At 34.6% G+C, this 144,179-nt stretch overlaps 11 protein-coding genes, 1 long non-coding RNA gene and 3 pseudogenes across 15 annotated transcripts; 9 read left to right on the plus strand and 6 right to left on the minus strand.

Annotated features, from left to right (window-relative positions):
• Positions 1 to 7,837: 7,837 nt before the first annotated feature.
• Positions 7,838 to 9,961, minus strand: LOC145600420 (uncharacterized). The gene is made up of 2 exons (XM_081656319.1): positions 9,581 to 9,961; positions 7,838 to 9,211 (listed from the first exon to the last, which is right to left on the minus strand). Exons 1-2 carry the CDS (start codon positions 9,959 to 9,961, stop codon positions 7,838 to 7,840), a joined length of 1,755 nt encoding a protein of 584 aa, XP_081512445.1.
• A 1,021-nt stretch (positions 9,962 to 10,982) lies between these two features.
• Positions 10,983 to 17,755, plus strand: LOC145601104 (protein decapping 5-like). The gene is made up of 8 exons (XM_081657043.1): positions 10,983 to 11,273; positions 12,595 to 12,695; positions 13,724 to 13,804; positions 13,885 to 14,826; positions 16,133 to 16,210; positions 16,764 to 16,952; positions 17,100 to 17,210; positions 17,291 to 17,755. The coding sequence occupies exons 1-8, from the start codon at positions 11,129 to 11,131 to the stop codon at positions 17,435 to 17,437; spliced, it is 1,794 nt and encodes a 597-aa protein (XP_081513169.1). The 5' UTR covers positions 10,983 to 11,128; the 3' UTR covers positions 17,438 to 17,755.
• Positions 17,756 to 19,624: 1,869 nt separating this feature from the next.
• Positions 19,625 to 21,564, plus strand: LOC145601567 (putative transmembrane ascorbate ferrireductase 4; annotated as a pseudogene). Its single transcript, XR_014104419.1, has 4 exons — positions 19,625 to 19,809; positions 19,885 to 19,936; positions 20,121 to 20,316; positions 21,295 to 21,564. The product of XR_014104419.1 is annotated as a putative transmembrane ascorbate ferrireductase 4 (transcript).
• Positions 21,565 to 22,368: 804 nt separating this feature from the next.
• LOC145601566 (uncharacterized) lies at positions 22,369 to 28,670 on the plus strand. The gene is made up of 11 exons (XM_081657606.1): positions 22,369 to 22,737; positions 22,829 to 22,915; positions 23,272 to 23,457; positions 24,762 to 24,841; positions 26,076 to 26,164; positions 26,313 to 26,416; positions 26,497 to 26,578; positions 26,676 to 26,751; positions 26,849 to 26,963; positions 27,195 to 27,726; positions 28,293 to 28,670. Exons 1-11 carry the CDS (start codon positions 22,467 to 22,469, stop codon positions 28,381 to 28,383), a joined length of 1,713 nt encoding a protein of 570 aa, XP_081513732.1. The 5' UTR covers positions 22,369 to 22,466; the 3' UTR covers positions 28,384 to 28,670.
• A 422-nt stretch (positions 28,671 to 29,092) lies between these two features.
• LOC145601233 (ATPase GET3D, chloroplastic-like) lies at positions 29,093 to 33,097 on the minus strand. Its single transcript, XM_081657204.1, has 7 exons — positions 32,729 to 33,097; positions 31,462 to 31,605; positions 31,291 to 31,365; positions 30,997 to 31,190; positions 30,710 to 30,881; positions 30,215 to 30,634; positions 29,093 to 29,385 (listed from the first exon to the last, which is right to left on the minus strand). Exons 1-7 carry the CDS (start codon positions 32,978 to 32,980, stop codon positions 29,254 to 29,256), a joined length of 1,389 nt encoding a protein of 462 aa, XP_081513330.1. The 5' UTR covers positions 32,981 to 33,097; the 3' UTR covers positions 29,093 to 29,253.
• A 5,907-nt stretch (positions 33,098 to 39,004) lies between these two features.
• LOC145602450 (SKP1-like protein 1A) lies at positions 39,005 to 40,587 on the plus strand. Its single transcript, XM_081658640.1, has 2 exons — positions 39,005 to 39,322; positions 40,048 to 40,587. Exons 1-2 carry the CDS (start codon positions 39,005 to 39,007, stop codon positions 40,219 to 40,221), a joined length of 492 nt encoding a protein of 163 aa, XP_081514766.1. The 3' UTR covers positions 40,222 to 40,587.
• Positions 40,588 to 47,992: 7,405 nt separating this feature from the next.
• LOC145602794 (peroxidase 57-like) lies at positions 47,993 to 50,277 on the minus strand (annotated as a pseudogene). Its single transcript, XR_014104618.1, has 4 exons — positions 49,923 to 50,277; positions 48,963 to 49,142; positions 48,703 to 48,862; positions 47,993 to 48,399 (listed from the first exon to the last, which is right to left on the minus strand). The product of XR_014104618.1 is annotated as a peroxidase 57-like (transcript).
• Positions 50,278 to 57,125: 6,848 nt separating this feature from the next.
• Positions 57,126 to 57,736, minus strand: LOC145603136 (eukaryotic translation initiation factor 2 subunit beta pseudogene; annotated as a pseudogene).
• A 2,557-nt stretch (positions 57,737 to 60,293) lies between these two features.
• On the minus strand, positions 60,294 to 61,305 carry LOC145602289 (uncharacterized). Its single transcript, XM_081658473.1, has one exon. The coding sequence runs from the start codon at positions 61,224 to 61,226 to the stop codon at positions 60,435 to 60,437; it is 792 nt and encodes a 263-aa protein (XP_081514599.1). The 5' UTR covers positions 61,227 to 61,305; the 3' UTR covers positions 60,294 to 60,434.
• A 17,411-nt stretch (positions 61,306 to 78,716) lies between these two features.
• Positions 78,717 to 81,632, plus strand: LOC145601887 (lysine histidine transporter 2-like). Its single transcript, XM_081657970.1, has 7 exons — positions 78,717 to 78,883; positions 79,624 to 80,007; positions 80,474 to 80,867; positions 80,972 to 81,077; positions 81,187 to 81,278; positions 81,373 to 81,441; positions 81,534 to 81,632. Exons 1-7 carry the CDS (start codon positions 78,732 to 78,734, stop codon positions 81,630 to 81,632), a joined length of 1,296 nt encoding a protein of 431 aa, XP_081514096.1. The 5' UTR covers positions 78,717 to 78,731.
• Positions 81,633 to 85,396: 3,764 nt separating this feature from the next.
• Positions 85,397 to 93,224, plus strand: LOC145602016 (uncharacterized). Its single transcript, XM_081658125.1, has 7 exons — positions 85,397 to 85,553; positions 89,031 to 89,093; positions 89,219 to 89,298; positions 90,213 to 90,321; positions 91,210 to 91,369; positions 92,039 to 92,202; positions 92,508 to 93,224. The coding sequence occupies exons 1-7, from the start codon at positions 85,551 to 85,553 to the stop codon at positions 92,844 to 92,846; spliced, it is 918 nt and encodes a 305-aa protein (XP_081514251.1). The 5' UTR covers positions 85,397 to 85,550; the 3' UTR covers positions 92,847 to 93,224.
• A 6,891-nt stretch (positions 93,225 to 100,115) lies between these two features.
• On the minus strand, positions 100,116 to 101,224 carry LOC145600421 (uncharacterized). Its single transcript, XM_081656320.1, has one exon. It carries the CDS (start codon positions 101,184 to 101,186, stop codon positions 100,116 to 100,118), a length of 1,071 nt encoding a protein of 356 aa, XP_081512446.1. The 5' UTR covers positions 101,187 to 101,224.
• A 10,918-nt stretch (positions 101,225 to 112,142) lies between these two features.
• On the plus strand, positions 112,143 to 117,651 carry LOC145601819 (uncharacterized). 2 transcript variants are annotated; one of them, XR_014104443.1, is made up of 6 exons: positions 112,143 to 113,081; positions 114,369 to 114,419; positions 114,554 to 114,655; positions 114,756 to 114,907; positions 116,311 to 116,460; positions 117,273 to 117,651. It is a non-coding gene; the product is annotated as an uncharacterized LOC145601819 (long non-coding RNA). The 2 variants fall into 2 exon arrangements; XR_014104444.1 differs by lacking the exon at positions 114,554 to 114,655.
• Positions 117,652 to 118,475: 824 nt separating this feature from the next.
• Positions 118,476 to 120,750, plus strand: LOC145602459 (aspartyl protease family protein 2-like). The gene has a single exon (XM_081658648.1). The coding sequence runs from the start codon at positions 118,765 to 118,767 to the stop codon at positions 120,166 to 120,168; it is 1,404 nt and encodes a 467-aa protein (XP_081514774.1). The 5' UTR covers positions 118,476 to 118,764; the 3' UTR covers positions 120,169 to 120,750.
• A 5,477-nt stretch (positions 120,751 to 126,227) lies between these two features.
• On the plus strand, positions 126,228 to 127,431 carry LOC145600422 (uncharacterized). The gene is made up of 3 exons (XM_081656322.1): positions 126,228 to 126,400; positions 126,507 to 127,140; positions 127,363 to 127,431. The coding sequence occupies exons 1-3, from the start codon at positions 126,228 to 126,230 to the stop codon at positions 127,429 to 127,431; spliced, it is 876 nt and encodes a 291-aa protein (XP_081512448.1).
• Positions 127,432 to 144,179: the final 16,748 nt, after the last annotated feature.

The raw sequence follows: 144,179 nt of genomic DNA on the forward strand, positions 1-144,179 counted from the left end.
GAAAGCAAAGTTGGCTGAGGTTCAATCTACTCAAGGTATATTCCCTTTTTTGTCTTCACCTTCGTAATTTTGCCATTAATGGTGTTGTATGCTTGTTCTGTTTTTTTTTTGGGCGAATTTTGTTTGAAAGTGATTTTTCTTGTTTCAATTACCATGATCTTGTATTTTATTTGCGTAATTCTGTTGTTGTGGGTGATTATCAAAATTGAATTGTGTTGTTGTTGGGTAGAATTTCTTGAGAATTATTTCTAGGGTTTTGGCTTACTAAAACAAAGTAGGTTTTCCCATGGAAAATACCTTGTCTAACTCCATTACTTTACCTAGGTATGGACGCTCTTTTCGACGCTCACCCAATTTTCAGCAACCCCGATTTGCTTGTGGTCCATGTCTTCTCCAAGCTAGGCTGGGGTAGTCGGGATAATGTGAAGAAGGTTTGCAGGAAATGGCGTCTGTGGTGGAAGACCCGCCACCTTGCCCAACTCCAGCCCTTTTTCGGTCCTAGGGCCTCTGTCAATGAGTGGATCCTCAACGACCTCATCTACAACGATGGCCGTGACTTTCATGCCTGGATCAACAATGACATGACAGTCTATTTTGATGGCTTCCCTCTGCTCTACAAGGAGGATGTGTAGGTTGTTGTTGTTAGGTTGGGTGGGGGGTATGTGCAGCTAGATGGTTTTTGGGGTTAGGAGCTGCTAGATTTAAGCTTATTCTTATTTTTTTTTAAGTTTTAAGATGTGAATTGTAGGAGTGCATTGTCATGGTTAAGTAGGTTTTTGTTGTTAAAGTGACAAATCATTTATAATCTTTTGGGATTTATCACTACCATGACAATGCTTAGGTAGAAATGGATGGCTTGGCTTGTATAGCCATTTTGTAATGGAACAAATGTATATGTATGAATGAAGCCACTTCTTTTAATTTGTTGTGTTGTTATTATTATGCACTTATTTTAGAGTTAATCAAATGCTATGATATGCTTATTAAGAGAGTGCTTATTGTGGCAGAATGGATGAATTAAGCCATGTTTAGTTGTACATTGTTTAGGCAAATCTCAACAAGGACGTATGAGAATCTGCTAGGTTTGAGGGGTAATAACAATCATACTACCAATGGCATATAAAATGACAATAAAGCAGTAATAAAGCAATAGATGAGCAATAGAACAGCAATAAATAGACAGAATGAACTCTATTATGAAAAGAGTAAGTTTAGAGGTACAATACTGAATAAGGACTAGCCTCCTTCTTCAGTAGGGATGAAGCTCCGTAGATAAATGTAGAGTAATTCTATTATTTTTTTAGTATATGTGCGTACATGTGTGCTAAAAATGTCTAATTACACTTATTTATACCTAGGGATCTCTAGGGTTTACAAATATCTTCAGAATATATTCAAAACGAAGAAGATCTTCTTGATTTATCTTCTTCCCTGTTCTGTAGGTGTATTTTTGGCAAGTATCCTCTTGATTGATACGTATGATGGTGCTTTCCTTGTTTACTCCAATCAAGCCGTTTTGCCTATTTTTGCTGAACCATTGATCTTGGACTGATGCCCTAGATGTTATGGGTCGTATTACAATACGGGCCCAACAATTGCCCCTAATTTTTATTTCCAAGTATTTGGAAGTGAAAATTACCTAAAGAAAATTCTAGAAAATATTTTGAAATTCAGAAATTGCTCCAACGGTCAGCAACATAGAAAGTGGTGGCGGTTTTAAAGCAACTTCCTCGATAACTGTGAAGGGCGGTTTTATTTCCATCTTTGGTATTTATTGGGTGTGCAGGCTGTTGTCTAATCACTTCAATTGCTTTGCCCCTAATTTCAATTTCATCAGGTATTTTCTCTCTCCTCTCTTTTTGCTCTGTTTTACTTTGTACTTTTTCTCTTATTTTTGCGATGGATGATCATGTGAGAGTGGTGTTTGCCGGGGTGGATGAGGGTGTGAAAAAGCCAAACTTGGTGGCGCAGAACGTCTTTCCTGTCAAAGATACCTATCCTTCCACTGTTACGAAGGAGGAAGTCCAGAACATTGCTGCACTTGCGCGTTTTCCTGATGGGGTTGTGGTGAAAATTCCATCAACCAGGGAGAGGGCTGACTGGATTGCCCCTGGTTGGGTGTGTTTCTTTGAGTACCCTTTTGTAATTGGGCATACGTTTCCCTTTTCTGCTCTTGTTCGTCAATTTCTTTCTAGAGTTAGGGTTTCACCTTGTCAATTATTGCCCCAAACTTGGAGGGTACTAAGAATTCTGGATTTGCTGAGTGTGAAATTGGGTATAGAACTTGATGTGAGGGATTTGTGTTACCCTTACACTATCCGGACCAGTGGTAAAGGTCGAGTTGGTCTTCGCCTGAAGGATGGTGTTGGTCCTTTGGTGACTGATTTGGAGAAGGCGTTTGACAAGAAGTGGTATCACAAGTTCTTCTTTGTGAGGATTGATTCGTTGGGTGATGATTGTGATTTTTTGATTGACACTGTTGAGGCCGAAGGTATTTTGTTTTCTTATTCTTTTATGTTCTTCTTTCCTTCTTTGTTGATTTGGGCTTATTTGCTTGTTGGTTGCAGTGAGTAAATTGAAGCAACGCTCTCAGTCTCCATCTTTGATAGACAAGTTGTACGAGTTGAGTGCAGACGAGAGGTCTTTCACCAAGTTGACGCAGCCTGAAGCAGTTATTCAAATTAAGTCCTTGGACGAATCTGATTCTGAACAGAAAGTTGCTCCAACCATGTCTCAAGGTTCATTTTCTTTCTCCCTTGTGAGTTTCGATGTTTTGTTGCGCTTATGCTTTTGTGAATGCGTGGTTGGTTTGCTTGTTTAGTCTGTGTGTTTTTATTTTTGAATTGGTTGTTTCCTTGTTGAACATATTTGCGCGTACTTGTTAGTCTTAGTTGTTTGTTATTATCGTCCTTGTTGTATATATTTGATGCGATCCATGTTGTATACATTTGTTGTGTTCCTAGTTGTACAAGTTTTTGAACCAACTGTATTCCTTGTAGATACATCAAGGTCACTAAGGTCTCATGATCTTCTTAGCTCATCCTCCATCTTGGGCCGTCTTAAGTCTCGTTCGTCCCCCCAGACTTCTGAGGCTGTTCCCATCAAGATGGTTGCTCCTAGGGGTGCTGCACCTCCGCCTCCGCCTCGTGCTGGTCTTAAGAGGAAGTTGGAGATGCCCATTGATGTTGACGCTGCTGAGTTTTCCTTTGATTCTCTTGCTCCACATGTGGATACCTTGTTATTTCCTTCCTTCAAGGATCGCCAGTCTTCAATGACTTTTGCTGATCTTTCACAAGAAGCGGCTGTACAGTCCTTCCAGGTATAGTGTACTCCAAAATTTTTTGCATAAAATCGACCTTATTGAAATATGCTTCTTACACTTCATCTTTGCTGTGCAGAGCCTCTAGTCTTGCCTTGGTGTTTTAGGCAAGGTGTCAGAATTTTCTCGGGTGTATGAGGCTATGAAGAAGGAGCGTGATGCTCTGTCTGACAAGTACAAGGCTGCTACTGAGGCTTTGAAGTCTGAACGGGCTAAGCATCGGGACTGCATTTCTGAGCGGGACGGGTTGAAGAGTACCCTGAAGGAAGCTGCTAATGAGGCCATTGATGCTGCTACGTACTATTATGGGAAGGCACGTCTTGAAATGATGGAGGAGTTTCAGCAAGGAAAGCATGAGGCTTGGGATTATGATGGTGACAAGGCTTCTTTTGAGAAGGCGTTTCCTGAAGGGACTGCTGCTCCTGGTTCCCTACTGCTGAGCTTTGCTGATGAGGAAGTGAATTCTCCTCACAATGAAGAAGTGAAGGATGCCCCAGAGGTGATGAAGCCTGTAGCTGAAGAAGTAGTCCCTGCTGACAACACGGGAGAAAATTAGTTTAGCTAGTGCTGTGTCACCTTTCTTTTTAATAAAAAATGTACAACTTTGGATGTTGTTTCTGTTTACTGCCTTAGTGCAGTCTGGATAATTTGTTTTTATTTTGTGCTACGCTTCTGTAGCTGGACGCTTTGTTTAATTTTGTTGCAATGCAACTAAGTATTTCTGTCTTTCTTGCTGTGTGATTGTCGTTTCTGCATAGTGTGGTGTGTTTGCGGTTGTATCACGAATGTATTACAGTTGTATTACAGTTGTATAGTAATGGTGTTACTTACGTGTGTTTGTAAGTTTTGTGAGGGTAGTAGGTCTGTTCTTTTCGGGAATGCCTTGCCTTTGTTCTATAGTGAAGGGACTTGTTGCATCCTTGTTCAGTAATGTCAGTCGTGTTCCTTGCAAAACAGAAGAAGGTGAGGGGTGGCCGTGGGTTTCCCCAACGGCCCTCCGATACCAAAGTCAGTACTCGTAATGATCATAAAGTAAATTGACAAAGGATAGAGATAGATAAGTACCTTTCGTGCTGATTATGGCTGTTGGAGATTTTTGTGTTTTTCTGTTTTCTGATTTTTTTGTATTTTTGCTTGTTTTCCTGTTTTTTTTTTTGTGTTTCTTTTTTGTAACTTGAAAGACAAAGTAGAAATAACAATTGCGTACCTTCTTCAGAAATGATATAATTTTAAATGTGCTGCGTTCCAGCTTCGCTGCACTTCTTTCCCTTCTGCGTTCCTGAGTCTGTATGCTCCATTACTTACTACCTTGGTAATTTCATAGGGTCCTTCCCAATTGGGTGCTAGCTTTCCTGCATTGACTTCCTTGGTGTTTTCGTATACCTTTCTGAGGACCCAGTCTCCTATCTTGAAGGCTTTAACTCTGACGTTCTTGTTGAAGGATCTTGCTACTTCTTGTTGGTATGCTGCCATTCTCATTTGTGCATCCTTCCTTAGTTCCTCCACTGTGTCTAAATTGTGAATTAGTTCTGCTTGATTTCTTTCTTCTGTCATCAACCCGTACCTTGCTGTAGGCACTTCTACCTCTGTTGGAATTACTGCTTCACATCCGTACACCAGTGAGAAAGGGGTGTGACCTGTAGCACCTTTAGGAGTCGTTCTATCTGCCCATAATATGTTGGGTAGTTCGTCTGCCCATTTTCCTTTGGCTCCTTCTAACCTTTTCTTCATGTTGCCTATAAGGACTTTGTTACTTGATTCCGCTTGTCCGTTTGCTTGTGGGTATCTTGGTGTAGATGTGATGAGGGAGATGTTCCATTCCTTACAGAACTTGGTGGTTTTGTTGCTGATGAATTGGGACCCGTTGTCTGTAATGATCTCTGCTGGTACTCCGAATCTGCTTAGAATGTTCCTCTTTATGAATGAAATGACGTGCTTATCCTTGATCTCCTTGTACGCTTCTGCTTCGATCCATTTGGAAAAGTAGTCTGTCATTGCTAAGAAGTACACTCTCTGTCCTGATGATGGTGGTAGTTTTACTATGTCCATTCCCCACTTCATAAATGGCCACGGTGTCAATGTTGGGTGTAACTCCTCAGATGGCTTGTGCGTCAAGGGTGCATGTTTTTGGCATGCTAAGCATTTCTTGGCGAACTCAATTGCATCCTTTCTCATACTGGGCCAGTAGTATCCCATTCTGAGTGCCCTGTTGGCTAAATTTCTTCCTCCGGAGTGATTTTCGCATTCCCCACTGTGTAAAGATTGTAAGACTTGTTGAGCTTCTTTTCTTTCCAGGCATCTTAAGAAAGGTCCTGCTGCAGATTTTTTGAAGAGTACATCGCTGATTAGGCAGTACTTGGAGGCTTTCTGAGCGAATGCTTGAGCTGTTACCTTCCCTGTTGGTTTTGTGTTGCTTAGGAGATATTCTTTCAGGGGTGTTATCCAACTGTTGTCTTCTTCTTCTGTAGGGCCTGTTTGAATTTCGTAGACGCTCATGGTTGATTCCTTCTCTATGGCTGGTGAAAGTACATGTACAAGTGGGATTGCCCCAAATTCTTCTGGATTGATGTTTGACCCCAAGTTTGCCAATGCATCCGCTTCGGTGTTTAGGTTCCGGGGTACTTGTTCTATCTTGAACTCCTTGAATTCCTTGATGATCTTCTTTGTGACTTCTAGGTAAGCAATCATCCTGGTATCTTTTGCTGCATACTGTCCGTTGATTTGGTTTACCATGAGTAGAGAATCAGAAATTACTTCCAGGTGTTGTATCTTCATATCTCTTGCAACGGTTAATCCTGTAATGAGCGCTTCGTATTCGGCTTCATTATTGGTAGCTTTGAAGCTGCACCTTATTGCCTGTGCTATCTTGTCTCCTTGGGGTGATGTCAGTACTACTCCTAAGCCCACTCCTCGTATGTTTGCTGCACCATCTGTATGGAGTGTCCATTTTTGTGCAGCTTTTGGTTCCTGTAAGGCTAGTACTTCCTTTTGTGCTTCTTCTTCAAGTGTAGGGCTGAAGTCTGCCACGAAGTCTGCTAAAGCTTGAGATTTGACTGCCGTCCTGGATTCGTACTGTATGTCGTACCTGCTTAGATGTAGAGCCCATTTCTCCATCCTTCCTGACATTTCCGGTTTTCTCATGATGGCTCTGATGGGGTAGTTGGTCCGTACTCGTATGGGATGACTCTCGAAGTATGGACGTAGCTTTACTGAAGCAGTGAACAAGGCTAAAATGATTTTCTCCAACGAAGTGTATCTTGTTTCCGCACTGAGCAGGGTCTTGCTGACGTAGTATATTGGAAATTGTTCCTTTTCTTCCTCTCTTGTAAGGACTGCGCTGATCGTCCCTTCAGACACTGCAAGGTACAGCTGGAGTGGTTCCCCTTCTTTGGGCTTGGAGAGAATCAAAGGGTTGGCTAGGTATTCTTTCAGTTTCTGGAATGCTTCATCATGTTCTTGTTCCCATTTAAACTCCTTGTTCTTTTTTAGTACCTCGTAGAAGGCTCTGTTCTTTTCTGAAGACTTTGAGATGAACCTGTTTAATGCCGCGATTTTCCCCGTTAAGCTTTGTACATCCTTCTTGGATTTTGGTCGTTCTAGATCTAAGATAGCTTTGACCTGTTCCGGACTGGCTTCTATTCCTCTTTGCGTAACCATGTATCCCAAGAATTTTCCTGACTGTACTCGAAACGTGCACTTTGTAGGGTTCAGCTTCATGCCGTATTGCTTTAGGATGACGAATGCTTCTCTGAGGTCTCTGACGTGATCTTCTGCCTTCTTGGATTTAACTACCATGTCGTCTATGTAGACTTCCATCGTGTTCCCAATTTGTTTTTCAAACATTTTGTTTACCAACCTTTGGTACGTTGCTCCTGCGTTCTTCAATCCGAAAGGCATCACCTTGTAGCAATATATTCCTTGACTGGTAATGAAGGCTGTCTTTTCTTGGTCGTCCTTGTGCATGAGGATCTGGTTGTAACCACTGTAGGCGTCCATAAAGGATAACAATTCGTGTCCTGCTATGGCGTCTACCATGGCATCAATGTGAGGTAAAGGGAATGGGTCTTTCGGGCAAGCCTTGTTGATGTCTGTGAAATCTATGCAGATCCGCCATTTCCCATTCTTCTTTCTTACTACCACCACGTTGGCAAGCCACTCTGGGTACTTTACTTCTCTGATTTTTCCTGTCTTCAGTAGGTTTTGAATTTCTTCGTTGATGATCTTGTTCCTTTCTGGCGCGAATTTTCTTCTTTTTTGCTTTACTGGTGTATGTATTTGGTCTACGTTTAGCTTGTGAGTGATAACCTCTGGGGGAATGCCTTTCATGTCCTCGTGGGTCCAAGCAAACACATCTTTCTCTTCTTCTAGAAAGTCGTAAATTTGTTGTCTGAGTTCCGCTTTAAGCTCTGATCCTATTCTGACTTTCTGATCTGGATGTAAGGGGTTCAGCTGGACTTCAGCAGCTTCTTGCTCTTCTGATATACTCAACTTCTCTTGGCCCAGCTGACCCTCTAATTGCTATGCTGAACTCTTTTCTGCAGATGTTGCTTTCAGTGCTATCTTATAGCATTCTTTGGCTTCCCTAGGATCTCCTCTGATTTCTTGAATTCCCCATTTAGTAGGAAACTTGATGATCTGATGGTACGTAGAAGGGATGGCCTTCATTTCGTGTATCCAAGGTCTTCCCAAAATCATGTTGTATGAGGACAGGGTGTCGATTACTAAGAATTTGACTTGCAGGTTGATCCCTTTTGCATATGTTGCCAATGTAATCTCTCCACTTGTCTTCTTGGTTTCCCCACAGAATCCCACTAGCATTGTTGACTTGTTAACTATATTCTTCTCATCTATGTTCATGTGCTTCAGGGTATCCAACATGATGATGTTTGCAGAACTTCCATTGTCAACTAGGATTCGCTTAATCATGCAATTTCCAACTGGGAGTGAGATTACTAGGCCGTCATGATGACCTTCTACTGCGTCGCTTTCTTCAAACATGATAGGGATGTCTATCTTTGACTTTTCCCTCTTGTCTGATTGCTCTTTGTTACCTTCCTTTGCGTGCCGCTTCGCTGCTGAATATGTTAGGCCGCATACTTCTGACCCTCCTGATATGAAACAGATGGTTTTGACAATTGGAGGTGGGGGTGGAGGACCTCCTTGCTTGGACTCTCTATCCTTCCCTGAAGCTTTAGATCTGTCTGACAAGAGTTCTTTGAGGTAGCCCTTCTTTAATAGGTATGCAACTTCCTTTCTGAGCGCGACACATTCGTCAGTAGTGTGACCAATATCTGAATGGAAATCACACCATCTGGATGGATCCTTCTTCTCCCCAGGCCTATCACTCCTTCTAGGCCACTGAACAGTATCTCCCATCTTGTTCAAGGTCCTTATTACTCCTGCAGGATTGACATTGAAGCAATACTCGTGCAGCTTTGGTAGGAGCTCAGGATCTTCTCTCCAATCAGAAAACTCTCCTTCGACAGCGTTGACTGATCCTTCATCAAAGCGGGAACGCTGATACGGCTTGAATCGATTATCTCTCATGGGGAAGTTGTTGTTCCTTCTTGACGGGCGATCTTCATCCTTTCTGAGCTCTGGAGTCTTTCTTGCATATGCATCTTCTTCGAATCTGACTTGAGCCATTGCCTTAGCTTGTACATCTTCAAAGGTTGTGCATGGATATTTGGTCAATTCCTTGTAGAGCTCACTGTGATCTAGCAATCCTCTTCTGAACGCTTCAATGGTTGTAGGAGCATCACACTTGTGTATTCCAATCTTTTCCCTGTTGAACCTATTAAGGTAATCTCTCAAGGATTCACCGTGTCTTTGCACAATACGGTACAAATCCGATGACTGTTTTTCTATTTTCCTGCTGCTGGCGAACTGGATCTTGAATAGGTTTACCATTCCTACAAAAGATCGAATTGTCCCATTATCTAAATTAATGAACCAAGTTAAGGCTGGACCTGATAATGTGGCTCCAAAGCCTTTGCACATGATGGCCTCCCTGACGTTTCTAGGGATTGAACTGGTCATCATCTTCTGTTTGTAAAGGGATACATGCTCATCAGGGTCTGTTGTTCCATCGTACATGGCCATGCTGGGTGTGCTGAACCTCTTTGGCACTTCTACCATGGCGATCTCTTCTGAGAAAGGAGACTCTATATAGCCATCTGATGCTTCTTCCTCCATGGGCTTTGGCATTCCAGGGATCTTGGCGATCTTGGCTTCGATTGCTTTGAGGTACTCTTTGACTACCTTCTCTATCTTTCCTTCCTCAGACCCTTCTTGACTATTCTGCTTTGGGGTTCCTGCATTCAGACAGTCCAGATCTAGGGCTGTTTCCCTAGACTTAGATCCTTTTTCCCCGTTAGGGGTATGAAAGACACCTGACATGTCAAGCTGCATGGCTATACTTTCAGTGTTTTTCCTGGTATTAATGGTTTTGGAAGCGACTGATTGTATTTGGCTACGGAGGGCTTCATTTTGCTTGGTGAGGCTGGTAAGCTTGGCTTCAATTTGGACTTTTTGGGCCAACAGTGTTTCAATTTGGCTTTTTTGTTGGTCTAAGGTTTGACGGAATGCGTTCATTCCCTCATTGATTTCGGCTATGGTAAAGGGTACTTGGTGCCCAGACATGGTGTCTGTATTGATTCTTTTGGTGAATTGGTAGGTTAATTGATTATCAGCCCCACGGTGGGCGCCAAATTGTTTAGGCAAATCTCAACAAGGACGTATGAGAATCTGCTAGGTTTGAGGGGTAATAACAATCATACTACCAATGGCATATAAAATGACAATAAAGCAGTAATAAAGCAATAGATGAGCAATAGAACAACAATAAATAGACAGAATGAACTCTATTATGAAAAAGAGTAAGTTTAGAGGTACAATACTGAATAAGGACTAGCCTCCTTCTTCAGTAGGAATGAAGCTCCGTAGATAAATGCAGAGTAATTCTATTATTTTTTGAGTATATGTGCGTACATGTGTGCTAAAAATGTCTAATTACACTTATTTATACCTAGGGATCTCTAGGGTTTACAAATATCTTCAGAATATATTCAAAACGAAGAAGATCTTCTTGATTTATCTTCTTCCCTGTTCTGTAGGTGTATTTTTGGCAAGTATCCTCTTGATTGTTACGTATGATGGTGCTTTCCTTGTTTACTCCAATCAAGCCGTTTTGCCTATTTTTGCTGAACCATTGATCTTGGACTGATGCCCTAGATGTTATGGGTCGTATTACAATACGAGCCCAACATACATGAATTAAGGACAAGACATGAATTAATTTCCTGTAATTTTTGTAATTATTTCTTTTGATTTTTTTTTTAATCAATAGATGCAAGGTGGAGAAGATGGCTATGGAGATGAGTATATATGGAAGTTTTTTTGGAGTTGTACCAGCTATAATTTAAATGCTAGATTTCTTGAACAATGGCAAACGTTAGTCCCCTCCTTTATTAATGTCAGAATTTTAATTTCCCTTTTTTTTTGTTTGGTTAATCTGTTGTAGAAGGTTAATTATGTGGTGAGTACTCTATCTGCAACTTCTGAAACGTTAGTCCCTTTTGTGCAACTTTTGGCAAACGTAGTACTTCAATTTGTATTAACTCGTAAAGAAACTAAAGATCAAAAGCGCCAAGGAAAGGCATCCAACGTAATTTTGGTACAAGTATTACCAGAAAGAAAACCCTAATAAACCATTTATCATCAATCTCATCAGTCTAAAAACAGTCAACAATAACTCTCTTCTCTTTCTCTCTCCTATGGTGAGTTCGTAACTGATAAGAACCAGAATCAATGGCGGCCGAAGCTTCGAAGATGACTTCATCGGCCGATTCGTACATCGGAAGTTTGATCAGTTTGACATCAAAGAGTGAGATCAGATATGAAGGCATTCTCTATAGCATCAACACTGAAGAATCCAGTATTGGCCTTCGAAACGGTATTCGATTCTCTAATTTCGCTTTCAATTGTTCAGAAATCTGTTTGATGATCGATTTCGCGCTTCAATTGTATTTCTGTGTTGATTTTGATGGAAGGATGTTATTCTAGTGATGATTTAGGGCATGGATGTGAAAAAATTGATTGAAGGAGGTTGTTGTAGTGGTGATTTAGGGCTTGAATGTGAATAATTTGATTGAAGGAGTTTATTCTAGTAATGATGATTTAGGGCATGAATGTGAATTTGATTGGAGGAGGTTATTCCAGTGATGATTTCAGGCATGAATATGAAAATTTTGATTGAAGGAGAGTGATGATTTTGGGCATGAATGTGAAATAAATTGCTAAATCTTAATGTTTCCGTGGCTCAAATTGTCCGTTTAAGGACTTGTGAATTTATTTTGCTGTTGCTAGAAGTGGATGTCCATACTGATTTCTGCATCCGTATTCAGTTCAGAGGGTAAGATTCACAAGGTGCCGGGGGAGGCAAGAATTGAGGAGAGAGATGAAAGGATTTTTGGGAAGGTGGAGAAAGACGAGAGGAGGGGCAGGGGCTTGCCGGCTAGGGATGAATTGATGATAACTTGAGAGAAAGTGTCAGAGTAGAACTAGTGAGCAAAAATGTCGAAATCTATTTGCATCTATCCGGATTGAGAATTGTAGATTGAGAGCATTTAGATAAAAGGTTTAAGGTCAATGAATGAGAGTAAATTGTTTGTATATATTTGGATGAAGATATGGACCTACAACAGCTGTGAATAATTTAGAAATATGTTTAAGGCCCATGATTTCATCGGGCATTGTGATTTGGCAAGCAGGATTTGTAACCCCTTTCTTGTTGCTTGTGCAGAGAACCTCTTAACTACTTATATCGATTTTAAATTGATCTCACTTGGCATGTCTAATTGATGAGCCATTTATGGTGGAGTCTTTTGCTGTACACACATGACACATGATACCAATCTGATTTTTTGTTTACAATAATATCTTTTGTGTGAACTAAATTTCTGATTTTTTGATGTCTGAGTGGCTTGGTTACTTGTTGGTGGGTGTTGGGGTGTTGTTCATGCATCTGATAAGGATGCCCACAATGGCATAGCTATTTTGATTTCTTAAGTGATATTTAAGTCTTCATTGTCTTGAGTCCTTGGTTGGCCTATGACTTTTAATTCTTTGAAAGAAGTTTGAGTATGTTACCTGTATATGTTTTTGATTTTCCTTGTTAGTTGTTTTGGCATTTGGGCCTATTTGAAACCTGATGAATTGGTAGAGACTGTAACTAATAAAAAAAAATATATATATTTTTTCTTTTCACATTGCAGTTAGATCATTTGGAACTGAAGGAAGAAAGAAAGAAGGCCCACAAGTAGCTCCTAGTGATAAGGTTTATGAGTATATACTCTTCCGTGGCAGTGACATTAAGGTATATGTAGTTATGTACAGCATATTACTGGTTCTGTGTGGTTGCAAATTTAGCATCCTTTAGGAGTTGAAGCTCTTTGATGAAGTATACAAATGATATTAATGCTATAAGGGGTTGATAGTAGTTGTGAGCTTCTTATAGTTACATCTGACTGTTAAGAGTGCCATGCACCCATATTGCCATGACTGGGTTGTGTAAATAACTGATGATAGCTGCTGCTTTTGTTAATTTTTTGTTCGCATTGCTCCGCTAGGTGATGGACATTTAGATGCCTTTTGTCCTTGGGACTGAAGTAATTTCCTCTCTCTAACAATAGAATTGTTTGATTAATGCATACTAATGAGAAGTTCTGCAGAAACTGTTACTGCACTTCTAGCTAGAGACTTTGGGAGTAAGATACAGAGTTGGATTAATTAACAGACCTCTGTGTACAATTTTGACGGCACGATGTTTATTTTCTATATTTAGTTATATATTTATTTTATTGGTTTAGTTGGCATCAGCATTGTAATAAAATTTATCGTCTCTTATTTGCATTTTCTAGCCCTAAAATAGCAAGTTTTCTTCATGCATTTAATACCAGTGGCAAAATACCATAGCTGGTTTTCCTGCTTGCAGAATGATGAGTAAAGCAAGATACCATAGTTGGTTACCCTGCTTGCGGTATGATGAGTAAAGCAAGATACCATAGTTGGTTATCCTGCTTGCAGTATGATGAGTAAAGAACATTGCTTTCTAACACTAAGGGATATTTTTATTTTTTGGTGGAAGAGACTCAAATATTTAATCTTCATGAACTTGACTTGTGGTACATCTTAGGTTAATAACCTAATAAGGATTACCTGTTAGGTCGTTCACTATATTTTGTTGTGTAGAAATGTCTGTAAAGCTATCTGGACAGAGATGTGACTTGTATGAGTTGTATCTGGTTGTACATATTTCTCAAAAATTATTTATTCTTATCATAATTTTCTTAAACCAGGCTTTATAGTGATCGGTTTTCTGTCTCCATCAATCTCTACTTGCAGGATTTGCAGGTGAAATCATCACCTCCTGTTCAGCCAATTGCATCAACATCTTCAGTTGACAATGATCCTGCTATCATTCAGGTAAAGAAATGCACAATTCATTTGCATGATTTTGATTTGTGAAATTAGCTGGGCATCTGAATCCGAGCTCATTTCTGCAGTCTCATTATCCTCACCCGGCTTCAACATCGTCGAATGTGCCACCAGCTGTTAGTGCACCATCAGCTGATGGTAGTTCTCATGGACCCCAGCTTGGACACCCTGGCTCAAGCTTTCCTGGTGCTCTGCCTTTGTACCAGCCAGGTGGAAATTTAGGCTCTTGGGGGCCATCACCTCCTCCAGGTGCAAATGGTACTGGACTTGCTATGCCTATGTACTGGCCTGGTTTTTATGGCCCTCCCAATGGGCTTCCTCATATGCCTCAGCAACCTTTGCTCCGACCACCTCATGGGCTTGCTGTGCCACCTTCCCTGCAACAACCAATGCAATATTCTGGGTTCAATCCAACTTTACCAACGGGAGCTTCAAACATGACTGGCCCAAAATTGCCTGAGATACCCCCTAGTTTGGTTAGCTCAAGCAGCACTTCAACTACTTTAACATCAACATCTTTACCACAATTTAATTTGCCTCCTGTGCCATCCACCACCCTAGCGTCTGAAACATCTTTCAGTTCTGCAGTATCTAAGGCTCCCAACTCTGGACTTCTTTCAACACCTAGCTTCCCGTCAATACCGCCATTGGCAATCACTGCTCCAGATGCTAGTACCATTGCACCTCCTGTCTCTAACAAGGTCAATGCTATGTCTAGTTCAGGCTTGCCAAACATGGGTCTTTCTCAAGCACCATCATCTGTCATCAGTTCTTCCATTTCAAGCCAAGCTGAGACTTCCAAACCATCTCTGGTCACACCTGATCAACTCCTGCAGTCTGGACAACCACCGATTTCATCATCTCCATCTTCACAAGTTGCTCACAAAGATGTGGAAGTTGTTCAAGTCTCATCAGCATCACCAGCACCATCAGATGCAAAAGCAGAAGTAGTGAAGGAGGCACAACCACCAATATTGCCCCTGCCCCCTGCGTCAAGGGCTTTCCCAAAGGTGATTATCTGTATATTGTTTATTTATTTACCTTTTGCGTCTGCTACTTGCAATAATAATCATGATTAAGACTATTATGATTCCTATCACCCATTATTAGATAATCACTTGAGAAATTTCCTGTTTTTGGTGCAAGTGTCATATTTAGCTACTAGAGTGCTTGAATCCACAGGAGCATGTCATAAGATTCCTAAGATATCCAGCAACTATGTTTGAGGTTTAGGACATACATAGTAAGCATACATCAGAAATGTGCCCATAGCCCTACGTGATCAAGTGTCGTTGAAATTGAGACCATGACACATTCTGAAATTGATCTAGAAGGAAGTGTGAGTTCATTTGGAGACCTAAAACAAGGAGAGCAAACATGGTGAACTTTCCTTTCCATGCTAAGATATTTGAAAGAAAGGACTGATGCTCACTGCACATGTCATAGGAGTATGGAACTAATCTTATTGTGTTCTACACACTGAAGAATTGCCTTAAATTATGAATCGCGTATGCATGGATGCTTCTGTAGTGAACTATGCAAAGTTCTGTTAGTCACTACAAAGCCTTCTCTATGGCTACTATTGAAGAGCTCTTAAATGGATGGAAGCTTCTGTAGTGAACTATGGAAAGTTTTGTTAGTCACTGCACAACCTAATTTCTCCCTGGCTACTAATGATGAGTTTTTTTGTGTGTAAGCTTCTGTAGTGAATTTTCATGGTTATATTTTTTGCCTAGTAAATTGACTTAATAAGACATCAATAAATCGTAGTTGGATTAATCTCAATGCATAATAAAATTCCAGCTTTAAATAATATTTGCTAATGGATAATTAAATATATTGATGGTCAAAGCTGTGTGTTGGCAAGCATGTCCAAAAGAATCAGGTAAGCTATTGTGGGACTGGGAGGGAGTATGAACTATGAATATTATGGTTCATTGACAAAAACTTGTTGCATGCAGTGCCAATGTAACATTTGGCAGTTGTTTAGTTCTAGACCTTAGGACTGTGGTAGTTATGATCTTGTTGATGTGATTTTATTAGGGAAAAGGGGGGTTCTTTAACAGTTGAATTTGTACAGTATATTTTGATCTTGTTTTTAACACTCATCAATGTTTGCTATCTATTCTTCCCCCCTTTCTTTAATTGGTCCTACTTTTGTTCACTTTTAGATGTTTAGTGGTCCCTTTTTTTTTATATTTATTTTGTTTTTATTAAGTACAAAGTAACAGACTGTCTATGGTATGTTGATTTGTTAGTACTTTTGTAGCTTGTAATAAGCAACATTCTTAATACGACTAATTTTCTCCTATGCAGCCTAATGGAAACCAGTATCATCCACGTCAAAACTACAACTATCGGGGACATGAAAGAGGAAGAGGAAGAGGAAGTGGGGTAATTGACATCTTTATCTTTTTATGAATTATCTTGAGAAGTCTGCCTTTTCTATTCTATTCTTTGATCAAATTATTCATATTTCTATCTAAGAAGACAGTTGCAAAGAATTGCAACTTACTCTCACTGTCAACTAACAAAGATATTTTAAATGCTTAATGTGATTTAGAGCCTGCCACCTTTTAATTATGAATTTTGAATAGTAGCAGCTCCAAAATCTGTTAAACCCCTTTCATACCAATTGCTGTTGCACCTTTGTGCTTCGTGTGAGGTCTCGGTAAAAAAATGCATTTCTCAGCCAAAAAATTATCATCTCTCAGAATCCTCATACACTCGTATTCACCAAAGTGGCATGATCCTGATTTATTTGTAGTTTCCACATCTTGACTGGAAATTGCATAGAGCACTGTCTTTGCTGTGATAATTTAGGGATTCTTGTTGTGTTTACAATTTGATAAAGTTATTGTTACAATAATTTTCTGGACATGCTTTTGAGATTTGTCTGGCTTTGTCTGTTACCCGAGATGGAACTAAATGCAGATTGTCCTTGCAGAGCTCACGTCCAGTGACACAATTTACGGAGGACTTTGATTTTACAGCTATGAATGAGAAGTTCAAAAAGGATGAAGTATGGGGTCATCTTGGTAAGAGCAACAAGGGTCACACCAAAGACAAAGATGGTAATGGTGGGGATGATTCTGAAGAGGAGGGGGAGGAGAAAGCGCCTCAAAATGATGCAACGGTACATCCAGAAAACTTCTTTGACATGATGGATCTTGAAATAATTCTGTTTTCTGGGACTTTTTCTTCCCTGCATCATAATATTGATTGGAGCTCTGCATTTTCTCAACACTAAGGCTTAATATTCTTTCTAATGTTTGATTGGCAGCCTGTTTATAATAAGGATGACTTCTTCGATACCCTCTCCTGCAACACTCTTGAGCATGACTCCCAAAATGGGAGGACAAGATTCTCTGAGCAATTGAAGATAGATGCTGAGGTATATGTTGTAGAAAAGATAATTGCTTTTGTTCTATTGGATTTGATTGATGTATGAACTTTTATTTACTTTGGCTGCAGACATTTGGTGATTTTGTGAGATACCGAGGTGGGCGTGGTGGTCGGGGACCAAATCGTGGCGGCCGTGGTCGTGGTTCTTATTATGGAAGGGGGTATGGCTACCATGGAAGGGGGCGAGGGCGTGGTATGTCTAGCCGGGGTTCCTGATCTGTATTGCCTGTGATTATGCGTGCATCACTTTGATAGAAAGTGGTAGAAGATAACTGCTCTGGTTAACATTTGTTGATTCAGTTAGTATGGGCAAGGTTTCTATTATGTATCTTTTGTTAGTTTGCGGTTATTTTTACTTTGATTCATATTCACCGGTGATAAGCAAGCAAGTATGCAGTAGAAAGAAAATTTAAGAGCAAATTTGTAGCTTATCATTGGTTGACATAAAACTGTTCAGTGATGTAAATTGGAACTAGTTGATGGTGTGATTATTTGGTTAAGTTATGAGGTTACTAGCTTTCAACTTTCTTTTAATTACCATGCCCTCAAGTTGTGTTAAGAGTGTTGGATTTGTTGATTACTGCATGACTCCCTTATGTGCGCAATAGATGTAACTTGTGTTCGGGTATTTGGGTTTCACACTTGTACCGTGTAAGATTATGGTGTTTGGTTTCACTGTGATGGTTGTTTGATTTGCTGAACTGAATTGGCATTTCCATTAGCTACTTTTGGTGGTGGTTTTGATGACAATGTTGAGGATGGAAATGATAATGTGGACCATATCGAATACATTGATGAAAAAACCAATTGTGGTCCTGAATGGTGCAGCTTCTGGGAGTAGTTAATAAGCTTTACAATTAAGAGGCTAATGGGATATTAATCAATATATATATTAAAACTCAAAGGCAAGCATTGTAATCTCGCCACGTGTTGTCAATCTTGCCACGTGTTGCCATGTCACATACTATTACCAATCATCAATGTTTCCACACAAAAATTAATAATTTGTGAGCAATACTATTTGAACCCATGACCTCATCTTCATTAAAGTTAAACTCTAACCATTACTCCAACAACAAATCTTATGATAATAAAGTTGTATTAAAAAGACTTATTCATGTTCATAAATACAAAAATTTTAATAGCCAACTTATATGTGTATATTTTGACAACAATATAATTATAAAATTAATTTCATTTTTTTCCATTACTCAACCTTTAGTATAAGTTATACACTTATATTTAAGTATTAAAATGTGTAACCCAAATTTAAATAAAGGTTTTTTTTTTAACTAAGAAATTTGTTACTCGAAGAAATTTTAATGATACGATATAATATTTAGTTACTTCATATTAATTAATAATTAACAAATGGTCGATATTGTTTTTATAAAACCACCAATGTATGTAGGTGGCTGGCATGGGCGGTTGCCGGATTGGCTAGGTGGTTGGGCTTTGGCTGGTGGGTTTTGTTCTTAATTTGTTTTTAAATTTTTTTTTAATTTTTTTAGCCAATTGATTCGTGACACGTGTCACTTTAATTAAAAAAATAAATAAATAACCCATTCAACCGGTAACCGGTATTTGGGATTGAAGAAAAAGAAGACCCCCAAAGTTCGGATTATTCCAGAATAAATGAAAGTTGGGATTATTTTTTCTAATTTTTCTTTTTTAATATAGTATTTTTATATGCATACAATGACCCGGGGCAGTGCCCGGGCCAAAAAACTAGTTTCTATATAAAACACTCGAGTTTTTCTTCTTAGGTTGTTTTCCTTTTACTTTGGTTTTTTACTCGCAAAACAGTCTCAAGGAACATTTTTTAAGGAGGTGATTATAAAAGGTAAACAAACGACTTTATATTTCAACACTAAGAGTTGGGTAGGCAGGAAGGGTTCGTTACTATACTAAAATATACGAAATATGAATTATTTTGAATAATTTTGTTGTTTACATCATCTAATCGACCGGAGTACTATAGATACATATGAGGGACCACAATTTTAGTCTCATTAAAACTATTTTAGAACCCACCATTTTTCTCTTCTCATCTTTTCCACTAAATTAAAACATGTTAAGCTAAAATATAGCTTACGAATTTACAAGGCAAATAATTTGGGATGGAGGGTGCATTGTTGAATATCTGATATTCATCGACTGGTTTTGTTGTAATAAGGCTAATAATAACGGCCTAAACCCTAATGAAGGCGTCATTTCCAACATGCTTAAAATAATCACAGAAGACTGTAGTAGGCAGTAGGCTACATGCCTACATTATTAAACAAAGTACACTAGTATAGTAAGACTAGTAATTATACTCACTCCACTTGAGACTGATACCTTCCTTACAACTTTACCAGAAATGCGCCACAGATCTAGTGCTTTGTTCAATCCAAACGTCGGTCCAAAACATTATCATTTTTGAAGCTCTACAAATTTAAACTACAAAAAAAATGTCATCTTCTACATTTTCACTTCTTATATTTGCCAGATTATCAGCTGTTTTAGTTGCAGCACTTGTCTTAATTTGGGCTCTTTTCTTCAAGTCGAGTTTCATTCACAACTCTCCTAACAACTTCATCTATTCTGTAATCTCTCTTTCTCTTTGATGATGAGCTAATCATGTTTATCTTGTGCTAATTATGTTCTTGCTTGACTAATAGGTGCTTCATCCTCTACTAATGGTGATTGGGCTCATAATCGTAAGTGGAGAAGGTAAGTGAAAATCAAATTTATATACACTCCCTTTTGTCTAGATTTAGTTGTTACGACTACATTACTGTGTATTAGTCAAAATTACATTTTCAACGTGACTATTGATTCCGCATTGAATGCATTTTTGGAGGAAAATATTTGATGGGTTTTAATTGTTTTGTGATTTAATTTGGTGGGTTACTAGCCATATTGGTACATAGATGGATGCCAGGGTCAAGGATTATGAAGAAATTAGTGCATTTGGGAATGCAAGGAGTGGCCTTGGCTTCTGGAATATTTGGAATTTGGACTAAATTTCATGGAGAAAATGGAGTTTTTGCTAATTTCTACAGCTTACATTCTTGGATGGGTTTATTTGTGTCTCCCTTTTTGGCATTGAGGTTTGTTTTCTTGTCTCTTTCTCATATATTTACTTGATTTGTGCATTATTAATCTTTAAGTGTACAATAAAATATTAAAGAAAAGGGATTGACATTTAATGATCTCTATTTTAGTATACTAATGCACTTACTTATCTTGGTTATTGAGAGCTTAGGTCTCATCCATGATCCACTTAACACCTATGGAGTATGGACCATCTAGTGTCTAAAATAGTATAACTATATATGTATACTTTGTACCTCGTATATGTTATTTTACTTCATTCTCTACTCTACTACTCATTAGTTTAATTGTTCTTAAGATACTTTTAATTATGAAATAAATGTATGTCCAAATTTATGTGTCATGTTAGTAATTCAATTTACTCTACTAATATGTAACAAGTTAATATGCATAAAAAAAAAATACAAATTTATCTTCTTGATAAACAAAATATGTTTATCAAATGATAAAACTGTAAATAAATCAACAACTTTTTATTAAAAATAGACCCCATAGTAACTAAAGTCATCATTTAATAGCTATTTTGCTTCACTAATGAATTTTTTTCTACATAAATCATACATTACATTGGGATAAAAAAAAAAAAAAAAAAAAAGTCACTTTAGGGGCATGATTGAAGGCATTGGCAATGATCACTTCTGAAATATTAAAATAATCAATGAGAAATGTGGTCCTTTATCCTCTTTTCCCACCCATGCGAAGTTCAAATTGAATAGGGCCCAATAGGCCCAGTGCAAAATGTTAAATGTTGGTTAAGTGAAGGCATATTTTAGAATTTGGTTTGATTGTGCCAATTGATTTTGGCAGACACAAATAAAATTGATTTCTCTATTACCTCTTTTATCCTAAACATAAAAGAGCTTCACATTTGATGATTACAACCGTGATCAAATGAATTAACACCTAAGTTTTTAATCTAACTTGTGTTTTTATCAATTATTTGTTATTAATCTTGGAAGAATGACTGAATGCAGTGGGTGATGGGTTTCCTAAGCTTTTGGCACAGAGGAGAAGTCCGGAGAGTCAGGATGAAAGTGCTGCAGTGGCACGTCTTTCTTGGCCTATACACGTCCGGTATGGCAATTGCAACGGCAGAAACAGGGCTGTTAGAGAAGCTAACATTCATGCAAACAAAGAGAAACCTACCAAAGCGGAGTTCAGAATCCATTGTTGTAAATGGCCTTGGATTAGGACTTGCACTTCTTGGTGGAATTGTCATTTTCGCCGCTGTTTCACCTAAATAAGGCCATCACAAAACTCATCCAACAAAGGCTATCTAGTATCTATTCCAACAATAGATATTAGTCGACAAGGGCGTATCCGCGTATGGAATTAGAATTTCTAACACTAGAGTGTACAAAGAAATAGGTACAATCAAAAGATAGATTAGTGATTTCTCGTGTAACTTTGTGAAGTTTGAATTTTTAGTATATTTGTTCTCATCAAGTCAATAATGTCTTAAATGTATACTTCATATATTTCTGTTTCATTTTGTTTTTCTAGACTTGTTTACTATTCGAGTTTAAAAATTTTGTTCAAGCTCATTTATTTAATGAACAGTGGTGCATGCATGGTATCCAAGTGGGGTTGAACCGGAAAAAAAAATCTTATAAATTTAATACTTTTTTCCAATAAAATTACTTGTATTTGTATCAAATGACTCCATTAAAATTTTCAAATACATTTTGACCCCGCTAAATATTTTCTATATCCGCCACTGGAACGAGCTCTGTCCGAACTTGCTCACGAGCTGTTCACGAGTGTATCGGCTCATTGGCAGTCCTAAAGATAAGTATTACTCTGTATATAAAGTCAAGTTTTCAGTAATTAAGCGAAATTCGAACCGGTTTCTCTAACAATAAATATGTTTTTTTTTAAAAAAAGAAAAAAGATCAATTTGAGTGTGTTTTTGTTAAGCCACAAGTCACAAGTCACAACACTATGTTTGTAGTTTGCCAAGACAAATTTTTTCTCACAAGTTCAAAGTGTACATTTGCATTGACTATTTGAGTACCATCTCTCATAGGAATCAGCCATCAACCAAACAAACTACTCAACCCTAACTCATCATCATTCATCACACATTCACACTACAAACTCTTTGAATCTCTCTCCCTAAACCCTTCCAATTTTCCAACCAAAAAAAATGTGCAGTTCAACTACAACTTCTCCATCTTCATTCTCTCTCCTCCTCACTCATACCCACTCTCTCTCTCCTCGCCGCCATCACCACCTTCCCTTCACTTCTCCGATCACTTTTCTCTCTCATCACAGTCTTGCTAAACCCACCCTCCGCCTTTCTTCTGCCATTGTTGACAAATCCTCCAATCTCTCCTGGGTTCCTCCCGATGATGCTTCAACAGATGATTTTGGTGGTTGGGCTGTTTCTGAACCTCTGATTCCCCACAAAAAGAAAGGTTTTTTAATCTGATTTTGATGATTAATTTTGATTTTGAAATGGGGTTTTTGTTTTTTTAATGATATATTTTGTTGTTGGAATTTGTGTAGGTTTTCCGACGTTTTTGGTTGCTGGTGTTGGGACTTCAATTGCTGTTCTTGTCGCTGCTTTAGCTCATTTCTCGCTGTCAAAAAATGGTTAGCTTTTTCAATTGTATAATTTTCTGTGTTTTGGCATTAATTTTTAAGAAAGGAATTTATTTAACAAAGGAAGCATTAAACATTGATAACTGATAATGTAGTTATAAGGTTAGGAATTTATTTAACAAAGGAAGCATTAAACATTGATAACACTGATCAATGCGTGATTTTGTCACGAATTGTGTACCGAACTTAGGAAATGTATTAATACATAGCCGGTTAGCTTGCATAGCTAGCGTGGTTGATAGGCTTTATGCACCTAAATGAAGTGAATTTTGTTTGATAATTGCTTCCATTGTGGTTGGAAAGATTTTGCGGGTTTAGGCTCTAAGTGTATAGTGTTATATGTCCAGGATTCCGATTGCCGTTTAGAACTTCATCTCCTGGTTCTTTAGTAGAAGTGGATGTTGAAGATGTTGAAACTAAACCTATTGATTTTGATGAATCTGAACCTGAGCCTGAACTTGATGTGGGAATTGAAGTTTCTGAGAGGTCACAGGCTGATTCTTCAGATGTGGTGTCGAAGTCTGTGGAATCAGGTATGTTTCTGATTATAGTTCAAGCTTTGTTTTTATATTTAGCAACTACTCCATCTGTCCCCCGAAGGACGACTCTTTTAGCCTAAATCTAGTCCCAAAATGACCATCGCATTTGCATTAAAATATTCTCCAAATTGCAACAATACTTGTGCAAAGTTAGCTTCCCCATGTAAATTTTGTTTTTCCATATACTTTTATTACTTTCTCTATCGATTTTTTTACAAACCCCATGTGAATTTGACTTTCCAATGTCTTTTAATACTATCTTTTTTATTTTCTTAATACCCTCGAAATCAACCCAAAAGGGTTGTTCTTTCGGGGATGGAGGGAGTAGTATATTTGTGATTTTAGTGAAAAAACAAATTATTCATGTTATGATGGTAAACATCAATGTACCTGACATTTGTTTCTTATTAGACTTTGTTGTTTGTATGAAAACTGGCTACTTGGCTAGTATCATAGTATGTAGCTGCTAGCATCGGACTAAGTTCTTGTTTGAGGCAGTCAATATCTTTGGCAGCTTCCTGAGACAATAACAGTAATATTCCAGGAACGACACGATTGATGACTGTTTCCATAAAATTTATGCAACAAATGATGAATGAAAGATAAAAACAAAGAATGAAAAGTCCAAGTAATGTATAAATTTTGTAGTTGAGGAACTATTATAAGTGATTTGAATGTATAGAGAAACACCCCTGTGTGGCTGTTCCAAAAATTCAAAAGTGACAAACCTTTTGGGGAAGAGGATGTACCTTACTGAGCATCATATAAAGACTATCTGATGCAGAACCAAATGATTTAAGTAATATGATACGATTACGAGATTACTTTGTCATTTATTTATCTTTCTACTACTCCCATTATTTCCTCTTTCCTATGTGTGGTATACTTGTCTATACATTTAAAGTTTTATATGCTACTTTTTTGCTTGGACAGTTTATGTGCTATCTAAGTTTCTTTAATTTGGCTTATTTGTTACTTTAAATTTTAGCTACACCTCTTGCTTTTGTCTTCCCCTATAGGGCCTTTTTTCTCATTTCCTATGTCTGTCTATATTTAGCTTTTCAATGGAGGATTATGCTAGGCTTTAAAATTGATTGTAAACCAAGGTTAGAACGTTCTTATGGGTTGATGCAAATGATAAAACATACTCAAGGGATATAGGGTTTTCATTCGGAATTGATTGTGGCCCCTGCTGATATTTTGTTTTTAAAGTCTTTTAGATTATTTTTTTTCTATTACTCACTGAGATAGATAGATTTATTGCATCCTGCTAACTTTAGCTGGAATTTGATTTGTAGAAAGGAGCCAAACTCGTGTTGTTGATGTTGCTGTGGATTCCAATCAGCAAGAAGCTATACATGCTTTGAAAAAACTGAAGGTTTGTTCCTTGAAATACTGCTAGATGTGCTCATTACTTGTCACTTTTGTTGGAGTAGCTTCTGTAATCTGATAATGTATGATGGTTGCTGCAGTAGTTTCCTTTATAAATGATTTATATTATGCTGTGATATAAAGGGGTTGATAAAGGCTTCTTAATTACCATTGCTGTTATATTTTAGGGTGCGAACATAAACATTATATGGTAACTGTCTGTTTAACATATTGGCCTATTTGACGATTAAAAGAAAAGGCTAATGAGTAGCCATGTCAGCTCAGTCAAGCTTACACTTTTGTCGCCTGACCTATAACCTCTGTTGGGATGATTATAGGAGTATATCATTTTGGGAGTCTGCTCTAAATTATATGGAGTCACAAATGTATAAGGCCATTAGTTAATTTCTTTGAATATGACTCTCAAGTCACAAGACTATTGTATAGTATGTTGCACACTTTTGGCGCATGCTCATCTTTCATGCTAACTGAGATGATTGTGTTCACTCTTTTACTACTTTGATAGATGCAAGGAATCAATATTTGGGGGAAGGGCATGTTAGTCATATTCTATTAGTAGTAACTTGGGGAATAAGCTAGAGGTTTGTTAAGAGGGATTTTCTATAAATAGGCCTTAGGAGGAATAAGGACATGTTGAATATTGAGTGGTTTGTTATTGGGAGTAAGTGAGCCTCGCAAAAGCTCATTATGAGAGAATCCACCTCTCGAAAGTGGAATTATCATTCAATTTATTTAATTCTCATCTTATGAATATAATCATCATTTTTCTTCTTAATTTCTACCATTGTTAGTGTTGTAAACTATGTCAGTTCCTAGCAATAGATACTTACTATTTGATTAATGCTATAAACAATATTGTGCTTGTGTTTGTTTGTATACCCTTATTCTCTTAGGCCCTTTCTCTTCACCTAAAATAAGGTCTTATGATCTAAGTTTTCTAAGGGTTAATACATTTATATATCAGAAAATAGGTATTAAGTGGGATCCTTAAAGATATATAGCAACAAGCAAATGAAAATAAGAAAGTTATGGTATGGTATGGTCTGATCTAACCTTTTTTGGTCTTTGTAAAGAGTTCATGAAAGATAATATGGTTCATATATCCTAAAGTGTTGCAGCCGAATATTGAGTTATCATAAACTAACATATCTTTTATAACAAAAAGTTTAAAACCAGTTGAGTTCTGAGCATGGATTCTGAAATGTGGTTAAGGTACGCAGATTTTAGATGAAGATGTCAAGGCTAATGAACTCTGCACCCGAAGAGAATACGCAAGGTGGTTAGTTCGAGCTAGTTCATTGTTGGAAAGGTACCAAAGTTTAACTATGTTACTTTTAAATGGTCAAGTATCTTTGTCTGGTTGTTGCAATTTTCTGGTCTTCACTTGCCAGAAACTCATAATATAACTTTTTGCATTGCTTTATTGTATGTTTTTGTATGTTATGCTTGCCTTGTAGGAACCCAAAGTACAAGATTATACCAGATGTTGCTCTCTCTGGGTCAGTAATTTTTGCTTATGAGGATGTGACTGATGTAGACCCAGATTTTGACTCCATACAGGGTAATGATCAATAATTCAATCTCTTTCTATGGAAAATTGTGTACGCTAACTAAAAAGTATGAGTTGCCATTGCATTTCAGCCCTAGCAGAAGCTGGTGTTGTGCCAAGTAAACTATCATTGAAGCATAAATTTGATGGAGGTTTGAAATTTTCTCCCGAAAGGTACTCTGTAACAAAGTCCTATTATATGCCTGAATATGTTGGTATGACTGAAACAGAATATTCAAGTGATTTATGACCCTATATCTTAATATTGTAGATTTTTATCTCGACGGGATCTAATAGAATGGAGATCCCAGCTGGAATATGATTTCTCCAACTCACGAAATCCAGAGGTAGACGTTTTTCAGAATATTGTTGTTAATGCTTGGCTATTCTTAGCTGATTAAGATGATTTTTCAACTTATAGAGACTGACTCTTTAACAGTCCAGTTACTGAAAACAAAATTGGACCTAATGGATGCAAGGAGGACAAACTCAGATGAATGGCCAGGACTTTATATGGATATGCTTGCTGGGGACAGAAGCCTACTTAGAAGAGTGTTTGGTAGGTTGCTAGCCTTTTCTTTCTTACAACCTCTTATGTCGTAGTACTACATAGAAAGAATTTTGGGCCTCAATACATGTGTTATCTGGTTATATGCTACAGAAAAGTTGTCAGATAAGACTGGTTGGTTATGTTGATGGCACTCCTCTAAGTCATCTGACTCTCTGAAGCATCCTTGTCCTCTGCTGTTAATGCACAATAAGTTGGTGTCTAATTTCAATCTCATTGCAGGACAAATCAGGCGCCTTCAGCCAGACAAACCTTCAACAATAGCACAAGCAGCTGTTGCACTCACAAGTGGCCGCATGATAGAAGCCATTCAGAGTGAATTGTTAAGATTGAAGGAAGAGGAATCTTCTAGAGTAGCTGCAAAAGAAGCGATCAGACAGGAATTATTAGATCGAGGGGAAATAGAGAGGTGGTGGGCTGAAAAGATCGAAGAGGAGAAGAAACGGGGCCTAAAAGTGCAGCAGTTTTATGTAGATGCTGTCAACCTTTTGGAACAAGAGAAGATTGTGCAAGAGGGAGCTGTAAATGGGTTTTTAAAGGAGAAAGCTGCAATGGACTGTCAGAAGCAACTTTTAGAGGCTCTGAAGGAGGAAATCAATGAAATTTCCGAGAGTCTTGCGTCAGAGAGAACTGAACAGTCTTCCGATGAGGAAATAGTGCAAACTCTTCGTTCTGATTTACAAATAAAGAAGGAAGGAATTCTTGATGCCAAGTCTGTGCTAGAGGCTGAGATTGAAGCTCTTCGAATCTTGAGGTAGAATTTTCTGATTTTGAGTCTGAACATTCCAATTTCTACAATTAATAACTAAATAATGCAAAGCTGCTGGTTTTTGATGACCTTAAAATTTTTTAAAAAATTGATCTCACGAAAATGATTCTGAATAAACTTAGCATCTTCTGTTTCGCATAGTAACAGAATAGTGGTAGTTTAAATAACGAGAGTTAAAGTCTTTAGAATCTAGTTATACATTAGCTTATGCCTTCCCACAGTTCCCAGTATTCATGGTGTTCATAAATAATTACCGAGTGACCGACAATATTATTTTGTTTTATTTTATAGAAAAAATATTATTATTATGAGGGGAGAATGTTAATGTTTCTGCAACCATTTAAATGTTTAGTATAAATGACAGTAGTTTAGTAAAATTCTGTTCAAGTTGGACTGTACTCCTAAATCTTAGTAAAGCTACAAATCTCATTAGATGACAGTTTTTTATCAGCCATCCTCAAATATATCTGACCATTATTTTGAAACTGGGAGAGTAATTGCTACTGGTTAGGATGCCTATTTTTCATTAATCATTCTATCTCTTGATGCAGAACTTGGATAGAAGATGAAGCAAAGAAAAGCAGAGCTCGATCAAAGGTTCTTGAGGAGGTGGGCCGAAGATGGAAATGGGATAGTCAATAATACTTAGTAATAAGATATGCTTCAGGAATAGGAAGATTGATTTATTGCTCGGGGAAAATATAAAGATTTTTTTGGTTGTCTGATCACTCTGTAATAACCTGTCTCAGGGACCTTGTACATTTGTAATTAGATTAGGGCCTGTGTTCATCTGATTTTCACGGCAATCTTCTTCATACCCAATCTACCTGACATGATTTTGGCACTGTAAACTCTGTATATATGTTGATGGCAAAGCTGCCATTGCACATGAGTTCAAGACCAATAAAGTATAAGATATTTGCAGCTAACGGATTTTATACCCAGTTTTGACAAGCCACGAGAAGTCTAGAGAAGAAATTGTAAATTCGGGGATTTTATACCCAGTTTTGACAAGCCACGAGAAGTCTAGAGAAGAAAATTGAAAATTCGGGCTGCAAAAGTGGAACCACAGTTATTATCATCAGCTGTTGTGGATAAGTTAAATCAGGTCAATCTTGTAACCACACGAATAATGCTTATAGAGGAAATGTCTAAAAGACTGCTAACTGATTAGATTTGTGAGAGTTTATTGAGAAAAATGTTGAGAAACTGAATGCATAGGTTCCATATTAGAACCATCCTACACCAGGGATTATTGATGAGGTTAAAGAAGACTAGTGCACTGAATGAATGAACAATAGCTTTGATTCTTCAGGAACTCAAAAGTTGATTGTAATAACTAGATAAGAATACTCAATACTGTATCAAGTTATCCCGGCTTTAAAATGCAGCTCTATAAATGGTTAAATAATTACCAATTTGTTAGCACCTTTGAAGGGCCAAAAGATATGTTACAACCTTATTACTTTGATCTTCAGCCCATGCTTCTAATATATCAATCATTTCAAATCACTATTTCATTGTAATTACAAGACTTCTGTCTGTAAATTTAGCACCTCCTACCTTTCCTTGAATACCACGAGGTAGCATGATGACTCTTCTTTGGTCCCCGGCTTCCACCAGCAACTCTGATCCACCTCGATACTGCATGTTTTTAAAAGCATTATAAGAATCAGTAAAATGGACTAAAACTCATTGAAACATAAAGGGGTAGGGGAGATTGGCGAAATAATTGTAAGCAGATGAAAACAATAGAGAGAGAAATCATAATTGTCTTGTTACAGCTACTTTTCAGCATGTTCTCTTACAATCACCGTAAAACTCAGGATGTGCTTTAACTAAATAACTAGTCTAGTTTCTCTTAAGAAAGGACATGCACATACAACTAAAAGGTTACCATGAAAAAATGAAGCCTGGGACTGGCTCAATGGACACTGGATCAATGACTCTAGGGCAAGTGATGAGGACTAGCGGCGGCACTGGTAATTCCCATTTTACTATTTACTATAATTATGTTTTATTAGAGCTACATTCATAATTTTCTCTTTTTACATCACAGTAACACTCGGGATGTACTTTAACAAGTAGTCTAGGACCCTAGGACATAAACTTCAATGGTTACCAGGAAAGCATGAAGCCAGTGACTGGCTCAGTGGCCATTGTATTAGTGGTGATGGCAAGTGGCAGCACTGGTATTACACAAAACACAATACTATCTTGTCACCCCTCACACCTTACCCCTCACAGCCTCACCCCCCACCCCACCCCACCCCTCCCCCACAAAAAAAGAAAGTCTTGTACTCCTAATTAAATGTTTATAAAACCATAAGTAGTTTTCATTATTTCGCTAGAATAGAATGGACTAGTGAAACAAATATCATGATTTATAGTTGACCTTGGAACAGTCTCAGGAACTGCAACTACAGAACATAGAAGGCCTATGACAGCACCTAGAGGAAGTAGCCAAGGATACCTGATAGAGCTTGATCTCTGACTTGGCAAAACCAGGCATGAAAAGAGTGATACATCGTTTTGATGGATCAAACTTGACTGGGGACATTATATTTTTAGGTTTCTCATTCGGAAGGTGCAGAAGTTCTCTTGCCTTTTTAGTCTCAGCATGCGAAATTATCATATCCCAATCCAAGGAGGAATGTTTCCCAAGATCTGGAATGCAAGCAAATGGCAAAGGCAAGAAAGTATCTTTGACACTTTCCACAGCTTCCACAGAAGACTGTTGAGAAGCTTTGCCTAGTACTCCAGAAACATTTGCACCAGCTTGTATTGTACATCCCCAGTAACGCAATGCAGTATTTACAGATATGGGATTGCACGGATCTGTTACAATGTAGCAGCCAAACTTCTGTGGATCTGCAAAGGTTGAAGCTCCTCTCTGGAGATAGAAAACCAATGCAATCAATTAACATTTTTCACAGAGAACTGTTTTGTGGATAAGAATCTCCAATACCTCAAGAATCCTCTCAAGTGAATCCCATATTTCTGAACTAAATTTCCCATTGAAAGTGGAGCTACTTCCACTTGAATTCATGGCCTCATCTACCAATCTTAGCATTGATGGACTAGCCAATCTTCCAAAATCAGTTTTTTCGGCTAAGCTACGTAGATACTTAACATACAGCCTGCAAAACAGAAGCATAAGTCCATTAAGAAAAACAAAGAAAGAAAAAAACAGACAAACCATCATAATTGTTCAAGAAAAAACCAGAGGGATTGGAGCATAGGAAAATTCATCACCTTGCACTGCTTGCAGCACTTATCAATCGTAAAGTCTCCTCAGTACTTACACCATCATATATGACAACATCAAATTTGTCCTTGATATCAGTTTTCAAAGCTTTGATTCCCAAAGTTCCAACATATTTTTCAAGGGCTAAATTAGAAAATATAGAATCCATTCCAGGAAGCACTCCCAGCTCTTCCCCAACAATCTATATCCACAACATATAGGAACGAGTAGCTTAATATATAAATCTCATCAGAAACTTTCATATTATAATTCAATAACACTAGTAGTTGTTACATACCCACCCCTTCAAGGGCCCCTTGCGTCATGTTAACACTAGCATCCGCTTTCTTTAGCCTCTTAAGAGGTTCAAGGAGCATCTACATGTATCATAAATTTATTAGCTTGACAGCGTTCAAAATTTTCTCCAGTAAGAGCAAAGGCAGAGGCAAGGCAAGAAATACTGAAATACACACTTTAGTTGTTTCCAACCTAACAGCTGAAAGGTTGTCGCTACATATGGCCGGCGTTGTTCCAATACTGCAATTCAGAAGGTGTTCAGCAGTGAGGTTCATTGAATGTGTCACCAAGCATGTGCTAAGTCCTGCTTTTGCATAGTGCTGGTTCAAAAAATGAACTGTTGTAAGAGATAACGACAAAGATTAAGCTCGATTACAACACGCCTCTAATAAATACAGGTTCAAGTGAAGAAAATTCATGGCATAACTGTATAAGAAAAAAATTACTACCAATTTTCAAGAATATTGTGCATCTATCACCCCATATGCGTAACCCTGTAAGGTATGACTATAAATTACCCAAAAAAAAAACCCCTTACAATTGCTAACCGAGTAGTGAGAAGAGGGGATTAAGTTCCCAAGCATAAATTTGGCTAACTCAATTTCAATCCCAATTTTGGTTAAAGATCATTATCAAAAAATGGCTAAGTAAAATTAAATGCGAATTCCTTCTCCAGCCACCAACATCTTCGGAACCAAAGATTGGACTCGTTGAGTCGTTGGACAGCCAATATAGTATTATAAATTGAAATTCACAGTTTCTATTTCTATTATGAAGCACCTAAGAATCATAGCATATCCTAACCAAAGAAAACCAATCATAATCTACAATCTTAATCAATTCATCTACATCTAGTGTCAATCTATATCCATCGTTTATAAGCTAACTATACTCCAATATTCGACACCCGAAACAATCATGATCTACACCCTGAGGATAGCTATTGTTTTGTCTGTCATAGAGCAAGCCAGCAAAGAACATCCAAAGCTTTCCTCTCAGAACAATCACGATGTATCCTACTTGATAGTTGATACAAACAATCATAATTTTCAATCTTACTAAATTTAGCTACTACCGCCGTTTCATATAATTTGCAACGATTACACATTTTTTTTCACTCTACATTATGTCAAATCTGCAAACGGAGGTAGTATATCTATTATTAACCTATAGTCTTCTATTCAAGCAACTTTCCAGAAATCCTCAATAATCTTAATCAAAACTTCATGAACATCAATTTTTTTTTTTTTTTTAAGAAAATCAACCATCAATCTCAATGTAGTTGAATTCATTCAATATTCAATTGTTGTATTTATAATTGACAAAATTTACGGTATAAAATAATTAAAATAGGGAAATCAAACCATAATATCATCAAAATTATAATAAAAATGGGGAGTAATAATTATAATTATAATAAAATTGAAAGAAATGTGTACGAACTTTAGCAGCAAAGACAGCAGCACTGGTCTTTCCAGATCCTCCTTTACCCAGAAAAGTAATCAATTTAGTCGAAGTTTCATCGGAATTTTGGTTGCTGGAATTAGCTTGCATAACAAATTGCAAAGCTTTTCTTCCTCTTCTTCTCATTCCAGTGAATTGTGGACGAGTATAATCGATAAAATTAGGGTTTGAGGAAGTTGAAAATGGAAGAAATGGCAGTGATTGGAGAGAGGAAGAGAGAGAATTAGCCATTTTCTTGGTATGTAGTCCTTTCAGCAGTACAGTTCTTGGTTTCAAAGATAATACGAGTAGTTTCTAATTTTTAAACATGTTGGTGTGGTCATGTACTCGTGTGGAGGGTGTGATGAAAAAAGATGTGTCGACTGCCGAGTGTTGGATTATTCTCCCCAAATCACAATTAAGTACGAGTAGGTAATATTATTACTGTTAGCAATAAAGAAATAGAAAAAAAAAGGTAGAAGTGATGGTTGGGGAGATGTTTGTGGGCTAAAGTCTAAATTGGTTGAGCGGCTTTGAGCCATTAAATGGTGAGGAGGACTTTAGACATAATATGTCTAGTCTGGGGGAAGACTTGAAGGCGTCTTGTCAGCCTATGTCTATGTAGAGTAGGCAATAGGTATTTGCAATTATGGCATGTGGTTGAAAGCTTATGTAAAAAGCTTTGTATATATATTATTGGGATAATATCACATATGTGAAGAGAAATATTGTGGTGTATTTTAGGAAACCTATCTTTAGAGAATACAATTGGTCTTGTATGGACCCGGTCTACAATAAATTATTGTAGACCCAAAATTTGACACTTTTAAATTATTATAATCACATTCTGGATGATATAATCACTTTTTTAGATGATATAATTATCTTTTTGTGAGTCATATTTTGAATTATATAATCTCATATTAAACCATTTAATGAGATTATATAATTATCTTTAGGATGATAAAATCTAAAAATCATCTTTTTTGAATGATGTAACTTACTATTTGATATTTTTTATAATGATAAATTCACTTTTTGAGTGATACATTTACATAACACTTTCAGGTTGATATAATCACTTTTGTAGTAATATAATCACATTTCGTATGATATAATCACATTCGTATGGTATATTAGAAGGTTGGGTCTACAATAAGTTATTGTAGACCGGGTCTATTTAGTCTTTATATAGAGCATATTAGGGTATGCCTCCTAATTATTCTAGGTGTATATATTGTTGTAATGTGGCCGTGATATATGTTTGTGTGTTCAGTGGCGGATCCAGGATTTTTAAGGTAATGGGTCACTGTCACCTATATCGATCATCACTCATCGACCGCATACCGGAGGTGGATGAATTTTGTGATAGACGATGATTTTGTGGAGGAGGAGGATGCTTGGGACTAAAGAAACTTGTTATATCATATGTTTTTTATGAAAATTAAGTCACAATTTCAATTTAATTACAAAATCCAATATTGTCAAAAATAGATTAATTCAATCTTTTTGCAACTTGTTTATTCTATACCCAAGTGGTTTTTAGAATATTATAGGCAATTAAGTCACAATACCCAATTTAATTATACAAACATAATTTATACAACACAAATTAGAAAAACCACTTAATGTAATGTCTTAACAACACAAAACATAACAACATTGAAGGATAATCAAATTAATCACATGATAATCAAATAGTCATAAGTTCATAATCATTTCAAAAGGAAAACCAAAAAAAATATTCTATTTCTAGCTAATGCTACTACAATGAATTAAATGAAAAAAGAAGGAAAAAATTGAAATAATCACATGAAAACCAATAAATCACATAACCATAACATAGGAAGGAAAAAAAAAAACAAAAAGATAAAAGGAATACAAATTTGCAAGTAATAAGGCTCAAACTCAAGACCTGTATGGCTGGGCCCTTGCTAATTGGGCTTTGTCTCAATCCCTCCAACTACTAACTATGCTACAAGATTGTATTGTTAACTTATAACCAAAAATAATGTTTATATCTTATTTTCGAATAAGTGCCATTTAAATAAAAAAAAAAATAATTTTTTTGCTAGGTCACGTGACCCAGCAGGACCAAGGCTGGGTCCGCCACTGTGTGTGTTATGTCGTAAGTGTTGAGGTTTGAGTGTGTAAGTGAGAAGCCACACCTTCGTGAAAGTAAGGTTAGCAAAATGCACTTGTGAGCTAGCAAATGGAAGTGTGTGTGCGCGCGCGAGACGACATTTACCATGAGGGAATGCTAGTATGATGTAATACTAGCTAAGAAGTAGAAGCTTACTAGCAAGTGAGGGTAGAAGTAGTGAGTGCATCTCAATGTGAAGAAGAGTACAATAGCTATAGTAGTAAAGAAGGAACTGATGAGAGACAAACACAATATTAGTGTAAGGAGTATTTTTAGGACTAGTATAAGTACCAATGTTAAGGATGCTTAGTGTAGACTACTGTATGACCCTGTTTGGTGATAGCGATTGAAGTAGCGGGTAGCGTTTTGACCAGTCAAAACAATACTAGAAAAAATTTGAGAGTGTTTGGCAAAGTAGCGATTTTAGTAGTAGTTAGCGATAGAGGTAGCATTTAGGTAGCTTTAAACATAGTAGCGTTTAAAAGTAGCATGTAGCATTTGACAAATTTTTATTACTTTTTAAACAACATATATATGAATTTTTATATAATTATTATTGCAACCGCTACTTTTGCCAAACACTCATACTATCAACCGTTATTTTGACAGCTAACCTCTACCCACTACTAATTGACAGCTAGTCGCTACCTTAACAGCTACCCGCTACTCAACCGCTAAAAGGTACCCGCTACCGCTACTTTTGCCAAACAGGACCTATAAATACATTGTATTTAATATTGTTATTGTAGTGGTGGTCATTGTACTCTTCCTGAATTATTGCTAATAAAGTTATTTTTGTCCTTGGAGATCAAGACTGTGGTTAATTGGTTTTACCCTTTATTGTTGAGGAGAGGTTTTAATTTTAAAGTGAAAATCTTGAGCGTCATAGGCTTCGCCCCAAGGTTCATTTTGCAGGTCCATTCAAGGCCCGAGTTTGAGGTCCACGAGAAATTTAACTTTGGGCGTCAAAACAAACCGCCAGCCATGGCACAATTTGTGTCGCCCAAAGTCGGGGCGATAGAAAAAAAATTCGATGCAAGAAGTGTCGCCTATCACCATCGCCCAAAGTTTGGTCGTCACTTTTACAATTAGCGTCGCACAAAATGGTGACTTTGGGCCTCACTTAACTTTAACGTGGCTCTAATTTGAGTGTCTCTTTTTTTAATTCCATCGCCTATATTATTACATTTGTGCCACATTTCTTTGAAATTTGACGCCAATGTATGTTCATTTGTGCAACACTTTCTATAAATTATCTAGCCCATTAACCCCACCTAGCTTGACATCGAGTTTGGGCAACACTTCTAATTTATTCCCCTTTACCCAAGGGTCGACTACCATAGAATACAAAATCCTCGACCACACCAACCACCAACGCCCACCTGTCGCCACCCTAAACCACCCACCGCCACCTTAAACCCATCAAATTTACTCAAAATAGCACAAAACTTCTAAAAAAAACACTAGATCTTAATTAAATTAAACTCAAAAAACAATAATCAACTTGAAATGAACAAAGTTAACCTCTAAAAACCAAAATGAACTTCAAATAAACAAGAATAATCCCAAAAAACCAAGATAACCAAAAATTAAATGAAATATACTCCCTCCATGTTTTAATAATTGTTACGGTTTGAACGCCACATAGTATTATACAATTTAATTGACTGAAATAAAATAAGAGGTAAGTAGGGTAAATGGAGTATTAAAAGATTGTAAAAGAAAGATAGTGGGGTTAATAGTCAATTAAAAAGTAATGAATGTGAGAGAAAGTATATAATAAAAAAAAGTAATTGTGGGTTTGGGTGGGGACCATGGGATGAGAGAGAGATAATATTTAAACGTAGCTTTTTGCCAAAAATGGAAGTGTACGTAACACTTATTAAAACACGACTGAATTTGGTAAGTGTAACACTTATTAAAATATGGAGGGGGTAACAAAAAAGAGAATTACAACTAAAAATGTATATTACTACTATATTGACATTTGACACAAATCACAACAATATAACAACGGTTACACACTAACACGTATGATAGGACCATTGTAATTGAACCCTTCCCTTCCACTGCCACGAAAGCCACAACCCCTTCCTCTGCCCCTACCCCTGGGAGAATCAGAAGACATAATCCATTACCTGAAATAGATCGTCAATATGTTATTATGTCCCCAAATGTTTATATGTAACAAAATACCTTTTAAAATAGGAAAAATACACTTTAATAATCTCAACTATGGGCGATTTACTTTTAATAATCCAAACTAAGGTTTATTATCTAATAATCCTAACTATGGGGTAGGTTTGCCTCCAATAGTCCCAACCGGTCAATGACCTGTTATAAGAGGTAACCATGACACGTGTCAATACGTGATTGGTCCAAATTTTAAAAAAAAAATATAAAAAAAGAAAAAATAAACCCCAAAAACCTCACAGACACTACTCCCCTCAGAGTACAACCCAAGGCAAAAGCCCCGGCCCACCAGTAACGATGGGCGCCTCCCCTAACCCCCCAAAACGGATGTCCGACCCCTCTCAACCCCAAAACTACCCTAGTCGGCCCATTCTCGCCGCTAAACCAACCTATCGTTCCGACAAATTGTTTGAATCGGTTTGAATTGGTGGTGGAATTGTTGGAGCAGTTGGTGGCTGTGTGGGCGTTGCTAGCGGTGCGGGAGGAGCAATTAGGTGACTTGATTTGTGCGGCTGTGTTGCTACTATTATTGCGGCGTTAGGCGGCGAGTAGGGGTTACGAAATTTGGGTTGTTGGTGGAAGAATCGGAGGCTGTTGCGGTTGGTGGGTCAGTGAAGAGTTGCGTAGGTTGGTGCGTGAGTGAGTGAGGGGCTGCGCCTCGATTGCAGTGGTGGAGATAAGGTTGTTGGGTTGCATGCGTCTGGGTGGATGGGTTGCGGTGGTGGAGGGAAGGGGTTGCTGGGTGAGTGTCTGAGTGAGGGGCTGCGATGGTGGCGAGAAGGTGGCTGGGTAGTAGTTGTGGATAGAAGGGGTTCCGGTGGTTGGGTTTCTGGCTTTATTTTATTTTCATTAACTAGGTTAGTCCCGTGCAATGCACGGTTTTATCAAAATATATAACGATGAATATATAATCTTTAGTTATATTGAGAACAATCAACTTTTTCTGTTTATTTAGGAACCAAAAAAAAAAATTAAAAAAATTAAAAAAAAAATTGGCTGATTTCCCATGATTAGCAAATTTGTACAATTATACAATAGTATGTAGAAGCATCTACTCCGTATTTGGTTTTTTTTTTTTTTTTTTTTTTTTTTTTTTTTTTTTTTTTTTAATAGTTGTAGTCAATATTTATAATCTAATTTTCAAATTTCAAAGCAATTTAAGGAAGTAGCTTAGCTTTAAAATAAAAAATAAAAAAAATAGCGATGATGTCATCAATGCATTTAGGCGGGAAAAAATTTCATAAAAAAGTGACACGTATACAGCTTTGGAGGAAGGATGATGTCAGTGGTTTCTACTTTAGTTATAGTTATAGATTTTAAACTAATTATTTGCTGACACGTGGCTTTCATTTAATTTTTTTTTTACCCCTTTATCAGGTTATCGGTTATTGGGATATTGGAGGCAAACATACCTCATAATTAGGATTATTAGATAATAAACCTTAGTTGGGATTAATAAAAATAAATCGGCCATAATTGAGATTATTAAAGTGTATTTTTCCTAAACCGTTCAAAAAAAAAAGTGTATTTTTCCTAAAAAATAATTATCAGTTTCTTTAACGAATGACAGATTTTTAATTACAATCATATTGGGCCAAGAGTAACTGCTTCATCGATTTCACAAAGTAAGTTACACCAAGAAAACATATGTTCCAAAAATCTAAAAAAAAAAAAAAAAATCTTTTTGCTAAAAAACTTTTAATAAACGATAAAGAGGAAAGAATCCTAGTTCGAATAGATGTAAACTTGTTGGGCAAGGACTTACCCCTTATTAGACTAGAAATAGGATTCGGAAAACCTGATTAATTTTTCCTATAAATATAAACTTTTCTCATCACATTCTCTCATACTTCAAACAATCAACAACTCTTCTCTCTCTAATTTTTTCTCAACTCTTTCTTTCGATCTTTTTCACCTCTTAATAATCTAACTAACTAGCAATGGCAGCATCAACCTCTTCATCATCTTCTTCCAAGAAGATAATCCTTAAGAGTTCCGATAAGGAGACTTTTGACGTTGACGAAAAGGCAGCAATGCTTTCTCAAACCATCAAGAACATGATCGAGGACCTTGGCGATAGCAACGATCCAATTCCGCTGCCTAATGTCACCTCTAAAACTCTCGCTAAGGTTATCGAGTATTGTAACAAACACGCTCTTGCCGTTAACTCCGAATCCGTAACACCTAACGAAGAACTCAAGCAATGGGATAAGGACTTCCTCAATGTTGACCAAAACACCCTATTTGATCTTATTCTTGTAAGTATTATTTTTTTTTCTTTTACTTTGATCTATTTTTCTTTATTTTAGTTGATTTGTGATGGAGTTTAATTTCTTTCTTTCGTTTGTTTTTATTTTTTTGTTGCTTGATTATATGATTAGGGCTAATATATGTTAATACATTATAAGTATTATTATTGAGTCTATTTTATTAGTGTTACGGTTCAGAGGTTTTAGGGTTAATATTAATTATAAAGAATTAATCTTATTGCTTAGGGTTTTAGGTTTTGAAATGCATAATATTCAAGTATATGGTGCGTTAACTACATTAAATTATAGTTTAAGATTAGTTGATTATTTGTAAAAGTTTTTTTATTTTAGGTCACTATATATGTTGGTATTTAAGTCTTATTGTCATACACTCATACTTGTTTATCTGTAATTTAGTGAAACTTGACTTGAATTCCATTAAACCGTGAGCAGCAGAATAAACAATACAAGAAGACTTGTTTCTTAATCCTACTCAAAACCGTGCAAGCTATTTAAGGAAACAAATTAAAAGATAATCTTAGAAAATATATCCTATCCCAGTGAAACTAAATATTCACCAAATAAAATATCTCCTAAATATACTCTAAATATATCTTAATATATATTATCTTTATATATATTTGTGTTTATTTATTTATTTATTTTTTTTTTTATTTGAAAAATTATGTGGTTAATTAACGAAGATTAATTAATTATTTGTTGATGAATTGTAGGCTGCAAACTACATGGATATCAAGGGATTGCTTGATTTAACTTGCCAACGTGTGGCCGATATGATTAAAGGAAAATCGCCGGAAGAGATAAGGAAGCAATTTAATATTGTGAATGATTTTACACCCGAAGAAGAGGAAGAAGTTCGAAGGGAGAATCAATGGGCATTCGAGTGATAGAATCAAAATTACTAAGAATATATAACTCCATCATTATGTTTCGTTCTTTTTAATTACTCCGTAGTTTAATTCTTTGATAATTAAATACAAGTACATTGCATTACTTACTTTTATGGAAACCAAAATTTTATTATTTATTTATTTATTTTAATATGGTTGATCAAGCTTTTTATTTATTTATTTATTTATTTTTTTTTTTGTTGAAAGACGTTTAGTGCCAATTTCTTTAATCAATGGAAAAATTGTCCTAAACTTGTTAGTTAGCAATAATATATAAAAATAAAAAATCATCCATCACCGAATCAAGATATGTGAAATAGGTTGAAGCCTTCAAGCTCTTAATTACTCCCATCATTCAATGAAAATTTTTTCTCACTCTTTAGTGTTGGTCCATGAAAGTTTTGCTAGGAATATAGATTTTAGGTCTCATTGATATCCCAAATTATTACACAGAATGTAACCTTAGGTATCAGAATCGGTACTTGAGAGATTTTGAGAGAGCCAGGAGTTGAAATCTGACAAGTTTGATTGAGGCACTGGGATGTTCAAGTCTCTCTAGAATTCAGAGGCTCTAGGACAAGTGATGCCCCGGTAGGCGAGTAGAAGTTGAATATTGTATTTTCCATTTGTGACACCACAATGTTAAAGCTCACCGTTGTTTGTCAAATCATCATGAAGCAACTTCCATAAAAAAAGCTTCCATTTTGGTTGTATATGAAAAGCGAGCCCAAAGATTCTTCCAGATTTTAGCTACTACAATATATCTGATCTCTCTGCATAACAAAACTTGTTTTAACTACTGTATCATTTCTGGAAGACTTATAAGACCAAATATCAACAGTCTTGAGTCTTCTTTATCTGTTCAAAGGAAGAGCAGTTAAGCATCTCCAGCAGCAACCGGAGCAGGGCCATTGGAACGCCCACCTCAGCCACCCCGACCTAATGCATTAAAAACACAATCATATATCATTAAATTGTATCAGTGTGCCATGGTAGCAATTAATCCAATCTATCCCGTCATGACTATAGACAACGGAAACATAATATAATAACAAAGCCAGGTCTTACCCCCACTAAGTAACAGAAAAGAGAAAATATGCTAGATGAACAACGAATAGTTCTTAATGCTTAAATTGATTGATACAAGATACAATAACATAAATAGTTATGATGATTGCTCATAAAGTGTATCAGGCTGTGCAACTGCACAAGACTCATATGCTGTTGGGCCATTGGGGCCTTAAATCAGTATAAGAATATAATAGAACAGTTGCAACTTATATGTAAATGCTAAGATTGGTTTTTTTTTTTTTTTTTGAAGTATCCACACAACTATTAATGCATTCATTCATCATTCCCTTACTAACTATTTTGTAATATTTTTTTCCATAGTAATGATTGCAACATGAACAATCAAACAAACAAATAATATAAAACAGAGGTATGCTAAGCTTCAATTCATATATTCATCATCCTGCATTTCATACATTGAATCAAATCAGCCAAAACAAAAACAAAAACAAATCAACAAAATGTAAAAGGAAAAATACACTTTAATAATCCCAACTATACGCGATTTACCTACAATAATCCCAACTAACGTTTATATTCTAATAATCCCAACTATGCCCCGAGTTTTCCTCCAGCAGTCCTAACCGGTCAACACAAAGTCAATGACCTGTTATAACAGGTGCCATGACACATGTCAACACGTGATTGGTCAATTTAAAAAAAATAAATAAATAACCCCAAAATCCCAGCCACTCTCTCCCCCACCCCCAAACCTCGCCAGAACCCTAACCACAACCCTCGATATCGCCGGAAATCAGCCGGCCAACCACCGAAAATGGTCGGCCGGCCTCTACCACCCACCCCAAACCCCTCAAACTGCCCAACCAGCCCTCCCCGACCCCCAAAACGAGAGCCCAACCTCAAATTCGACCACCTTAAAGGTCGTTAGCGGTGTGGATTGGGTCTAGAGATTAAAGATGCTCGTGGGTGTTCGTGGATGTTCCCGAGTGTTCGTGGGTGTTCGGTGGGTAGTCGTGGATGTTCGTGCGTGGGTGTTCGCAGCGTGGGTGTTCGCTGCGGAGGAGAGAGAAAGATGCACGAGAAGGGGGTTTCATGGGTGTTCGTCAAGTGGGGCTGCGCTGCTGCGGTTGGTTGGAGGGGGTAGGTGAATGGTCGAGGCGGCGGAGCCGCGGTGTTGGGCGAAGAAAAAGGGTAGAGCCACCATGTCCTAGGGTTTCATGGTGGGCGTAAGGTGGTTGAAGGGAGGAAAAGGGGTGGCTACCTGGGATGACTTTTGATATTTTTTTTTCTTTTTATTTTATTTTTTATATTTAGCCAATCATGTTCTAACATGTGGCGTTTAAAAAAAAAAAAAAAAGAGTTTACCCTTTTAGCATGTAACCGGTTTTTGGGACTGCTGGAGGAAAACTCAGGGCATAGTTAGGATTATTAGAAAATAAACGTTATTTGGGATTATTGTAGGTAAATCGCCCATAGTTGGGATTATTAAAGTGTATTTTTCCAAAGTAAAAACAAGGAAACCTAAAGCAACATGAGCACAAAAATCTTATTTGTTGGATGAATAAGAGCCAAAAAAAAAATAAAAAATGACAAATGATCTAAGAAGGGTTTGATCGATCTTGTGTTTCAAGTATTATCCTTTAAAGACTTTTAACCAATTCGACACATCATTCACAATTTGCTAGCAATGGTGATAGTTGAAAAGTTGCATTTAATTTTTATAAGGTAAAATTGAGCAAGGCCCCAATTTATTCTTAATCACACATTTGCACAGGGTCTCCATAATTATTGGGACGGCCCTACACATACATATATCTATAACCTATATAAAAGCCCCAAGCACCATTCCCAATCTATTGTTCCTTATGAACAGGGAATTGATGTTTCTACCCTCCCCTGCCCTTAGCACCCTTCCTTGATTGACCAGATTGACAGGGGTAGTTCGGTCTTTTTTGCTTTGCCATTTAAGATGTTCTCAGTGGGCTGACGTGTGGCCATTTCCCCATTTTTGTTGGCATTTTTTTACCTCATCCTCTCTCCTTTAACACTACTAGAAATAGGCTAAATTCCGACGGAAAATTTCCGTCGGAAACACCTTGAAATCCGTCGGAAATAGGGTTTCCGACGGAATTCCGTCGGAAGAGGTTGTCGGAAAATATGTTGTAGGAAAAATGAACTTTTCCGACGAAAATTCCGTCGGAAACACTATTCCGACGGAAAAATATTTTCAGGTACCGCAACAATCCGTCGTAAAATTCCGACGGATTCAATTCCGTCGAAAATTTCCGACGGAATTTCCGTCGGAAATTGCTTCTATGAAATTTTTAAAAAATACGCCGCGCCACCACGGGCACGACGTATCACCACCTCCAACCACCAAAGAACCCAACATCAGCAGTCCAGAACCACCCCACCACCCACAACCACCAGATCTACCACCGACAACCACTAGCTACCACCCCCCACCACCAGCCCCTAACCCGATCCACCACTCACACCCACAACCCACCCATAACCCGTTTCACCAGCCCCCCTAACCCGATCCACCACCCACAACCACTAGAACCCTAACCCGATCCACCACCCACAACCACACCCATTAGAACCCTAACCTGATCCACCACCCACCAGAACCCCTACCCACCTAACCGACCCCCTAATCGAACCCACCCAAAACCACCCACCTAAAACCACCACTACCGGCACCGAAACAAGCTAACCACAACCCAAAAATAAATAAAAAAAAAAAGAATCCCGACCCAACCCCAAAAATTCGAACACCAAAATTCAAAAAAACTGATAAAACAATAAAAAAAATCAAAAAAAATTACACATACCTTAATTCGACATAATAAAACCTTGAAATTGGGTTTAGAAGGCCAAATTCGACCACAAAAACTCTAGATGTAGAGTTTTCATGGTCGAATTTGGCCTAAAAACCTTTGTTTTCATCATGAGGAGAGAGAAAGGGCGAAATTGGAGGAATTTGTTGTTGATTTTCGTAGTCGATGTTGGTGTTGGTGTTGTTGTTGTTGATGTCGGTGCTGGTGGGTGGTACTGGTGGTGGGAGATAAAGAGGGGAAAGAAGCTAAGAGGATAAAGAAGGGGGAAGGAGAACGAAGAGGAGAAGGAGAACGGGGATGGAGAACGAAGAGGAAAGAGAAGAAGAAAGAAGAGGAGAGAGCAGAGATTCAGAGAACGAATAGAGAAGGAGAGGGGAGAGGAGAGAGGGGAGAGGAGAGAGAAGGGGAAAGAGGAAGGGAGAAGGTCAGAAGGGGCGGAAGAGAAGATTAGGATTTAGGGTTTTCTTAAGGTTTTTTTTTTAAAAAATATATATATATTATATTCCGTCGCAAAATCCGTCGGAAATTTCCGACGGACTAATTATCCGTCGGAAAATGTAATTTCCAACGGAAAAATCCGTCATAAAAGTGAAAATTTCCGACGGAATTATCGACTTCGTCGGAAATATCCGACGAAATAAAAATCCGTCGGAAATTTTCACTTTTCCGACGGAATAAAGTGTCCGTCGTAACTAGTCCGTCGCTATTTCCCCGTTTTCTTGTAGTGTAATTCACTTTCTTTTCCTCATCATCTATTAACTATTACTAAAACAAAACATTGATGATGTCATCCATTTCTTAAAGTGCTTACGTGTCAAACTCTTATAAAAAATTCTCCCTCCAACTTTTACCTATTATGTCATCTTTTTTTTTTACGCCTTTTCTAGCTAGAAATTAGGACCAGTTACGTGCAAAATTTGAATTTGACATCAATATTGTTGTATATACTCCACACTACTTTTGGATATTTATAATACAACAATATTAAACAGACATAGATATCGGTAGCTAATTATACACATTTTTTTTGGAACAAACTAATACACATTTTTTTTTTAATTTTTTAAAAATAGTTTATACACATTTATTTAGCTTCCACTCTAAATGTATAAGCTTAATGAATTAGACATTTATATAATATTAATATATTTAATCTAACCATCTTTTTGGTATATTTTTAATAACATAGTAATTATTACATTATGATGCAGCATTTTATAACTAATTTTTTTTTTGTAAAGTACATGTTTTGCTTTTATATATTTATATAACAAATTTTTTTTTAAAAAAATAACGAGCCAAATCATATTAGAAACAACAAAAGATAAAAAAAATTATAGAAAAAATTACTAATCAACCACCTTACAACGCACGAGTACTAATCTAGTTAGGGTTTCAATTAAAAGAAGGGAAAATAAAAATAAGAAAGGAAAAAAAAAAGATAAAGGAAAAAAAAAAAGATAAAGGGTAAAAAAGGGTCGGTCCGTCATGGGTTATTAAATTTTAGGAAGTTGTTTTGGTTTAGGAAAGCGGTGTATTGTCTTGCTGGCCAAGGGACTTTGTGATGGTGAATAAAAGGAGGCAGAGCGATTAGTTACGAGAATCCGATAGAAATCCAAATCGTTAGTTGATCGATTTTGTTGGCAAAATCAAATCTGGTGTTGTTGGATATCCAAGGATGGCAATACAAGAATATTATTCAAACAACGGCAGCAATGAAAAAGAAGGATTTTCATGGGATCTATTGATTGCAGAACAACAGGGTAGAGAAGCTACGGCTAGGAGAGACCCCAGGGTTCTTAAATCCCTGCAACAGCAAAAAGAGGCCAAGTTTCAACAGTTGCAAGCTTTAATTGCCTCTATTAAGGAAAATAAAAACAATAGTTCGAATTCGGGTTCGAGTTCGAGTTCGAGTTCGAGATCTGGTAACAACAAGGCCAAAGAATGGAGGCTTGCTTTCATTGCCAAATTCCAGGCTGAAAGGAGGCTTGAGACCATTCAAAACATGGACGATCATGACGGTAAGGAGGAGGCGTTACGCTCTGCTTTGGCTACCGTGTCTGAGGCTAAATCCAGGCTTGAGAGCATCCAATACAAGTAAGCTGTTGCTGTTGCTTCAGAGTGTCCAACATAAAGCGTAAAAGGCTTGATTATTGTTCACTACTAAAAAACAGGGAAATAACGACGGACTACTTCCGACGGACCAATTATTCCGTCGGAAATATCGAATTTTTCGACGGATTTTAATTCCGTCGGATATTTCCGACGAATTCTAAAATTCCGTCGGAAATCCGTCGGAAATTTCCGACGGAATAAAAATCCGTCGTAATATACGGGCTTTCCGACGGATATTTCCGTAGGAAATTACTTTTTTCGACGGATTTTTAGTCCGTCGGAAATTTCCGACGGATTTCCGTCGGAACTTTTTTTTTTTTTTTAAAAAAAAAATCAACCCTAGAAACCCTAACACTCCTCTCTTTTCCGCCTCTTCTCCTCCTTATCTTTCCTCTTCTCTCTCCTCCCCTTCTCTTTCGTTCTCACTCCTCTCTCTAAATCTCACTCCCCTTCTCTTTCAATTTGTTCTCACTCCTCTCTCTGAATCTCACTCGTTCTCCTTCTTTCGATCTCTGAATCTCACTCGTTCTCCTTCTCTATCTCTCCTCTACTCTACTTTCCCCTCAAATCTCCCACCATAGTCGCCAACACTAACCACCGACATCAACAACGAACAACACCAACATCAACAACACCATCGCCGGCATCAACATCAACAATAATATTCATCTTTTTCGCCCTTACTCTCTCTCTTCATGCTTAAAACAAAGGTTTTTGGGTCAAATTCGACCATGAAAACTCTAGATCTAGAGTTTTTATGGCCGAATTTGGCCTCTTAAACCCAATTTCGAGGTTATGTGTGGTCTAATTAAGGTATGTATTTCGTTTTTTTCAATTTTGATTTTATTTTGTTGTTTTATTGGAATTTTTTTTCACAATTTATGGTGGTGGTGGGTGGTGGCTGTTGGATGGAGATCGTGTTTGTGGGTTGCGTTCGGATTTTAATTTTTTTTTAATTTTTTTTGTTAATTTCTGGGTTGTGATGATTTTTGGTGGTGGCGGTGGTGATTTTAGGTGGGTGGTGGGGTGGTAAATATGGTTAGGTGGCGGTGGTGGTTGTAGGTGGGTAGTGAGGTGGTGGATCTGGTGTAGGTGGCTGGTGGGTAGGGTTCTGGTGTGGGTGGTGATACGGTTGGTGGGGTTGGGTGTGGGTTAGGTGACTTGGTGAGTTGCTGGTTGTGTGAGGTTGGGGTAGGTGGTGTGGGCTGACGGCTTGCGGTGGTACAGCGTGGCGGTGGCCTTTTTTTTTTTTTTTTAAAGCATTTTCCGACGGAAATTCCGTCGGGCATTTACGACGGAATTCAATTCCGTCGGAATTTTACGAGGGACTTTGCCATGCTTGAAAATGCTCTCGGCGGACTGAAATCCGTCGGAAATTCTGTCGGAAAACCCATTTACGACGGAAATTCCGTCGGAAAAGGGTGTTTTTCCGACAACTTTTCCGACAACTTGTTACGACGGAATTCCGTCGCAAATGGGTTTTCTGACGGAAAACAAGGTGTTTCCGACGAAAAATTTTCGTCGCAATCAACCTGTTTTCTAGTAGTGTGTTATAAAAATATATGACACTATGGAATGGATCGTTTTTTACTATTTATGTTTGCAAGATTTTTACTTTATATCTCTAGTAGTAACAAATACATGTTAGATATAATAGCCGATGATCAAGTAGTCTTTGACTCTTTGTTATCATTTGGAATGCCTCGTCGAACATTCAAAATCTTGTGCACAAATTTTTTTTGCTCATCCATGAATATAATAAATGAAGTGAAACACCTCTAATTGAACTTACTACAAACTTTTCTAATTTGCCCTTGATTGCCAGTGAGCACATCAAGTGCTTGCAACTTCACCATGGCACTAGCCAATTTAGTAGCGAAAGCGTTAGGATTTTGTGCGAGTTGTTGAACAAAGTCTTTTGTTTGACGATCACGAGCTAGTGCTTGATCAATTGGCAAAATTCCTCTTTGCTTGATAATTTGATCAAAGAAAGAGTTGTCAACTATGTTTGAGCTCGACGAATTTTGATCAAGAAAGGTAACATTGTTTGATCCCATGCCTTGAGGGCATACCGGCTTCAATTGTGTTCAAAGGGTTGAGTCCATATTTGGGTCAAATTGGTTAGTACCTTGGTATAAACGGTCTTCAAAGAAGTCACAATGTGATATTCCTACCGTATGACAACCTGTTCCACGAACATAGATTTAGGTAAGCTTAGCTTGTCAAAAGGTTGATATCATATCAACTAAAATCTTTTGAAAACAAATACGTTTTACATCAGGAAATTCTCCATGTCTCCTAATTCCTATGCTGACACAATAAGATGTTACTACTACAAAATATAGTACTCCCTTTGCCCTTTCATTAGAGTCCCATTTCTCTTTATTATATGAATAATAAATGTTAGAAATGAGACTCTAATAAAAGGACGGAGGGAGTACATAAATAGAGGAATTATAATATTTTCAAACTAAAATTGGAGGAATACCTAAGAGAACAACCATTTCTTCAGGATTGAAGTTTTTGGCACCAAAGGCTGAAATGCTATCGGAAACAGATGCAAAAGGACTTGGAAGATCAACATCATCCGCATTTGATACGAGTCCATCTCTTCGTCCTGTTTCTACAAGATATTCTAGTCCTCCCCCCTGTAAATAATGACCCAAAAATAGTTAGTTAATTGAGTTTCTAGTAATAAAATGAAAATGAAAATGAATTTAAAGTTATTTCATATTTAGTATATATTACCAATTTTAGTACTTCTTTAGTAGCGATAGCAATAATATCTGAACAAGAGACAACATCGGGACATGCGGCTTCTGCAACATCTTTTAAAGTATCTATCAACTCATATCCTCTTACACTAAGATTAGGACCTGCTGTTCTCTCACTTGAAGACCCGGCTATTAAGATTGATGCATCACATCCCTATAAACATTAATAACGTCAATCAAATATGAATTATCAAGATAAGCAAATACAATATGTAAATGAATTTAATTGAATATTTGTTTAGGATATTGACAAAATTAAAAATTGAAATCGTGCGCCCATAATAAGAAGATAGGTGTAGATAGGGTATGTTGTTCTTGTTCTTGTTCTTTACTATATAACGTGTATAAGTATGCAAAAGAACGTATGTCTTCTTGGGTATCCATTTTAGTGTTACGCATTCATTTATAGTTGAGATAATCAAATATTAATTAAATTCTTAAGAACATTGTTACCCATATTATCAATATTGGTATTACTAGAAAAAGCATTATGTTCTTTTAAATACAAAAACCCAAAAAAAAACAAGATTTCAATGTAAAAGGCATGGAATGTATTTATTTAGCTAGTGAAAGTACACTTAAGTTATTTTTTTATTGCCAATGTCTTTTACTTATAAGCAAAAGGACAAAATTCTCTTAATCACAAATTAAAATATGTATAGTTTACTTCTAAAATTATAATTTAAGAGATTGGGTACATAAATAAGCAAGAGAAATAAAATATACATATATGATGATGTTCAGAAAAATAACGACGCCAAAGAGTGAAGAATCGCTCTTAAACAAAATTATGAAATAGCCTTTAGAAATTAAAGTGTGAAAACATTAAAATAGAAGGAGATATTATGTAACAAAAAAAAAAAAAAAAAAAAAAAAAAAAAAAAAAAAAAAAAAAACAACAATTAGTTGAATATAGAAGTTAGTTGGTACTTACATGAACAAAACAATCATGAAATTGCATGCGAAGAAGGGCAGGAAGAATAGTTGGATCCTTGCGAAATTGCACTTGAACTTCGGTTGTAATACTTGCCTCAACATCCACATTATTAGGACATAGCCCTTTGTAAAAACCTACCTTCAACTCAGAAGGTGTACTAAGACTAGGAGGGGCAGAAGGAGGTGAAGGAGGACTACCCTTAGAAGGCTTACCTCGGCCTCGACCTCGACCTCCACCAATCACAATAGGCCCTATTTGCAAATTTAAACGATGAGTAGACTCACACACTTCACTTAGCATTGATATAAGCCCAAAGAATAAGGCCATAGCTACTAAATACCTCATTTTTAGTTTACCCCACTCAACTTAGGTTTACGTGTGTATTTAAATTTTACTCAACAGTATTATAACTTTGACAGATGTTGATATTGTTAATTAATAACGCACACCCTCTTTTCCAAATCTACTGTATGTGAGAGACGTATATGTCTAGCTTTAGGTGGTTTTAGCTTGGCTAGTAGTATTTTGAAGAAAAGTTGGTGATTTGTTTGAACCCTCAATAGTTATCTTTATATATGCATGAGACAAAGAGAGATAAATATAAAAATAACTAGTTGACAATATTCCATTCAGAGCACCACATCTCCTTAACTTAGTTGTTAGAATCAAGCTAACACATGCACGATTTTTCTCAAAATCTGAACTGCAAATTGCCATATATTCCAATTTAGGTGTTCAGCATTTTATAATTTCCAAAATATAATTATACAGACAAAATCGTAACCTAACATAAGAATGTCAAAAAAAAACCAATCAAGGCAATCATACATATGGCCGTAAATAACGCATCGATATTGTTGATTATATTATAAGTTTAATTAACAGGTGTATACAATGCCATATAATATTGTTTAAAATAACCAATTTGATTTATTCATGTATTTTTTTTAAACAATTTGTTTGGATATTAATAATGTACAATTTCGATGTTCATATTTAATTATCAATCAACAAACCAAATGAACAGATCTTGTAACTTTGTATGAAATCAAGGAAAAATTGTAGACTTTCTGATAACATTTTGTTTCTTCCCTAACAGGCAACCATATTACAATACATACATATGGCCATACGTAAGATATCTGGTTTAATTTGTCCTCTTCATTTGTACGTACTCAGTATTTTATTTGTAATATTTTACAAAAACTAAATTTAACCAAGTACTAAATGATGGGACTATATATTTATTTCAAAAAATACATAAAAATAAAACATTGATGGGCTATATTTCATCATAGTTTAAGTTTCAATTCTTTATCAAATCTCGTTATGACCGATTCCAGAAAACTTGCTTGAATATAGACTCGTGTTGGTTTGTTGGGCTAGATGCCAATCTTATTACGAGTATTTTGTTTAATTGTCATGGACGGAGTCAATGCATGGTGGATGCATTTGCAACGTACCAAGATCAATATGCTCTAGATACAAAACTTGTTTTCAATAGTACACAATGGTTTTGTATGATATATACTCTTATATACTTCCTCCGTTTCTATTTAGCTGACGCGTTTGATTTATACACATATATTAAGGAGAGGAGAGAGAGTGATAGAGAATGAAAAAGCAAGTGGGGTAGCTTTTAAATGCAAGGTAAAAAATTTACCCAAAAAGGAAACGTGTCAACTAAAAAGAAACTTCCTAAAAAGAAATACGTGTCAACTAAAAAGAAATGGAGGTATTATATTTATTCGAAGGAAAATATATAAAACATGAAAGTGTATTCAAAAGAATAATGTCATGTATTGATTTAAATCATTTGATTCTGTGTTTGCCTTTTAATTTTGGGGTATTAAACGAATCCAAATTCAAGTATGATATGCAGAAGGTTACATGAATCATATATTCATGCCAGGGTAGCTCACTCCTTACAAATTACAAACCAAATCCTTTCTTTGACTTTTTTTGCTCCTGTCAGTTGTTTTTAGTTAATAATTTTTTTTTTTTTTTTTTCAATTCTACAAACAAGATTATTGACATATTGACGTACATAATAATAATACCGTTCTTAATTTCGATCATCAAGATATTTGATCAAGGGAATTATTGAAGTGGTTGTATAATTAATTGATACACACTAGAATGATTTTAAACTAATTTTTATTTAATTTCAATTTAAATAGTTAAATATATGCTTCAATGTACCATGATACAGAGTAGTGATTTGTGCCAACTGATTTAAGAGATTGAATGGATACATGGACAATCAAGATGATCTTGATACTCTTACCTCACTCCTTACATCAACTACTCTTTAAATTCGAAGTATAAGCTTAAAAAGAAAAAATTGTCAATAATAATATAACCTTTGGCCAAATCTTCCAAAAAGAAACGACATTTCAATTATTTCAAATTAAAGCTAAACAACCTTTGATGAACATGTGCTCAATTACAATCATTGACACACACTTGTCTACATATAGTTAAAGTGGCGTAAACCTGAATACTAAATTAGTCACTTATTTTCATGACCTTAACAAATTCGACAAGTCGCTTGTTCACGTATCCTTAACAAATACAGCAAACAACGTCAATAGGTTCTTCAGTCATAACAACATAGTCCATGTCAATTGTGTGTCTTTAATGTTTTTGGGTGTCTTTAATGACAAAGTTATGTTAATATAATTTTAAAACACGTTCATGTCAATGATTGTAGTTTATGATTTACTAATTTGCCTTGACCTAAAAAAATATTTAGATTATAGAATGTCATTATACACACCGTATTTTAGTGAAGAATTGAGATTCAGTTTCATCCACCTTTACGAAATTGGACCTCATGTCAGCCCAGCCAATGCAAATGCTATTTTAGTCCAATAACTGAAAAAGGATTTGGTTCTCTTTAAGTGGCCATATAGTCCAATATTTGGTACGGCCCAATAACGGCATCAAATTGGGTCATAAACTCATAATAGTGCATAACTTTGTTTTCAATGGAAATAAAAATAATCTTTTCTTTGTCAAAATACATACTACAAGTACAGTAAATATTATTCTACAATTCAACCCCCCATTTCGTTTAACTTTTATCAATGGTAAGGAAAATTACAATAATGCATGAGCTAATTTTTTTCTATGCCTCTATATATAGTTGTATTTCTTCCCACAACTACTTTGTAGTACGAGAAGATTACAATCAAGGTACTATAAATTACTATCTCCGTTAATTTTTAGTTGGAGCAAAGAAGTTTACTTGAAACCAATTAACGAAGTCAGTATAATCTTTGACAGGAGTAAAAAAGATACTCATTGATACCAATCCACCAAATTGACACTCTTACTCTTAAAAAATAATTACCAAACTTGGCCAAATAAAACACAGGATTGCTTTTACTTTTTTACCCCCCCCCCCCCCCCTTTTTTTTTTTTTTTTTTTTTTTTGGCGATTGACTACAATGTGTAAGGCCAAATTTTATAATTCTACGGCTGGACTGTTTCTCTTGGCACGGAAGTATGGAACTACCTTTCTTCACAAATCACAATTTTCATTGTGTTTTCTTATCAATGGGGTGGATTTTGTCAATCAAAGCTTTATAGGATAATACTACAAAGAAAGCTTAGCTTGAAAACTACTTATTAAAAAACTTCAAATGTAAAAGAAACTTACTTGAATTCGTTAGGCTGACTAAAGGATGATCGGCTATATTTTGGTTATGCTATTTGACTCATGATACATAATACATATCGACCCATGATATCAAATAAACTCGAAAATATCAAGCCAATTCACATCACAAGTGACTATTGACTTTAATCAAGATGTATCACATATCAAAAATCCCATTGTTATTAACTTTAATTGTAACTAAAGTAGAAAAAATCGATCGAAAACAAAGTTCATTTAAAGATGATTATAATCCTACTTCATACACCAATTATAACCGTCATTCAATCAACATGTCTTAGAAAAAATTAGACATATATTTTACTTTGATCATCTATATCAATCTTTGAGAAAATTCACATAGAGAATTTAATTTGTACATACAACAAAAATACCTCTAATATTTTTTTTCCGAGTTAATTATTAGTGTCCGAGCTAGATCGACTTGAAGTCGGAAATGATGACATGCTCCCTTGCCAACTACTAGCAACGCTAGCTCTAGGAGACCTCGGCGGAGGTTGCGAAATTTTATTCCCATAATTATCATAATATATCACCCCTGAAAATTCAAGAGGTTGACATTTTTCTCCCATTAGAATTTCCTTTTGCCATAACCCTCCTTCGCCGAACCCTTCCTTTTCTTCAATTTCCTTACGATCATCGTTGTTTTTATTGTACGTCTTGATGTTGCTTATGTTTGACAAGAGTTTCTTAGGGGTGGCCAAGGGAGACCTTGGTGGTGTCTTGAAACTAATCGTCGAAGAAGCATTAGATGTTTTCTTCGCGGCCTTTTCCTTGTGTAGATTGTTGTTGTCGTACCTATTCGATGACCTTGGAGATCTTGTGGTGCCGTGCCTTGCACATAGAGCAACGAGAGCAAATACGGACACGAAAATACCTATGCTTAAGGGAAGGGATTGGAAATGGTCTGTTATAGGGTATGGAAATGGACGAACCATTGTATGTATGTTTATGTGAATATGGAAGAGTTGATATGATCAACGTCTAAATTAGAAGAATGTATAGAAAAAGAGTATAGTAGTTGTATATATATAAGGGATGATTTAAATTATGACTTTGGTACGTTAATTTAATGCACAAAGGCCTACTAATTATTGGGTTGGTAACATACAGTTAAGTATGAATAAAACTTGGTCAAATTAATGGTTTATTAGTAGTTATCTTTACAAAAACAACAATAAGAAATATTCAAAGTTCGGTGGAAGGAAACATGTTTGCTTAGCTTAATTATAATTATTAAGCAAAGTTAAATTTATAAGAAATTTCTAGGAAAAATGTACTTGAAAATTTGTAGGTCCTTTGAGGTTTAATTAATGTAAAGGTTTAAAAAAACATAAATTAAATTTGTTTCTTTATAGATTTATAATGCGGAGTAAGTTGAAAAAGTATGAATGTGTAATACTTTCACAGTACATTACAAAAACATGCAAACTTCAATGTAATATTTTAAAATGACCACTATATTCTTCTAATATTTACTAAAAGTAGTATATATTACAATAGTTTAATTGTGATTTGTGAATTAACATAGTCAATGAGGTTTGAGATTCCTTAATTAGTTTATACGCGAAGTCGCGAATAATCTTGCATCATTACATGGTCTTCCTCTTAACAAATATATATATGAACAAATAGCAAATAAAAATAAAATAAAATAAAATAAAATAAAAAGAGTGAAGGAGAAGTAACACGACAACAAGTGTGCAATTTTCTCATTGTTAATTAACTTTTAATCAAATAATAGGGCAATTTGTTCACAAACCAAAATTGATTGATGTCACTAACACATGATTATTGGAGTCGAGCACCAACCTAATATGATTTTTTGAGAAGTTAATTAATAGGAATATAATTTGATGTAAATTTCGCAATCTGATAAAATATTGCATATGTTGTTTCCATATTAAAATTTTGTTTGTGCAAAATGATTATACATGAGGCATATAATAAACTCAATACAGCATTGAAATGAGGAGATAAATTGTTTAGTAATTTTAGCTCCGACATTTAAATTAAAATATTAGGTATCAAACTTCTTAATTTCTTTACTTTTCGTCTTTTCCACCAAAGATTGGTTGCTTTTAAAATTTTCTACTGATAGTCTATTCCATCACTAACATGCTTAGCTAATACAACTAGATCGAGTCCATAAATCATCATATCTTGAGCTTGGTCATATTACAACTTAAATTAGAAAATTTCTACATACTAATGAACTAATCCATACGTTAGTTACTTAGTAGGTTTTGAACGAAAAAAAGGAAGTCAAAACATAAGAAAATGTCAACACGTCGTTTTGTCTAATTTCATCCGCAAGGAGAGTACAGTTTGTAGTTGGTTGAGTCAACCAATAGGTGTGCTATAAGACATGCTAAAGATGATGCTAAAAAATAATTAATGATAAGTCACCTATCACTTTCAACTCGTTGCATCCCCATTTTTCTCATTTTGTATGACATAGTTGACCACTTCCCATCATTAGCCATGAAGCTCCATGACCAAATAATAATAATAATAATAATAAATATTATTATTATTAGTTTTAATCATCAATTGTATTTATTGTAAGACGTGAATATAATTTCTTTGCCACTTTCTTAAGCTCCTACCTAAACTTGTGCATTGTTAATTCATCGAGTATGGCGGTGGGCAATAAAAAAGGACGAAAATGTAGCACATTGAAAGAAAACACAAAGAGAAAGGAGGATAAGAAGAAGGATGAAGAGATATATATGTGCGTTAACTAGTTAACTACGTGTGTCCTACTAATTAGGACAATACGAGTAGTGAGTTAGTTGTTTTAGAGCATTGGATTTGCATGTTAAAACAATTTGGTCAAGACTTTGATCTTTGTTTATGGGTTAAAAAATGGTTTGAATACAAAGTAGTTGGGCCAAAATCACCTACACAGAAGAACACGTTAACTGGCCTTTAAGGTGTGTTTGAGGAAACTCCTCCGATGCTTAAGCCAATACGTGTGATTGAAGTTCAAGGTGAGTCCAATATATACAAGTGTATTTAATGTGAAAATGTTTGTAGATACTAGATATTTTTGCTTGCTATATTTTACTATTTTAGGGTATTTATACCTTGTTTTGGATGTCAAGTGTGCCCTTTACACACGTGGGCTGGTACATGTGCTTGGGCTTGACTTATTTTCAATGACCTCTTTGGTATATGTATCTTTGGGCCTTTGGAATTGGGCTTTTAATGACCGGTCCAAGAAGGACTATGTTTGGACCCCAAACAGAAATTATAAGTCAACTTGGTAATTGGTATTAGAAGTGGAGCTATCCTCAAAATTCATATGTAAAACGTTTGAATTTAGGGCTTTTGATAGACAATAATTTTACTTTGTTAGATAGAGGCATATAGCTTTTGATTCTTGCACCTACCCTAAAAAAATTTATATGTAAAACGTTTGAATTTACGAGATAAAAATCATCATATATTTATAAAAGACGCAAGAAAAATTTTATATAATTTTCAAAAGATTAAAAATAACACTCATATATAAAATTTCCTATAGATATGAGATTTGAATTGAAATTATTGCGGCTAATTTAACTCATGCCCCAACCTTTTTACGACCTGTGGAAGCATGAAATATCGGTTGTTTGACAGGAAGAACTGATCGCGCAGAACCACACTGCTCGCATCTGAGAAACATGATACGATTTTCTTTCGAAAAATTCGTGTCAGAACTCTTGCAACCATGACAGATAACATAATCCCTGGCATATGTTCTCAGTACCACTTCAAAGTGTTTAGGAGCAAACCTTCCATTAACCACCAACCGCTGTTTATCATCCAAAGACAGAGTTGTAGCCAGTTCCATCTCCATAAAACTTGCAAGATGTTTCGGATCCCTATGCATAATCTTGCAGAAATCCATGAAATTGACATGAACTGTCTTTTTGGAACCTTGACGCGCCACCAGTGGGACTGGCAGCTTCATAACTGTCTTCTCCCTGTCACTAAACCCGCCCGAGTAAATTCTTTGTAAAAGCTCTTCATACTGATAATCTCCGTCGTTGCCTGTCTCCTCCTGGGAAGGTTGCAGCGACTGCTCATCACTTCTGATGACTTCTTCCTTGTCATCGCCATCCATTGCATTCTCCAACTTGGCGACTCTCTTCTTCTTTTTCTTCTTACTGACATTCAATGGTTCTATACTATCAGCAAGACTGTTGTCGTCCATAACTCTGGTGCTATGTTCTTCGCAAATAACCATCTTTGATTATTTTTTTTTTCCCTTTTTTTTTATTACTTGAAAGTCTTCAAAAAATTGAGTTGTTTGAATGAATTGGTAGGGTTTTCAGAATTGGGATGAGTTGAATAATGGTCTCTAAGGCTGAATTTATAAGGTACAACTACTTGGAAAGCAAGGCATAAAAAGGTTAACAAATATGCTTGTCGAATTCTACAAGGAATTTAATACAGATTATTTCCTAAGATAAATAGATAATACCAAGTACTTCGTAATATTATCCTAAACTAATACGGAGTATAAAATTCTAATAGAAATACATACTCCATATTACATAAACTAATACTAGAATAAAACTCTAATAATGACTCGTATTTATTATTAATACTTCGCACAAGTAATAAACTTAATACACTCGGATAAGGGGAAACAAGTCAAACGAACGAATCCGATCCTGGCTAGGGCTTTTCATCAAATCAAATCATTTTCTACTTTAGATTATGATGTTGTATTTAGCAATAAACGGATGAGCATATACAGTATTTGATCCTTCCAACAGCATCCAGACTACAGATTTTCAACACCTAGAGCATTATCGAGTAAACCTTCTAATGTTTTATAAAACAGCATAATTGCATAAATACAAGTCCTACTCCGCAGTAACAATATTCTTTTCATAGCTCCACAAGAAAAAGAATCGGTATATGTCAATGGACCGAATGCGTAATCCCACAGAATTCAGAGCCTGCACCGAAATTCTATCAACAAAAACAGGAATATGGGACTGATTGCTACTTTGCATACCATTAACAACATTAAACCTGTCTGTAGTTTCTATTTTTCAGGAAAACCCCATAGTTTCTCAACTTCTCAGCAATGTTGATGTCAAAAATCCGAAACAGAGCCATACAATCAATGGGGAAAGATTCCCATTCAAACGAAATAGAAATCAGCATTGATGAAAGAGACAACTCGCCATACTACTAAGTCAAGACATTTTTTTTACTCAATATTGAAATTCCAAAACATCAACCAAAATAAGCATCTATTTAATTCTCCAATATCTCCTCCCCCAAAATATCAAGTAGTAGAGTATTCAAGGAATTTTCAAAATAGAAAAGAGACAATCAGTAAGAAATAAGGGTAATCAATGAACCAAAGACATTCAGATGCCCATCTCATCTACCACCAAAACCTAAAGAGCAAACCTAGTTGCCCAGATCACAGAAACGAAGCAACCAATAAACCCAATTGTAGTTCCAATCAGAGATATAGAAGCCATAGACAAGATATCAATGGGCAGCAAACAATATATCTTTGATAACAATGGGTATCAAAATCCATAACCCCAATGTGAAGACTACATTATACATACCCCATAAAAAACTCACTCAAAAATTCCACCTCAAAGAGCAGATTTGTCAAAAACCTTCTGCAGATAAAGGATAAAGTGCACTTTCATTTCATCAGCCAATTTCTCTTTTCAAATAAAAGTTCAGAATCAGAAACAAGTTTTTGGATGCAGATGAATAACATTACCTCTCATATTATAATTCAAGTAAATGTTTCCCTCTTCGGATAAGAAAACTATGATACTTTGCAGATCATGAATAGTCTACTCCGCCCACACACACAAAAATAAGTATCATCCATAAGGCATAAACAACAAACTACACAGCAAATAAACAGCAATGCAACCCAAGCAAAAGAGTAAAACGATCAATCTACAACAAAAATTTCTTCACTTCTCAACCAATCTAAAACATAATCAATTCAAGAATCGATAATAATTTAACACTAATATGACGATATCCACTTACTCCATGATAAAAGAGATACTACAAAGTCATACATTGCTGTATTCCAATAACAAAATTCGATATAACATCAACAACCAAATTAATTGATATAGTATCTAATAAAAATATTATAAAGTAGAATTAATCCTTCAAGTACATAGCAGAGAGTGGGAAACAGATCCACTAGTTTTGCTTCAAATGCAGAGAGAGGTTCACAACAGCATCTTTAACTATATCAATTTCTAGTACTCCTAGCTGTATTATGCAATACCACAGTTGAGTACCATCCCATTTTAAACTGATAATTTGTTTGCGCATAAGTAAAACTCTTGTCAGGATAAAGGATATTCCATCCCATCTACCATGAGAGTTGAGAGTATGCTTTGATTCGGACTTTTGCATAAACAGGTAATAGAAGAAAAATAGAGAGAATGAAGGAAGCTAAGTAGGATATATTAACACAGGTGTAACTCATCACCAACAACTCGGGAAGAGTTCATGGATGCAATTTATACACAATGTTCACTCATATGAATATAAAATTCTACACAGCAAATAAACAGCAATGCAACCCAAGTAAAAGAGTAAAACAATCAATCTACAACGAAAGTGTTTTCAATTCTCAACCAATCCGAAACATAATCAACCAAAGAATCGGTAATAATTTAGCAATAGTATGATGATATCCATTTACTAGATAACAAAAGAGATACTACAAAGTCATACATTGTTGTGTTCCAATACCAAAATTCGATATACCATCAACAACCAAATTAATTAATATAGTATCTACTAATAATATTCAAGAGTAGAGTTAATCAAAACATAACAAGCATAGAAAAGAGACAATAAATCAAGAAACAAGGATAAGCAATCAACCCACGATGTTCCGAAGCGCCCAATTCATCGACGGACAAAAGCCGAGAGCAAACCCTAGTAGCCCAGATCACGAAAACCGCCGCAACAACAAACCCAGCTGTAGTTCCAGTAGGAGGAAGAAACAACGAAGCCGCAGAATAGATCACAATAGGCATCAAACAATACCCAACAACACTAACACAACGATAAAGATCCAAATTCCCATTTCTCCCAGCAAGAAAATTCAAGATCATGTAAAGAAAAATCGAAGAAATCGCAATCCAACCCAGAATCACACCAAATTGAACCTTCCCAGCGAGTAATTGAAACAACCCAAAAGCGATGTAGTACAGGAAAGGTCCAGAAAGATCTGGGTCTGAGTGAAGAGATGAGTTGACTCGAAAAGGGTTGAGTAATGAGCGAGTTTTGCGCCAGATTAAGGAGGGGTTGATCTCGAGTTCTTCGAGGAGAGGGGGTTCGTCGGAGAAGAGGCCGCCGGAGGAGGAGGAGGAGGAGGGGATGTCGTGCCGGAGGTGGGGTGGAGGGAAGGCGGCGGAGGAGGAGGATGCGGTGGCGGAGGAGATGTCGAAGGACATGAATGGGATGGAGGTAGGAGGGCGTTGGGGTTGGAATGGTGCAGTGGGAACTTGGCGTTGGTGGAGCATGTTGGGGTTTGGGGTGGTGGTGGTTGTTGCCGGAGATTGGCCGGAGGAGGGGAAGTTTACCGGCGGGATTGTGAATTCTTTCGGCATTTTGATGGTGTTTGTGGTGGTGTTGGATCTAGAAAGAGGAGAGAGAGAGAAAAAGGTGTAGTCGTGGTATGAAAAAGAGTCTTGGAGTAGCCTAATGTTTTAACTGAGAATATAAGATTTTTATCTCTGGGGCAGTTACTGTAGGTCTGTTCAATGTCGGAGATCCGATCCGAAATTTTCGGATCGGAGAAATTACGATCCGAATCCGATCCAAAATTTTCGGATATCCGAATTTTCGGATCGGATATCCGGATTTTCGGGTCGGATAGCTGGGTTTTCGGATCGGGTAGTTAAAATTCTCGAACAAATTTCGATCGTATCCGATCCGAAAATCCGAAATTTATTTCGGATATCCGATCTGAAATATCCGAAACCTTAAAAACCGGATCGGATATCCGAAATTTCGGATCGGATCATCGGATTTTTGAATCGGATAATTCGGATCGGATATTTTTGAACACCCCTAGCAGTTAGGTAATTTCGTAAGAAGGGTAACTAAAAATTTTTCGTTATATACTCCCTCCGTTTCGTAATAATTAATAACCTTTGTAATTAGTTAACTATTGGGCTTACGTTTAGGCCCTATCATAGGTTGTATATATATACTCCTTACTCTTAATACAAACACCACAGATTCACATTCTTGACATGGTACCAGCCTACCAAGCTAAAACCCTAAAAAACCTAAATTTTAACGAAAAAAAAAAATCAACATTCGATCATCATCTTCATTAATAAGTGACGAAGGGAAAATTGATCCTGCTTCACTGTATTACCTTGGTGCTAGTGATCAACCAGGAAACTTGATTTATCACGTAATCTTGAAAGGAGATAATTACTTGACGTGGTCGAGGGCTATCACTTTGTCTTTGCAATCTCGTCGAAAATTTGTATTTGTTGATGGAACAATCACCAAACCCATCGAGAAGAAAAAAGTGCTTGATTGGGAAACCGTCAATTCGATGCTTGTTTCCTAGTTATTGGCTCTATGGATTCCAAAGTTGCAGCGTTAATCACGTACTTTGAGGAGGCAAAACGACTTTGGGACTACTAAGAAAAACGTTATTGTGTCTCCAATGGACCTCGCTTGTAACAATTGCGAGCAAAAAATACCGATTGCAAACAAACTAAGGGCATGACTATTGAGGACTACTACACTAAATTGATGGGCTTGTTTGATGAACTCACGCGAATCAAACCCCTCCATGGCTGCGAGAGTGGTCACTGTACTTGTGAATTGTGATGTGGCTGGAAAGTTTGCCTTGGGCAGAGAAGAAGAGATTTTACACCAATTGGTATTGATGATGACTTATATGCTACAATGAGGACGAACTTGCTTTCCCAACAACCCCTTGCCAATTCAATCTTGCTTATCAAGCCCTCCTTCAAGAGGAGTCTCGTGGCATTGCTAAAGGGAAGGCCGAGAAGGAGAAGTTGAAGGAGGCTCATGTCTTTGTTGTACCTGCACTGTGTGGGAAAGGGAATTTTGATCGTCAAGACCGGTCAAAGTTGCATTGTACTCACTGTGAAAAGTCAGGACATGAAATTGATGGTTGTTTCGAACTTCATGGGTATCCCGAATGGTGGTTCGAGCTCAAGGGGAAGGGCAAAGGGAGAGAAAGAAGGGCTGCTACCTCGTAGAAGGCACCTGCTGCCCCTGCTCTTGTGCCGAAGCCACCTGCTGCCCCTGCTCGTGCCAATGCTCTCACTGGCTCCACACAAGCTGCCACATAACCGCAATAGTTTTTTTGGTGTTCCACCTGGTTGAGGCAAATCCGGATTCGGGGATCAGTTTTGAGTAATTAGGTTCTAGTCCCCTCATAATAATCGCAATAATAGGTCTTGCACAAAGTTTAAGGAAATTTATAAAGTATGCTAAATTAGAGATCGAGTGTTGTAACTTAGGGGGCTTTATGTAACGATACTGAACACTTGATGAATTAATAATACAAGCTAAGTGAGACATGAAAATTCGTGTGTGTAAATATATCAGGCTCGATTCTTTTTTTCTTCAGATGGAGGTTTTTTTTTTATTCTTTTCATATAGACGGTGGTTTTTTTAGGTGGTAGTTTTTTTTAGATGGTAGTAACTAGTAAGAAAGAAAAAATTGAGAGGAGTATTTTGAGAAAGTGAAATTTATCACCCAAAACCCCCTTTCACTTTAGGAAAATTTCACAAGAATAATCCAACCTTTCGATGGTTCTCCCAAAATAATCCAACCTTTAGATTAACCCTGAATAATTCTAAGTTTACCTATTATTCTCTCCTAGCAAACCTGTTTTACCTGCAACCGACTGAATAAGTCTAAATTAGATTTTTTTTTAAAAAAAAAATTTCTTTCCCTTTTTTTTTTCCTCCTATTCTATCCTCCTTCTTCCTCCGTAGTTCCAAGACCTGACATAGTGACATCAATGGAGGATGGATACCCACCATCCTTTAAACACCACCACCATCCAACAACCTCCCCCCAGCCACTCCCTGACCCTCCCTGGTTTGCCGCCGCTCCCACCACCGGCCACCAGTGACACACCACTCCCTTTCCCTGCCTCCATCACAACCTCCGCCACCACTTACCCCACCACAACCAAACCCAGACCCGAAAGCTTTCCTCCACTAAACCCGTAACCTTTCCCACCCAAAACCCGAAACCCCAACCCAAAACCATTAAACCCTGTCCCACCCAAAACCCGAAACCACAACCCAACCTACCCAGAAATCGATCGCGCGAAACCCCAACCCGCACCATTGTCCTTCTCTTCTCTCTATTTCTCAATTTAATTTGGGGCTGAATTGGGTTGTGGACGTACATTGTTGATGTTGTGGGTGGTCGTTGATGTTGTGGGCGTCGTTTGCGGTTGAATTGTGGGTTGGTACTTGGTAGTTGATGGATGTTGTGTTGAGGGGTGATGTTGGTGGTGTTGAGGTGGTTGTACTGTAGTCCGTGGTGGTTGTAGGTGGTGTGAGTGGCTTAAATGGTTTAGGTGGTTGAGGTGGTTGTAGGTGGTGGTGAGTGGTTTAGGTGGTGATAATGGAGGAAGGGAGAGGAGAGAGAAATGGGCAGCAAGGGGAAAGGAGAAAGATTTTTTTTGTTTTTGTTTTTGTTTTTTTAATTTCAATTATTTTTTATATTTTTTTAATTAAAAAAAATTGGCCAATTAAGAAGTGCCACGTGGATGGTAACCGGTCATAATGGGTAAGGTGACCTGGTAGGGTTGCTAGGAGAGAATAATAGGTAAACTTAGGATTATTCAAGGTTAATCGAAAGGTTGGATTATTTTGGGAGAATGAGTGAAAGGTTGGATTATTGGTGTGAAATTTTCCTTCACTTTATATATAGGATGTGTAACAGTTTCGATTATACTTGTTTATGATTTAATTAATTTTAGTTTGTTGTTTTGATTTTTAGGGTTTGTGACGATCTTTGTTAATAGAAAATGTAACTTGTTTCTAATTTTGATGTGGTGTTTGTTGAATTTTGGGTATGTAGTTATTTCAAATTTCCTCAATATTGAAAAATAAATAAAATTATAGCCCTAATTCGACACTATCCTTTCTCGACTTTCAATGCAAGGATTAGCGGTAATACCACACTAGATCGATTGGCTCAACGACACCAAGGGTTTTGAGGATTAAAATTGCCCCCTTTTTTTTTTTTTTTGAAACAACAACTGTCGTATTAATAGTGAAGAGGTTGAATTTCTTATATGTGTATATGGTTCCGATTGGGTTTGAAATTGGGAAGACTTGCGTTGGTATGCTTCATTGAACCTTTCAATTTTATTTTTTTTTTTGGATTTTTCTACATTGTGTCCTTGTTTAATTGACTTTTCCAAGTTGTGCCCACTGCTTTTCTATATTACACATGGTACACATCCGTTTTAATTTTTTAACACACCATGCCCTTGTTGTTAACCTGACTTTAAGTAGTTTTGTTAGTACGTGGTGAGCTAATTAATTTTTTTTCTCGTTTGGCGCACTGATAAGGTTATATTTAGATTTTAGGGGCCGGTTTAGCCTTTAAAGATCCAAAATTGAGCTCGAAATTAGCAAAAAAACAATGTAAGGGGCAAAAAATTAATTATTGTAAAAAAGAAAAAATGAAGTATGTTGATTATGGATAAGTGATATTGATAGAGGCAGGGCTATTTGATCCCTCTGGGACTATGGGTAATCTCGTTAGTGTGCTAGCTTGTACACTGTGACGTATGAGAGGTAAAATAAATTGTGTATCTACAAGCTACCGTTGTCCGTTAGGACCAATTTTATTGTTTCATTTTTTTGGTAAGCTACAATGGGTTTACATTGGAATACTTCGTTGATAGACAAGTATGGCCCTGTTCTTTTGAGTTTCCTATTTCCGAGCAAAGTAGAGTAGAGCAAATTGCAGCAAAGCAGAGCAAAACAAATTTCATTATTATTATTATTATTATTACTATTATTATTATTATTATTATTATTATTATAAAAAATTTCAAAAAAAAACAACCTACAAAGTCAATCCATTTACAAGAAATTGGTGGGGAGCCGAGATACAATATGGGCCCCCACCCCTCTAGCTATAGCAAACCCGATCCTGCTGAAGATATGAGCAGCTGCACGAGCACCAATATCCTGAGTTTTAGTGAACGCATGAACCCGCTTCAGCAACGCAACAACATCCTTCACTAATTCCCCCAACGAAGAAAAGGAGAAAGGAAGAAAACCATAGCCAATCGCCCTGCAACGTGCCCCATACTTGTCCCGCTTCCTGCTGAGCCGCCGCAGACACAACACGACCAGGAACGAAGTCAGACAACCTCGATTGTGTCAAAGGTGAAGACCCCTTCAAGTCAACACATACATCAAGGCCTCTATCCCAAGAATAAAGCAACACATCTGTTGGTCGAAGAGCCCCGTCGTTCTCTCCAGTCAACCCATCGTCAACCTCCTTTCGAGCAGAAATCCCAGACCGAATACAAATATCAACAAGGGTGTCACGAACAACGTGACTTATTATTATTATTATTATTATTATTAGGAAAAATTAACAATAATAATCCAAACTATTGACTCCCATTTTAATCCCAACTAAGTTTTAATTCAGAATAATCCTAACTACTCCCTCCATTTTTAAATACTTGCTCCACTTTCCATTTGCGGCCGTTTTTAAATACTTGCTCCATTTCCTTTTTTGGAAAGCTTTTACAATATTTAATTAATTTCTCTCACCTAGTGAACCCAATATATATTCTCTCTCCTCCAATTCTCTCCACTATTTTTGCATGTTTTGTTACTACACATTAATCACCATTCGCACCCCCGGTCGGTGTGGTTTTTGCAGGGGCGAAAATTAAGGTGGGTTGATTACCGGTGGTAGTGTGGCAGTGACTCATTGTTGTTGTTGGTGATGGTGGTTGATGGGTAGGGTGGTAGAGAAGGGTGGTTTCAGTGGATGGGCTTAGCTGGAAAGATAGTTTTGGACCTTTTGGTTGCTTGGGGTGGATGTAAAGGTGGTTTTGATGGATGGAGTTTGCTGGGTAAGTTTGAGAGGATGGTGGTAGGAGTTTGGGGTTGAAAGCAGATGATTGTTTTTTTTAAAAAAAATAAATAATAATAATGTAAATAATTTAACCAATTATATGTTGACATATTGCTCATTTTACCTGATTAATAGGTTAACAAAAGTCTGAAACTAATTTGAGAAGGGACCCCTCATAGTTGGGATTATTCTAACAAGCTAAGAGGTACACACTACACGTGTACAATATAAAAATTTTATACGGTATAATTAAAAAGCACATATAGTATTATAGATTTTGAGGATTGAAGCTAATAATTTTGAAGAGATTTGTTTTGAGGAAAAAAAAAAAATCTTCAAATACTGGGATAACATGCATATCTTAGCAGTTAGCAAATATGCCTGATGAGATTTTTTATTTTTTATTTTTTTGAAAAGAATAATCGGTTGTTTAACGTGGAAGAGTAGTTATATGATAGATCAGTTTTTCGTTTATTTATTGTTTGAAAAGAATGGAGTAGTTTTTTTTTTTTTTTTGAAAAGAATGGAGCAGTTTTTTTTTTTTTTGAAAAAGAATGGAGTAGTTTTTTTTATTGAAATAAAATTTAATTTTTAAATTGATAATAGGAGAGGTAATTGTAAATTGAGAAGGGCAATTTGGGGATAGTGAAATTTATCACCCAAAATGCCCTTTCTCTTTATGTATTACTATAGATTTAAATCATAGTTGGGATTAAAATAGGAAGGGAGTTAATAGTTTGGATTGTTTTTGTTAATTTTTCCTTATTATTATTACTATTATTATTATCACTATTATTATTATCGCATTATTATTATTATAATCATTAAATATTATTATTAAATATTATTATTATTATTATTTTTAAGTACTGTATTATTTATTTATTACTATCTTTAAATATAGTTATTATCTTTAAATATTAATTTTTATTATAAAAAATTAATTTGTATTATTTATATTAATAATTATTATGTTTATAATAATAATTATTATTATTATTAAATCTTAATTATTTATTTATTTACTATTTTTATTATTATTATTAAATTATTATTATAATAATAATTATTATTATTCCCTCAAAAAAAAAATAATAATAATAATTATTATTATTATTATTCAATATTAATTATTATTATTATTATTAAATTTTAATAATTCATTATTATTATTAAATATTAATTATTATTATTATAATAATTCAATATTAATTATTATTTTTAAGCAGATTTCAGCAGAGCAGAGCAGTTCTAAAGAACATGGCCTATGTAGGCATCTAGCTGTAACTATTGATTTGGCAAAGTTAGCTACTGTACAATACATTGTAGCTTGCTATTGGCTGGAGATGCTCTAAAGCCTCTAATATGCGTGTTAACGTATCTAGCTGAAAATATTCGGACATGACCAACGACTAGATGACTATCTTACAGTTTTCATAAGACAAGTCGACTATCGTACAATTTTCACAAGACTAGAGTAGCTAACGGCCTGCTATCACGCGCGATATAGCTAGTCATGTCCTGAAGGCTCTTTTAATTTGGCCTTATGTCACAAGAATATTTATTGCTGGTAGCATTAAGTCATTAATATAAATGTTGCACTATTCTTAGAGATCAAAAATCGATGGAGACAACTTTTCATTAACGAGGATATATAAGTAAATAAATATTTTAAAGAGTATAATAATTATACAAATACTATTTATAATAGTTATCTCAAACTTTTTAAAAGATAGGGACAATAGTTTAATTTTAAACATCTTGTTAACCAATTAAAAGTACTACAAAGTATCAAATAACTTTAAGATGCTTATAAGTTATAAAAATGACTTATTTCATTTCACATGAGCATTGAAAACAAATGAATTGGCAAATGAACTCTTCCTTCGTTTCAATATACTTTTCAATATACTAGGGGAGCCTATATGATTGAGTTGCAATAGCTTGTCATGATACCGAAAACTTATTGGCTAGGCTTGTGAACACATATACTAAGAAATTATTGTTGACAATCATAACCTTGCGTAGATACGGAAATGTAACACTTAAAAATATATATACACTATTCACATTTTAGTTGTAAGCTTTTTTGTGTTGTAATATGGGTTTTGTTGTGAGTTATAATATACATCCTCCGTCACTTTTAGTTGCAACACTTGAAAATATATATACACTATTCACATTTTTATAACTGATTTTCATTTTTTATTGACTTTTTTTTGTTGGGCAAAATAGTCATGTGGGATCTTATTAGATTCACTCGATTTTTTGTCAAAAAACGATTCACTCGATTTATATGTATGTTTTAAATATTTAATCTTTAGATTTTTTTTAACACATCTATAATCAGATATACGGAAGATTAAAATTATGCATTTAGCGTAAAAGTTAAAATGCAACTAAAAGTTAACGGAGAAAGTTTCAAAAGAAAAATGTGTAATTAGCTGATGAGGTAAGTAAAACACCGACGGAGTGATTTCGATGGGTTTGTGTGTGTCTATATGTTTTTTTTATATAATTTAAGAAAATAGTAACAAAGTGGATTATATCCATCAGCAAGCGCTTTAATGGAGGTGCTTTTATGGAGGACTCATTCGCTTCAATGGGGGAGAGAAAGAGAGTAGGGGGAAGTAAAGGAGGAAGGAGAGAAAAAGGGGGGGCTTAAAATAAAGGAAAAAGGTTGAAAGTTGGAAGGGAAGGAAGACTAAAGAGGAGAAACAAGTATGTAAATAATAAAGGCCATAAACACACTTAATAATAAGTTAATAAGTTAATATTACATAAATGGGTATACTAGTAAATAAAAATTTTTAGGGGTAAAAACGTCATCACACTATTCATAAGAGTTCTTTTGAACTTTTTATAAGGTAGGGAAATGTTGACTTCCTTTTTACGTACATATGCCATATACCATTTTGACCAATTTTGGTTTAATACATGCATAAGATTTAAGATTTATAAATAATATAGTTACGAGGGTAATAATGAGAAATGAGAATAAAGGTTGACTTAATAGTTGGAGGCCCTCCTTTCACCTATGCGAGAGGTTCGATTCTTTCCCTAAACAAGTGAGACCCCCAATCCCCACCTGGCCACCCTGATCTCCAAAGGAGCAAATCATAGACAAATACAAAGTATATGAACACAAAATACACTTGGTTGCGAAATTACACTTATTACGTTCAATGGTCATGCATAGGAAAAGTTTGTGTGAGACTGGACTAACGTGAAACTGGGCTCAGCAACAAAAAGGCACGGGTTTAAGAAACCCAATCAAAGCCCGCACATCAACATTTTATAAAATCGATAATATTGTCTTAGACCTGATAAAAAATATCTTATTCCTGACTAAAATAGTCTTATTTCTGATAAAAATTATCTTATTCCTGACACTTTTACTTTCATGCACAAAACACAGCAAAATCAAAACCACAGCTAACAACACCTTAATCAAACGATAAAACCTAGAGTTGGACGAATGACGACGCGGCAATGGCGGCGAATCGGCAATTCGCTGATTCGCTGTTCTCAGAAGAGAGAGAAAAGACGCGAAAAATCGAGAAAAAAAAAAGTAAAGAAATTGCTAAACCTTCAATAAACAGAAGGAAAGTTGACGAACACTTCGATTCCGATTTCGACGATCCTTGTGATTGACAGAAGATGAGATTGAATCGGTAGCAGAGATCTCAACTTTTAGAAAATTAGGGTTTTTCTGAGGTTGAAGAAGAAGAAGAAATTGTACTAGCAGAATTACTTAGATTGGACGAAGAAGACTCTGGAGGTAATTGCAGCGCGAGAATTTAAACCCAGGGATTAACTCTTCCGTAACAGCAGCACCGCCAAGGACATGGCGGCGCTCAATGGCGGAGCCAGGATTTTTACGACGGTAGGGCACCGTGCTATCTAAAACCCTTTTATCAAAAAAAAAAAAAAAAAAAAAAAAAAAAACACACACACACACACACATTTGTGAAAGAATGTTCATAATATCAAGATTCAAAATTACTTGGCAATCTTATTTGTCAAACCTTTATTATTCAAAAAATACATCAAATGTTACCCCTATTCAAGACTTTAAACAATAACCTATGACCTTTGGTTGAAAAGGTAATGCTTTAACCACTAGGCTACTAGTAAGCCCTAACATAATATTGCACTTTGTATTCTATTTAAACAAAATTTTGACTAACTTCCCCCCCCCCCAAACCTGGCAGGGCACGTGCCCCACCAGGACACAATGTGGCTCCGCCACTGGCGGCGCTCAAGAACGGCGACGGATAGTCCGCCACGAGCTAAGTACGCAACCGCCGTTGTATGTGAATCTCCTTCTGCTGCTTGTTCCACCATTCTTGAAACTTGGGGTTTGGAGTCGAGGAATGGAGGAGAGAAGAGGAGAGAAGGACGAAAATTATCTTATTTATGACTAAAATAGTCTTATTTCTGACTAAAATTATCTTATTTTGAACTAAAATAGTCTTATTCCTGATTAAACTTACCTTATTTCTAACTAAAATAGTCTTAATACTGACTAATATGAAGGAGAATGAAAATGGTGGACTTATGTGAGTCCGTCTCACCCAATAGTTTTAGTAGTATAATTTAATTAAGAACGTAAATTAGATCATACCTTAGAATAATGTTTATAGTCTTGTTAGGTTCTTAGGGGTCGTCATTTAGAAGTAGACTGCCAGGTGGGTTACTATCACGTAAAGTGTAAAAAAGTTGAAGCCAACTTCCATATTAACATACATATATATACATACATAGAGTAAAGCATGATTAATACTAGGTACTCTATGATTTATGGTATAATATTATTATTGCTTTCATTTCTAAAATCTTGCTCGATTTTCATTCATTTGCCGTGCCGTCACCATTACTCATGTCTCCCTTGATATCAAATTCTCTAATCAATGACATTCACCCCCACAAAACAAAGTAAAAGTAAATCAAATGATAGCAAAGGATCAATTACTTATCATTCAACGCTAGTATATCTTGTATACAACGGGAAATAAATATACAATCAACTTTGATCATTTATCATCATTGTATACAAGTATACAACACGTATTATTATATCATATCCATTTATCATCAACGCATATATCCTATACTAATAATATTTGTCGATAACATTCCATTATTAATAATTTTCTTAAATAAAAAAATTACAAAAAGCAATTGTATTATTAAAAAAAAAAGGTATTGATGCACAATAAATTTACACACGACCAATCAAAAGTATACGTATACACATATCATACACTCTAGTCCTATGAATCCGAGGAAAAAAAATAAAAGTAGAGACAAAAAGAAAAAGGAAAAAAAAAATGTTTCTACTAACACCCAACAAAATAAAATAAGGGAGAAAAATAAAATTGAACTTACACAAAGTAATTAATATGACTGTATTATGTCATAACCAAATTGTTCTGCATGCATATTTCTTGAATAATCTTCAATGATGCAAAGGGTTTGGACCAGTAGGAACTAATCTCTTTTGAACACCAAATCTGTGATCTATACCTTCTTCACCACTTGGATTTGAGCCTTGATGATGATGATGAGGCCGAAATCGATTATAATCATGCTTATAAAATGGCGTAAAATCAAATAATTCCTTGTTGGATGGACCGACTTTCCTATTTACCAAGTGTAAATGATGGTTATAATGAAGATGATTATGAGAAAAAACGATGAGGGCTAAGAGAGTAAGCACGACCGCGAATATGCATGAGAAATACGTCTTGGAGATCACCATGGTAGAAATTATTAGTGGGGATGATGAGGGATAAGTTGAGAAGAGGCATGAGGCAATAATAATACAACAAAAAAAATTATTATATGGTTTGAACAAAAATAATGTTTATGTGTTTGAAAGATTGAGAAATGTTGAAGTTATGTGTAGTACTTTTGACAGCTTGAATAATGGTTGAAATATGCAAGAAATATAAATATATAATAGGAATTTTAATTTATATAATTGGGTGTGTATGTATAATTGCTTAAATTTGAGGCTTAATTTGTGGGACATTGGAACAAGGGGAGAAAGAAGAGGAAGGGCGGTGTAAATAAGCATCTTTTCCCAATAAAATCATGCCTTAGAATCTAAGGTATTACAATATGGTTATACAAGTAATTATTATAATATGGAGTATTATATGATATAATATATGGATTGTCAAACTTTAGAGTATAATTTGAAATTAATTTACGTGTTGAATTTGGAATTAATGATGATTTGTACGTTGATCTGGTTTCGAAAATGTCAAATACTTTTTTATGATCCATTTTTTGCTGGCTTTTTTTTTATTTTTTTTAATTTTTTTTTGTTGACGTTGATCTTCAGCATGTGGTGATCAAATTCTGGTGAATGGTTGTGTGTTATATGGGACTAAGGAAGGTATTGATCGACACTATTTTATGAGTAAAATTAGGTAAACTTGTGTTGGCAATTTCTATTTGTTGACAAAATAAAAGTGTATTTCACGAAATGTTCCTCTCTTTTTTTTTAGGGGGTGATTTTATTAAATAATAGGAAAATGTTATACATAGCCCTAAGGGCTACATATAAGCATTAAATTTACACTTCAAAATCGTAAAAAGTTAAGAAACCGTCAAAATATAAACACTAATAACACTGATTTACGTGTGTTTTTGTCATGAATTCCTAATTTTATACAATTTCCAAGAGTATATTTAATGCTTATATATAGCCCTAAGGGCTACATATAACATTACCCTCTAAATTAGTCATTCGGCACTTACAATCATCCCTTAAGAGATCTAAATTCTCAATACAAGAATTAAATACTCATAAACTAATGACATCGCTTGTGAACTAAGCCTGGATAATTTTAGATTTCTTTGCATCGTTTTTGACGGAGCTCCATTGATGTATAGTCGCAAAAGTTATAAAACTTGATTGGTCATCAAGATCTACTGCAAATTTGTAAGACGAATCTTCTAAATCTGCACCCCTATACCAACAGACCCGCAATTCCACAAATTTGCAAGACAAATCTTCCAAATTCGTTCCCTGCACACACTAAAAACAAACAAACAAACAATACTAAACCCTACATTGAGGGACTGACTAAACCCCACATGGAGGGACTGATTATAATCACCATTATACTGATGGTGATCTTTATTGACTAAAGACATTAAAATAAATAAGAAATTTAGGGCTTACCATCGATAAAAATCGATGGCAGCCCCTAAATTTTAATATAGTGGCTAGGTTTTTTGAAGAGAGAGAACTGAGAAATGTCCATCAATTATTAGCGTTAAATTTTTTTACAAAAAAAAAAAATTATGTGATAATTATTACGGAATTGAATAAAATTATAAAAAAGAATCCATTGACCAACCAACCAAAGGACTAAGGAGGCATTTTTGTATAATTTTTGTATACATATATACTCCGTATTTTTATTAAGTAAATATAATTCATTGATAAAAATTCAAAACCTTTACTCCACAAAATTTACAAGTACTTTGGGGTGTAAATGAGCCGATACGTTCGTGAACTACCCGCGAACAAGCTCGGTCAAAGCTTGGTCAAAACTCATTTGTTAAGCTAACAACCAAGCTTGAACAAAAATCTTAAGCTCATCAAATAGATGTAAAAGCTCGAACAACATCATGTTCGACTCGGTAATGTTCATGAACAGCTCATTTAAGTCAATTTATAAGTTTTTTCACGCTCTATCAAAATTCGAAAAACTTATATATTTTCATTCATACATATTTGTAAAAAGTACTAGTCATTTCATCATGTAAAAGCATGAAAACTCCGTCATTATTACCTTTTTCTATAGAAAGAACATAAATATCTTATATAAAATTAAATGGATGTGTTAAAATTTGAAAGAAACCATTTTTTTTAATGATAAATTAAGGCTCGTTTATTTAATCAAGCCCGTTTTGGACTTGTTCAAGCTCGAACTTAAACTTGAAATGCAAACGAGTACGTTCGTGGACAAAGCTCGAACAAGCCAAATTCTTAACGAGCCTAGCTCGAACAAGATTTTTAAAAGCTCGTTCAAGCTTGAGATAGTTCGAACACGAATAGTTCTTATCAAGCTTAGATCGAACAGACTAAAACTCGGCTTGGGTTGGATCGTTTGCAGCCCTAATTATAACGAAATAGATCAAATATAGGTACCATTCATGATTCATCAATATAGTTGGATTTTTTTCACAATAATAATATGGATTAATGATAATTTCATTTTATTTAGTTTAGTTTAATCAATGTTGTTAAGTTCATACTCCGTATCAGTTATGTTCTGCTCATCTTCATTCCGAGTTTGGTTTTCTTGTAGATAAGGTGGTTAAACGCCTTGAGGTGTTTGCTGCAATGCACCTCTCCCCTGCGGCGAATCTGATTATCATTAACTCGGTGCTCCTTGCCTCGTTCAATCATATTTTGTCTGTTTTCCAAATTCCATAATCTATTTGCTCTCGGGTAGAAAATTTGTGAAAATAGTATAGTGCACCCGGGTGCACCATGCGCATAGTGCACCCGGATGCACCATGCGCATGGTGCACCCGAAAAGAACATTAGACATATTTTAAAGAACATGGGTATAAAAAAAGAACATGCTAGTGTTTGAAAAAGAACATATCTGTGTTTGAGAAAAGAACATTTTTGTGTTTGACAAGAACATGACATTACAAAGAACATAGAGTCTATACAAAAAGAATATGTTATTTTTCATGGTTACTCGGGTGGTTGAACGTGTTTATTTGAAAAAGAACATAATATTTGACAAAAAAAGAACATGCTTGCATTTGACAAAGATAGAGATAATCATTGGGCGGGCCGGGCCAAAGTTAAAAAATCAGCTCACTTCTCGTGTCGGGACAAGTTTTGGGCCAAATTTTTTTTGTGCCCAAACCCACCCAAAATAGTCCGGCCATGCGAGCTTTTCGGGTCGAGTAAAAAAAATCAACTAAAATGCATAAAAATGCATTCTCAAACCCGCTTAAAACATCAAATTTACGGGCCAGGTCCGACCCGATGTGGGGGAGAAAAAATTCAGCCCAGAACCCGTCCAAAATCGGGCCGGGCCGATCTAACTTTGATCACCTCTAGCCAAATAACATAAAGTCTTTACAAAAAGAATATGATAATACATTAAAGAACATGTTCTTTTTCGTGGTTACTCGGTTTTTTTTTTTTTTTATTTTACTTTTTTTTTATTTTTTTTATTTTTAATACATTAAAGTACATATTGTATAATGTAAAGAACATATATTTCAAACTCAAAGAACATATTAATCAAACTTAAAGAACATATTATGCTCGCGTTCTTTATAAATATCTATAATGTTCTTTTTTTCCCCATGTTGTTTTAAATATACCTAATTTTCTTTCCGAGTGCACCATGCGTGCACCAACCATACATTAACAATTTGTTAGCCAGGTTTTGGTGGAAATCTTCTCAATCGAGTCGTAGGATGGCTCTTCGTTCTTCTAAGTTACTGCACCTTCCAAAGGGACTTGGGGGTTTGGGCATTTGTAGTCTTGCACCATTTAATTCCGCCTTATTAGCAAAACAGAGTTGGTGTCTCATTCAATCCCCGCAGTTGTTGGTTTCCCCGATCAAGATACTACATTAATTTCATGATTGAAATCTTTATTTACATTTAATTTTGGTAGGATGACTCTAATGTGGTGATAGTTTAGTGGCAAATACTTCAGTTTTTGAAGTAAAGGTTGTGGGTTCAAACCTTGTACAATTCACATTTTTAAGCACGCTACGTGACATGTAGGCTTGCTTAGGAACTGCACTACAAGAAAATAACCTTTTCGTAGCGATTATTTTAACCTTTAGTATCGATTGTAATTGCAACAAAAAGTTTTCCCAACGAATGGTTATTCGATACAATATCCCCCGTTGCCTTAGCCTTTAGTAGTGGTTTTCAATATCGCTGGGGTTGGCCTCAATAATCGATACGAAAAACTACATCCAATCGTAGTGATTATTGTAGCGATTACAATCGCTATAAATGTTGAACTCATTTTCTTAAAAAAAAAACATGCATATGATCTTTACAAGATTCGAACATGCAACCTCAAACTCTTATATTAATTGTTTCACCAATAAGCTATGACATATTTTATGTATTCATTGTCAAATAATATTTATATATCTAGTGTAGAAAATGCTTTTCGTATTGATTTTTGGGATTTAGTGGCGATTGTAAATGATACGACTTCTCAAAATTATATAAATGTGTAAAAATAGTGTGGATGTGTATTATTATGTTTTCCATATCGATTTTATATGGGAAAACCATGGCGATTGTAAAATAATACGACTTCCTTAATTATTTCACAAACATACTTTTATACTGTAGCGAGTGTACAATCGATACAAAATAATCGCTACGAAAAGCCATTTTTCTTGTAGTGCTGAGGAGGGCGCCACGTGGCATGTAAGCTTGGGCTTTTTAATTTGACTAGTGTGGCTAACACAGTGCGATGGACGTACATTTGTTAGTCCTGACCAGAAATGTCTTTCAATTTGATTTTAAATCCCAACTTTAATTTTAAAGGGTATAATTGTTCAAACAATATTTATAAGAGTTATCTTAAACTTTATAGAGGTAGAGAAGAAAAGAAAAAAATAATAACTTGTCAAAAAAATAAAAATAAAATAAATAAAAACTAAAGAGCTACGATGGTAAAAACAAAAGAAAATGCCACACATGTGATTCGCATGAATAAATACCTAGATAGGGATATTTGTATAAATAAATATTTTAAGAATATAATTGACATGACACTATTCAACTGAATTGAACTGAATTGAATTGAATTGAACTGAACTGAACTGAAATTTAGCTGAAGTGAATAGGCCCTTATTTTTATTCCACTTTGTACCATTATAAAATGGACTACTTTTTTATCATAACATCTTGTTAAATAAAACATTAGTTTTTTTTTTAGGAAAATAAAATATTAGTTTAGGGAACTTGTGATCCTATTATTATAGTAATTTCAACTTCAAAAATTTGATCCTTAAAGGTCATAATGTGTTTGTAAAAAATAAAACGTAATAAAAACTCCCAAAAATTTAACATAACTTTTTTTAGCACGAAACAAACTAAAATATGCGAATTGAGACATTGTTCTTCCATGTAATTAAACTGAGGCATTTTAAAGCATAATTTTGCTAAGTTCGACTCAAATTTGAAACTTGAGGGCTTAAACAGTACATCACTTTAAAGTCTTAATTGAGAAATTTTATGGTACCTAAATTGAATAATACAAAACAAATTTGATGAAATGTTAGAGAATAAATTAAAACTATAATGGTATGGTATCATGTGGTAACCAAAAGAAAATGGCCTGGGTACGAAATGTAGAAAACTAATGATACCACATGGAAAATGACATAAAAGTCTTAAATAATGAGGGAATATGAGTTAAAAGTTATTCATAGTTGGATTAAGAATTTAGACCAATTCCTTTTATTTATTTATTTATTTAAATAAAAAAGATATGTACAAAATTGTAGAAATAGAGTTTCACAACCTTGTAAAAATTATATGGTAATGGTATCATTGGTATGCAATAAATATGGTACATTCGTGAGTATAAACAAATGTAATCTGTCCTTTTTTTGTCTTTTTTTTTTTAATTTGATTTTTAAATCAATAACTAATGCCTATAATTTAAACGTTTGCCTATCATTAAAATATAAATATTTAAAAAAAAAAAAAACCGTTGTAAAAAAGAGTAAAAAAAATAAATTAAAGAATAATAACCAAACATCCTAATATTCGGTAGACAAAATAGTACGATGAGTGAGCCAAGTCAAAAGATTCACTAAATAAGTTCCTAAAATCACTATTGAAATATCCCGTGTATTTTTTTCTGTTTAAGCTTCATTCTTATAAATTAACACTCCATCACTTAAAAATCATTCAACTCATAAAAAACTACATAAAAAAAAAAAACTTGAAAATGGAAAACACTAAGAGTGAGGATCTTAGCGGATGGCTTCCAATTACAGCGAAACGTAAAGGGAATTGGTGGTTCGCTGCCATTCATAATGTCACTGGTATGGTTGGTGCTGGAATTCTCGGTTTACCCTATGGTTTGTCTCAACTCGGATGGTATGTTTTATGTACATTATTATATACAGTATTTCTTTGCGAAGTTTATTCTATACTTCGTATCTCTTAGGAAACAAAACTTAACAGGTTGTTACATGTTGTTTAATTCGCATATACTTCGTTAATAAAACAAGATGATACACGAATGATGTTGATTATAAGTGAACAATTGTACATTAATGGCATAAAAATTCTAAACAATAGAGAAATACTTTTTGTCGTTATAATAATCAACATTTTTTTTAGGTGGAATTAGGTATTATATGACACTACGCATTTATTTTGTTCTAAATTGTTAGTTCATCCTACAACTCGCCAGGCGATTTGATCTCAAGTTGTGGATCATCTGGTTTTTCCCGGGGCCGATCTGTAAGTTTAAAAGTATGTATATGTGTGTTAATTTTGGGTGCATTATTATTAATCAAGTACAATAATCAAGTAGATTTAGTCGCATGTTCATTAAAAGTATTCTATCCAAATTGAATATGTATTTAAGTTAAACATAATTAAAATTCATTACAATAGCTTGATGCACGTCATAATAAACATGTAAATAAGTAAATGCGAGAGAAAATAGTGTATGGTTTGATGTTGCATGTTAATAGATTAAAAAAATTGACTAATATGATATTAATGGGATGATGTATAATCTTATATACTTTGGTATAAAGTATAAAATTTTATGCTGATTAAGATATATATTGAAATAATACATATGTCATTGGATTAATGTATTTCAGGGGTCCAGGTGTGACGTTATTATTTCTGTCATGGGCTATAACGCTATACACACTATGGCAAATGATTGAAATGCATGAAATTGTGCCTGGAAAGAGATTTGATAGGTATCACGAATTGGGGCAATATGCATTTGGGGAGAAACTCGGACTATGGGTTATTGTTCCACAACAGCTTATGGTTCAAGTTGGATGTGATATTGTTTTTATGCTCACGGGAGGGAGTTCGCTCATGAAATTCTATACTATTGTTTATCCGAGTGGACCAACGGTCAAGCTTCCTTACTTCATTATGATGTATGCATCTGTTCAATTCTTCTTGTCCAATTTACCAGACTTCAACTCCATCGCTGGTGTCTCTTTCGCTGCGGCTGTTATGTCTTTGATGTATGTTTTTACATCCTTTAATAATCGTTACAAATTCTTTATTACTTATTATATATATTGTTGGTGTGAGTTTGTATGATATATATTACTTTATATTTTTATAAGTCTTCAAATTAACTTTTTTCGAATTCTGTTTTGAAATTAGGGAAGTTGTGGCTTTAAATACATCAAATCTGTATTAAAATTAACTTTTTTGTGGAATTATGTTTGAAATCAACACACACTTTTTAGATTTGCGTTGCTATTAAACCATCCAAAAAGTATATAAGAGTTAGAGAGATTTCATTTGCAATGTTTGCAATAGACTAATTAATGATAGAATGATACATGAACATATTTTTCTTCTATTAAATAGGTTTTGAATTAATTAGAATAAATTGGATAGTAATTTGAAATTTCTTGAAATCTATTTAATATAAAATTCTATTAACTTAATATTTTTTTTTATTTTGTTTTGTAAATTCAGATATTCTGCAATCGCTTGGATAGCTTCATTGATAAAAGGAGTACAACCCGACATAAGTTATGGGAATAGGTACAACACTGATGCGGGTCAAATATTTGGTTTTTTAAGTGGATTGGGGACTGTTGCATTTGCTTTTTCAGGGCATAATATAGTGCTAGAGATTCAAGCAACAATGCCTTCCACAACGGAAAAACCATCTAAAATAGACATGTGGAAAGGGTCTTTTATCGCTTATATAGTTGTGGCATTATGTGATTTTCCAGTGGCTATTTTTGGTTATCTAGTGTTTGGAAGTTACGTTGAGGATAATGTTATGATCTCCCTTGAGAAGCCTGGTTGGCTTATTGCTGCTGCCAATTTATTTGTTGTTATACATGTTATTGGGAGCTATCAAGTAAGTTTTTTTTTTTTTTTTTACTTTTTTGCAATTATTCATATAGATCGCAAGTTTTTATATGGATCATAAGAATTAATAAATTTTCCACTATATTATACTAGGTTTTCGCAATGCCAGTTTTTGACATGCTCGAATCATTTTTGGTGTTGAAAATGAAATGCAAACCCAGTAGTGCGCTTCGTGTTGTGACTCGTACTACATATGTCGGTAAGTTGATTTTATAAAATAATGAGTTAATTATATAATTTTGTTTACATTTAATTATTATAACATATTAATAAATCTAATATGTCTAATACTCTATATATATATGCAGGAATTACCATGTTTATCGCTATAGCATTTCCATTCTTTGGCTCCCTTTTAGGAGTTTTAGGAGGAGTTGCTTTTGCACCAACCTCATTTTATGTGAGTACCAAATATTCACTCCACATTTTCATTTTATATTAATAATAAAAGAATAAAAATGTCTAATGTTGATAAAAATTTATTTAATTTGCAGATTCCTTGTATAATATGGCTGATAATATGCAAACCAAAGAGATACAGTTTATCCTGGTTTCTTAATTGGGTAAGTATTTAACTTTACAATTTATTTAACCTATTTTGTTTTTTTAACAATTTCAAATTCACTATTGAATTTATGATTTTTATATATTGCAGACTTTCATCATATTTGGTATGATGTTGACTATTTTAGCTCCTATAGGAGCTACGAGGGACATAATTGTTCAATGCCATACGTATAAATTCTTCTCTTGATCACTGGTTATTAGGGGTGATGGGACGATCATAGCTTTTTTAATTAGGTTTTCAATTAATTTAAAGTAGATCTTGTTGAGACTCTAGTGTAATAGACAGACATTATGTATCCTCAATTAAACTATGAAAAATGATGTACTATTAGGATTTTCGAGCATAATTAGAGTGCCTAAATTATTCTATTACTTGTACATTTTTGGTTATTCCCAATGTGTGGAGGATGATGCATCAGATTATATTTGTCATATTGGTGAATCGCTCTCACTTATTGCCAAATACTTAATATATATATATTTGAAAATGGCAATTGAAAAAAAAAATACTAAAAAATTTTAGAGACATTGCTTATATTTCTTTTAGTTTCAAGTAATACGCTATTATTCCGTATAATATTAGAAGGCAAGTAAATTTTTATTTAGAGACAGAATGAGTAATAGAGTACCGACTTATTTTTAGACTTTATACAAAATGGATATAGTCAGCACGTCCCTTGAATGATGAACACCATATGGACTTCTTCTTTTATACTAAAACGCACAATTATAGATAGTTTTTGAGATTATTTATAAGATGAAATGCTAAAATTTGAGGATTAGGCTTTTGGAGCATATCATCACAGTCACTAGTGAAAAAATGCCGAGTGTTGTGTTTTTTTGGCTGGGGGGATTGGGGGGTGGGGGGCTTTAGGCCCATTTTTTAGCCAGACCACTTAAAGAAGAAGTAATTTGGAATTTTTATTAGGATAATTTTACTTTTACTATATTACCCCCAAAATTTTGAAAACTTTTATTTTACCACCCAAAAATGCTAAAAAAATTGTTTTTCACAATATGTTATCTCTAACCATTAAATCCAAAGATTAAAAGAATTCTTCAATTTTTTGGGCCAAAAACATGCTCTTTAGAGTTTTTTTTTTGTGTTTTTTTTTTAGGAAATGCTCTTTAGAGATTTGGTGGTCATTTTAGTTTTTTTTTAGGAAATGCTCTTTAGAGATTTGGGGGTCATTTTAGGCCTTTAACTCTGATTTGAGGTCAAAATTAACAAAAATTACGTAGTATATAGAATGCCTCTTTTATGTGTGTCACGCAAACCAAGGTTATTATTTTAGTAAGCAAAACAAATATTTGCAATAAATTTTTGTCAATTTTAACATCAAATTAGATCCAAAATGACTCCCAAAACTATTAAAGATCATGTATTTGGCATGAAAAATCTTAATGCTTATTTTGATGGCAGGTGAAAAAACAATTTTAGATCTTTATTTGGTGGTAAAATAAAATTCATAGAAGTTTTGGTGGTAAACACAATTTCGTGTTTTTTTTTATTTTTTTATTTTTTTTTTGGTAAAAGTAAAAAATTCCTTTTAAATAACCTGCGATTCAAATCGGAGCATATAGTGTACATATAATCATGGTAAGTGGCAAAATTGCAACATATATTCCCTTCGTTTTGTAAGTGTTACACTATGGCTTTTTCACTATTCACATAATGATTTTGACTAAGAAAATACATGTCTATCTCCTTTATAAACATTGGCAAAATTAAATAAATCAACAACTTTTTGTCACATATGGGTCCCACAGTTTTTTTTATTTACTAAAATGCCATAATGACTAGACAAAATGGCAAAAATGTAAATAAATCAACAATTTTTTGTCATGAGACCTACTGTTTTTTATTTATTTATCAAAATATCATGCTAACTAGATTTAATTGTTGATTTAATTACAATTTATCAAGGAGATAAAGTGAGACTTTCTCGTTTTGACTTGATTATTTTACTAATTGAAAAAAAAAATGTTGTTGTATAATAAATTGTTGGATTCGTCATTTTTTTTGACAGAGGATTCGTCATTATGTATACTTTCATAATATCAAATTTTCTATACTTTACTAACATATAATTAGATAAAATAATGGTTAAAAACGTGTCTTGACATGCGTGTTTGGTCATATAAAACACATACGGAATAAAGACATTTCATATTCCGGTCCTTCTTCTAAACAACAACTTATAAAGTAAATAATATTTAGTTTTATTTCTTCATTTTTTAGCATATTTTAAACCCAACTAAATTGATACGCAAACTATAACATATAAATAAATTTAAGCTACAATTTTCATAAACTTTATGTTAATAATATATATATAGTAATAATTAATTATAACAAATACAGACATTAATTCCCTCAATTCTTATTTAGTTGACTTTCTTTTCTTTTAGGGGTCTTCCTAATTTTAATCATTTTTTTTTCTAAAACCACCCAAAAAAAAAAAAAAAGTTGTCCAGGACCACTCAAATTAAAATTTTTGTTGTCAAACGCCACCTGACTCATCTTTCCAACATTGACTCAAAATTCCAGCGCTGACTTGACCCATGTGACTTGCATGTGACATTTAATGACTCCCCTCCCCCATTCTTTGGGTGGTTTCGAAGAGGGTGGGTTTTTTCTCAGGTGGTTTTGGGGTTGGGGGGGAGGGGAAGGGTGGTTTTTGGGTGTGGATGAGTTTTTTCCTTGGTGGTTTTGGGTGGTTTCGGTGGGGAAGGATGGTGGTTGTGTGGTGGCAAATGTCTAGGCGATGTTTTTTCCGGTGGCTAGGCGGTGGTTAGGAGGTGGTGTAGATGTCTGCCCATTGTTTTTGGTGGTTGGCGGTAGTCAACGTTAGAGTTTTGAGTCAATGCCGGAAAAGTGAGTCAGGTGGCGTTTGACAACAAAATCTAATTTTGGTGGCCTAGGTAATATTTTTTTTATTTTTTTTTATTTTGGGTGGTTTAAAAATAAAAAGCGGATTTAATGGATGGTTTTAGACAAAATTGCCTTTTTTATTTTAGAAAAAAATTGTAGTCTTATGGCGTGTTCGGCAAAATGTAGCTGTAGAGGTAACTGTTAGCTGTGATGGTGCTGTTAGCCGTATGAGTAGTTGTTAGCTGTCAACTAGCTGTTAGATGTGAAAATAAATAATTAAGTATGAGTGTTTGGTAAACTAGTTATTAGCTGTAAAATTCTAAAAAAATAGAAGTAAAATTCAACAACTACTTAGCTTTTCACAAAAGTCAATAATATTAACTTTTCACAAAAGCTACTTCAACCACTAAACTCTACCCCCATCACTACATTCCCAAATAGGGTTGTTCATCGGTCCAAGACTGGACCGGACCGAAGACAAAATAAGAATTTGAAGAACCGAAGACCAAATCGAATTTAGCTAGGACCGAACCTGGACCGGACCGCTTTGGACCGATTTAAGAATTTTTTTAAAAAGAATAGTTAATTTTTAATAAAGTTATGGAAAACATGAAATAAGTAACGGAAAAACTATATTTTAACGTCATTTTTATGTTTTTTTTGTATGTTTAGTACAAAAAACTTATAAATTAAAGTATTCTAACCTTATTAAAGATAATTTTCACCATTATTTAAGGTTTCACGCGTATTTTTAATTTAAAAAATCGGTCGGTCCAATACCGGTTTTTATAGGGTTTTGGACCGGACCGGACCAAAGACTGAAAAAATGGATTTCAAGACTCGAAGAGTGGACCGATTAATTCGTTTCGGTACACTTTTTCGATCTGGACCGATTTATGAACACTCTTATTCCCAAACACTCATAATTTTTTCTAAGTAGTGGTTTGAACTAGACAAACCACTAAAAGCTACTCAAGCTAGTAAAGTTTATGAATATTTAATTTTTTTTTTTTTTTTTTATAAATAAACTCTTCTATAGTCGCCTTTCAAATAAAAAAAATTACTACTCTGTAGTCCGTTGCTAAAATTTGACGAGAACCGCCACGCGCGCAAAGCGTCCCTACTGTTTTCATCGCTTGTCAAACGGAAATCCAAATCCCCAAATTGGAAGTTTTACCCTAAACTCGAAACCCTAATTTCTCACGCAGAAGCAATTCGAAGCAATTGAATATGGTACGCAACACCTTTAGTTACTCACTTTTCGATTGAATTTTAGATGAATTATCTGTCTCCTTTTAGCTTGTGTCAGCTTAATTAGGGTTCTGTAAAATTCGCTTAAGATTGAATCTTTGTAGCTTATTATTTGTAAATTTCTTTTCCGAACGTTGAATAACTTGTTATTGTGACTAATTGCTGAATGTGTCAAGCTTATCTGTTAATTGTTGGATGAAATCATAGGTGTTTACAATTTAGATTAGGTTCGAAATTTTGATCACGAATATGGTGATTAATGTTTGAATTACTCGATATCCGATTATCGAATTTCTGAATTCTCATATTTTATAAAGCTGTTGAAAATTGGGATCAGGATGTTTATTGAAAGTGTTCATGGTGGCTGTTTTGATCATTATAGGTGTTTTTTTTGGTTTGATTGCATTGTTATGATTTGGGTAGTATTGTGTCACCAATTTTACCACAAGCTATTACATTCTAAAGATTCGAATTGAAACGCCGGGTTAATATTGTTTCAATAACTTAAGTTTTTAACAACTTTGTATAAATGTATAATATCAAGGAAAACTTTATTTATAACTAGCTTTATTGATATTTGATAATATCAAATCTATGGTTTTACTGTCTTGTGAGTTGTAAACAAGTTCTTTATGACTTGCCAAATATATGGTCTTTCGGAAGATTAAAAGAAACATATCGGATTGCATCAAGGGTTTGCATTAAGCCTTTTTCTTTTTGCAACGGTTCTAGATGAAGTAACTAAACTAATTCAAGATGAGGTTCCATGGTGTACGTTGTTCGTGGATGATATCGTTTTGGTGGATGAAACTAAGGATGGAGTTAATGCCAAGTTGGAGCAATGGAGGCAAAGGTTGAAATCTAGAGGGTTTAAGCTAAGTTGGAGTAAGACAGAGTACCTGGTATGTCGCTTTGGTACTCAGAGGGGGGGGGGGCAAGTAATGAAGTGGTGAGTTTGATGGAAAAGATTTGACCATGAGTGAATATTTTAAGTATCTTGGGTCGATCATCCATAAGAATGGTGACATTGATCAAGACGTGGCACATAGGTTTAAGTCGGGGTGGCTTAAATGGAGAGCGGCAATAGGAGTGTTATGTGACCGAAACATTTCCTTACAGTTGAAGGGAAAATTCTACAGGACTGACATAAGACTCTTGTTGCTCTATGGTACAGAATATTGGGCTTCTAAGAAGAGGACATTAAAAAGATGGAAGTTACGAAAATGCGCATGTTAAGATAGATGTGTGGGAACACTCTAAGAGATAGAATCAGAAATGAGGTTATTCGCAAGAAAGTAAGTGTAACAGACATTGCAAATAAACTAAGGAAAATCGCTTGCGTTGGTTTGGGCATGTAAGATGGAGACCCGAGGGTGTACCGGTTCGAAGAGTGGAAGAGTGGGACTATGGAGGGGCAAAACGAGGGCAAGGGAGATCGAAAATGACTTGGTTGGAAGGAGTTAGGAAGGATATGAAGTATATGGATTTGGATGTGGATGAAGCATTGGACCGTAAGGGATTGGAGGAGGAAGATTTATGCTGATGACTACACGGAATAATTAAATTAGGTTCATGTTGGCCGACCCCACTTATGGGATTAAGGCTTTGATTGATTGATTGAATAGAAACATATCAATTACTATTAGATATTTCAAATTTGTGCCTTGATTTACCTTCAATTGATGACGAATTTTGAATTTTTAATGAACAAGCCCCCACCTCCTTTATGGTTTGATAAAACGGATTGACCTTGACTTTAAAACTATCTAGGTGTATAATTTACATGGCAATTAGATTTATTCAAGTTGTTTTTTAATTTAAAATTTTAGGCCAGGTATTTAGTTGTTAGGTTCTTTTGACATGTCTGCTAGCATGCCATACCGAGTTAAGCACTTGAGCATAATCAATGTTCTATCTGTCAGTAAATAAATTTACCCAGTATTTCTCCATGTGTAACAATTGTAGAATGCTTCTTAACTATGTATTTCAGTAGCTGTTCTTCCACGAAATGGACATTTTTTCCCTTCATTGTTTCTTCTGTTTACATTTTGACATGTAGCAAAGAATATGCCATTTTTGTCTATGTTTGGATGGCATAAGGTTGGCTTGTTGTGTCACTTCCGCCCCCTGTTGCCTCAAATGAAAGATGAAAGAAACGAGAGAGGAAAATGAGAAAGTAGGTATGAGATAAAAAATTTGTTGTTGTGAATGGGAAGAATGAAGGACACAAGCTTTTGGTGATTGGACCACATGACAATGATATAAAAGAAACAACTTTTTGTACCAACTTAGGGTCTTGTGGAAAGCAAAACAAGTACTGGTTGAACAATCCATAAGTGAAGCCGACGAAGACATATTAGGGAATTGAAAATTTATTGGTTTAAAAATTTGGACTTGGGCTCTATCAGTCATGTAGCTGGTAGGCATTATCCTGTTTGGTTGTAGTTTGTTGACAGAAGGTCAATGTGGAAAAGCTAAATTACTATATAATCTACTTCAGCTACCTTGCTTTCTATGCTCTGGTTACAGAATCCTTTGATGAGATATGAGCTACTAATAAAACCTCATATTACTCTGGTACTTTCTCACCTTGAAAGTATGACCTATATGAGTTCACTTAGGTCTTGAATATGACATCTGTTCTTTGGCATAATCTGTAACCAACTAAATTCAATTGAATCTTCAAGGGAACAGCATGCTGTTGATTCTTTTATGTGACATTGATTTGATTAAGGGTGAGCATGGCATCAACAAATGCCAGGGACTTGCTTTATAGTACTTATTGACTTGTGGAGAGGTGGAGAGCATGGCATGTTTAGATTGATGGTTTTGTTTATTTGTGACATTTACTCTTGGAGAGGTGGGGAGCTTGAACATGTTTAGATTTACGGCTTTGTTGATTAGTGACATTTACTCTTTTTTCACTAGGCTTTATTTTGTGTCTAAGAAAGTTTGTAACTGTTGGCTTTATCCTAATACGTGCCTTGTTTGGGCTTTTGAACATGTGAAATTTCGGAATTTGTTCAGTATAGGCTATAGGGGCTCTCTTTGTCCAAATTAGTCTAGGTTCTAGAAGTGACTAAATGTCCTGCTTTCTTCTTTGCTCCCTTTTTGTATGGGATTTTTTTTTTTTACTCATTTGTACGTGTTTTTGGTACTTTTTTTTTACTGCCTTATTCATAATTTTCTTTCTCTGATTTTCCTTTACTGACGTATTGTATAGTCTCAACTGATTAGGGAAAAAGGCTTTGTAATTAACCTCACCTGCTAATTGGAGAGAGTAAATCTATCTTAGTTACTGCTTGAGTAGTGGATCTGAAAGGGAAAAAAGCTTTTCTTGTATCGTTTTTGATGTCTGAATAAGTTGCCTGAGCTTCTCATGATTAGATCGCACTAATTCTGGTATTTGCTTGGCATACTATACTCTTTTTAACTTCTCCCTGCTTGCTTTTGTTACAGTCTTCTCTTGCAGCAGCTCGAGCTGATAATTTCTACTATCCTCCTGAATGGGACCCAAGTCAGGTAACTATTGCATTTTCCATGTGAAGATGTGCTTACATGTGATGATTCAATCTGATAATTCTATTGTTTGAAACTTTTTCTTAAATGTTCGGCATCCATTTTTACAAGCACATTCTTTTAAACAGGGTGGTCTCAACAAGTTTAATGGTCAGCATGCTTTAAGAGAGAGGGCAAGAAAAATAGATCAAGGCATCCTAATTATAAGGTATGTAGTTCTTTCCAACTGGAATTTAATCTGTGCTTTCAGTGTGTAGTTTGCAAATGAAATATGGCATGGAGTTTGAATTTCTTGATAAGTAACGATGGTATACTGTATTGAATTTTGATACAGAACAGCTTATGGATTTTTTTATTTTTTTTTTATTTTATTTTTTTTATTTTTTTCGGGATTAATAACTGTTTAAGTGTATGGCTCCCCCTTCAAGCATTATTTACAGCTCATCATGACTCTCCTTATGTACTGATTACTAATCCTTTGTACCTTGGTTAAATTTGGGTATGAGGTCCTATAGAAGCTCAAAAGTGACTAGCTGTCTGCTAGCATCTCTATGGCTCTCTAGAGCAGAGCATGTTTGTCTTTTCCCATTTCAAGTTTTTATGACCCACTATTCCAAAGCTTGGTTAAGTAGATGGCTTTTCTTTTTCCCAGGAGGCTTGGTTAAGATTGTTTAAAATAGGGGTATTATCACTTCAAGCATATAATTCCTTTTTTGAGGAACTTGTGTTGTTGGAAGCTTGGACTAGTGCTTCGGCATAAGGATTCTTTGATTTTTGTAGATAAGACAATGAATGACTTAAAAAATTGAAAACTTGTGTATATCTCTATAAGTTTTTCAGTATGAGAGACTTGTTAGGGTTTAGTTATTGATTTTGTAGATAAGATAATGATTGACTTTTATATTGAAAACTTGTGTTTATAGTTGTCTATATGTCTATACTTTATTTGGTATGAGAGACTTGTTAATTTAGGGGGCATGGCTTTTGGCCACATTTGAAAATGGTGGATATGCCTTCTATTTCCTTTTTTTTTTTTTTTTTATTTTTATTTTTTAACATGCCTCTGCATATCAAAAAGGAAGGACAAAAATCTGATCAGTGATTTGTTTCTCAACTGAACAGGTTTGAAATGCCTTTCAATATATGGTGTGAGGGATGTGAATCTATGATAGCTAAGGGTGTAAGGTTCAATGCGGAGAAAAAGCAAGTTGGAAACTACTACTCCACAAAGGTATTCTTTTTGATGCATGTCATTAATTAAAACAATTCTATACTTTGGGTTTTTTTTTTTTTTTTTTTTTTTTTTTTTTTTTTTTTTTTTTTCCCCATCATATTTACTGCGACTCTTCACAAGTATAATGATTTTGGTGATTTTGCAATGAAAAACTCATGCCTATGTCTATTGTATTACTTTCAATTACCGTTTGGTCTTCATCTCTTCTCGTTACCAACTTTAGAGGTAATAAAGAAAGTGCTTAGGTGGGAAACTGCATATTTGAGAGTGGAGATATATAATATCAAGGGAATTGTCGAGGGACATTCATTTTTTTTTTTTTTTTAACTCTATAGTTTATACCTGCACTCAATATCTTGTACTGAAAGAGTAGTAACTAATTTCATATGTTGGACACTTGACGTGGACCTGACATATAGACCCAACTATTTTCATTTCGACATCTCAGTTTTCTCGAATTATAGATTAAGGCCCAAACCGAAACCAAACCATAATAATTCGGTTTTGGATTTTCCAAGCCAAAACCAAACTGAAATAGAATTCAGTACAATCCAAACCGAACCGAATTTCAAATAAATGCCCAAGTAAACAATAAAATGGATGAAATAAACTTTAACTCCATTCCAAAAGATCCAACCCAATGAGCCCTAAAATTAAGCTTGTAAATGAGATGTTACTGATGGAAGTTATTGTGTTCTTTCCATATATGTAAGATCATTTCACATTGGGCACTCTCTTGATTTCATTGTGACTTGGTTGGGTTTGTTGATAATTGCTTCGTCTTTGAATATTAATGTGTTTTGTATCTAGGTAATGAAAGCACTGGCTAAGTTGTTTTTTCATGATGACTAGTCTTTATCATTGATTACTTCATTCTTGTTTCAGATATGGAGCTTCACCATGAAGTCAGCTTGCTGCAAGCATGAGATTGAGATTCATACAGATCCTAAAAATTGTGAGTATGTGATCGTCAAGGGTGCTCGACGAAAAATCGAAGAGTATGATGCAGAGGATGCAGAGATATTGGAACTTCCTACGGAAGAAGGTTGGTAAATGTTTTTTTTTTCCATGCCCATCAGTCCATCACAAATCTTTAGAGCTACTCTAGTTGTATGCCTGTCTAAGTAGCATCTTAGATAATCTTTGGAGGCATGCCTCGTACTATACTGACCGTATACTGAATTTTCTTGGATGCTTCTCTAACCCCTATAATTGTTTTAGTAGAACTTTGTTGGATTTATATGCTTAATTGCTTATAGTTATACCTAATATCAAACAAATATTTTAAAGATATTGTTCGGTGATTAAAAATGGAAAATAAAGTTTTTTGTGATATCTTGTGTGTTTTGATCAGTTTTATGTAAATATTTTGCGTCTATCAAAATTTGTTTGTGTTTAGTATTTTAGTTGTATGTGCTTGTATTGTAATTGTGTATTTATTTATCTCTATAATTTGTTGTAGTAGAGACTGTTTTAGCCAAAAAACTTGAAAGGTTTGAATTGGTTTTACTTGTTACGTAATGTTCTATCTCGCACTCAAGTCAGGGGCTAGACTTACCGACTTTAATGACCCCCTCCCCAGAACCCCCCGGAAAAACCACGAAGTTACTGGTTTTTGTTTAGAAGTCCAATAACTTTAGTTAAGGATGCCCTGATCCACCTCCCCTTTTCTTTTTTAGCTTTGCTTATAACTCATTGTTTTCTTCTTGTTCAGAAAGAGGTAAACTTGTGGACCCATTTTACCGTCTTGAGCATCAAGAGGAGGACTTGAAGAAGAAAAAGGAAGAAGAGCCGGTACTTGTACGTCTTCAGCGTGCATCTGATGCAAGGCATTTTGATGACTATTCCATTAATAAAGCCTTGCGGGCCCGGTTGAGGGTATGCTTACATAAACTCAGCTTAGTCTCATGCTTATTCCTTGTACATTCTGACTTGATATGAGGGTTTTTAAGGGAAGGGGGGGAGAAGAGCTCGGAGTATATCTGCCCTTGGATACTACTAATCTTGGAAGAATGCAAAGGCAAATTGCTTTTGTTATTCAAGAGTAGCTTGTCTTCCTCGGTGTCCCTCTGACCCTTCCCCACCCCCCACCCTACACCCCACCCCACCACGTTCCTGTCTTTCACTCCAAAATTGTTTTGAAAGACTAAACTTTTGTGTTAATTGCATGCACAACCTTACAGAGTCAAAAGAAGAGAGTCGCTGAAGAAGAAGTTGCATCTAGGAAAAGGGGTCTTGGTATACGATTGCTGCCAGGTTCCAGTGAAGATGCTGCCACTGCTTCCCGTGTGAAGTTTTCAACAAAGTTTGATGAAAATAGGAAACTAAAACGAGCATTGATTTCGACCTCCTCGATTTTTGGTGGACTATCTGGATCTTCCTCAACGGATAATAGGCGCTTGGAGCTTGAGTCTAAAAGAAGAAAGATCAAAGCGGGTAAAGTTTCAAATCTGCTGGCAGGAGGATACAAGCCCTCCTCATGGGCAAAGAGTGGTGTTTCCTCAGGCAGACACAGGGCCTGAGAGACCAGGTGACTGAAGCGAGTAGAAACATGAATGGCGAAATGCAAATAAATACTTTGTGAAGTTTAAACAGAGCAAAAATTTGGCCACGCCAGTCTTCTTCATTACCTACTTCCCATATGAAGTAACAAATTAGCCTTTCTTTGTAATTTTGTATGCATGGTATAACTCTGAGTTTCTGACATGGAATGGCAAATTTGTTACAATTGGTTTTAACTTTGCCTTCGAAATTCTACATGTATATATTATAGGTTATGTAAGTTTGTGTAATCTTTTATGAGTTTTTGTTACGATAAGTTGATAACTTGATATGTTGATGGGGATTCCCGTTGTGCACTAAGTGACTGCAAGAAGCTTAATCCAGAAGTGATTTCAAAACAGAGGGCTTTTATGCAATTTTATTATCCCATGTTCCATCTTTGTTTATACTAACATTAGTACTACCTCCGATACATATTACTCGCAACAAAGGGGTATTATTTGTAAGACATAAAATATTCCTTTGTTCCGAGTAATATGTAACGGAGGGAGTATAAAGTATTAACTTGCTTATTTACTGTCTGATATTTTAATTTATACTCTGTACATATTTTTAAATCACTTGAGCTCACTGGTCAAACGTAGCATATACAGAACATAATTTGTAGCCCTGACTGGAGCAAGGAATTATTGACAAGCAGTGTTCCGTTTGTAATAGCACTCGTTCGCCCCAATATACATCCTTACTGATCACAACCCTAATTTTTCTACATATGCGATAGTCTTCCGTATAAACACACTTATCAGTAGATTTTTGTCGATTCACACATGGACACACCGTGGTTTGCGTCACTCATATTTGATAAGTTCTGAATTTCAAATTCATGTACTATGTATGCAGTTGAAGACCTTAAAGAACGACATGTAGTAGTACATAAGCGTAAAAGGAATTTAAGATCAACTTGTATGTAATGATTTTGTAGACTAGTTTATTTTAGTGGGTGGGAAAATCAAAATATTTTTATTAACAAAGTTGTTACGTAAGACTCTGAATCAAACAGTAAAGAGTGTGCATAAAAATAATAGGGACAAAGAGGTACAATATTACGGCTCCGATATTTAAGATGGGCTTGTTTTGAAGCAAAAAGGTAATGCTGTAGTATGCAACAGAATCCCCATATTTTCTATTTCCTTTTTTTAGATTTGTTGTTCAATACCCATTTTCCATTTCCTACCAAATTTATATTCTCTTTCTTTTCTTTTTTTTTTTTTCTATACTATTCCTAATTTCCTATATATTAGTAAAATATATACAAGTACATTAAAGAATAATACGAAGTAATAATTTTGATATAGTGTGAAAATTAATAATTATATACGAGTACATTGAAAATGTGATCAATTCATGCTCAAATTATTGAACCTTTGTGGCTCTATCGGCACTAAATTTAATCAGCAAATGTTGTGTTACTTTTACTCCAATTATTTAACTCAAAGTACCATATAGCATTTAGGGTTTGTTCATATTTACTGAACTGAGTTGAACTGAACTGAACTGATTGTCTGATTGGAGCTGAACTGAACTGAACAAAATTGATTGAAGATGAACTGATCGAACTGAGCTGAAATGAATATTTTATGAGAACTGAACTGAACTGATTGGAGCTGAACTGAACTGACTAGAGCTGAAGTGAACTGAAACAAAGTAAATACCCTTACTCTAATATTCAAATTTTTTCAGATGACAGTTGGGAAGATGCTCATTCTAGTTATTTCATGCGATAGAGAATTAGAGACTGTAAACCATTGAACAATGTGAAGAGAGGAATTCAATTTACAGGAAACTCTTATCCAAATTAACATGATCCATGCTGTGAAAATACGATAAAATTTTAGGCTCAAAGAAAGATTAGACTGGTTCAAAACGAAAGAGAACAAAAAAAAAAAAAAAAAAAAAAACATTAGACTTTAAAAGATGGAAAATGATAAACTAGCCCTTAGGGCTATGTATAAGAAGCTAAAAAAGGAAATATTGAAAAAAGAGTAACATTAATTACACTGATTTGCGAGTGATTTTATCATGAATTACCTACTTAATTTCATTTTAAGAAGTATATATAATGCTTATACATAGCCCTAAGGGCTATATATATCATTACCTATACATGCACCTTATTAATTTCCCTTTAATATAATATTAAAACTATGACACTGACAGTGTAATCCTTATACTGATAAAACAACCCTTTATTATATTTATTGAGTAACCATTAAAATAATAAAGTATTTCATATATTGTTAGTTTGTTACTAACTAAAGGCCTGTTTCGTTTATCTTATTTTCACTAATTTCAAGTCTAATAGGTTTAGATAAGTTCAGGTAAAATTTTTTTAGGAAAAATAAGTTCTGATAAGGATTACTTTAGTATAAATTACAACTAAAATAAGTTTTAATTATATATAATAAGTTCAGTTAAGTTCAGATTACTTTAGTTAAGCTAAGCTTAAATAAGTTCAGATAACTAAAAATCAAGTGAATAAAATACACTATAAGTAATCTCTATAACCAAAACAGTGTTGCCCCAATATACTAACCGAGTAACCATATTGTGGGGTCAACCACATTCCACATTTAAATGTTAGCGTGTATTTTTAACATATTTGAAGTTATTTGAACTTGATTTCCCTAGAGCTTATATGAAGGTGTATCATAACTTATTTTTATTGTAATTGTATGTAACAACAAATATTGTCTAATCTTATATTGTTTAAAATCTTCTAAACTTATTTTGTTTGAATTAAGTCAAATTTAAAAAGTTGCACCAAGACAAATCTTAAAATAAATTACTTTCAATTAAGTATAAATTAGATGGATGGAAAACACCCTTAACGATAAAATAATACATCGTTCAAATGGTATTAATTAGAGTTTTAGTATTTCTATTTCCCCTAAAAAATTGACATTCTGGTTCTAATCATAGTCGTTTAGAACTTCTGTAACGTAGGCACTTTGTTGTTTGTGTGTTTGATTGATACACTTGTCAATTCAAACATTTGATCATAATACTTCGTATCTTGAATATCACAAAGTCTTATATGTGGTTGACCATACAGTGTGGCAGAGATTATTTCGTAATGTAATAGGGGTTACTTCGTCAGTGTTATTGGGTTACTCGATTAGTGTTACAGGGGTTATTAAGACAGTATTACAGCCTTTATAGGGGTTACTTGGTCAGTGTTACATATATTACTTTGTTCTTTTATAAGTGGCCACACAGTGTGGCTAGCCACACAAGACAGGCTGCTTTAATAATGTATTAAAATTGTCCAAAATTGATGAATTGAAAATATAGATTGACAAAAGATACTAACGTACACTTGTTTTTACATGCTAGTAAAAATATACAATGAAATGGGAGACATTTATATCATAATAAAATAAACCCAATATCTTAAACTATTTTTCAATACAAGGAATATATCTCGTATATCTAAGAGTGAAGGACAATTCAAGTAGTTACAACTTTCCTCTCAATTGTAGAGGATCCTGTCATTCCGGGATCGATTTTCATCATTCGTCTTATGACTCTCTATTCCCTCTATCATACACCTTTGTAGCTCTCTATAAAAAAAATAATTTTTCCGTACGTTTTTATTGTAGTGTACACAATGCAAAAGCCAGATTATCATAAATGGAGAGAGGGACTGATTTGGGCAAACCTACTTTACATATTTCCCTAAAGATTTATTTTCATGGTGTAAAAATCGAAATTTCCCTGTTTTTAAGGGATATGATCCTACTGTCACAATATTTTTATAACTTAGTTTGGTGGCTACAATATTTAGATTTCCAAGATGTTACACAGTTTAGTTCGTGCGTAGAATTTACCATCGACGTGCTCACATTGATGTTATTTGGGATTTTATGTGTTGAAAAAAATTGCTACCCAATCACATTTTATGTCACTTATATTAAAATTTATGTGAGGTGACAATTATCTAGCTTGATCGATGTGATAGCCTTTGAAATTGTAGCACATCACTTCTCCTATTCCACTCTTTCTGTGCTAAAAAAATTCTCATTTTTTTAAAATTTAATTTTTATTTTTGACATTTAATTTATTTTTAATTATTTAAATTTATTAGAAGGAATTGTTTAAGTATTTAATGGAATATACGTTTTTTCCTAGAAAGAAGATATCCAGTGCAAAAGACTGTAAATAAAGCCCTCTCCCCCATAAAATTAGGGTTTTGAATATTATAGCTTAAGTCAGCATTACCCCTTTAGGTCATGCATTGAAATGGTACGGAATTGCAGAAATAGTTCAGTAATTTCACTGCAAAATACCCCTTTTGGTTGAAAATTATATTCGTGTAATCCATTTTGGAACGTCTAAAAACAGAATAATAATTGTAAGAATGATTTTAAGTTATTAAGGCCATGATTTTTTTTTTTTTTTTTTTTTTTTTGAGGAAATTATATATCAAGGCTATGATTGGTTCAACTTTTTAAAAATTATTTTAGAAAACATAGTTACATGTAATATTTAAATTAATATAAGTCAGTTCGAATTAACTACAATAAGAAGGTCCGATAAAATAGTATAAGCTTATATAAATTTAGTTATATCCAATTGAATCTTTTGATTCATTAATTAGTTAAGAGTGTTAATTAGTTAAGAGTGTTAAGACATTGCCAGGCCAGCTTCTAAATTATATGTCTAATAATGTATGACATACTCTGTAATTAATTTCTATTGCCTCTTGTAGTCTTGGGTGACAGGGTGAAGCTTTTATACGACGTACTTACTTGATACAACATTGGAGTTCATGTCGTAAAATCTTACAAGTTACAACCTTATAAAATGCATAATATCATGTCTAAGAAATGTACAACCATATATAATGCATAATCTTCCTAAGACACTTTCCAGTCTTGTAAATCTTACTCTTTCCTGAGTCCTAACCAAACTACTTTGTATAACTCTAAATAAGTTGGTTTACTTATATACTATTCTATGTGTATTCAAACCTACCAATGCAAAATTCGCAATGTGTAATGAAATACGCCGAAAATGATTTACAAGTACCTTTTATCTATATATCTTCTTAAATTTTTACTGACTCCATTCATGTGTTAGTTGTGTATGTTTAATTGTTGGAGTGGATTATTTAGGTGTCTATGTATACTCTATAGTAATGTGTACAAACCCTATGAGTTAATAAACATTCAATTACAAATTTAAACCCAAAAATACAGGATTCCTTATTCATCAAGTACTCGGTACAATATATTAATGCAGGCTTCCTCTCTCAAGTACAACAAAAATATATACTACGCATAAAGGACTCTATTATACGTAAATGCTCTATATGTTCAAATCAGAAACTTTGTAAGAAATGATGTAAAATCCATATTTTATATTATAATTTATAAAATTATTAGTAAATAATTCATATCTCAACACTTTCAAACTTCGTTTTTTTGTCCTGTGTTTGATAGTCTTCCGTAGCTAGACCCTATTTTCAACCATATAACTAAAGAATATAATTTATATAAATGTCCATATATTTTCAAGTATAAGCTAAATAGGTGAGTTTTTCTGCTTGCATATATAGTACAGTGATTCACTACTACTATACTATGTGTAAATTTAAACAAAGATTTTAATTTTATATAATGTGTTACTCATATTATTTGTATAATTTTTTTTATTTTTTATTTTTATTTATTTATTTATTTATTTTTTTGAGTAAATTTTAGCTGAACATATCCAAACTTCTTGAACCTAAAACTTAAATTTAACGCACCCAAAGTTCATTCAAACCAGATTAGTGCGAGTAGAAAAGTTTAACTTAGACCAATCTTTACAAAATTCAAACCATAAGGTACACCTTATTTCAAGTAAAGATAACATAACTAATTAACATTCGCAATATAAGCTAATGCAAATTTATGTCAGCAGATCAACTACTGATTGTTAAACAAGGCTCAATCATCTATTCAAAGCTTTGTACTCACAAAAACATCATGTTTTGTTCGTATTCATGGAGCACTAGTTTTGATGTATTCTCAAACCAGTTAGGGTTGTTACTTGTTAGGGATCGCAGATCTATGAGAATATTTGTACATTTAATGTTAGTAGATAATAGATGCATGACCCAACAAACTTAACTATTTTAATTTAGTTCTTTTTTCTTTGGTGCAACTCTTTATTTCTTTTTTGCTAAACTAAATAATTAATAAGGCTATAGATGGCCCACTAATGCCACTAGTAAAGAATTATAATGAACTAATAAGGCTTTACTCTTTCTTTCAATTCATTTGATTTATGTTATAAAAATGTTTAAAAAAAAAAAATTTGTTGCACACTTTTGTTATAAGCAACTAGGTTATCCAACTGTCTAAGAACTACCTATTTCCTTATGATTTGATTTTTCTTGTTTTGAATACACTCATTATAGGAGTACATGCTTGATTTTGGCTTGGCTTACACCCTTTTAAATCTTCTACATTATTATCCGGATGAAAAATGCTATACATGCTTGCTCCGAACATTAAAAAGTAGTTCAATATAAGGACTCTGTGAAAAATAACTAAGGAGAACAGAGTCACAAAATAACTTATACTCGTAAGTTATTAAGTGATTGAAAATAAATTAAGGAAGAACAGAGTCATAAAACAAGTGATAATAAAGTAACAATGACAAATAAGAAAGGATACAAACTGAGTATTTTTTTAATTTTTATTATACTACTTTCCAATTATTTTAATATTCACCTGAAATTTAGTATAAACAAAACGATGATAGTGATTGATTAAAGATTTTCGCTGATTGATGTCCAACTAAACCATTAAGCAATATTGTTTTTAAAAATTTAATTGTAATTAAGTCATAGGAATCCCCTAGAATTATAAATAAAAAAAATTAAACAAATTAAAAAAAAATAAAAAATAAAAAATAAAGAGAGAGAGAGAGAGAGAGAGAGAGAGAGAGAGAGAGAGAGAGAGAGAGAGAGAGAGAATTTTTAATCAAATAATATGAATTGAGTTCACTCCAAGACATCAAAAAACTAAATTTCATAGAACTTCAATTCAATCTCATCCATTGAGAAAACAAGCTCTATACACAATTAATCATATCCTTACACTCCAAACACACATGAAACCATACACTCTTAAATAGAGTCATTAATCATTCCATTCCATCTGATGCAAATGAACCCTAAAATAATGAATCAACAAAAGATTTATACATATAGTTTAGAAAAATACTAAACCATACATACCTTAATCAATATATCCTCCTTGGTTGTATGTCCTGTCCATGAATGCACAATTATGGCCTTGGACTTGATTGTACTCAGAATTCACAACCATTGTACCCTCCATTGTAGTAGATATCGCCCCAAATTGCCCTAAATCCATGGAAAATGCCCTAGCTAGAGCTTCATCTTGAGATTCATCAATCGACGATGAGCCCGTGGTGGCCAAGAATTTCTCAATGATACCCACAGAAGCCATATGATCTTCTAATGGTTGTTGTTGGTTTACTTCATTAACCCTCATAACATTATCTAGAGAATTAGGGTTTTCCTCCATTTCTAAAGGGTAATCTTTATTATTTTTATTATTAGTATTATTCTTGATTAATAGCTTCTCTTTTGTCCTCTCTCTTGCCCTAGCTCTTGCTTCCTTCCTTTTCTCATTAATTTTAAACATTCCCCCCTTATTATTATTGTTGTTATAATTCATTATTTCTTCAGACAATTTCTCTTTGTTATTACTACAATCACCTTGAATCATTTCTTCTAAAGGAGAAGAAGGTAAGATACTAGTGCAACTCTTGTCGGAAAGATCCTTAATAGCCGCCTTAGATTTGTTAAACAACCACTCAATCGTCTTGCTCGCCTTGTCGAATCCCAACATATCTTGTAGATCAAAGAACTTCCTTGCTATTTGGAGAGACAACCTCATCCTCCGGTCCCTCGGCCCATGAGCGGTATGTATCTTGCTATGCCTATCTTTCTTCCCTGTCCTCCTTTTTGATGATCCTCCTACACGGTCTTGCTTCTTCTTCTTCATCCCTTTCTTTGATGCCGCCTTCTCACCGGGATTATTACTCCCTCCAATGTGTTGATCTACGTTGGTAGTTTCATCGATCGTAGTCGATACTAGTGGCTGTGGTGGTGGCGGTGGTGGGGGAGTGTTGTAGGGCAAAATGGTGTCTAAAAAGAGCTCATCATCATCAAGCAAGTGACTAGGAAAGTTATTAAAGAGATGATCATCAAAAGGGTGGTGATGGGTATTACTTTGATAAATAGGAAGAATACTATTTGCATTGTAATTTGAATCAAACATGGTTACATTTATTTGTCTTTTGATGTTGAAACTATGATAATAATTAATTTACTACTCCTAGTAGTAAAAAAAAAAAAAAGGTTAGGGTTCTTAGGGTGGGAGGGAGGGAGAAAGATCTAGATGTTTGTTGAATATAGCTGTTGATAATGGGTAGCACATAACTATTAAAGGAGTTATTTAATTAACTTTTTAACATGTACGACAAATTTATGATAAGGTGGGGCAAAAAAAATTAATACTCTCTTTGTTTCAATTTACTTGTCCTATTTTTCACCATTTCTATATCTGAAGTGTATTAATTTACTTGCTTGCTACATTTGTATTTTAAGAATTTTTTTTTCTCTTAACAACTGCTTAAGGATATATATTAATACTTATTCAATTTTTCATACTACAATTTCAATTACATAAAATCATGTGCAAATAACAATAGGATGAGTGCAGATGATAATACCAGATAAACAATGTATGATTGATTGATTGAGGAAGGATTAGCAAGTTTTGAAAACCAACTCAACCAAAAGCAATAGTTGGAATCTTAATGATTGATTTTATATTCTATCAGTAAGATAATAATAATCTAAATCGATATATTTTCCTGAATAATCTTGCACCGTACCGTAAGTAATATAAATTGAGATAGACGGAATATTTTCAAATTTCGTTTTAAGAAGAAAAAGGAAAAGAAAATTACTCATAAGTGTGTAAGAATTGAATCAGCCCAAATTTAGGGCAAAAGATGAAGAACAACACAGGAACATGGACCAAAGCAAGAAACAGCAGTAGGTAGTGTGACATTTCACGTGGTACTAGATTGATTGAAGTAACACTTCTCTCAGAAGAGAGAGAAAAATGCAAGGTTAAATAAGAATTGAAGTTAGTGAGTGATATAATAAATGCCAAGAAGACTAATCTAAGCTAGTATGTAGTACACACACTAAAAAAAAATAGGGATGTTCACGTTTGTTGTTAGAGATAAAGCATAAATGGAGCATATTGAATATAGCATAGTAGAATACCTAGGGATAAAACTATAGAAGGGAAAAGATATAGTGAAGGACAATTATTTCAGTTGGCTTTTAGGGGGTTAAATTAGTTTTATTTTTTTAGCATCGATTTTAAAACCCTACTTTTATGACCATTGGTACAAAAGGAATGGCTGTTCTTGACCATGGGGAGACAACTTTGTCCATTTCCTATTTTTATTATTGCTATTGTTGAATTGCCCTCACTCTTTCTTTTTCTTGCTTTTTATTGATTATGACTTGTGTTTGCATTTGTTGGATTTCCTCTCCAAGATTTTAAGGTGATTAGGGATAACATTAAGTTGAGTTTCGATTTATTTTGAATTTATTTATTAATCACAAAGTCTTATATGTAGCTTGCCACACGGAGTGGCCTTCCATTATGAGGGTTACTTCGTTAGTGGCTTAGTGCTATAGGGGTTACTCGTTCAGTTTTACAGGGGTTATTTCGTCAGTGTTATAGAAGTTACTTTGTCTCTATTACAAGGGGTTACCGGGTCAGTGTTAAAGGAGTTACTTTGTTATTTAACAAGAGGTCACATGGTGTGGCCAGCCGCACACAAGACGCACTATTTGTTAATTGATCTTATTAGAACATAATTATTTTGTACAGTACTACACATATAGTATTGAATTTATTTTTTCTATATTTGTGAATATAACTGATTTATTGGTGTTTATATTTTATATTTACTCCCTCTATCTCATAATATATTGCCTATTATACAAGTTTTATTATAGTACAATGTAAAATTTTAACTTTGACATAAAATTCTCAAATATTGTTTAATTTGTCTCAATGTGTAATTTTATAATCTTAATTTTTTATAATTTTAATATTTATTTAATTTATATATATGTACTAAAGATAGTCAAATGATTGAAACCATGTAAAATGGATTTCAAAAAAAAAAAAAAAAAAAAAAAAAACATGTAAAATGAAATGGTTAGACATTGGATGACTGGAATGCATGGAGGAAGTAACTTTCTTAAACTTATTTTGCCAAATTTATCTTATTTCAACTTATCTAAACTTTTTTTTTTCTGAAGTAAATCAAAATAAGCTAAGGATTAGATAACACACCCTTATAATTCCAAGGACAGACAGTTCTTGCTCGTAGGAGAGTGATCAAGAGAAAGGTGGGAAATAGATCAAGATAAAGTTCAATACATTAGATGAAATAAGTTTGTGATACTTTCTCTCTTCTGTTACTTGTTCATCATCTTCTTTTCTCTTTATCTCGTGAGGGTTGACAATCTTATGTGTTATTAGTCCCACACTAGCCAAGCAACATAGCCATTATCAATGCACTTGGATCTAATTGCATGCCCACTTTAAGTTTTAAACCTTTAAACTTAATTTGATTGACAAGACAAACCACCAATATGAGAATATTTTTCAAGTAATCGATCAGCAAGGCTTTCGTAGACTATAAACATTGCAAAGATGCATTATAAATAAAGTAGTCATCATAAATTATTAACTTAACGACGAGTCTGTTTGGTCGATTCGATTCAGATAGGGTCAAATTGTGTCAAGTGATTTCAAGTAATGTAGAGTTAGAGTTCGAGTCTGATATATTTCAAGTTGGGTACTTGGCTATGAGTTATTAGTTTTAACAAGCTAAGGGCCTGTTCTTCACTTCAGCTTAATTTCAGTTCAGTTTGTTCAAATCAGCTCCAATCAGTTCAGTCCAGTTCAGCTTCTAATTTCCTTCTCTCCTAAAATATTCATTTCAGCTCTATTCAGTTCACTTCAATAAGTTCAATTAGCTCCAATCAGTTTAGTTTAGTTTAGTTCAGCTCAGTTCAGTAATTGTGAACAGGCCCTAAGTTTACTTATTACATATGTTGGGTTTAAGGTGATTTGAGATAGTTGTTTTAACATTGTTTTGATAAATTTAGAAAAATTTCACTTTTGCTACCACTGATCAATGACCCTTATTTCACTTTTACTACCCATTTAAAATTTTACTTTATTTTGCTACCATCTAAAATCACATAATTTAAATTTCACTACCATTCAGCGGAATCTATTAGGGTTCCATTAAGTTTATTCAAAAAATAAATTAAAATTATTTTTTTTAAAATAAAAATCCAGCCACCCTCCAACTTCCTAGCCCCCTCCCGTCAGCCACCCTCCCCCTACGGGCGGCCGGTGTCCAAAGCTTTATTCGGCCGCCGATCCCACTGCACCCCATTCCCTTTCTCCCACCTACACAGCCCAACCTCCTCCCTTTTCCCCTTCTTGCTGCCATTTCCTTGCTTCTAATTCTCTCTCCAAAACCCTAATTTCTTCCAATTTTAATCACCAATTTGAGAAATCTCTCCTTATTTACCCCCCAATCTCTCCATTTTCTCACTCTCAAATGCTACAGTAGTAAGAATTTTGATAGTAATAGTCGTAAAATGGCGTCAAATTTCTCTACTCGTGCTTTTGCTCAGCAATTGAAGATTCCTGGGGTCCGGGCAGCAAGAAGGGGAAAAGGAAAGCGGTTGGCTGCGTAGGTGGGGGAAAGGGAAGGGGGTGGGGTCGTCGTCCAAAGATTTAGGCGCCGTCCGCCGGCATGGGGAGGGGTGGCTGATGGGGAGGGGGTTGGGATATTTTAAGTTACTAATTTTTTTTTTAATTTTTTGGTGGCTAATGGGAGGCAATTAGGGTGATTGAGGAGGGAACGGTGGGCGGAAGGTGACAGTTAGAGTGGCTGAATCTCACTAACAAAAAATAATAACGGAAAGTGTTAAAGGGTAGTAAATTTATATTATGTGATTTTAGGTGGTATAGCAAAATGAAATAGAATTTTAGATGGGTAGAAAAAGTGAAATAGAAGTGTTTGAGTGGCAGCAAAAGTGAAAATTTTCATAAATTTATCTATTGGATGACTATATTGTAACTCATTTGAATTTAGGTCTTGTGCTCACATTATTATAACTCTTATTTTAAGAAGGGATTTTTTTTAATTTTTTTTAAATTTTGAAAAACTACCTTATAAAAAATATCATAAGAAAAACTACCTTATAAAACACTCTTCCGTTAAATATTTTAAGTTGCTACCCATGTCAAATTTAACGATGAAAGGGAATAAGGGATCTATTTGGAAACTGAGCTAGAAAAAGGGGCAAAGAGAGTGGATAATGAATTATTGGATTAGTATACGTCTCTTATTCAATGCAAGAAAGCACAAGGTAACTTTTTACGATATTTAGTACGTGGTTTATAAAGCAGCTTCTTACAACATTTTTTTATAAGGTAGTTTTTCACAAAATCTAAAATGTATAAGGTTGTTTTTCAACAAAGAAATTTTTTAAGAATAATGAGTTTAGGTAAGTTAAAAAAAAAAGTTCTAGATTATCTCTAATAAGGGTTAATACGTGCTAATCATCTTCAATTTACAACTAAAATATAATAAAAGGTCTATTTGATTCCCAAAATCATTAAGTTTAGATAAATAAAAATTAGGTGTATAGAAAACACTCTTATTTTTTACTTTCTTTGTTTTAACTTAGTTACAACACTTCTACTTTCACAGCATGTCAAACCACAATTTCAATCATTAATATCTCTAAAAACCAGCTTGCATAAATGACAAAAAGTTAATATTGAAAATATGCAGTTAGACAAATTTAAAGAAGATCCCACATTAATATATAAATATATAAATATATATATATATATATATATATATAACGGAGGATGTATAATTTAGATTAATATTATCTGGACTTTTAATCATAACTTGATTTGGTTTACTTGTGTTTATTTTAATTAAACTTTTTAATTTTGTTAATCAAAGCTTATTTCAACTCATCTAAATTGCTTTTTTTTTCCTAAATTTATTCAAAATAAGTTAAGGGTAATAATTCTAAGGATTCAATATCCTCAGCTCACTCATTGGAGAAAGATCAAGAGATCGAAAATACAATAGTTATACGATGCTTTCATGCTCATTATTTCCATCCTTTTCTATCTGTATCTCATGAAGGTTGACAAACTTGTGTAGTCCCACACTAGCCAAGCAACATAACTACATAAGCAACATAGCCATTATCAATGCAGCCAAGATTTATTGCTTCTAATTGGCCACTTTAAAGTTCAAAACTGACAAGACTAACCACCAATATTGACTATAAAAAAAAAACCCCAACAATATGAGAATATTTTTGTAAGTAATCAATGAGACTTGTAGACTATAGTAAGCTCAACAAACATAGGTAGAAGTAGAAATAAGTCAATTTAGTAATTTACTACTACATAGGGCCACTCCAATAATATTAAGGGCATGTTCTCTTCAGCTTAAGTTTAGTTCAGTTCCTAATTTCCCCCTCTCATAAAATATTCACTTCAGTTCAGTCAGTCAGAACAGGCCCTAAGTATCTAAATTAATCTGAAATACTTCGTAATATATGATGTGCTCTTTTCAAGTGAACCCTATATGATTACTTCTAATTACACCTAATTTTCCATTATTCTCATGTTATATATACATTTGATTACACTTGATTAGTCCTGATTATTAGACATGTTGATTTGTCCAGAAACATTGTTGAGAAATATGCCTTGAATCGGCGACCGATAAGTACATGACCATGTAATCCATTGTACACGATCATGTAGTCAGTGTTATTATGTACTCTTCAATATAGACGGCCATGTGGTTCATGGTACATGGTCATGTAGTTCAGCTACTACAAGACATGTCACACGGTCGTGTGGGTCAAGGTACACAGTCTAGTGGTTTTGGTTCGTGTGGTCATTAATTGGGCTATGGCCCAAATTAGTTTCGTTTTGGAGAGTTTTATATGTACCCCTAAGGTTATTTCTTAGCCTTGTAATCATAAGTTGAGTGGTTATTTAGAAAAATGAGAGTCTTTTGTCTATTTCTCATTTGTGAGATCTAAGAGAGATAACATTAGAAATCTGAGAGACAATCAATCTGTTATCTGTGATTGGTCTCAAATCTGTTCTGAATCTGTAATCTGTATTCCCCAAGATCAATACAACTATTACTCTCGCTTGCCCGTGGACGTAGCCAACACACTGTTGGTGAGCCACGTAAATCTGTGTGTGTTCTTTATTTATTTTGCATTCATTAACTTGTTCTTTCTCACATCCGTTATAACAAGTAGTATCAAGAGCCAAGGTTCGATTTGAGTAGGAGAGATGTCTGGGATGAATGTGACAATTGATAAATTCACGGGGAGGAATAATTTTAGTTTGTAGCAGATCAAGATGCGGGCTTTGTTGAAGCAACAAGGGCTATGGGCACCATTGGCAAAGCAGTCATCGGGTTCAGATGCTGCTAAGACACCATTGAAAAAGAAGTCATCGAGTCCAGTTACCGCTTAGATGAAATCTTGGAGGAGAAGGCACACTTAATAATCATGTTGTGTCTGGCAGATGTTGTTATCACCGAGGTCGTGGAAGAGGAAATTAAACCGCATCGGGTCTGTGGTTGAAGTTGGAGAGTCTATACATGACGAAGTCTTTAACCAACAAGTTGCTATTAAAGCAATGTCTGTTCGGTCTGCAAATGTCTGAAGGTACATCCCTTAGAGAACACTTAGATCAATTGAATACGATTTTGTTAGAATTGCATTAAATTGATGTTAAGGTTGAGGATAAGGATGTTGCCTTAATTTTGTCAGTATCTTTGCCAGTGTCATATGAGAATTTTGTGCAGTCTTGTATTATTGATTGGTAAAGAGACAATGTCTCTAGAGGAAGTTAGATATGCTCTCCATACTAGAGAGTTGCACCACAAGACGTCTGGCCTGGCACAGGTACAGATGATCAAGATGTTGGATTAGTAGCTAGTGAAGGTAATGGACAGGGGAATACGAGGAGAAAATCCAAGAAATCGTATTCTAGGGGTCCTAAACCTAGTGATATTTGTAATTACTGTAAGGAGAAGGTACATTGGAAATCTGAATGTCCCAAGAAGATGAGACAACAAAAAAATTTTGAGTCTGCAGATATTGCAGATGGAGACACCCATTATAAAGAGGATTATGTCCTAATTGCTGATGAACGTGCGCATCAATCTGATGTGTGGGCTCTAGTGTGTTCACTTAGGGAGTGGTTTATGAACTACAAGCAGGTTGATGGATGTAACACCCCAAAATCTCCTTCTACGGAAATACCTGTATAATACGTATTATACCGTAGAGATAGGTTTAGGCGTATTACCGCCGCGTGAAAACGCAAGGCTACTCAAACTTACTAAAAATAAACCAATACTTAGCAGCGGAAACTTAAATACTCTTCTTTATTAATAATAACCATAATAGTAACCAATGTTATGAGTACTCAAAATAGATACAAGACCAAATTCCTAATTTAGTGAAAACCAATCCCAGGAATCCAATGCATCATTTATTGACTCCAACCTGAAAATAAGCAACACTGCTTAAACAAATAAGAAGTACGAGTTAGCAAAATAAGCTAAGTATGATAAGTGCAAGATAATTAAACTCAATTTATTCGCAAACATGCTTTAAACCAATTTCCAATAAATAATCCAATAATTCCAAACTCATGGTTTAAAACCAATTTCTTAATAATTCCAATATCAATAATCAATAAAACCAATTCCAATTATTTAAAAACCAATTCCTCATATTAAAACCAATTCCTCACCCAAGTATGCACACCTCTCCTTATGTTACAAGGCTATTCTTGAGGAAAGACTCGGTCATGCAAAGTCCAAGGCCTTATCAATAAACCAAATCCGCATAGTGGGATTACCAACATGCTTATAAAGCATAAATAATAATAAATTCATGATTTAATAAATCTTCTTTTAAATCCAATAATTCAACCCCTTTAATAATAATAATTCAAACTTCTTTTAATAAATTCAACATGCTTTTAAAATCAATCCTTTTTGAACATGAATAATAAATTAATTAATCAAAACATGTTATAAAAATCAATACTCCAATTTAATTATTAAAACCAATCCTTTAAACATACTTTTAATTCATAAACCATAATTCAATTCATCATAAAATCATTCAAACATGTTATTCAAATCGATCACTTTCAAGGTATCTAACCACCTAACGTACCTTGATCTTCACTTAGCCAACAACACTTCAAAAGAACTCTCAAGTAGCTTGATCAAAAACACCCTACAAATAAATATAACCTTAATCAATATAAGGTTAACAAATAATCACAAATAAAACTTTGACTCTTTTTTTTTTAACTTGCTTGAAATATTTTATACTTTTTTTCATTTGAGATATCACTTTTTTTTATCAAGCACATCATTCCATCCCAACTTTGGGTTGACATGGATTGAAAGAAAAAAAAAAAAAAAGGTTAATCAATTGACGAGAATCAAAGTGACTAACTAGCAAGTATAATTGATGTTGAAGGATCAAAGTGAAATAATAAGGCCTAAAAGGGTGTCAAGAGAGATGCCTTTATTTTGTCCTTAGCATGATTATCAATGTTGTAATACCATGTATTATTGTAGACTTTATAAATTAATTTAATAATTTTCAAAGCTATTTTTGAAGTATATTAATTAAATAAACAATTATTGGGGTGATTATATTTATAAAAAATAATGACTTTATTTAAAGTCAAGTCAAATTTTTTATTTTAATTTTAAAGTCAACTTTTGCTAATTTGGGTGGGAGAGGAAAAGATTTTAGAGGGTTTTAGAGAAAAAACTTTTCTAATTTAATTTCAGTAAGGGCCAATTCAATTTGACCTAGTAGCCTTGAAAGAACGTTAAATGTTTGATGAGGGTCGGGATACCTGCAAATCTAGTAGAATTAGGAATGTTCGCTTGAATTTTGATCTTTGTAATAGGAGGGAGAGGGATTGTAAATGTTCCAATTCCAATCATGTTTTGGATCTCTCAACATTTCTATGATTAGATTAGAATATATATAGACTCTTCTTAGAATCTTTTTTTGGAAAATTTGTCAAAAATAAGTCAATCTTTGTGTGATCAACTCAAAATAACCCAACCTTTTAATTAACTAAAAATAAGTTAACCTTCATAATACATCTTCCCAAAATGAGTCATGACTTGTTGATATTGGTGGTAACCTGATGTTCAGATTAAACATGCCATGTGTCCTAATATGATTGATTAATTCTTAAAATTTAAATAAAATTTTTAATTAAAATTATTTTTTAGTAAAATATATTTCCTCTGTTTCTTTATAGTTAGTTGCAACACTTCCCTATGATGGAAATGTCACAATAGTTGCAACACACTATAAAAGGAAGGAATTTCTGGTGAAAATTATACTATTACCTTTATTAAAAGAACATGACCCACTTTGTTACACTCTTAACAACCTATTAGCCCCATTTTAAGTGTAGTACATCATGTGAGGTCTACTTTTCTTAAATTACGTGATAAAGTGTGTGTTTCAACTATTAAAAAAAAAAAACGAAGGAACTATAAATTTTCTTATACTTTGCTTCAAAAAAAAAAAAAAAAAAATCTTATACTAGTATTTTTTTTTTAAAAAATAATCCACCTCCCCCCTACGAAGAACACAACCCCCGTCAACCACATCCCACAAGCTCGCCACCGTTCCTCTCTCTTGCTCTCCTCCCACCGCCGCCTCTGCTCCTTCCCTCTCCCCCTTTTTTTTTTTATTTGTGAATTTGTGGAGTGGGGCTTTTTTCGGGTGGGTTTCAGTGGTTACGTTAGGGTCAGGTTTCAGGGTAGATATGATGATATTTTGGTGATTAAGGTGGGGATTTGAGGTGGGTACGGTGGAAGGTGGATTTAGGAGTGGGTTTGCGGGTGGTTTGTGTTGATTTTGGCCGACGAAGTCAGGGTGGGGAAAGAGAAAGGCCAGGGGTCAGGTGGAGGAGAGAGGAGGGGTCAGATGGAGGAGAGTGGAGGTCGCCTGGTGTTCTTGGAGGAAAAGAGAAATGCGTCAAGGGTAGAGGGTTGGCTGTGAGAGGGAGGTGGTCTGGGCGGTGGCAAGCGAGCGTAGTTGTTCAGTAATGGTGTCTTGGTGTGGGAGGTTTTATTACTTAATTTTAATTTTAAAAAATGACTTGTTTGGTAGGTTGTAGGTCGTTTAACCTATTCAAAGAAAATAGGTAATGAGAGTTAGCTTATTCTTAGTTAATTGAAAGATTGACTTATTTTGAGCTAAATGCATAAAGGTTGGCTTATTCTTAACAAATTTTTTTTTTTTTTTTTTTTTTTGTTAATAATGATAATACACCAAATAAGTCAATATAAAATCTTTTTCAAAGTAATAAAATTTCAAGATAATTATCATAATACTAAAAAAAGACAGTGGAATATGATTATCAAATTAACATATGATGATTCTTTTATTAATACTCTACTAAAAACTAAACTATAATTAAAATCAGTACTTGAATAGTAATAAAAAAAAAAAAATTCAACATGTCAATATTTTGAGACAAAGGGTATATTTTTTCTTTATGTCTACATTACAACAACTCGTCTTGTCTGCGACACGACTGGCCACGTACACCATGTGACCGCTTGTAAAAGAACAAAATAATCCATATAACACTGATCGAGTAACCCCTAGAAACTGATTACGTAATCCTTGTAATACTCATGAAGTAATCCATATAATGACTGAGTTACCCTATAGCTCTAAACATGTGGCCATTTCACATTTCCACATACTTCCTCTGTTCTTTTTTTATTGCACCATGAGGGATTTCACGCTTGCTAGTGCATTACTTTATTAGCTATTAATATCTTCAATTATAGTTTAGTAAAAATTTTAAAAATTTGATACTACCTTCGGTTCAATTTACTCGCAACAAATTTTTTTTTCCTTATTTAGTAACTTTTGCCCAGTAAAATGACCAATATACCCTAATTTTTTTTTTTGAAACAACCTTATTTAATGACAAATCTGATTTGATTAGATTTAATCCCAAACTTAATTTATTAAACTCTCATCCCCTTTAATTTTCTCTCTGCTCCTCTAACCCCATTTTCATGGTGGCTTCTTGGTGTTAAGAGCGGCAGGGGTTGCAGATCGGCGGTTTGGGTGGCCCTCTTTTCGTGGGTTTGATTTGTTGGTTGCAGATCGGCGGCGTCATCGCCCTCTTTTCGTGGGTTTCATTCGTGGGTTGGGTTTTGTGGTTTCAAATCAATGGGTTACGGGTTTCGTGGGCTAGTTTCGTGGGTTATGGGTTTTGTGGGTTGGTCTCGTGGTTTCAGATCGGTGGTGGTGGTGGTGGGTTGGCGGGTTGGCGGGTTGCTGGGTGCGTAGGGTGGTGGTGGGTAGTTTCGGACTTTCGGTGATGCTGGGTGGTGGTAGTGGATGGTTTGGGTGATGCTTGGTGGTGGGTTATTTAATTTAATTAAGGTTGAATTTTTTTTTTAATTTTTTTTTTGGGTTTGATTATTAATAGTTAAGCATATACCCTTATTTTCCTATAATCATGTTTTCAATCTTCTGTCTTCGTTTCCGCAAACATGTCCTTTGTAGCGAGTAAATTGAACCGGAGGTAATATTTAAAACGAAGATTTCGAGACAAATCTAACTAGATCTCATAGGACTATATTTTTCCTAATGGATAGATAAAAAATGATGGTCAAAGAATATAATGTGAATAGTGTAAAAGTGCTAATGGTGCAATAAAATAAAAACGGAGGAAGGATAAGGAGTTATGGAATTATAAACATTAATTCAATTTAATTGTGCAAAAACAAAAAGTGCGAATGGAACATTTATTAAACAAGGAGGAAGTAAACTTCTAAATGGAAGGTGGAGGGAAAGTTTCTAAATTTGGTCCTATTTGGAGCCAAATCATTTTCCCTAAAATCTAGGGTTTCTCGATTTCAGGCAACCGAGGAGGAAGGCTACACCCAGCTCCACTCTGCAATTGAAGGTAACAAATTCCCTGAATTCCCCTGAATTGAGTTCCCTGATTTACTCTTGGATGAATGACATGATTATTAACGGGGTTTCGTATTTGTATGATTATATCTTATTGAAGGTAAAATGTATGATGATGAAAGTAGTAGCATTTGTGGGTTGATTGAAATCATGTGTATACGAAAATGGAGGGGCCAAATCTTTAGTTACAACTGCAATCTTCTAATTGGAATATTTGAATCATAGTATAATTTTATTAAATTTTGAATTGTAGAGGCATAATTGAGTGAGTGAATTTTAATTTAATTAAGGAGCTTGAATTGTATGTGAAATTGAGATGTGTACTTAATCTCTGTGACTTTGTTGATTTGGCAGTGAGGGACCGCGATTTCGTAGTCGCATTTGTGGGTCAAACAATGGATTGTGGGAACAACTATGGCAAGCATATGCTTATGTTGTGGTTTTAATGTCTTGATAGAATTAATTGCTAAGATTAATGTCTTGATACAAACAATGGTTTGGTGTTGGCATACTCATTTGTGTACATGAAAGGTAGAGAAAATTGTAGCTTGCTTAGTGTGGGTTCCAACTTTAGAGAAATAAAAGAGATGAACTTTTACTAAATGTGCTTTGTTGTTTTTAATTTGAGTAACTCCTAAAAGAAAGTTTTAACAACTAATTTGGGAGGGAATATTACAGTATATCAACTGTTGTAAATCGGAAAATTAGAATTAGATATTTGAGGAAGAAAAGAAATTGGATGATTGATTGTAATTTGATGCCATTAAATCATAAATTGGGCATTCAATTTCAGACCTTTGTGTGGTTGGACACTCCCAACAACAATTTGCAAAGTTAAATTCTGTAAACAATGTTCTAATTATTTTTACTCACTTATCCCCTCTCTATATAGATTTTCAGCTTTCCTTTTCTCCTTCTCCCTAGACTAGTCTATTACATATGTGTTGGCTGAGGCAGGCAGGGTTGCCAAGATATACTCCCAACTAGCCAATGCACATATTTACCTGCTATTGGTACCATTTTATTACCCTGTTTTATAGTTCAGAAATTTTGGCTTTAAATTTTCAATAAATGATTGCGGTTATTGTCAACTTCTTACTTACTTGTCATATCACATTGATGGGCCTGAATTATGTTGTCTTTTCTCATTGTTAGGATATGCTAAGTTGCAGCATCTCTCATGAATAACTGTGTGGAGTTGCAAATTTCATATGTATACGTGGTTGCGAATTTTATATGTATATGCAGTATACGTTATCTTGTATTTTTCTTTTTATAGTTTCTTGTGACTGACATCAACATCGGATATGAAGATCTTACAATTGTCCAGGTATGTATTAGCTTCCCATTATAACTTCCTAAGAAATGCCTTATATTTCTGGGGTGGTCTGAAATTGTTGATGTGAGGTTCCTCTCTATTCATTTCTATCTGAAAGGTAGCTTATGTATTCAATTTTTTTCTAGCTGCTTGCCGTCAATGGTAACCCCGTGAACTTAAATAGCTTGGCAAGTATCCTGGAGTCCTGCAACGATGAATTTTTGAAGTTTAATCTATTGTTCAATATGGTCTCTTTTTCTCTCTTTTAAGCTCGCGCATGCATTACACATTTAAAAGCCATCACAACTGAAAGTAGTTTGCAATTGATCATTGTGTTTCTTATGGCAGGTAGTCATTCTTGGGACAGTGAGTGCTAAAGCTGCTACTGCAGATTTCCTGGCAACACGCGGAAGTCTGTCTGCTATGTCTGATGACCTTACCATGAACAAACATAAGCAGAAGTCTGAAGCTCGCTCTTCATACATGGGTGATTACTAGTGGTATAATTTTTTACCTGCTTTCCATGAACAATTTTACACCCTAGCAAATCCCTAGTATACTGTAGTCTGCAAGTATTCAGTTTACATGCCTCCATCATGAGTCATCACTCATCACAAAAGTGTGCTCCATTGTTACTACTGCTTGGTGTGCAGCCAAATTAAATATAGGGTAGTAATCAAATATGTATTTGCTATATTTATTGTACTGAAGTTAAATAGTTCACCTTTTTCGAGAGTGAAAATGCTTGGATTTGTCATCCTTAATTGTTTCTCTTTTCTTGTACATGCATCAATTCTTTGCTGACTCATATTGTTAAGTAAGGCCCTCTTTTTACTGAATATTATTTGAATAAGGTGAAGAGAGCATGGCCTAAAACAATCGTCAATTCGTCATTAGTTCATATGATTTAGACTTAATTTGACTGGAGCTACCACCAGCTACAATTTTCTGCCTATGAACTTTGTACAATACTCTTGTACACTCTACATATTAAAATGGTAGTCTGGAAGATTCATGGAATTGAACATTCTCAAACTGCTGTTGGGGAGGAAGTTTTGATTTGGATTATGGAACTTTGTTATCTTCTCCCATAGCCCCTTCAAGGCTTCAATCATTAACTGACCATATAGCTTCCCTGTTTCATCTCATCATCTGACTGGTCATGTCATTCATGTGCTACTGGTGACGCTTTTTAACTGGTTCAAGTATGCAGCCTCTTCTGGGACATGATAGCCCTCCCTTTCCTAACTCAAACTCAATGTTCTTAGTTCTGACCACCATTATCATATTAAGTGGTGAGAGAAATGATCTCCACATGCTCTTTCTGGTATTGGGCTGAAGTTATATAGTTACTTGGGAATTGGGAGAAGAGGTGCATTGTAGAGAGAGTAAAGAGGGGTTTTGAGAGCTTAATGGGTTGACATCATGGGTGACAAACACGTCAAGTTTAGGTAAGACTGGAGGAACTACCACTTTGTTTAATGTATTATTGGAGATGTTTTTCTTGTTGTCCTCCAAGAAACAAATCTTGGATCTTGACAAGCTTTCCATATTTATTTGATTTAGGAGCTCAAAGTTTTGTGCCTACATTACTGTCATTAGCTGAGATGGGATGCTAGAGTAGAGTCACTTGATAGCTCATACTCGGTACACAAACTACACTTATGATAGCTGATAACTGATACGTATCTTGATAAGATGATAACTCTCCTTCCATAGTAACTGTCTGTCCTCAGATTCAGCTAAATATCTGTCTGTCCTTAGCATTGAAACATTTAGAAGTGAATGCAAATTTTTGTGATGTGCCTTATGTAGCTGCACCATTTGCTTTTTCATGGTCTCCAATGCACTAGTTTAACCATGAATATCTTTGATCGTGCATTGTTAAAAACTCCTTTTGCAGCGTGATGAACTGTTGCCTGTTTACCCATTTCAAAAATCTCAAAGAATTAAAGTTGATGCTTATAGGATCGGATGTGGTGTGCAGAGCGCTGTTGACTGTTGTACTTCCTCGCTGAAGAAATGTCCAATCTTGAGAAGATTTTTATTGAATGTGAGTTCTTGATTTAATTTACAATATTTCAAACGTTGCATTCTTTGCGAGGACAACAATTACATTTCAATATTGGTATAATGGTCAATTCAATTGGCTGTCATTTAACCAAGAAAGCTCTGGTTAGGCGGCAGCTTGTAGTTTTCATGCAAAGTTGCTTACCCAATTTGGTACTTCTAAACTTGGATCTTAATGCGGTGTGAGAAGCTTATCCGTGATTTTCGAACACTATCAAATTACCATCCTGCTTCTGTCTCAAATTCTCATCAGCGGTTGCAACCAGCACATGCATTCCTACCTGCTTTTCCTTCCTTCCTGACTTATTCTTCTCACACATTTTCTTTCAGCACTTAAATATATGGCAAGGACAATCTGTAATGAAGAGAGATTAGTGTGAGTCTTATTCTGAAAAGAAATAGAAAGTAGATCAGTAGCAAGAGATTTAAATTGTTAAGAGGAAGGTTTTCAGTAAAATTTGGGACAAATGGGATTGTCTGAAGCAGGAGTGAGCAGCAGGAAATCGAATGTATAGAGATTGGACCATACTTTATTGTCTCTACCCCATAAACTTATCAAGTTACCTCGTCCCGTATTTCAGAAAAACCCCAAGGCCTAGTTTAGTTGTTCAGTATGACTAAAACTTAAAGCCGGGATAACACAAACTTTGTATGCCATAGTATATTGAAATATGTACCTTTTAAATGCTAGTTTTGATGTATGAAACATCAGACTTGGCAATCTGTCTTCGTTACTATTTTATTTTGTTCTCTTTTGTAACTATCTTCTGGTTTGCCTCCTTTCACTGAGATTAGGTTTCTTCCCCCAAAAAAAAGTTGCTGCTGGTAGCTACGGACTGGATGAGAATCAAAAGCAGTTCAATTTGTCTTCACAGTTTCGTAAACGAGCTTGAACTCAAAGGCTTCAATGGGTCTGAAGAAGTAGCAAAGATTAATTATCTGATAATTGGCTCTCTCCCTTTTTTTAAGCCTCGTGTGACTGTTCAACTCAAATAAACTAGCTAGTCTATCTAATCATATGAAGATGATTATGCTTCCAAAAGCAAAGCTCATTGTACTGCCTTAGGGAGTTTTCCAGTTTTTTTTTTTTTTTTTTTTTTTTTTTAGTTTAGTTTGATGTATAAACATGGTATAATTACTCTGTACATTGTATTGTGTAATTAAATTGTCATTATGCAGCATTTTATACAAAACTTATGTGCTAGTCGGTTAAGTTATCAGTACATTAGCTATGTAGTTGAGTATATCACTAGCTCACTATTTCTGTAGTTTTTTACTTTAAAACATTCTTAGGCTTCTGAGATTACATAATGAGGATACCTTTTACGTACTCTGTATTAATGCAAGCCTTTTTTTTTTTTTTTTATTTTAAATAGAGATTAATTTATAAAAAAAAAAATACTACCTCCGGTCCAAATTACTCGCAACTTTGAAATATTTTATATCTCACAAATAATACCTCAAAGTTGCGAGTAATTTGGACCGGAGGTAGTATTGCAAATGAAATTTAATCTCAAGTATTGGTATTACACTCTAAACTTTCTATGCAGTAGACCCTTTGACAAACACAGTGCATGAGCATAAGATTGTGAAAAATTAAAATTTCACTTAATAAAGTCAAGTAGAAATGAATTGGTAGTCATTATATAAATGAGTGAATCAAAAATAAAATGAAGGGAGTAAATTATTAATAATCAATAAAGGAGTAAATTTAATTGCGAAAAAAACCTTTAAACTTGTTTTATGAATATTGGATTATTTCTGTCAAAAAAATGAATATTGGATTATTTCTGTCAAAAAAATGATTATTGGATTATTGAACAAATCTCTTTTCCAAAACTATGAAGTGTCAACTGCTCAAGTAGTCAAGTCTTTTACTTTTTTTTTTTAGAACAGTCATGTCTAATACTCCTTCAGTCCTACTCGTACTAATTAATTAACAATGCTTGATATTTTCAAAAGCACAAATATAATACTCATGTCTATTTCTTCAAATTAGATGAATGTAAAATAAATTCTACTTGTACCAATCTACAAAGATCTCACTAATTTAATCCATTCCAATTTCCAAGAATAAAATCAAAAATAAAAAACGAATACTCCAAATTCATCCTCTGATTAAACCCAAGAAATTCTTTGGATTATTTCGGCAAATTGTCACCAACCACCGACCCCCCAACACACACCTTTGTTCAATGTTCTTACAAGTATTCCATTCCTCCCTTCCCTTCATCTCCCATTCAAACACTTCCCTCCCATCTTTCTCATCACAATCACCACATAAAACATGCACCCTTTTCCTACATTCATCCTCCTCCTCTTCCTCCTAACCAACATCGCCACCGCTACCTCAAACGCTACCGCTACCGCTACCCAACATGACTACATCAAACTCCAACTCGTCCACATTAAACCCTTCAAAACCCCTTCCGACATCCTCCTCTTCGACACCCACCGCATTCACTCCCTCCACCACCGCCACCACCACCACCACCACAAAAACCACCGCCACTCCCTCAAAACCCCCCTCATCTCCGGCGCCTCAATCGGCTCCGGTCAATACTTCGCCGGAATCACCATCGGAACCCCCCCTCAAAACCTCCTCTTAGTCGCCGACACCGGCAGCGACCTCACTTGGCTCAAATGCTCCGCTTGTCGCACCACAAACTGCACCACCAACCACCCTCCTAACTCCGCTTTCTTCCCTCGCCTCTCCCTCTCCTTCCGCCCCACTCACTGCTACCACCCATCATGTCAGCTCGTCCCTCACTCGTCGCACTGCCCTCGACCTCACCACCCACACCATTCATCCTGTTTATTCCACTACTCTTACATTGACGGGTCCACCACCTCCGGCATCTTCTCCAAAGAAACGACCTCGTTTAACTCCACCTCCGGGAAAACCATCCACGTCCCGAACCTCAGCTTCGGGTGTGGGTTCCAAACCTCAGGCCCAGCAGTTTCCGACGCGGGCTTTGAAGGGGCGAGTGGGGTAATGGGCTTGGGCCGCGGGCCCATCTCATTCACGGCCCAATTAGGTAGACGTTTCGGGAATAAATTCTCTTACTGCTTACAAGATTACACATACTCTCCTCCCCCAACTAGCTACCTCGTGATCGGGGGCGGACACGACGTCATCCCTGCCAAGAACAATGCGGTTCAATCGACCCCACTTATTCAAAACACACTCTCGCCCACGTTCTACTACGTCGGTATCCAATCCGTTACAATCGACGGTGTGAAATTACCGATAAGCCCATCAGTGTGGGCACTCGACGAGCTCGGTAACGGCGGCACGGTCGTAGACTCAGGAACGACATTAACGTTCGTTCCTGAGCCGGCATACCGTGAAATATTAACGGTAATGGGGGAGCGAGTGAAGTTGCCTAAACTGAGTGAGTTAACTCAGCAGTTTGATCTTTGTTTCAATGTGTCTGGAGTGGTTCATACGAGGTTTCCTAGGATGAGCTTCGAACTCATTGGTGGGTCGGTGTTTGATCCGCCGCCTAGGAATTACTTCATTGATGTGGCGGAGGATGTTAAGTGTCTTGCTATACAGCAAGTTATCTCGCCGTCTGGGTTTGCCGTTATTGGTAATCTTATGCAGCAAGGTTACCTGTTTGAGTTTGATAATGATAGCTCACGACTCCTATTTTCACGTAACGGTTGTGGGGGTGGTCCACGCTCGTAGTCGGGTTGGGTGGGAATAGAGGTGTCAACTTAGTTACTTGCGTTGAGAAATTATTGTGCTCATATGAGTCGAAATTTAAACCGGGTTTTTTTCATGACAGATCGAGTTGGATTGGTCAAGTTTGTTTTTGACGCCTCAAGTGAAACGTGGGCGGGTATAATGTTTATTTGGTTAAGGGCTTAAGGCTACCCATTTATTGTAGACTGGTGAATCTTGGATGGGTGTAATGTTCGTTCGATTAAGACTACCCATTTATTGTAGACGGATTCGATTGAGTCCGAATGTTGTACATGTATTATTTATTTATTTATTTTCTATAATATGATTTGATTGAATTTGGTTAAGTTTTTTTGTGTTTTATGGGATACCTTAATTCAATTATGTATGATTTGAAATATGAAAAGAAAGAAGTGAAAAAGTTGGGGAGATTGATGTTTTGGAGGTTTTTGGAGGGTTTAAGCAGAAGTGATGTCGGATTCACATGAAAATACATGTGGCATGTCTTTGTCAGCGGATATGTTGGGGAAATATTGAAATTGCGAAATTAATTTTGCATTTATTTGGCTACTTTCGTCATTAATGTTGGCGTGATCTATGGCTAAATTGTCACTACATTTTGATGTTAATATTGTGTTTTTTGATTTATGAATTGAAAGATCTTTGGTTCTATGTATTCTATATTTCTATTCTTTCTAACTGTATTACTGTATTGTGAAGTTTTATCCCTGTTATCATGGCTTAACATAGTACATTACATTCTCATTAAATTAAAGGGCATGTAATTATTATGTAGCTATAACTCTTGTGTTAAGGTTTCAATTTAATCTTTGTATTATTATTTGTATTGCGTAAAGCCGTAAATGTTTGTATTAGCTCAAATTACACCACAATCTGATTAAAGGGTGTAAAGTGAGCTATATTTTCGATAAAAGTTTGGGTTAAGAATTGAAATATAGAATACATAGAACCAACATTACAATGTTCATTTTCATTATTGTACAAACATGGAGTCTCGCGTTGGTCTACAATAATGGCCATTGGCAGAAGATTAACGGTGATCACTAAGCTTTTAATTGAAGAAGCTGAATATTAAGAAGGTGGTTTACAGGTTTGTGGACTAATGCATCTCATTTATATCAGCTATGGTTTAATGGTGGATACGCAATCTTTATAGTACTTTAAGACCAATCACATTTGTGGTCACTAGTTGATACACATTGGAGAAAAACAAAAACGAATTCTTTTACATTACTACCTCAATTTAACTATTATAAAAGCAGTTTAAATTACACTATAAAAAAAAATATAACAGCTAATTTCGGACAAAGGAAGTATTATGCAAAAATGACGTGTCTCTTTGGCTCTATCCTTAGCACAATCGACTATAATCCCTCCGTATCCAGCATGAACGTACCCTGACCACATGTGTGTGTACATTTCGATATTCATTAAATGACCAAAAAAATAAAAAGAAGCTAAAAATGTGAGAAGATCTAGAGGTTTAAAATGGAAGCTTCCTTGTAGCTGCATAATAAATAGTTGCCCATGAATTAGAGGCAGCCTGAGATTTAGAAAACACAGACAGAATAAGGTGGTCTCCATGTACTTTAAATACTACATTGAGCTAATAGTACCAATGTACCATCCACCAAACATCCATTACTACTATCCCAAGCTTTTCTCTTGCATGAGTATCTGTAAGTGGGCCCTTTTCCCATGCCCTTATCTTCACTTTACCTTGCCCTGAGTTTAAGGACATCAAGTATAGTAATGGGTATTGTTGGGCCACTTTAATTAATCTGGGTCGGTCCATTAGGCCTATTGTTTAATGTACATTTGGGTAATGATTGAGTTTATTAGTGGGTCGGGTTTAAGTGGGCTGGTTTATATACAGAATGGGTTTAGCCTGATGGGTAATTTTATGGGCTTTGCCAGTAGTAATTGCCTTATTACAATTTGTTTGTTTCCTACATACAATCCTTTGTTCTTTAGTGTTTGATATGTTTATTTTATCACATTTAAGAACAAACACCTTTGGGGCTTGCCCCTCTATTTCACCAAAAAAAAAAAAGAAGAACAGAGAACAAATACTTTAACAAAGTATTCATGTCTCAGAAAACTATATTTTATCATAACTATAAATCAAAAAAGTTAATTAAAGTAAAGTTTATGGATAGTATTTAAAATCAAAATATGTCAACTTAAAAAGAACTAATATAATGTAATTTAACAAGAATACTTGCAATTTTGAATTGCAAAGTTGACTTTTTTAAGAATTTTTTAAAAATTGATTTATATAGTAGGAGAATGACTAATTTAATGTTCATTATAAATACAATTTATATAATATGACTCAAAACCAAAAACTATAAATTTGCTATGAGCAAGATTTAAATTAGGGGTTAGGGTGACTTAGGTTTTTTTTTTTTTTTTTTTTTTTTTTTTTTTTTTTTTGTTGGAATAGGGATGACTCAGGGTTGTAAATGGAAAATATACTACAATATTTCTTATAAATACTTCATAGAATTTTTTTTTTTTTTAATAAAATTTAAAAATGAATAATTTTACAAATAATTATGAAAAGATAATTTTATTCTATTATAAATTTCTTACTATTTTCTGAAAAACATAGTTTCAAGAAATAATTTTTATGTATTCTATCTCACTACACCTCTAACTTACGTTAGTAAAACAATCATTATCCAAACAAGAAGAACTTTTAGAGACAAATGAATGATTATATGAGTATTATATATTAGCCCTTTGAATACTTCGTATCATGGTTATTTCACCTAAGTTACCAAACTCATATATACTTTCTTGTGAGTTAGTTGTAAACAAGCTACAAGCCTAGACAACTTCATTTCATTTTAATTTTTTAGAGCTAAAACAAAACAAATTTGAATTTTTTTTTACTTGTATAAGGATATGAGCTGCATTTGTCATCAAAAAAGATAAAATTCATTTTTACAAGACCAAAAGAGATTTATCGCAAAACTATATGATAATAAGAAGAGTAATGTAGTCATAAGTCTTAGGGTCTGTTCTCTTACGTTGAAATTCAGTTCAGTTCAGTTCAGCTCCTAATTTCCTTTTCTTATAAAATATTCATTTCAGTTCAGTTCAGCTGAGTTCAGTTCAGTTCAGTCAATGAGAACAGGCCCTTATAAAGTGTTTAACTATTCTTTTCATTTGTCGCCTATCGGAAAGTGGTGGAACAATATTTAGATGTGTTGTATGAGAAAGACAAAAATCAATCAACATACTCTTTGATGTGACTCGATCCAATTAAATTGCCTGAAATCAAACCGAAACTAACGAGTGGCTAGCTCGTCTCACAAATAAGCCCTCAAACAAACAAAAAAGTCACTCTCTAACATAACATATATAGGAAAAAACTCACGTGGGATTACCAAACAAAGAGTAGTAAGAATGGTAAAAGAAGGTGTTAAGACATAAGTACAATTAATAAGTAGCAATTGTGGCATGCAAGAAACAAGCAAAGGCAACAAAGAGCAATAGAAAAATAAAAAGGAAAACTCCGCTCAAGGAGTAGGACGGACGACACATTTGGGTTTGGTAGACACACGCATGGATGTTTTGGTCCCAACCTTTTAGCCTTTCTATTACCTTTTCTTTAACCTTTTCGCTTATTACCCATTTTTTTAAACACCCTTGTTCAAACATTTTATCATAACCTCACTACTACCACTACCATTTCACTTCACTCCTTTTTTTGCGTTGATTTTTCATTACATCACCCCCACTCTGTCATGACGTGTTATTTTTCAATCCTTGTTGGTTTATGGCTATGTATTAGGATTGTCTTTGACCGAGCAATTCGATCGGAAGCTGAGGGGCGCTCAACTTGACTCAATTAGAAAACTTTTTACTTGTACTCGTTACTTGTTAAACTTGATAATACCTTGATTGAGTTGAGTTTTTGACAAAGGCCAGTTCGATTTGCTCGAGTGCAACGTACTCAACTTGATTAGCATTTTGCATGCATATTGCATACCTATTCCCTAATGAGTAATTGGTAAATTTTGAATAATACCATAAGAATACAACTGTACATGTTGAAGCGTTGTAACTATAATAATAATAATAATAATAATAATAATAATAATAATAACCAATTTCTTGTAAATTGATTGACTTTGTAGGTTTTTTTTTTTTTTTTTTGATATAATGATGATGATAATAATAATAATAATAATAAATATTTAAGATTTTAGTAAGACAAAATAATGATGTATAAGTGTAAATGGATCATAATTATAATACAGGATTGCAAATTTTCTTACATCTTTTGCAAGTATCAGTTAAGCGGATTTTCTAATTGTGCATGAATTTAAGCTAACTCTTCAAAACCTTTAAACAAATCTACTATAGAAAAATGAAAGTTTAACCACATCAACTAAATGATAAATGACCATTTTACTGTGTCATTCCTACAAAAAAAGCACCATAATATGCTGACGTGACATATTATGGAACTTATGATTAGTCAGTACGTTCCTTTATTTTTAAAAGGCCAAAATATACTATGGTGTATGTATAATTGTATATACATGTAATTTTTTTTTTAAGAATACATAATTATAGTATTTTAAAATTTATTTTTACATTTTAAAATCATTTCTGAAAATTAAATTATAATTAAAATTTAGAAAATCAAATTTTCATCTCTACTCATCATCGTTCTTCATTCATGATCTTAATTAACTACCCTAAAAATTTGGTATAATCTAGTCGAAACTCAGATCAGAATTCTGACCAACATGTTGTCCAAAGACCGATTTTTTATTGGGTTTTCGAATATGCTTTATTTCGTTTAAAAATTTCAACCTTAGGATTCGATAAGGTTGACTCGTGATATTTGCTAGAGGATTCGTATTGGTTTGCTCGTGCCCGGGCTAATGAATTATGGGTTGGGGATAAAAATACAAAATATTTTCATCACAAGGCAAGCCAACGGAAAGCACGAAACATAATCGATGGCCTCTTCGATGAACATGGGGTATGGAAGAATAAGAGAGTCGACATTGATCAGTCTACTTCTCCAATTTATTTGCAACTAGTTCGCCAACTAGTTTTCAGGGGGCTATGGAAGGGCTTGAGCCTAAGGTTACATTATAAATGAACGACGTACTTGATCGAGAACCGACGGGAGAGGATGTGAAACAAGCTTTATTTTAGATGAACCCACATAAAGCCCCAGGGCCTGACGGTATGCATGCTTTATTTTTTTAGAAATTTTGGCATATTGTTAGGTCAGATATTATTGCTTATGTCCAGAACTGGTGGAGAGGGGATATTGATTTAGTAGGAATAAATAACACTTGCATTGTTTTAATTCCTAAACTAGTGTGTGTCCCGCGCGATGCCCCGGATTGCTAGTTTGTAATTTTTTAATTTGATAATTATGTTTAACTATTGTATAGCTAGTGTGAGATTTGGACGTTTTCTCGGATGTTACGGTTTTATTTTTTTTACTTCATATGTATTTCCAATCTTGTGAATAATAAATAAATTAAATAACTTCTTTAAAAGCAATATATAATGTTAAATATGTGAAAATTTAAAACACTAATAAAAGTTGGTTGAGATGGTAAGTGTGTAGCATTTATTTTTTTGAGGTTAAGGGTTCAAATCTAGATAAAATCATATTTTATTAATTTTGTTAAATGAAGTCGAAAGCTTACGTGTCGCTGACGTGGCATTGTGACATGTTGTCATATACGTTGAAGAGTGCCACGTGGCACTGTTCCTTTAAAATGAACGCCTTTTAATATATAGTATAAATGTGAGAAACCTACTCATATTTCGAAACTCAGGCCTATTAGTTGCTGCAATGTTGTTTATAAAATCATGTCCAAAGTGCTTGAAAATAAACTGAAATCGTTTTTGGGAGAGATCATCTCGCCAAATCAGAGTGCTTTTGTTCCGCACAGACTTATAACTGATAATGTCATCGTTGCTTTTGTAATTTTTCATGAAATGAAGAGAGGTGGGGCCGGGAAGGAAAGGAGGGCAATATTGCACTCAAACTTGATATGAACAAGGCGTATGATCGGGTTGAGTGGGTGTTTTTAGAGCAGGTAATGTCAAGACTTGGGTTCTCGACAAACTGGATTCATCGTATTATGTGTTGCCTTAATAGCGTCTCTTTTGCTTTTAAGATTAATGGCAGCCTTTCGGGCTCTGTTGTTCCATCAAGGGGGTTACGGTAAGGTGACCCAATTTCTCCGTACTTATTTCTTTTGTGTACGGATGTTTTTTTTTTCGACTTTGATTTCGAAGGCTACTAATGGTAATCTTATTCATGGGGCTAGAATTTCTCACTTATTTTTTGCCGATGATAGTGTACTTTTTGCTAGAGCAAATGTGCAAGAATGCTCGGTTATAGCTGATATTATCAGCACATATGAGAGAGCTTCTGGTCAGAATGTCAATCTATGCAAAACGGAAGTTGTTTTTAGCAAGAAAGTATGTCCGATCAGGAGGCAGGAGATAATTAATATTTTAAGGGTGAGGGAAGTTGAACGACATGAGAAGTACTTAGGCTTGCCGACTATAATTGAAAGATCGAAAAAGGCTATTTTTGCAGGGTTGAAAGAGAGACTATGGAAAAAGCTACAGGGGTGGAGAGACAAATTTTTATCAAGACCGGGGAAGGAGGTGCTCATTAAATCAATTGCTCAAGCCATTCCAACATACATGATGATTATTTTCAAAATTCCCGATGGACTTGTTGATGAGATGCACTCGATGTTGGCTCGTTTTTGGTTGGGGTCTACATTAGCTAGTAGTAAAATGCATTGGCAGAGATGGGAGTTTTTATGTCAACCTAAAGCCCTTGGGGGATTGGGTTTCCGTGATTTGAAGTGCTTTAACCAAGCCCTTCTTGCAAAACAATTCTGGAGACTACATCACAACTCGGGTACCCTTATTCACTTTATTTTGAAGGCAAGATATTTTAAAATTTGTGATGTCACTACTACAAAAAAGGTCAAAGAGACCCGTTGTAAATGGCATAAGAGACCTGTTTAGGGGAGGTCTCTAGCTCACAGGTTTTTTTGACAAAGAGACGTGTTCAACTAAATAGGTCTCTTTGTAATAAATAAGAGACCTGTTAAGTCAGGTAACAGGTCTTTTCTTTGCATGTAATCAAATCATATATTTAAGAAGGGGAAAGACTTGTCATTTAACGCAACAGGTCTCTTTGATATCCATAAAGAGACCAGTTACAATAGATAACAATCCCTTTTTTGTATTTTTTATTAAAAGAAATTCGATGATAAATATTTTATATTTTGTAATTATTTCTACTAAAATTGAAAAGAAATTGTAAATTACAAATGAAACAATAAATAAATTTACATAAACTGAACCTATATTATTATTGAATTTACTAGTAGTAAACAACTTTTACAAGTATACAAGAACTTATAAAAAGAATTTACAAGTATATAAGATTATAAAAACTTATGGAAATAATTTACAAGTTACCAAAATTAACAACATTCCCATCATTTTATACAGTAGGTGAATACAACACATCCTTGGTAATTCCTTAGCCTCCATTCATTATCTTAGTGAGTTTCTTGAATTACTTATCCTCCTGTACACCATAGGAGAGAATCAATTAAAAAAAAAACTCTGAGGTTTTAATTAATGTTAAAAACAAGATAGCAAAAACATAAGTACAACCTTAACAACTGATTTACCAAAAAATCATCTCTTCCTTTTCTTGCATAGAGCATTTTGATTGATTAACAATCTCACTCTTCTCAATAGCAAAACAATCTGACTCTTACAAATTACATTATTTGAAGCGTTCACCAAAATCAACTCTTGGCACCTAAATTGATCCTGTATCCAAATTAAACCTATAAAAATCATCAATTTTCAGGAAATCAATTGACCCATGAGCACCAACATAATCTTTCTCTTTTCCCATACGCCCCCTTTCTTCAAACTGAATAAATTACAAGGGAAATAATATACTCAATCTAACATTCAAATTTTTTTAAAAAAACGATAAGAAAGGCCTCAACCTCCTTAACACCACCGTATAAACCAACCCTACCCCGTGGTAAACCATTATATTCCCACCCCCGTGAAAACCCACCTCAACAACCCGCGGCAACCCCTGCAAAAAACCAAATCTACCCCAATCCCGGTAAAACCCTAGCCACCAACGAAAAAGCCAAATCTAAACCAAAAAACCACCTCCATTAAAAACACCTTTTCACAAACCCAAAAACATTTCAAAATGTTCAAATCAATGATGTGGAAATACACCTTTTCAAGAATAATTCAATTGTGGCATTCTTTGGGAAAATTTTACCAAAAGACTCTAGATCTAGAGTTTTATGGTCAAAATTGACATTTAAAGCCTCAAACTTGAGTTAAGAGGATGAGGCGATGGCGGCGTAGGTGGAGGATGCAGCAGTGCCAAATGAAGAGAAGTTAGCGGCGGATCAATTACTTTAGGAGAATGAAGAATGAGAAAGGAGATGAGATTTTTATAAGTGTGAAAGAGAGAGAGGCATATAAGGGGAAATGACTAAATAAGGAAAGAGAATAGAGAGTAGCGTATTATGAATTGTACAATGAATACTAATATATATATAAAAAAAAACAATGGAAAATATGAGGGTCTTGGCTAGTGGGCCATTACGCACATAAGAGACCCGTTGGTTAAACAACAGGTCTCTTATTTCCCTACCTCTATCTCTCACCAATGATGTTGTGGGCCCCTTGACATTTAAAGACTTGTTATCATTGATATTAGGTCTCTTACATCAAAGAGAGCTGTTGTAATAACGAACAGGTCTTATATCATAGGTTTCTTTGCCCATTTTTGTAGTAGTGTGTAATTGAGGCATTTTGCGGCTATGACCCAAGCTATGCTTGGGGAAGTATGTGGGGTGCAAAGGTGTTTCTCCTTGATGGCCTCAAATGGAGAGTGGGTAATGGGAGTTCGATTAATGTATGGACCGATGCGCAGCTGGCCGGCAACTCCTCTACTATTTTACCGACTCCTACAGCCTTGAGTAATCTGGAATTGAAGGTTAGTGACTTAATCGATCATAATCACTATGCGTGGAATGTTTATGCCATTACTAGCTAGCAACTTCAATGAGGCGATAAAGTGAAAATTCTGTCTATCCTTTTATCTCCAACTCACCCCCCGACAGAATGTTTTGGTGGCCATCGAGAAATGGTTCTTATAATGTGAAGTCGGGATATTGGTTGAGCAAAAGGAGCACAATGGAGTACAATGTGGATATGGATGAGATATGGAGGTTGGTCTGGTCAATTGAATGTCCACCGAAGCTGAAGCACTTTCTATGGAGGGCTCGCAAAGGATTCCTCGCTGTTAAGGAATGTTTTTTCTACCATCACATTGCATCAGAGAAGAGTTGTACTATTTGCAACGCCCCGGAAGAATCTATTCTACGAGTTACTTTTGAGTGTTACGCAATAAAGGAGATTTAGGTTGCTAGCTCCTTCATGGACCTGATTCACCGTGCTCCTGCTGCCAGCTTTGCAGAGAGACTCCTTTGGCTATCTAAAAACGCTTAAAAGGATGATTTTATTACCATGGCCACTCTTTCTTAGGCATTGTGGCATTGTAGAAACAAGCGCACCTTTGAGCATGGAAATATCAATGTTATTGAGATAGCTAAAGGTTGGGTGAATTGGGTTAGGGAAAGCCATGACTATGCAAGAAAGGTGATTAACATGGTTGTACCATCTACTGGCCCGTTTGTAATGCGTGAAGCTGCCCCTTTGCTGTCAATGTGAAGGTGAATTGTGATGCTCATCTTGGGGCAAAAACCGGATTGGGTGTGGTAATCAGAAACGAGCAGGGGTCTTTACTTGCTGCTGTAGTGCGTGAAGAAGCTCCAGGGTGGTGCGTGGATGTCGCGGAGGCTGATGCGTGTCGCTATGGATTAAGTGTGGCAAGATGACTTGGGTACACAAACATCCACCTTGAAAGTGATGTTGTGACTACTATGCGAGCTGTATAAACAAAGGCTGTTGGCTTTTCTCCTGCTCACTTACTCTATGATGATATAATTAAGATGATTCCAAGGTTTAGTTCTTTCTTTTTTACCCATGTAAAGCGAGCCAGTAATACGCTAGCTCATAGTGTAGCAAGATGGGACACAAGTGGTTATAATGAGTTTATTTCCCTCGGTCCTTTTCCACAAAGCCTCACAACTTTGGCGGAAATTGACCTCCTTTAATGAAATTGCTGCTTGCTTTCAAAAAAAAAAAGGGTTGTAGAAGATATAGAGGTTGCAAATTTTTTTTGTTTCACAAACACTTTTTTATCAGGAATAGAGATGTGTGATTTTTGTACTCTGTTTTGGTTATTACATTTACTAGTATTTAATTTGGTCATCCCCTATAAAATGTAAGGTAATGACCAGAGTAAACATATGTAAATGCCTTTAATACAAACAAATTAAAAAATTACACATCTCTTTTTCGGATCAAATAGGATTGTGAACAAAATAAATAACTAACTGTGACCTACATCTTCTACAAACTCGATACATACGTCGTGTTCTTTGACAAAATTGAATAATATATATGAGTTTTAGGTCACCATAAAATATGTTACCATCCTGTTTTCGAAATCACAACTAACAACAAAACATCAAAACAAAAATATGATTCCCACATAAATCATATTTTCAAACCCTAGGGTAAATAACGTACAAATAACACATTTCATTTATGAATTTTTATTGGGATTTTAGGCCAGAATTGAGAATAAAATTAACAATTAACAATGATTTTGGGAATGGGTGCCTAATCTATGACATGAATAAGAAACATTGATGAACAACGATGAATAATATTAATTTTGTGATATTTAATTATAAGTATGATTACGAAAATTAATTAATATTATAAAAATATATTTTTCATAATTTATAATTAATAATGTATTTCTTAGAAAAACGCATGTACTTAAAAAATATATAATATACCCGTAAAAAAATATAATATAAATACAATATAATTTAATATATATAAATAAAGTAGGCATTTTTTTAAAGCATTCGAAGCACCACGTAAGAAATATATTTATTTCGACCAATAAGAAAAAAGATTTGTATTTTATTTTTGAATTAAAAAATTATATCTCCACCTAGATAAAAGTAATGAATTAGATTTGACATATCTAAAATTTTAATGCCACATAGAATATAATCCACGAATAAAATTATTTGAATGAAAAAACATAAAGTAAGAATATAGGGAAAAAAATTTGTTAGATCAATACGACAAGTATAAGAAATTCAAATAAAATATAGGAATAAATCTCCAATAATAAAAAATATTCATATGATAAACACTTATAATAAATTTTGATATCTACCATTATACGATAAATTTTTATAGTATATATGATGAGAAATAAAAAAATTTTGTTAATTATAATTAAATTAAAATTTGTGATACCTACCATACATAGTACCATTATAAATTAACACATCATACGACACAAACATAATTTTGTGTTAATTTTTTTGTCATCAATGGCCATGCATTTTTAGCTTAATTATTACTTTATTGTGTTAATTTGGGATACTTAACGATTATATGTTTATGTTTTATTTACTTAATTTTTTTTTCAAACAGATCTAACGCAACATACAACACAAACAAAATTTCGTCAAGAAAAATTTTGTATCAATACAAAAACCCGACAAACGAATTTTGGTGTTAATTTATAGCTTAATGTTTAAAATCCTGTGATAATTAAATATTAGATTACAATCATATCACAAATAAAATGTTATATTTAAATGATAAACGACAACAATAAAGTTTGACACTTATTATTATAAGATAATTTTGATTAATTTTAACACTAAATTTTTATTTCATTAATTTTTTTTTTACATGGCGCTTAAATTTAAAATCCCAAACCTTATTCATTAATTTTGGTTAGGTGACAATTTAAATTTTTTATTCAAAAATGAATGACAAATCCTTTTGTGTTTAATGGTTAAATAAGTCCTTTGCATTTGCGTATATTTTATATACTCCTTTTGTTTCAAAATGTTAGTCCCATTTAGAATTTTTTAAATATTAAAAATTAGGAGGAATCTTTTAAATTTCTCTATATATATATAAGGATAAGCATAGTCGTATGTTAAGTACATTATTAATATCAAAATTTTATAATATATGTTAGGGAAAGATAAAAGATATTTGTAATCATAGATTAGATATTTCCTCAATTAAATAAAAACTAATTTAATTTGAATAAGATAAAAATATAGTATAAAAAATCATTAAAATAAAAGAAATATCCTTTATTTATCTCGCACAAAAAATATTCGCTCATTTATTATTTATTCTACTAAAAAAATTAAGTATTATATTACAAAGTTTATCATATGTATTGATAAAAATTTATCACCACTCTAATTTTGTATTTTTTTTATTAAATTTAAATGTATAAGAAAAGATTTAGAGTATTTTATTTTAAAATTTTAATACCTCATAAATTAGACAACAAAAATTAAATTTTTTTATAAATTAATGGAAAATAAAGAACAAAAATATAGAAAAAAATAAATTTATTAAATCATTCATTCTAGTATAACAAAGTCAAAAAAAAATATTGGAAAAGATAAATCTCAAAAAAAGATATTTATTTATTAATTAATTTGTAATGAGATATTAAATTTTTTTATTTATAGCCTAATTAAGAATATAAAAATTATTTTTTTATTTATGTATTGAAAATCCGTGCAGATTTTCATCTATAAATAATAGTTATGAAATCTTTATATATGTGTTTTACATAATTTGTTAATTGACAAATAAGTTTTATATAATTTATTCTAAAAGATTTTAACTTATCCTATTTTTGAATAAGATAATGATTAAGAATTTTATTGGAAGATTACAAATATATACTGATTGATGAAATCTCTTTTGTTGCCTCAATACGCACCAGTTTTATACATTCTCCGCTGTGAAAGAGTTGTGGTTAATGAATTATTCTATGTCAATTTCTGTTTCTCTTCGCTTCTTGATTTGCTCCGTGGAGATAATCAATCAGTTCAATGTCTTCTAATTTGATGCACACTGTTGTTCTAAGTTGTTTATGTCTTATTTACTAATTTTGATTTTGATCGAAAGTATCATATAACACCAACAAATTTCTTAGCAATATAAAACTCCATCAAGCAAATTTTGTGTTTGTCTTAGGTCATAGTAATTTTTAAGTCCTATGTTTAAATTTTAATTTTTTTATTATTACTTACATTGGATACCTAACGATTATCAGTTTATGTTTTGTTTACAGAGTTCCATTTATTTTTACATGAGATCTAATTTAGTTAGAAAACTAAATATAAATGATTGGAAAATCAAATTAAATTTATATAATTATAATTTTTTGATCAATTTTATACCAGTTTTTCATTTATTGGTAAATATATTGATTTATTTTATATTTGTAAAGATTTAATTTATATCAATTTTAACTTTACTAACATTTTGCTGTTCAATTTATCCACTTTAATTAGATATAGTAGGTATGGCTGTCAACGAAGTTGGTGAATCTATCAAAATAAAAGATATGGTATACAAAAGACAACGAATAATGATTTAGGATTTAAGTTATTTTAAATAATCAAAAATTTATCTTTTTACATTAATGGTTTTATGTAATTGATGAAATATCATATTTACAATTAATTTATATTTAGTAAATTCAATTATAATGAATAAAGTCGTATTATAAATTATAGAAAAAAAAATTAAAAGTTGTCTGAAACTATTAAATACAATAAATCAAATAAATAAAACCTTAGGAGAAAAAACCGAACATTGCACGGGCTTTCATCTAGTAGCCCTTAAACTCGATCTGGTGAATCACTGCGTACGAGATCATAAACCCAACACCTCTGTACCATTCATCTAGTGATTTAAACAACTGGAAGAACCGTATCAAGTGACGGTAATACTGCGGTTTAACCATGCACTTCTTAAGAGGCTTCTTTCCTAAACTTACGTCGCATATTAAGTTTAAGCGGTTTCAAGAAAGGGTTCTATCCTAAACTAAACACCGAACATCGCACTGGCTTCCATCTACTAAATCATTTTTAAAATCTTATGTTTAAATTTATATTTGTAATTATTACTAGCATTGTATTTGAGATACTTAACGATTATCAGTTTATGTAATGACACACTATTTGATGTTGTACACTATTATGTATATAGATGGCTTTGGTTATTATTGGAGATGATGAAAAATTTCCAATGCATAAATTTGAATTTATATTGCAACAATATTTCACTTGTTATTGTTATAATGGTAAGTAAATATATTGATTAATTTGATTATAAATTAAATGTAAAGATTTAAATTAGGGAAATTCTCTTTGGTAATACTATAGTTTTTATTTTTCTCAGTGGCAAACTGTAAAAATTCTTATTATCTTTGGTAAACTTTAATCAGTTATAATTTTTCAATGGTAAACTTAATGAAACAATTTAGTTGAATTTTAACCATGGTTAACATTTTTTTAAATAAAAAAATTAAAATTCCTAACATATCCTCACTTAATAAACTTAATACACTCAAATTCATAAAATGCCCTCAATCATCAAGATCATCATCTTCATCCTCCCTTCTTTCTTCCTCCTCGCCTTACTACTCACGACCTATCCCAATCACCACCCAATCACCACCTTAGCTCATCGAAAGCCACCTACCTCTCCCCCGCCCCCACCACATCAACGCCCACGTCTAGCCCCCCTGACCATGCGTCGTCCTCCCCTACCCCTGCTGCACCTCTCGCCCCACTTTAACCATCACCCTACTGAAGGAATTGTGTCTTCGATAAGTGCAATTACTAGATATATCAAGGATCACTATTATGGAGATAATAAGTTCATTCTATTGGGGCGTCATCCTCTGTTGCTAGACTATGAGAGATGATCTTTGGGCTAGTCAAATAGCCCAAAGCCCTTTAGAATGGATCCTATATTGGTCACACACAAGGGTATTGGGTTAAGCAAGTTAGAGGCCCATTAATGGGCCTCATGAGCAATCAATTAGTCATAAGCATGAGTGGGCTAAGTATAGTTTGAATGGGATTAGGAAGTGGGCTTGGATTTGGACTTGGGCTATTATTTAGAGATGTGATCTATAAATAATAGCCTTGCCTAGGGTTGGATATACAAGTCACAATTGACATACAGTGAATTGTGAATCAAGCAACCATCATCCAAAAGCCCTCATCCTCCCTCTCTCACTTGCACGCCTCTCTCCTCCTCTCTCACCCACGGCCGGCCACCCCTAGTGGCCCACGTGGTGTTGCGCGGTGGTTCTTGCCTAGTTGATCGTTCGTCCATCTCCGTAGAAGGTCGATAGAAGTGTTCTTTCGCGACTAACTAGCATTAGTGGAGGTCTTAATCTGTGCCCGTGGACCAAGTAGAGGAATCACGCTTGGGGTTCTTTATCTCCCTTTGTTCTTGCTCGATCGCACGTGGAATCACGCTTCAAAGGTACGATTATTTGTGCTTTATGTGTTATGCATTAGATCCTTGGATTAGGTACTGTATGAATATGATTCATGTTATTTCCGCTGCGTAGTACCTATAAAACCTTACAGTGGTATCAGTTAGCCTATTGCATTTACGCATATTGCCAATAATTCTTTGATAATCCACAATTTTAATTCAATTAGGAGGGAGAATAATTTAATTATGGATCAATTATTATATTAAATGTGATTTAACTCTTGGAATTGATTAAATGTGATTTAATAATGCTCAAAATAGCCATGAAGAGATCCGATTTTGCCCTATTATGCTCAAATTTTTCGAACCCCAAACCCTAATTTTTCGAAAATTTTCGAAACCCTAACCCTAAATTATGAATTTTGTGTTTTGGTTTTGATTTAATTCGTTTACTATATAATTAATGATTTTAATCTATTTGCTTTCATGATAAATTATGAATTTTTCATGATCAAATTATTTAATTTAAGAGTTAAATTGAATTGGGGATTGAAATTCATGAAGAACCCTAATTTTGAAATTGAATATGATTTAATTTTGAAATTAAAAGGACCACATTAAGTTAATTTAATTTTAACAAAAATGTTTTGTTTTAATTAAAATCATAAAAAAGGGGGTTTTAGCAGCGGCAACCGCGGCTGGGTGGCGCAGCCACGGCGGCTGCTGCTGCAGGTTGTCCGGAGGGAGGGGCGAGGAGGGGCAGCAGGTGGATCAAAAAGGTGTAGCAACAGCAGCACCGTGCAACAGTTGCGCGGCACTGCTGCTGCTGTGCGTCGCTGCCTATAGCAGCGTACACCTCACGGTATACGGCCACCGTGGCTAGCTTCGGCTGGCCACACCACGGTGGCTGGCGCAATTTTTTTTAAAAAAAAAAAAAAATCAATTTTAAAAATTTATTTCAAGATAATTACGAATTATTTTGAGATAAAATCAGTTTTATTTTGGATAAGTTAAAATATTTTGAAAATATGATCTTTTATTTTAAAAGATAAAATTGGTTTTATTTGGATAAAATCTTTTATTTTAGGATAAAATCAAATATTCAAAAGTTGTTATATTTGATATTATCCATATTTAAGTTGTTAAATTAGTAATTATCCATAATTAAAGTGGTTAATTTTGGATAAGATCTGTTAGGATATTCTGAGCATATTCCAAAAGGATAATAATTGATTTAAATAATGTGATTATCCCATAATTATTTTTGGATATAATTGATTTAAAATATTGTGATTGGCTAGTAATTAGGATAGAATTTCCTAACTTTGTTAGGATAATCTTTGAGGATAAATATGATTTATCTTTTAAGATTAAAATAAGATTTGATTCTATCTCATGACTAATTTAGAATATATGATATTTTATTGATGATCATGATTAATATATGATATTATCTAATTACAGTAATTAATTAAAATATGAGATATTTATAGCCATGTTTCCTTCATTATGATCATCAGATGTTATAGTTTAGGAAAGCATGATGAGTGATTTATTATATGGCACTTTATAATATATGATATTGTTTATTGCTATATATATAGACTAGTATGGCTCATAGATTCTAAAATACGATCTGCGCATCGTGATATATTTTTGCAATCTAAATACGGTCTGCGTACCGTTGAGTATTTTTGTAATTTACTTCATTTTATTTAAGTAGTAGATAGAATAGAGTAGAATTACAGGTTGCAGTTAATCCAAGAAGCCCATGAAGTGAAGGCCCAAAGGAGCAAGGTGGATGCGATCCATGATGATTCAAGTGGGAGCATTTACTTTATTAGTTTTCTTAGAATTAGGGGCCATGCTATGTCTTATTTATGCATTCAGTATTTTATGCATGTTAGATTTTATTGATGTTTTGTGATGATGTGCTAGAGTTCACTATTTAATCACAACATAATAAATCTAGATCCCAGTAATATTGATGCAGCTTTTCCAATTAAAAACCCGACGAAAACCTTGATCGTTTGTGATGGGTCAGCACTCAGCTGAGCATCATAATATATCTTGGGGAAGTGGGGGTAGAACTGCATAACTACACTTTTAATTGGTTATATTCAACAAGGTTACCTAAATAGTTTAGAACCTTGAAGCTAAGAGTAATAATTAAACATGCGATGGTTAATTATTCAACCAAGAATTACAAGAGTTGTAATCAGTAAAGAGTTTACTCACCTTGAAAATGTAATGGTTGATGCGGGGCTTCACTCTGGTTAATTATTACACAAATAAAGGATCTTGGAATCATTTTATTCAATAGGGGTCAATTTAAAATTGAATAAAATGCTTTAAAGTTACCAATAAATTCTAAAATTACTTTTGGTACTTTAAATTTAATAAACATAATTGAATTTTGCGTTTACTTATTAGTAACATGTCGTTCTAATTTTTTATTATTATATATAATTTCCTCGATTGAAAATAAAGTTGAGAAACGTTCTCAAAAAGTTTAAAAGATAATCCATAAACCTATATTCCAATTTTGCTAAGATTGTTCTAAAAGGCAAGTTTTAGAAATTCATGTCACATGTCTAAGGTTGGTTTTATTCAAAATGTTTGAGTAAAATACCAACACATCTTCATTTTGAAAAATGTTTCAAGGGATATAATGAGATGGGAGGTACAAATCCTCCAAAAGACAAGTATAGAAATCCAATAAAATCTCTTATCTTCAATATGATTGAATATGATAAAGTGATTGGAAATCTCTATGATCAAAAGTTGATCAAATGACAATATTCTTCATCTACTTTATATAGAGTTTAATACTTGATTAAACTCAAATATAAATAATGATAGAATAGACTTAGCAAAATCATGAAAAATGCTTAAAGTAGTTGAGCAAAGTATCATTTTGAACCTAAGAGAAATGTTCTAAGTGGCTCAAAGGGAAAGGTTTAGGAATAAATGAGGATTGCATTGAGAAGTTATAGGCCAAGAAATGCAAACAAGTTGCTACTTCTCAAACCTAGAACTACTTACATGCTAAAAGTTGTTATGAACAACAAATGTTTCAAATTAAATGGATGAATTCCAATTGATTAGAAACTACCTCATATAGTTGGAAGGTAAAAGAATGAAAATGTTCCAATTTAAGAATTATATTATAGAAATTGATTTAGCATATTACTACTTCTTGGACATATGATGTCTTGTTTAGATCACTCATTGCACAATTTGGTCGAACTAAAGGAAGAAATTAGCTAAAGGAGGAATAAATCTACAAGTTTAGAAGCAAATGTTGCAACTTCACAAGTAGAATCTACAAGTCTGGAAGCAAAAGTTGCAACTTTACAAGTAGAACCAGTATTTCACCACTAATAATTGGCTAGAATTTAATAAATGTTATTCATTCTTGCCATTATCAAAACACCATTCAATGTTAGTAATGACTAAACATCGAAGATTCAAAAACGTGGAATAAATGTTATTCTATGCTTCTTTGAGTCATAATGTGTTTTGAATTGCTAAATAGGTTTAAAGTTCTATATGATAGAAATAGTTAAACCATTTCTATATATATATATATATATATATAAGTTGTCTCTAAAATGTCAATTAATTCGAATAAAAATGAAAATTGCATGCGGAAGATCCAAAGGGATGGACTTTCAATATCATTGAATTATGAATCCATTGATATATGTAATTATCATTCTAATTTGAAACTTTGACAAAGTCACCATTTAGAAAAATGATGATGCGACCTCAAGGTCGAATACATATCGATGTAAGAAAACCAAAGGTTCAAAGGCTAGAGACAGACAATGAAACTTCATTTGTGATACGATCACTATTTATGCTTAGTTGAAGCATGGAAGTGAAAATTTTGAAAAGTTCAAAATGTTCAGTATGAAGTTCAGTATCAACTTGACAAGATAATGATTACACTACAATATGATTGTAATTGTGAAAATTTAAGTCGAGACATGTGCTTGGCAACACATTCAAAGTATTGCGATATGATCGTAATAATGAGAATTTAAGCCAAGACCTTGATAAACATCCAAGAGTTGTGAAAACGTTTTACAACAAATTCCAAAAGCAAACCTTGTGAAGTGTTTATGGAAGAAGCTATCAATCTATATGAGATATATTTTGATAATGGATGTAAATTACCTATCTTCCAACCATTGTTCAAGGGATATACTTTTAAGATAAGCTACAAAACTAAACAAAAATTACATAAGTCAAATCAGAATGTAGCAAAGGCTTCATATGTGATATGGATAAGAAAAGTTCTTATATAGTCTTTCTACAAAGTAAGGAATAAAAGTTGTATTAAAACGTTTAATGCACACTCGATTCCTATATACAGCAAGGGGTACTACTACACAAACCATACTTAGCACAAAATGTTTGTTGCTCAAGTAGGTGCCCTTATGGAAATTGTTCCAAAAGGTCAAGTGGGAGTAGTGTAAATCTCAAAAGAGTTCGAGAAAAGCAACAAACAAACATGGTTCAAAACCTTGGTTGGTTCACCCTATGCTAAATATGCCTCCTCAAAAGGCAAGTGGGAGTATAAGAATCTCGAAAAGTTCGAGAGCCTTGAAAGAGTTCAAGAAAAGTGATTTCGAAAATCTCGAAGAAATTTGAGAAGTTATCGAATATTAGCAACAATATGAGCATGATTCACCTCATGTTACAAATGACAACGCGTGGTCTCAATAAGTGTAATGGGATTAATAACCATGTGTCGAAGGTAGTACATTCCAAGTGCACATCCTCTATTGTCGTTTCTCATTGAAAACTAAACAAAGTTGTTGTATGAGTTTCAATTGTTGCATCAAACCCACAATGATGACTAGCATATGTAAAACTTAGCCAAAGGAATATGATTTCATATTGACTAAGAGTTCTAAAATATTCATTTTGGAACATGATGATTATGCAAATAATAAGGATGATTTGACGAGTTATAACTCCAAGTGGTTTTAAAACCATGAAATCTAAAATAGATTCTAAGTCTGTAAGCAAGTGTATGACACTTGAATAATTTGCCTAAATTGGGTAAAACCCATTGTAAGCAAAGCAGACAAGAAAGAAAAATGTTTTCTAACTAAAGCAAAGACTTGTTAAAGGATTCAACTAATTCATAGTATGACTATGATTACGATGAAACCTTTACATGTTGCAAAGATCTATTAAAGATATTTAGTGATTTCTACCTTATAAGATTTGGTAGATGGGTTTCAAAACACTTTCTTGAAATTGTTCATGAAATAAGATTTGTATATGATACAATCAAAAGTTTGGAGATCCAATAATCCTAGGGATGCCTAAAAGATCCATAATGGATTGAAGTTAGCATCAGGGAGTTAATGTTCCTAATTTTGTGAGTTAATCAAATCGTTTGACGTTCTCGTAAAATGAAGAAAAGGTCTTGTATGTACAAGATGTTTAGTGGGAGCTATGAAGTCTTCTTGGTCTAGTATAAAGAGCAATTATTCATTGCTTGAAGAGTCAAGTGGTGGGTAATGCATTTTGTATGAAAACCTTGGAGAAGAAGATGAGCACATTTGGGATTCAAGATCTATATAGATAGGTCTCGAAGGATGTTTGAGTTTTGGTTAAGAAGCTCATATTGATAAGATTCTTATAAGGTTCAACATTATATTGACAAGAGTTTCAATCCCATGTGACATGGCACGTTGCTTAATGATTCAATACCTTGAGAAAGGATTGATGAAATTAAGACTTTGAGTGATGATCCTTATGCAATTTGCAAAGGATGCATCATGCATACCATGGACTATACTCGTCTGTTTGATTCACGTGTTTTAAATAACAAGTGATGATAGATTTCAATCGAAATCCAATGTAACGTTGGAATACAAATTAGAAATTCCTAAATTCCTTGCAAAAGGGCGAAGGAAAATTCTTAGTGTATGGAGATGAAAATGATTATAAGATTTAGAAATTGCAAAGTTCATGTTTATGAGAATGTCTCATGAACTCTACTTACAAAACCCCTTCCATGACCAAGGTATGAAAGTCATGCTAAGGTTCTTGGATTGAAGCAAGTTATGTAATTTTAGTTGTGTATGTTTTGAGAAAGCATATTACAAAAGTAAATACATTAGCTTGCAGAATTATGTTTATCAATTGAAACAAAGTTTCAATCTTATTTGATCGTGGTTTCAAGATTAAATAAAATGTCCAAAATAATTATGGATTGATGGGCTCATCAGGTTATCTATTTTAGAGACCTGGTGTATGAAACCCCACAGGTGAACAAAATCCACATATTATTTAAGTTCCTAGTTCGAAATCATTAAAGTGGACATAAATGATTTCAATGAAAGGACTAGCATGTTAAGATTGATTGGATAGCGCAGTTTCATGGGCTATAGGAGCGTAGTGATGCTCGGTCAATCACATGGATATGCATGAATGATGCATGATCGAACTATTGACCTACTTTGAAGTTCAAGTATAGAGCTTCCGGATATATTAGTGGATTCCTTTGACATGAGTGGAACATTGATTTCATTCAATGGATGATATAACTGTGGTACATTCAAACGTCTTCCCATAACTGGAGATTATAAAGGGTGTTTCCTGGTTATTTCAGAAGTTGAGTGGGAGCTTTGGTTGCCACAAGATTGGATAGAGTCTACCTATTAAAATAGGAATGTATCATGTTTTGGCCTCTTGAAGAGGGAGAATTCAGAAAATGCATGGCCGTGCTCAAATGTGTTACATAGTAACCATTTGTTTTGTAATTCTAACTCGGATTTCAAGAAACGATTTGTAGATTAATATAGATTGCATAAGATGCAATCATATTATCAAATCGACACAAAATGACTTAAGGAATTTGAATATTGCGCACTTGTCTCAGACAAGTGGGAGATTGAAGGAATTGTGTCTTCGATAAGTGCAATTACTAGATATATCAAGGATCACTATTATGGAGATAATAAGTTCATTCTATTGGGGCGTCATCCTCTGTTGCTAGACTATGAGAGATGATCTTTGGGCTAGTCAAATAGCCCAAAGCCCTTTAGAATGGATCCTATATTGGTCACACACAAGGGTATTGGGTTAAGCAAGTTAGAGGCCCATTAATGGGCCTCATGAGCAATCAATTAGTCATAAGCATGAGTGGGCTAAGTATAGTTTGAATGGGATTAGGAAGTGGGCTTGAATTTGGACTTGGGCTATTATTTAGAGATGTGATCTATAAATAATAGCCTTGCCTAGGGTTGGATATACAAGTCACAATTGACATACATTGAATTGTGAATCAAGCAACCATCATCCAAAAGCCCTCATCCTCCCTCTCTCACTTGCACGCCTCTCTCCTCCTCTCTCACCCACGGCCGGCCACCCCTAGTGGCCCACGTGGTGTTGCGCGGTGGTTCTTGCCTAGTTGATCGTTCGTCCATCTCCGTAGAAGGTCGATAGAAGTGTTCTTTCGCGACTAACTAGCATTAGTGGAGGTCTTAATCTGTGCCCGTGGACCAAGTAGAGGAATCACGCTTGGGGTTCTTTATCTCCCTTTGTTCTTGCTCGATCGCACGTGGAATCACGCTTCAAAGGTACGATTATTTGTGCTTTATGTGTTATGCATTAGATCCTTGGATTAGGTACTGTATGAATATGATTCATGTTATTTCCGCTGCGTAGTACCTATAAAACCTTACACGTACCTCCCTAAATAAGTCCTCGAATCCCTGATCAATCTCTCCTTCTAAAACAAAATCCGCTAAATTTGGCTTGAAATCATGCTAATTAATTTGACCCTCTAAAATCCTAATTTCATCTGCAATTTTGAATGATTTGTTGTTTCATTTCTGCAATATCTCCTTTAAATAGTGATAATGGCAAAAATGGCGTTAAGTTCTAACCCTAATTGGAGGAGATGATGGCAAATTGAGGGACAAAGAGAGTGGAGGATTCGCCGTCGAGCTGCTATGGCAGTGTTCTTCGGCTTCGTCATTGGAGTGCCTGCTACGAGGAGGTTTTGGGGAAGGGGGGTCGTGGTCCAGGGGGATAGGGGAGTGGAGTAGACGCAACGGGGAGGTCGGCGCTGCGGCGCGGCATTGAGGCCGACACGGCAGGGGCGGTGGCCGGCGAGGGAAGAGGTTGTGTTAGGGCGGGGAGTGATGGCAGATTAGTGGGGGAAAAGGGTGACTTTTTAATAAATAAAAAAATTTAAATCATTCAAAGTAAAAGAAAAAAAAAATCCTAACCATGGTTAAGAATTAACAAAATTATTTCATTAAGTTTATACCATTGAAAAATTATAACTAATTAAAGTTTATCAAAAATAATAAGAATTTTTACAATTTACCACTGAGAAAAATAAAAACTATAGTGTTACCAAAGAGAATTTCCCTTTAATTTATATCAATTTCAGTTTTGCTAATATGTCACGGTTCAATTTATCCATAGATGTAGTAGGTTGATTGCGAACGAAA

The sequence above is a fragment of the Chenopodium album genome, chromosome 21, assembly GCF_948465745.1.
Source record: "Chenopodium album chromosome 21, dcCheAlbu1.1, whole genome shotgun sequence".
In the NCBI taxonomy this organism is placed as follows: domain Eukaryota; kingdom Viridiplantae; phylum Streptophyta; class Magnoliopsida; order Caryophyllales; family Amaranthaceae; genus Chenopodium; species Chenopodium album.

Coding starts and splice junctions, on each gene's coding strand:
- LOC145601566 (XM_081657606.1), top strand. CDS start 22,467: ATGTGCAGTTCAACTACAACTTCTCCATCTTCATTCTCTCTCCTCCTC. Junction 22,916..23,271: donor TTTCTCGCTGTCAAAAAATG/GTTAGCTTTTTC, acceptor TTATATGTCCAG/GATTCCGATTGCCGTTTAGA. Junction 27,727..28,292: donor GAAGCTCTTCGAATCTTGAG/GTAGAATTTTCT, acceptor CTCTTGATGCAG/AACTTGGATAGAAGATGAAG.
- LOC145601104 (XM_081657043.1), top strand. CDS start 11,129: ATGGCGGCCGAAGCTTCGAAGATGACTTCATCGGCCGATTCGTACATC. Junction 12,696..13,723: donor TCCGTGGCAGTGACATTAAG/GTATATGTAGTT, acceptor CTCTACTTGCAG/GATTTGCAGGTGAAATCATC. Junction 14,827..16,132: donor CGTCAAGGGCTTTCCCAAAG/GTGATTATCTGT, acceptor TCTCCTATGCAG/CCTAATGGAAACCAGTATCA.
- LOC145600421 (XM_081656320.1), bottom strand. CDS start 101,186: ATGTTTGATTCAAATTACAATGCAAATAGTATTCTTCCTATTTATCAA.
- LOC145602450 (XM_081658640.1), top strand. CDS start 39,005: ATGGCAGCATCAACCTCTTCATCATCTTCTTCCAAGAAGATAATCCTT. Junction 39,323..40,047: donor CCCTATTTGATCTTATTCTT/GTAAGTATTATT, acceptor GATGAATTGTAG/GCTGCAAACTACATGGATAT.
- LOC145600422 (XM_081656322.1), top strand. CDS start 126,228: ATGAACAAGGCGTATGATCGGGTTGAGTGGGTGTTTTTAGAGCAGGTA. Junction 126,401..126,506: donor GTTCCATCAAGGGGGTTACG/GTAAGGTGACCC, acceptor TCATGGGGCTAG/AATTTCTCACTTATTTTTTG. Junction 127,141..127,362: donor TTATTCACTTTATTTTGAAG/GCAAGATATTTT, acceptor ATATTTAAGAAG/GGGAAAGACTTGTCATTTAA.
- LOC145600420 (XM_081656319.1), bottom strand. CDS start 9,961: ATGTCTGGGCACCAAGTACCCTTTACCATAGCCGAAATCAATGAGGGA. Junction 9,212..9,580: donor AGGAAGGAAAGATAGAGAAG/GTAGTCAAAGAG, acceptor AACCTATTCAAG/ATCCAGTTCGCCAGCAGCAG.
- LOC145601233 (XM_081657204.1), bottom strand. CDS start 32,980: ATGGCTAATTCTCTCTCTTCCTCTCTCCAATCACTGCCATTTCTTCCA. Junction 30,635..30,709: donor CACTTGAGAGGATTCTTGAG/GTATTGGAGATT, acceptor TTCTATCTCCAG/AGAGGAGCTTCAACCTTTGC. Junction 29,386..30,214: donor CAGAGATCAAGCTCTATCAG/GTATCCTTGGCT, acceptor AAAAACATGCAG/TATCGAGGTGGATCAGAGTT.
- LOC145602459 (XM_081658648.1), top strand. CDS start 118,765: ATGCACCCTTTTCCTACATTCATCCTCCTCCTCTTCCTCCTAACCAAC.
- LOC145602016 (XM_081658125.1), top strand. Junction 89,094..89,218: donor CTGAATGGGACCCAAGTCAG/GTAACTATTGCA, acceptor TCTTTTAAACAG/GGTGGTCTCAACAAGTTTAA. Junction 91,370..92,038: donor GGAACTTCCTACGGAAGAAG/GTTGGTAAATGT, acceptor CTTCTTGTTCAG/AAAGAGGTAAACTTGTGGAC.
- LOC145602289 (XM_081658473.1), bottom strand. CDS start 61,226: ATGCCGAAAGAATTCACAATCCCGCCGGTAAACTTCCCCTCCTCCGGC.
- LOC145601887 (XM_081657970.1), top strand. CDS start 78,732: ATGGAAAACACTAAGAGTGAGGATCTTAGCGGATGGCTTCCAATTACA. Junction 80,008..80,473: donor GCGGCTGTTATGTCTTTGAT/GTATGTTTTTAC, acceptor TTGTAAATTCAG/ATATTCTGCAATCGCTTGGA. Junction 81,279..81,372: donor TTGCACCAACCTCATTTTAT/GTGAGTACCAAA, acceptor TTTAATTTGCAG/ATTCCTTGTATAATATGGCT.